Source organism: Dryobates pubescens, chromosome 21, assembly GCF_014839835.1.
Source record: "Dryobates pubescens isolate bDryPub1 chromosome 21, bDryPub1.pri, whole genome shotgun sequence".
Classification (NCBI taxonomy): Eukaryota; Metazoa; Chordata; class Aves; order Piciformes; family Picidae; genus Dryobates; species Dryobates pubescens.
In genome coordinates this window covers 9,639,746-9,783,924 of record NC_071632.1, presented here as the reverse complement: position 1 = coordinate 9,783,924, position 144,179 = coordinate 9,639,746, and the positions used below count along the sequence as shown (strand labels likewise).

At 43.1% G+C, this 144,179-nt stretch overlaps 1 protein-coding gene across 3 annotated transcripts; it reads right to left on the bottom strand.

The window, feature by feature from the left end:
• Positions 1–43,425: 43,425 nt before the first annotated feature.
• Positions 43,426–83,462, bottom strand: ZNF438 (zinc finger protein 438). Of its 3 annotated transcripts, none has more exons than XM_054171399.1 (4): positions 83,377–83,462; positions 60,582–60,638; positions 46,285–48,136; positions 43,426–44,684 (listed from the first exon to the last, which is right to left on the bottom strand). In XM_054171399.1, exons 2-4 carry the CDS (start codon positions 60,607–60,609, stop codon positions 44,072–44,074), a joined length of 2,493 nt encoding a protein of 830 aa, XP_054027374.1. In that variant the 5' UTR covers positions 60,610–60,638; positions 83,377–83,462; the 3' UTR covers positions 43,426–44,071. The 3 variants fall into 3 exon arrangements, with proteins under 3 accessions (XP_054027374.1, XP_054027375.1, XP_054027376.1); XM_054171400.1 differs by lacking the exon at positions 83,377–83,462 and adding an exon at positions 81,545–81,583; XM_054171401.1 differs by lacking the exon at positions 83,377–83,462 and adding an exon at positions 78,147–78,216.
• Positions 83,463–144,179: the final 60,717 nt, after the last annotated feature.

Here is a 144,179-nt window from a genome sequence, read left to right as displayed (position 1 = left end):
GCCATGGGCAGGGACACTTTCCACTTGATCAGGTTGCCGAGAGCCACATCCAGCCTGGCCTTAAAATTTTTTCTTAATGGGAAGACAAAACTGATCCCCCAAATAATGCAGAACCTGAAAATGAGCATTGCCCAGAACAAGAATTTCCATTTGGAAAACTGGACTCTTGCTCTCCGTCACCTTCTTCACATTGAAAAGGATCTTTGTGCTTTCACATTGAGGCAAATCCATGCCTTTCCTAGAGATGAGACTTTTAGATCCCCAAATATGTCTAATAACATTTCCAGTTTAAGTCTGGAAACTATTTGCATGAGGACTGTCTCTCTCTTCTAATAAACTGATCTAATGGAAGCTCATTAAATGTAATTGGAAGGTTTCTCGTGTAATAAATCACCATAATATTTTATCATGTGTGAAAGCACAGGTGATTCTCAGCACTGCTACACAGCCCCTCTGTGAAGTACTCTTCCAGGATCTTGCTGAGAAATTGGCATTTCCCTGGGTTTTCCCCAGTGAAAAACAAGGAGTTTATGCTTCTCCTTCAACTCTCACTCTCTGCTGGATGCCAAGGGGACTGGCAGCAGCCATAGCTCAGTGGGCATTGCCCCATGGTCGGTCCCCACACAGTGCTGCTCCAGTGTGGGCACAGGCCCTGGCTCCTTGGGGACCTTACAAGTGTGTGCTAAAAGAGGCCAGCACCCCTGTGGCACAAGGCATTTAATTAGCATGCTAAATATTCACATGTACATGTCACAACAGTGCCAGCTGAGCAGGAAAGCAGCAGCACTCACAGTTTGAAGGAAACTATCATATTTGCAACCTTTTAAGTTGTTTTACTTTTTTTTTCCCCCTCTAGGTTGATTGTTGCCTTTTGAATAGTAAAGGGGAACCTGGCTTTTTGGAATCAGAATGTACTCTGAAGTCCCTTATTAAATCAGCTGGCTGAACTGCAACTGCTGAAAGCAATGGTGAGAACTCGCCAGGTTCTTTTGAAAAGCATCCTCTTGTTCTGGGCATGGTTTAAGCTCTGCAAGTTTATTGCAGATGCTGAACTCTCCCCCAGAGGGTAGGGGCATGCACCTCACTATACATCATTACATATTTCTGGGACACTGAAAGGCTGCCAGAACAAGTTATCTTGCTCCACCTGGAACCAAGTGAAAAGGAGATTTCTTTCTCTTTGATTCCTTAGTGTCTGAGCCAGATGAACTTGGAAACTCAACCTGCCAAATTCACACAGTTTGAGAGGGTTCAGATTAAACCTGTGGGACCTTTCTGTGCTTTCCAGAGCTTTCTCCCTGCATTCTTTCTGTAGCAATCCTTTCCAGCTCCATCAGCCCAAGGGCCTGACACAAAAAAATCCTGAGGAAAATACTTCAGACTCAGTCCTTTAGTTCCCACCTGGCATGAAGCTGGCCCAGCATACACACACTCATTTCTCCCACTTGGGCCATCTTCACTGGGGGCCAAGCAGCAGTGTCTTGCACAGGCAGCAAGAGGGCAAGCTGGTATCTCACCCAGCATTGGTTAGCATTAGGTATGGTCCCCCTGCAATCTCAGTTGCTCTGGAAACATTTGTACAGAGCACTCACACTTGCAAAAAAAGCCAACACAAACCAAACCAACCAAACAAACAACAAAACCCCCTCAACCAACCAATCAAGAAAAGCCAACAAAAGCATCAGCCCCCCCCCAAGTCCTGGTTTAGAGACACTAAGAGTTAAGTGTGAGCTGTAGCATCATCATTCCAACCACCAGTCTAGGAATTGCAAAGAGCTGCTTCCTGGCCCTGTACCAGCTAGAACATCAGTGGCCAGGAGGAGCAGCAGTTCAGCCTGGGGGCCCACAGGAAAAAGCTGCTGCCGGTGGAGAAAAGTGACCTGTAGTGACAGGACAATGGGCAACTGTTTGAAATGGAAAGAGGGTAGGTTTAAACTGGACCTAAGGATGAAATTTGATATGATGGAGGTGGTGAGACACTGGAACAGATTGTCCAGAGAAGCTATGAATGCCCCATCAATATAAAAGTTCAAAGTCGTGCTGGGTGGGGCATTAAGCAACCTGATCTAGTGAAAGATGTCCCTGCCCATGGCAGGAGGGTTGGGCTAGATGATCTTCCCAGGTCCCTGTCAACCCAAACCATGCTATGACTCAAAGATCCACCTGCAGCAGTGTGCCAGTGATGGGGGAACTGAGGGTTCTGGACAGATTGCAGAAACAGGCCAAGCTTAGAGACAAGACCCTGCAATGCATTTGTTGACCCAGCATGTTTTAGTCATTGACTGCTGGCCACTTGGATTCTATATACTCTAAAAACATATTAGATGGCAAGGTCCTGGCTGCTGGAAGCTGATGAAAATGAGAAGGCACTTGGGGAGATCTGGGAGCAGCAAGAAAACAGGAGGTTGGAGACAAAAGTGCAATTTTTAAACCTCTTTCTTCTCTAGAGTTTCAGAGTCTCCTAGCTTTGGCCTAAGCTGAGATGGTATGTTTCCTGTTACACGTGAGAAATGGCATGCTCACCAGGAACAGCAATGCTAAATGGTTTGTTTTTTTTTTAATTGGACTTCACATGTAATTTTTACTAGAAATATGTGTTTTGAGATTTATAGTTCATCTGAGAAAGGCTTTCCTCACTGAGCGTGACCGGAGCTTCAGGATGAGTGATGGGACACAGAGTCCCTGGGCAATGCCCATCGCTGCCCAGAGCTGAGTCAGTAGTGCCAAGGTGCCACCTGCATCTTTAATAATGTCAAACCACTTCAAAACACTGACATCTGCTCAGGAAGTTTGTAGTTTAAGTGATTTCTCAGATATGAAAGTCTACACTCTCTACCTGGAGCCTTGCTTGGAAAATGTTTGCTGTTTCTATAACAGGCATAGGAAAAAATCATCCAGAGAAAAGAGGGTCTTTGCTGCTCAGCCAGTTCTTAGGCACACCACAAGTGAGCTCCTCTGGCCTCTCTTCTCTTTACATTGTCATGTTTCTGCAAGAGAGAAAAGCACCACAGCCATCAATCTACTTAGGTTCTTTTCCCCTCCTGCAGGAACTCGTACAGAGACAAATGTTGGTTTATTTTCACTTGACAACTCACTAGCAGAAGAGCAGGAGAGCTGTTTTGGTTTTGTTTTGCATTATTTTGTTAGGAATACTTATAATTGCTCAACAATGTAACATGTCTTGTGAGGGGATTTCCATTTTCACCCAGATACCAAAATCCCTGGCAGAAGTACAATGTTTCTTACAATTTAAGCAGGCCTTTTTGAACTGTATTTTTAGATATCTCATCTTTTTGTGATAGCTTTGTGTGGGGATTGGGCTGTATAATCCCATGAAGACTTGGATGAAATCCAGTCCAGATCAGCTGCTGTTACAGAAACAAACAGGATTGGTTTTGTTGCTTGGTTGGTTGGGTTTTTTTGCCTTTACTCAAAACAAGGAATAGGATTGGAGCTGCATGGGCTGCCAGGGAGTCAGAGGTTAACCCCAGCAAGCCCAAGCTGTGGTTGAGTTCGTTCTTTCACTACCAGGCACACTGGCCAAGCCAAGCATGCTTGTTGCAGTCATGCACAGGCAGACAGCAATGGGCAGAGCAGGATGGCCATGAATGGCTTATTCCAAAACAACCCCAAAGCCTCCCCATTCATCAAAGCGTGGCTGTGGTAGCAAAGCCAGGCTGGAGTCAGCACCCTGCTTGCTCAGCAACTCCAGCTGTATTCGCAACTTGACAGATCAGGCCCCTGGGCTTAAGAAAATCACAGCAGCAGCACCAGCAACCCCAGTGCAGGCCTTGGGGAGCTCACACCCCTGCTCTCCCCACCAAGGCTGCCCCAGCCTGCAGTCCTGCTTCAGCCCCCAGTGTGTTAGCACCAAGGCGGAGAGGCTGATGACACAGTGTGATCCAAACACATATTTCTTCCTTATAAAACCACAGAACAAGACATTTGGCTGCTGTTACCAGAGACCTGGGGTATAATCAATCCACCCTACCTTGCATTTTTCATTACATCTGCACTCAAGTATCCAAGTCTTTCACAACCCCAATACTTTAAGATGCAGGGAAAATACTACAGCCCTCTTTTCACAGGGAGAGAGGCTGCAGCAGAGAGGCTCTGAGTAAGTAGGGCAAACTTCAGAGAAAACCTGGAGCATGACTGAGAGCAAAACCCAGATGTGCCCAGGCTCATGCTTTGCTTTGAATACAGCACTAAACTCCCTCTCATTCATGATGCCAGCATAATGGCATTTCCTCTCCTGGAATGGTGCGGGCGGCTTTGGTCCCTGCCGCTCGCTCGCTCTCTTTCTTTCTCTCCCGGAAGAGGGAGAGAGAGAGAAAGGCCAGAGAAACATGACCAAAATTGTGCAGAGGACATCCATACAAAGCAAGCAAGAGGTGCAGGGGCCTGCAGAGGACCCCAAGGTGCTCTGTGCTCGTGGAGCAATGAGCAGACTGGCAAGCTGGCAGCATGGGGCTGGGCTTCAGCCAGCTACGTGGTACCACGGCACGGCTTGGTGTCAGGGAATTCAAGCTCAGCCTGGGTCTGCTTCTATTTTCTCTGTGTCCCAGAATAAGCCATTTAAAACTTTGGGACTTATCTACCACAGTGGAGGGAACTTTGGCAGGGTGCTCTAAAGCACAAGTTTAACATGTCCCAGCTTCCTTCAGCCCCAGGTCAGCCCAAATACAAGGCAGGTTGCTGTATTTGTGAATAGCTGCTCCCAAAGGTGCTCTTAGACCTCTTGTATACAGGCGGTTTGTGCACAGTATCATGGGCATATGTGTCATGATGAAGGTGCTGTGAAGTCCTACCTTAGTCCTGTGTCCAGTGGCCATGGCAGGGCAGAGGTAAGTCCTTGGTGAGGAGCAAAGCTCAGCTTCATACAACCTAATGACCCTCAGATGCACTGTGGTGGTAGAAATGCAAAGTATTATTTTTCGTGCTTTGTTCCAACATGACCTGTCTCAAGTACCCCTCACCCCTAAAAAAACCCAACAGTTGCCCAAGAGAAAAAGAAAAAAAACCCACTTCAAAACTGGAAAAAAACAGGCAAGAAAATAAATGAATGGGGCCAAAATGATTCTTCAGTGTATAAGGGGAACACCCTCTGGGAGGATTTGAAAAAACTCCTCTTTAACAGAGCTTCTGACACTGTGTAATTACTTCATGGAGCTCTCCCAGCTCGTGCTTGTGACCTCCAGAAAAGGGCATTTTATTTCACAAAAATCTTGTTTTCAGAAAGCCACACACCTCAATATCAGAGAGAGGGAAATGCACAGCTTTCCTGAGCACACTGTTCTTGATTCCAGGCCTGTGCCAGAGCCACCAGAATGCATATAGATCGTGTGCTGTGCTGCAAGGCAGCTGAGCAAGGCTCACAGCCCAGGCTTGGAGGATGAGGACGTCCATCTAGGCATACACAGTGGCCTTAGCAATTTGCTTTCCATAAAGCCAGGCCCCTGTGTGAGGAAGCATCTTTCCCCACATCTGCAGGTCCTGTGCCCTCTTTAAAAGCTGAGATGTGCTTATGGTTCTGTTCCATTCCTTTGTGCACGTTAATGTGAATGGAATTTCCATGCAACCTGAGACAGGACTTTCCTTTGGTAACTACATCCATGATCTGCCTGAGCCCTGTAGCTTAGGGATCACTTGGCAGCCTCCATCACCCATTTTCAGTTTGCACATCTCTCTCCTCTACCATTCATCCTCTTATGCTCATGAGTGGCCTTCTATAAACATTTGCCAATTACCTCTCAAAATCTCTTCTGCCATAATGTCTGTGAAAAGCTTCCTAAGGACCACTGCTTGCTGTTTATGATGCTAATTCTGCCTTCCTGTTCCCTCAGCCCTGGCCCTGCCTGTACAGTAAACTGCCTGGGCAGGGCCAATGTTTGTCCTCTCTTCAGCACAAGGGAATGATGGTCCAGGATGAGTGATACTCTGTGAGACAATAATAAAAGTGGTAAACAAATGATCAGACTAATGCAGGGGAAAGTACTTACTGGAACACTGGTAGGAGAGACAAAGCAGTTCCTCTAAACAGCAAGTCATTCCAAATGCCATCTGCCTTCACCCAAATCAAGCCATCAGGACCCATGCTGGTCTGACTGGCCACATTTGCCCTCATCTTCCTCACCACTAACTCTTCAACTTCAGATGCTCTTCCCTTCCAGAGCCCACAAACATAAATCAATTAGGGAGAAAATTTAATTTACAACATCAAAAAGAGTCACATTTGGAAACAGTCTAATTCCCTGGTGCTCAAAAGCACATCACATTATAATTTATAAACCATCACATTTTTTAATGATGTCAGACATTTGTCATAAAATCACCATTAAATTGATATCTAATGGCTTCTAATAAATGTCAAAATGAACTTGCAGATGCCTAGTTGAGATATAATAGGAGCCATTAAACAGCAATTAAAAGGAAGTTTCACAAATAATATTTTATATTAGATCTGTGGCAGAGTCACACAGGGAAGGGACAGTGACATTTTGAGGTGCCTCTGAAAACACTCCCTTGTGCCATGTATTTCTGCAGTGATGGACAGCATACCTCCCTGGAGAGCAGCCCCTGCTTCCCTGGCATCCAGAGCTCTCCCTGCAGGACGAGACCCTGGCTGCTGGTGATGTGGATGCTGCAAGTTCACAGAATCACAGAATCACCAAGGTTGGAAGAGACCTCAAAGATCATCAAGTCCAACCTGTCACCACAGACCTCAGGGCTAAACCATGGCACTGAGTGCCATGTCCAATCCCCTCCTTAACACCTCCAGGGATGGTGACTCCACCACCTCCCTGGGCAGCACATTCCAATGGCTAACAACTCTCTCTGTGAAGAACTTTCTCCTCACCTCGAGCCTAAACTTCCCCTGGCACAGCTTGAGACTGTGTCCTCTTGTTCTGGTGCTGGTTGCCTGGGAGAAGAGACCAACCCCCTTCTGGCTACAACCCCCCTTCAGGCAGCTGTAGAGAGCAATAAAGTCTCCCCTGAGCCTCCTCTTCTCCAGGCTAAACAATCCCAGCTCCCTCAGCCTCTCCTCATAGGGCTTGTGCTTGAGGCCTCTCACCAGTGTGGACAGGATGTGGGGTGATGGCATTAACCCCCCCTCTCTCAGCCCCTTCTGCTCTGGACCCAGACCCTTCCCCAGCATTTCTCCAGTGTTGGGAGGATGACTGGGGGAGACAACACAAACAGCCATTCTCCTTCTGCAAATGTGAGGTGAGAAAGAGCCTTGCAAATTTGGGTAGAGAGACACCTACTACTGAAGCTTGCATATGCACTAACCCCTGAGTTGTACACAGTTTACTACTGACTTAAAGAGCTCCCACCACTGGCATTGCCTTCCCTACCACCTTTTTCTTCAGTCCACACATTGAGAAAACTCAGCCTGTGTGGTTGGTGCAGTCTGGTATGAGCATACCTCATTCTTTCAGCAGGGCACTGAAGCAGCTGTGCACAGAGAGGCAGCAATGGTCCCTAAGCCCACATATCCATGCTCCTTCTGCTCTGGGGCTGTGGTTTAAAAGGTGTTAGGTACCTGTACACATGTATATATGATTTATAGAAAACAGGCAGCTTGGTAAAAATGCACCTAGGTGTGATGTCCCTAGCTTCTCTTGCAGCACAAAGATGCTTTCATCTGCCTGAGAATCATAGAATCATTTGGCTTCAAAAAGACCAGCTTTTCACCCACCAATACCCACAAGGCCTTCTCTACAGGTCTGCTCTCAATCCCTTCATCTCCAAGCCTCTCTTGATACCAGGGATTACCCCAATCCACGTGCAGGACCTTACACCTGGCCTTCTTGAACCTCTTGAGGTTCATACAGGTCTACTTCTCAAACCCTTCCAGGTCCCTCTGGATGACATCCTGTCCCTCAGATGTGTCAACCACACCACTCAGCTTACTGTTGCCTGCAAACTTTGTGAGGGTGCTCTCAAAACCACTGTCTGTGCTGTTGATGAAGATACCGAATAACACTGGTCCCAGTACTGACCCCTGAGGGACACCACTCGTCACTCATCTCCATCTGGACATTGAGCTGTTGACCACTACATTCTGGATGCAACCATCCAATCAGTTCCTTATCCACTAATCAATACATCCATCACATCAATAAATCTCCAATTTAGAGATAGAATATTATGGGGAACCAAGACAAAGGCCTTACAGAAGTCCAGACAGATGACATCCATATCTCTTCCCTTGTCCACTGATGCAGTTGCTCTGTCATAGAAGGCCACTAGGCTGGTCAGGCAGGACTTGCCACTGTGTCCTCCATGTGCCTTAGCATAGCTTGTAGGAGGTTTTGTTCCATGGTCTTCCCAGGCACAGAGGTGAGGCTGCCAGGTCAGCAGTTCCTGAGGTCCTTCTTTCTATCCTATTGAAAAACAACTGACTGGCAGACATGTAAGCTTGAGACATTATCAAGAATTTCATAGTACTCACATGCCTTTATCAGTCTAGCCACAGCTCAGAAAGAGTTAAAAAGAACTTAATCACAGCTTGCTCCATTCCAATGTCAAGTTCTCTCAGAAGAACTTTCTCCTCTTTTACCCCCATTAGCCCCATTAGAGGGAGGGAGGAAGGGATGGGAGTAGATGTGACCATTACTGCTGCTGAGGATCAAGCTGATGCAGTAAGAATTAGGTAGGCAGGAGGCTGTGGAGCCCAGTGGGGACAGCCCATTGTGGCGTGGCTGGGAGAGCGAGAAACACACCAGCGCCTTACACAAGGAGGTATCAGCAGCCAGCAACGGATCCATTGTGTCAGTACACAAGTATGTTGTTATGCTCCACCTTCCATCCTGTTTGTTTCTTGCAGTACTATGGCTACTCTCTTCTCCCATTTGTGCAGCTGAGAATTGGGCCTGACAGAGGAAAGCAAGCAAAACCAAACCCCCCCCAACCAAACCCATTCCCTCCTCCCTCCCCACTGCTCGCACTGCAAAGGACCTGTTTATACAACCGGGTGCGCATTTGCATATGAAATGGGCTCCAGAAAATATGTAACATATGTTGCAAACAGAACTAATGTCTCAACACACATGTAAACCTGGGCTAACGGGTCCTGCCAAAATATTTTAACCATCTGTTTTTACTTAGCTGTTTTTGAGCAAATTATGTTTATTATGTTAATTTATTTTACTGTCAACAGCACCAAATGACGGAGTTGCCGCTAAACAACATCATTATAGATCACATCCTGGCATAACACCAGCAGGGTTTTTAATGCGACAGGAATAAATGCATATTAAAATGTCAATTTGTTGGAAGTCTGGTTCAGGATGGCAAATGCATCTGCACAAATTCATGTTCCAACAGGCAGCTCGCACGGAGACCGCTGAAAGATAAGGCGCTCCAGCGGGGCTTGGAGAAAGAGGCAGGAGTGCAGAGGTCCCGGCTGGGCTCTTGGCTCCAGCTTGGAGGTTGATTCCCAAGGGGAAGGGGAAGGGAGAGAGTGAAATGGGGACAATTTGTGGGTTTGAGAAGTTGTGTTGAGTTTATCTTCACTTGAAGCATCCAGGAAATCTCCCTCAGACAAAGAAAAACTGAAATTCAGATCAAATTAACGTTGGTCTTCATCCTATGACTTGTTTCCTAGCATAGTCTATGTCTGGACAGGAGCCTCTGCCCCAGCAGGCTCTCCCCCGGGGCTACTGCAGGGCAGGTACACCCAGAGCCACAGACAGCTGCTGCTGCAAGCCCATGTCCAGCACATGATGACAGTGTGGGATGCTAGGGGGGCCCCAACATCCTCTCAGCAGACTTCTGGATCAGCTCCTCTCTCTTGCTCAAATAATGTTCTACTTGTGGCTCAAAAGCAAATCTTTGCTTCATTAGGATGTTTTTGAAGAAGTGGGGAATGCTCTGGGCTTCGAGCAAAAAAGCCAAGACAGACTGACTTCCCCCTCCCAAATATTGCTCCTTTCTCTGTTGTGCCTGCCTCTGAAGTGCTCAATCCTGCACACTGCCCTTGCCTCCAACTAGGGCAGACCTCTGGGGCTGTCTCAGTAATATAAATGTAGCAAGTGGAATGTGGTAGGACAGGTATGGCACTTTGTACAAATCTCAGGGGAGAGTAGAGAGCAAAATGAGCCTGAAGTCTTCAGAACCACTGAAGAACCAGAATGGAACAAGATGAAATTGGAACAAGTGGAAAAGCCAAAGGTAAGACCACAGATGCAAGGAGTGTTCTCTGGCCAACATGAACCACCCTGCTTCCTGCAGTTTTCTCTGGGAGCTGAAGGAACTTGTGACATAGAAGCCAGGGACAAGATGGTATATTGCAGTACATGGTACAACATAAAATACAATCAGACCACAGTGCTGCACAGCCTCCTGCGTGTGTGTAACGATGCACACGAAGGGTCCTGTGGAGGCCTGAGGAATGGCTCCAGCACAGATGGTCAAACACATGCATTAAACCTTGCAGAACCAGAGCTCAGGAGAGGCATGATCAAGGAGGGACATTCCTGCCCTGAGAAATCCTAATGCAGTGTAACACTGCCTCTGATATTGAATCAATTAGCTGAGAGGAAATATGAGATTGCCTTCTGAGGATTAAGGAGCAGGATCTTGAGACAGGATTTTTGTTGAAGACAAGGAACAGGCTCCTTTTGATTAACCTCAGCCTCTTAAAAAGCACAGCAAAGAAATACTGTGCAGATAAATATTTTGATCTTGCTAACAAATTCTATAAGCCATAAGTTGTGTTTCAATGCCCTTCCCTGTCGTGACAAGGACTGTTCACACAGGATGGTAAAGGAATGGTTGGTTATAGTGCCCACTGCAGCACCAGGCTTTGTCAAGTGCAACGACACGTGAGAGGCAATGCCATGCAGTGCAAAGCTTGGGGGAATGCCCCCTCCCCTCTCTCAGTTCTGCTTTTATGAAGAGAAAGGTTACATGGTTTATATTTCAGGACTTGAAGTCCTGAGAAAATAAAGCTCAGTCCAAGTACTTGTCCAGCATACAGCAGATATGCTATAAAATGTATGGGCTGATTTCACGCATCTGGCTGCTCATTTTACAAGAGGATGATTAAGGTGGTCATGGTTATGTTGGCTTTTAGTCCACAAATGCCTCAGCTGTTCTGGATTCGTTTAAAATCATAATGTACCTCTGTGTGCAAAAAGCAAGCAGCCAGCACTGATCCACTCTCACCATCCTGCACACCCAGCCCTCTGTCTTTGACAGTGTTTCCAGCACGGTTCATTGGTCAGTATTGATTTACATGGTCCATCTCTTTCTTCTCCAGTCTACCATCTCCCCCAGCTCTGGCACCAAAGAGACCCATGGAGTGGGCAGGGCTGCCTTTGGAAAGAGATTAATTTTTATTGCATTTTGTTGGCTTCCACCCCCCTTCCTGCTGCCTTTCTTGCTCTTTGATATCTCCTGACCGGCATTTCACAGCCTGCCTCCCAAGGGATGCCAGCCCAACAGGCCTTGGACTTCCAGCCAGAGCCCACTGAGCTGCTCTGCTGGTACTTTTGGAGCAGTAATTTCTTGAGAACAAGTGTTACCAGTGGAAATGCAGTTCAAAAGTGCTTTCTCCCCACCAAGACTGAAACTTCAGCACTTTCATCCCAACCCAAAAAAAGAAACATGCCTGGCACCATTGAGAGAAACTGCTTTGCAGCCAGGAATGGAGAAGCCTTTGTGGTGTGTCTGTGTGGTGCAGCCTCACGTGGTGTTATCCCTGACATACCCTGTCGCCTCCCCAAGAGTCATGCATGGGGTGATTAAAATGGCAGGCTGTGACTCAAGAAACATAATCACCTTTTCTCATTTTAATCTGATTTGGTCATCTCAGGCTTTTTCATGCACACTCTATTTGATACTTCCTGCTTCAGAGGCTTTTCTTGCTGCAGCTGCCCAGCATCCCTTCCCCTCACCCTCCTCCACAGCTTTCCCTGCACTTGGTTTATCTCTTCACTTTAAAAGGGAAAGGCATTTATTGCTTCATTCACATTAAGTGATTACCATCACTTAATCACAACAGAAATAAACTGCTTGTTCCTATATAATCATGGATCGCTTTGCAGAATTCAGGCTTCAAACAGCAGAGGTAGAAGTCTGCAATGTTTTCCTCTGAAGCAATCTTCATTTCTTAAAAAAACCCCAGCAAAACAAACCCTAAAAGCCCTAAGTCAGTATCTTCCTGCAACTGCAGCTGATTTCCTGTGTAAACTAAACCCATGTGATATTCCATAAATGCTTCCAGTTCTAAATTACAGGAAATGAAAACCATCATGGAAAAGGAAAGCTTTGGACTAAATTCCCAGATCAGATGTCATTAGAACTCCATTTCAGTCTGATTACAATTTGGATGCTTTCTAACCTACCTGTTAGCAATTAAAGGAGCTGATAACAGCTGACAGAGCTCAATGTCACCCAGGGCCCCGCTGCAGGACAGAGACATCTTCCACACCCAAGGCAGTGCCTCAGAGGTGCCACAGCTGAAATCATGAGCTGAGCTTGATCAAGGGAAGCATTTTTATGTAGCCTTTGTGAAGGTCAGGCTCTGAACTTTCAGCTGTATTAAATTGCTTATGCCATCCACAGTCACGGTTTGCAATTAGCTGGCCACATCCCCACATCTGCACACACACACTCTGCTTCACCACCAAGGCTTGATGGCTGTGCAGCTCCTTACTGCTTGGTAGCATTTCTTCAATAAGCAAAAAAGAAAGCTGTGCAAGGGAGTGTGAGCCAGTGCTGGTACAGAGCTTAGCCATTAGAAGAACATGGGGAAAGTGAGGAACTGATCATCCCCCGTCCCACCTGAGTTTGGAATATATGCTTGATCCTTTGGGACAGGTGCTGTCTACTGCTCCTTAGAGCCATAGAGCTGCTTTAATCCCATGGAAAGCTATGAGAGAGATTGCAAGCCATGTCTGCAGGCTACTGTGGTATGCACCATGCAGTCTCAAGCTACAGAGATCTCCACGTTTTCCCCACGGGTCCCTCGCCAGAGAGCACCCACAGGCCCTCCCAGCTGTGAACAACACACCACATAGTTAAGAGCCCTCCACCTTGCAGGAGGATTCTCTGCAGCTCTGACTTGCTGGCAAGTCGAGTGGCCAAGCTGAGATTTATAGACACTTGTTCTCATACCGTAAATGACTGCAGAAAGAGGGTTTTCATCCTGTGACCAATGCATTCTCTTCATTTCTGCAGAGTACCTGTGTCCTTCAAGACACTAAATCAGACTGGCACTGCTAAGAAATAGAGACTTCAATTAGACAAATTAATTGCAATGATCTTGTACAATTTGTTAATTGATATGCTAGGAGATATTTTAGTTTGTTCAGCCAAGGTCGTGGTAATTTTCCTTTTGAACTGATAAAGCAAATTGTTATCAAATTGAAAAGGATCTGAGGCAAAAGAGTATTTTTCAGGACAATTCTTGGGTAGACTATCAGTCATTTCTTATGTCAGATATCAGAGGAGCAAAGCGTCACTCCTCCTTTGGAGAGGGGCCTTGCTGGGTGTCAGAGCAATGCCAGCACACCAGTCACCTTTTCACATGGTTTAACCATTGCTGTCACTCCTTCACACGTAAAGCATTTGGGGCAGTTGCTAGTGCCTCTGGATGTTAAACCCTAGGATGTCTTGTTCCTGGCATTATGAAAGCATTTCTGTACACAAAAATACCTCAGCCATCAATACATCATCCACATTTAGGCCTGCATTGATCTCTGACTTATTACCAGAATGAGGCAGATGCTCCAGTGGGGCAGAGGGTCACACGTCCAGTGCCAAAGGAACCAAGACAATTTGCACAAATTGAGGACTCCAGCCAATACTTTTTATAAGCTGCTCTTGCTGAACATCCCAAATGAGAGGCTTCAGTGCCAGCAAAATCATTACAGTGAGCAGCTTTGCCTTGTTCCCTACCCAGCAGACATTTCTGTTCGGGTAGGTCATTAGTTATTCCTGAGGTGGTTAGGTTATCGCATTGAATCTTAATCCATCTAATTCGTCCCAGCACACCCCCATTTGTTCCTAGTGCTTGCCTTTTAAAATACCATTAAATCATGTCACAGGCTCTCTCTGCACCTGCCAAGAAAGCTGCGTGCATTCTCCCGTTCTCTTTGCCAGGTGAATTCTATTTAGTGTGTTCCTGGAGAAGGCAGCTCAGTGCTGTTTCTTCTTCTCCCATCTCTCCTTCCCAAGCTCACTTCCTCACAGTGGAATAGATTTTAACTTTAACATACCCAGCTCAGCCTGGGCTCAGGTCAATCAGTGTTGTCCTGGAGAGATGCTGGTGGCTTTCCCTTTCCTCAAGTTAGCCTGAGCGTCCCACTTTCTCTTGCTGAGATAAGAAGTTATCAGGGAGAAGAAAGAGGAAACTCTTTGCCTTTGATAGTGTAATGCCAAGAGAAAGAAATCCCAATAATACCTGCCCTTCTTGTGCATAAACCCCTTTGGTTAGAAATCCCTAGCAGGATTCTAAAAATAGAGAAACTCCACAGAGATCAGTGCACAGCTTTAAACCAGACATATAAATTAGTAAAGCAATGGCATTCTCAGTCCTAGATAGCTTGTAGTGAATTAGACCAAGGCTTTTACAGAACAAAGGAGCCTAAAAAAAAAGCCCCTAATCTCACTTTGAAGGGGAAAAAAAAGTCTCTGATCATTCCACCTGCCACTTCTCACTGTGCCAAGAAAAACTCAAGTATACACCAAAAATACTGAAGGAGAGTTGAGTGTTGCATTAAATTTATGAACCACTAGAGACCAGGGTTGAATGTGCTGACTGAACTTATTCTAATAACCTAGATGGGAAAAATCCATACTGCAAATCACCTTACTTAGGTTGGTTTCACAAGAACTATTTACCCAAGAAAGGAAAAGACCCTTAGTGCTGATTGCTTTCCCTTCTCACCCAAGAAGCAAGAAATACACACAGCCAGAGCCTGGCAATTTTGGAGTTTTTTAACAGCTGTAAAACACAACAAAAGAGGAAGGAAAGCAGTTTGTTAGAGCAGGGAAAGGATTTTCCACACAAAACAAGCAGGATTTGCAGGGAGCTTGTGTTTGGGCACATGGCACTGGTTAAATGTTTACAATTGGTACAGGACTTGAAGGTACACAGGGAACCAGGACATCCTGGGCTTGTGCCAATGCTGCCTTAGTCATCATGGGGAGTGTTAGGGAGTGCACTGGACCTTGTATTTCTGAGTCCATGTCACTGGGCAAGTCTTCCATGCTCTTGGGATGTACTGTGCCTGTTCCTCATGGTAAATGTTTGTTTGCAGTCTGGCACCTTGTGGAAACACTTAACACTGTGGGTGGGTCTTGGTTTGGGGGAGTGGGCACAGGGCACAAGCTGCAGATGGATAAAGTACACAAATGCAGGGGGTAGATGAGTTACTGCAGCTGCAATCACTGCCAGTGATTGTAGGGGGAAAAGTCATCTCTACCCTAAACTGCTCTAGCAGAGAGCAGATCCTTGAGCTTGCATGCCCAAGCCTTGGCCCCACATACTGTCCAGAAACAGCCATGCATGAAAGTCTGACCTGTGTGTGGGGATGAGGAGCTTGAGAGCACCCTTGAGAGGATCTGGGGAATGTGGGGAAGGGTGAAGAGGCTAAACCTAGAGCAGGCTGAGGAAGCTCAGCACTGAAGGTGGGCAAACCTGCTTTAATTAAAAGTTCAGGACTTTCAAACCTTGCTGCAGAGCCAGGCTGTCTAGCGCTGCAGCTGTGCTCCAGAGCAGCACGTTCCGTGCCTGTGCCCATGCAGTGGTCTCTGCTGAGACTTCCAGGGAGGTTTCCAATTAGCACCAATTGAGGCAAGTTATTCTGAGGTTTCACTCGGGCAGGGAGGCCTCCTCTGGGAAGCTGTGTGAGACCACCAGCTTGCGTTGTGTAAGCCACCAAAAAAACCATTACACAGACAGAAACCATTCTCAGTCACTACCAACCCATGCTAGATTTGAACCATCCACCGAAAGGGGAAAGGTTAATGTCAGCTAATTTTTTTTAATCATTGCTGTAACATTAGGAAGAAGCTCTGTTAACCTTTTGGGGACTGTTGACTTACTGCCTGGTGTTCATTTGGCTGATCCTACGGGCTACAATCATGATAGGGTAGTTTCCCAGGGGAGCAAATAAAATCCAAGAGGTCCATTTTTCTTCCTACTGCCTGCCTGCTGTAAGACTGAACCCTTCATTAAAAATGTGATAAGCCATGCAATATATTTCCCTGTATATTATAGCCTTTAATCTTTAATGTTAATGACAGAAATGTTACCATTAGCAGGACCATATTTTGCTCCCCACTTCAGAGGTTCTTTTGTAACCATGTGTTCCTGCCTGCTTTAGGGCAGATGGTAACTATTTCAACTTGAACTCTTTTTTGTATTAACATAAGGAGAACTTGAAAAAACAAACTAAGCTATAATATAACTAAAATAGAAGAACTAATGGCAGCAACATGTCAAACATTTTCCTAGCCGTGACCACCCTTTGGCATCTCCGTGACTAGGTGTGTGCCTTGCAGCTGAAGTCAGTTTCGTGCTGACAAAGAGGAATCAATCCACCTCCATCCCCGAGTCACAATGGCTTGACTTGTGCACAAATCTTGGAGGACAAATTGCTGGCTGATCAATTGGAAAAAGCTGTGTGTTTGCAAAGCATGTAAAAGCCACGCTGGAGAGTAGGGCTTGGTCCAGCAACTAATAATGAGGGTGGTAAAGAAGGAATTCCTGAAGGCTAATCCCAGCTACAGGTTTCTCTGTGTTCTTTACACAAGTCTTTGCAGCTTTGCTTGTAAGCCTTTGACCTTTGTAGCTCTCTTTGATGCATGCCTAGCAGGTCAAGAGAGGTGATTCTGCCCCTTTGCACTGATGAGACCTCACCTGGAGTACCGTGTCCAGTAGCCTGGAGAAGAGGAGGCTCAGGGGAGATCTTCTTGCTCTCTACAACTACCTGAAGGGAGGTTGTAGCCAGGTGGGGGCTGGTCTCTTCTCTCAGGCAACCAGCTCCAGAACAAGAGGACACAGTCTCAAGCTGCACCAGGGAAGGTTTAGGCTGGAGGTTAGGAAGAAATTCTACACAGAGAGAATAATTGCCCATTGGAATGTACTGCCCAGGGAGGTGGTGGAGCTACCATCGTTGGAGGTGTTTAGGAGGAGACTTGATAGGATGCTTGGTTGCATGGTTAGTTGATTAGGTGGTGTTGGATGATGGGTTGGACGCGATGATCTCGAAGGTATCTTCCAACCTGGTCTATTCTACTCTACTCTACTCTACTCTATTCTAGGCCCCCCAATGCAAGAGAAGGATGGACCTGCTTGAGGAAGTCTAGAGGAGGAACATAAAGATGATCAGAAGGCTGGAGAATCTCTACTAGGAAGCCAGGCTGAAAGAACTGGGGCTGTTCAGCCTGGAGGAAGAGAAGGCTCTAGGGAGACCTTAGAGCTATATTTCGTTATCTGAAGGGGACCTACAGGAAGGCTGGGGAGGGATGTTTAGAAGAGCCTGTGGTGATAGGATGAGAGGCAATGGTTTGAAACTGGAGCAGGGGAGATTTAGGTTTGACAATAAGGAAAAAGTTCTTTACAGTGAGGGTGGTGAAATACTGGAACAGGCTGCCCAGGGACGAGGCTTCATCTCTGTAGACATTCAAGATCAAACTTGATGTGGCTCTGGGCAGCATGCTCTAGTTGGAGGTGTCCCTGCTGACTGCAGGGGGGTTGGACAAGCTGACCTTTGAGGGTTCCTTCCAGCCCAATGCAATCGGTAAACGCAGATAACAGCACTGACACCTGCACATTGTACCAGTTCGGGAAGCAGCCATTAACTGTGTTTCATCTACCTACAAGGTTAGTGCCACATATCAAATACAGCTACAGCCAACACACAAAAAATGTTGTGGGATTAACCACAACTCTTCTCAAGGTGGGAAAGCAGTCATGAAGAAATATACCAAATCTGAGCTGGGGGGCAGAGAGTTGGGGCAGGAGGAGCACCTCTCTTTTGATGTGCAGGGTGGCAAGCACAAGGGGTGCTTTCATATGCCTGACCCAAAGGATCAGTGTTGTTTCAGTCTTCTATTTTCATTAACAGCTCAGTATTACAGAGTTGACATCATAAACCACAACAGTCACTGGGGCTATGTTATGATTGAGAGGGGCAATGTTTTTCTGTTACCTGCACTTGCAGCTGTCTCCAGTAGCTGTAATCCCAGCTGCCCCATTTGGAGGATGTTATATATTACACCAAATATTGGCAGCTTTGGCTGGATTGAAGTGGAATGTTCCTTGCAACTGTAATGCAGTAGCATTAAAATTTAGGTGGTGATCCATATCTAGCAGAGCAAACACTGCATCAGCAAAGGGCTTAATTAGCACAAGGCAAGAAACTTTTGGACTCCAAGGAGCTGCAGGGCTCTTGCTTGGGCAGGGAAGGAGGCACAGAGATCCTCCTTGTTGTCACAGGTTTTGTGACAATTTATCTTGTTACACAAAGTTTCTGTCTGGGGGGGATTTTGTCTGTGTATTTCCCTGTAAATCAGTATGCACCTTAGCATGCTCAGTAAATAATAACAACTAATATTGATTATAGGCAGTCCTGGTTTTATCACCACCGTGCCTGTCAAAAGCCAGAGCTTTACCTCATCCTTTACTATAATACTATAAAATAATTACTCATTTTTCTAATCTTTTACCAGACAGCTAAACATAAATAATCTCCCAATTTTGTTTCTTAGTCTCTCAACAGCTTTATCTCTGCTACTAAGGTCGTCTTACGTCTCTGGAGGGAATAAAGCGGGGGGTGGAAGAAGATAATGATTTAATCAAAGACAACTCAAAGGGTAGTTTTGCTGTGCAGACTTAAAGAGAGTTACTGGTTCTCTCAGGATTCCCTTTTGAGAACCATAAAAAACCCTCACACTTAAGAAATCAGAGTTAATACACGCTTCTGAGAAGCAGGTTTCTATTTGAGGAAAGACTTGAAGCCTGATATGGTATTGGCTCAATCTTAAAACATTGATGATGTTGTGAAGATGAGGATTTTATTATGCATTTTATCCTCACTTCTTCATTTACTCCTTACAGTAAAATCCCATAATCAGTAATAGCCTGCTGTGAAATGGAACCTAAACCACACATGGAAGGGGAAAATTGTTCAGGTAATGTGTGAATCTTTGTTGATTGAACCTTAACTAAGTAGTGGGCTGCAGGAGGTTAGCAACCAGGCATTTCACGTGGCTGCAAGGACTCTTCCTCTCATTGTAAGGTGCTGCTGGCACAAACAAGTATGAAGAGGTCTTCACTCCAGTAGCATTTTCAATATGAATTTCCCACAAGTCTTGTCTGCTTGGGAGAAAATTCTGTGATCAAAGCTATCATATAAAGGCTATCAGATGCTACAAACAAGGGAGCTCCTTACTGTCCAGCAACAACAATATCTGCATTGCTGAGACCATTTATTTCACTTTTGAATGGTGTTAATTGGAAATTACCAGGGAACTCCCCAGTGTAAATTTGGTCTGAATTCCTGGAGTCTAACCAAATGAAAGGTGAATTTAAGGCACAAGTAGTACAAGCAGTTTACAGGCTTATAACTACAGATGAAAGATTATATTCTGCAGGGGAGTTTTGCAGGCAACTCAGGCAAGTGTGTTCAGGCTCACTAACCAGTTTGTCACTGCCCATGTGTGGTTTAGGATGAGAAATCTCAGGAAATAAAGATGGAACTGCTACAAGCTGCTGGAGCACCTAATTCTCTTGTAACCCTGTACCCATTGCAAGTACTTTTTTAGTTCCACAGACTGTGCTGCTTAATAGCATTAAGATCCACTGGCTGGATCTGGATCAAACAGAGGAGATCAAAAAGAATATAAATGTACCTGGTATTCCAGCATATCCAGAAATAAACTGCATGCAACAGGAGGACTGAAGGGAAGAACAATATATGTTGAGTATCTTTGTTTCCAATGTTCCTTCACAGTTACTGGATTAACTCACCCTTCATCCCTTCTTTACTCATTCAGATCTTGATTCTTTTACCCTCTGCTGGCAAATTGAAGGTCTGTCTTGTGGTCAGAGGTCACTGAATTAATGACTTTAAACAAGAGCTTTGCTGAGGTTTCAGAATTTCTAGTGTGACCTATTTCTCCTTTCTGTTTTCCACAGCTTTCCCAGCTTTTTCCTGTTGTTTGTAAAGGGAAAAAAAAAAGTCAGTGGAATAAGATCAAGAGGCAGAAAGTGCCAGGAAATGAGTGGTCTTGTGGCCCAGGTTACAGGAAAGTGAGTGGCTCACATTCCCAAGCCAGGAAGACTGGCTTGGCTGCCAGCATCTCTCCAGTGCAGGATCTGTCTGCAGCAGTAGCAGGAGGTAGTGATGCAGGCTCTGCAGCAAAGCCCTGGATGACAAGTCTCCTACTAATGTTAGCATTGACATCCACCCTTTAGTCCCAGCAGCTACAGAGAGAGAAGCCTCCCCAGTGACATGGTTCAATCAACTGGAATACAACATTCTTAATCTTATGCCTGATATAGTTTTCAAATTACCATCATAAAATCACTGGAGTCAGTTAGGATCTGGTGCTTTTCTCCATTAGCTACCAATATAATCAGCTCTGAAGGGAGCAAGTCAGCAAATTCAAATAAATCTCTGGCCTAGAACCAAAACTTTGGAAACCAAAACTGTGACCAGAGAAGCTTCATCAAGAGGTGAGACCTTGTTTGGATTACTGTGCCCATCTATGGGACCCTCAGCACAAGAGAAATGTGGACCTGCTGGAGCAGGTCCAGAGGAGGTCACAAAGACAATCAGAGGGCTGAAGAAACTCTCTTAGGAAGCCAGGCTGAAAGAACTGGGGCTGTTCAGCCTGGGGAAGAGAAGGCTCTAGGGAGACCTTAGAGCTACATTTCAATATCTGAAGGGGACCTACTGGAAGGCTGGGAAGGGACTGTTTAGAAGGGTCTGTGGGGACAGGATGGGAGGCAATGGTTTGAAACTGGAGCAGAGGGTGGTAATATACTGGAACAGGTTTCCCATGGATGTGGTTGAGGTCCTGTTCCTGGAGACATTCAAGATCAGAGCTGATGTGGCCCTGAGCAGCCTGATCTAGTTGGAGGTGTCCCTGCTGTCTACTGGGGGTTAGGACACCTGACCTTTGAGGATCCCTTCCAATCTCTACCCTTCTGTGATTCAGAGCAGACACTGCAGCAGCAGTATGTGTGCACAGGGACAAGTGGGAAGAAACTATCTCCAGGCTTGTCTGTACAGTACAAACACACACCCTGTGCTGTGTGTATCAACTCTGCAGCCAAGCAGGAACTCTGCTGACAAACATTGCCATCCTGCATGTCCATACCATGAACAGCCTTTCTAACATGAAGTTCTGTGTGCACCTAGACAGGGTACAAGGAGAGTGTGGGGATATATATCTATTTTGGCAGCAGTTTATGTCCCATGGGTAAGAATAAGTCAGCAGGCTGAAATACAGCCTATTGGTGTTCTTTTCTTGGGTTGATTTTCCAGCTGAATCCAGGTCCCAAATACAACCACCAAAACAGGGAGGGTAGGGGGAGAGGGTTAGCAAGAGTCCTGGGGGATGTGGGGGCAGAACTGTCCTTGGATGCCAAAATAATCCTAGTGCCTCATTTATAGACTTGGCCTTTGGTCCAGAGACTTTCCTTTTTTCAGCCATTCCCTCTCTTGTAACATAGGCAGGGGGCAATTTCCACATGCATTAATATTCCAGGGGCATCACAGGCCCAACAAATCCTCTGAAGAGCAGAGAAGCTCTTTCTAGCTGCTTCCTTTTGGAGCTGATTCCAATGCAAATCTGCAGCTGAACAACTGTCCAGTGACTAATGCAACGATTGTACCTTGAGCAGTCGCAACGTCGTGCCCAGGACTTTTCTATACACTGAATTTCCACTGAAGCAAAGAGGATTTAAAGAAAGAGCTGTAAGATTCGGTGAAATGAGGGCTGTGGCTGGCAGCTAGGGCCCAAGGATATTTTCCCTTGTTTTCCCTGGCCTATTTCAGATAGAGGGACTGTACTCAAAAGAAGGGAAAAATAAAGAGCTTTTCTCTCTCACACGCACAGGGGAGTCAATGTAGATGGGAAGAAAAGGGCTCTGTCTGCTCAGCCCTTGCCCCATCACACTGTGTCACCTGCTGGCAATGCTCTCAGGCACTCTGCAAGCACTGACTGCCTTTAACTGGATGACTCTATTTTCTATTCCTCCCATCTCCAGCACACCTTGAAAGATGGCATTTAAAATGTAAAATAAAATAAAAAAGAAAGAGAGAACTAATTCCATTAACTCAAAATAGGTCTCTAATTGACCTCTTAAGACAGTGTATTTAACATGACACCATACCATTTTCGTATGTAAAAGGGATGATTCTTAATCACTCAGTGCTTCTATTTTCATTCTATAGAATACATCTTCCAAGGGAGCTGGGAGAAAGTTGTGAATTCCTGTCATTTATCATTCCACCACAGAAATGAAGCTGCAGCTGCCACGGTCATGAAGCAGCACATTTTCTGCCTGCCTTCCCATGCTTTGCTCTTGCAGCGTTGGACTCCAAAAACTTTTTCGTATCAATAAACTTACTGGAAATGTGGATGAGAACGTAATTCTTCTTAATCCTTTCAGCAGAAGGAGGGCAAAGGTGCAGACAACCAGCATTTCCCATGGCAGGATTCAGCCCAGACTCACAGCTGCTCTGAGGAATAAAATGTACAGGGAGCAGAATTAGCTAATTTTTGACTCCACGCTGGGCTCGTACGGAGCATCTCTCCCTGCCGCTTCCCCCTCCCCAGCCAGCCCATCCCCTCCAGCCCCAGGACAACACTTCACATCTAATCTAAACCCTCTCAGATTAAGCAGGCGTGGAATTTACTTCTGCAGCAAGGCCCATTGCAGCTGTGGAGGTGATGTAAAGGGGAGATTGTTTATGGGAGAACCAGATCCTTAACGCTCAGCCTGCAGGCTTGCGTGAAAGACCTTCTTGTTTAGGCTGTCAGCAAAGCCTTTCATTTACAGTCAGCCTTGCATTCATCTGGGATCTGTGTGTGGCATTGACTGATGTTTTATTATTATTTGGGAGATAAAAATATTTAAATTAAGAGCAATTCAGTGGCAGGAAGGGCTTTACACAGGCATCACAACATGCTTCTCCCACTGCTGCCAGTGTAGGAGGCATGGCGGTTTTCTACCACTCGACGTGTAAGGTCTGGCATTTTAAGAACACGATTCAACTGTAGCTTTAGAAATCACCTTAAACACAAAACCAAAGAAAATAATCAATAGTCTCGTGACGTTTTCCCTCAGCTCAACTCCCTCAATCTGCTATTTTTACTTTTATTACTCCTTTCTGCCTTGGGCAGCACAGGTCTTTTCACCCAAATAGGGTACAACGGACCATGAAAGTGGGATGCATCCTCTGAATCCAAATGTCAGCTGTAGTTAAGGTGCACTGCTCCATTTTAAGACACAGTGAGTTACCCTGTGCTTCACTGGAAACCTCAGTACCAGCACCAGAGAGGAACCAGGAAAGGAGGTGAACCTTCACCAACATGAAGTGTGACAGCTCTCGGGCCGCTGGTGGCTCCTCGTTCAGAAACTCCATGAAATAGCAGCTTTGTTAGAGAAACAAGAGGGAAAGCATCACTGCCAGATCTGCAGTATTTCCTCTTCTCACCAGCTGTATTTTCAATAGCTGACACTGTTTGTTACAACCTACCTTCAGATGAGGGCCAGCAGGACACGCTGGGAACTCTGCATCCAGACCAGAGGACTTCTTAACCACAGGCCGCCGACATCTGCTGCACACTTGTTGCATGGCTGGAACATGAACAGAGCTTTGAGTTTTGTTCTTTGATTTTTGCATTCCTGTTTTGTTGTTTTGTTGGTTTTTTTAATGCTGTTTGTGTAATTTATGCCTTGCAAGCCCACAGAAGTTTAGTGGAAAGGAACCTCTCTATTTGAACTCTCTCAAGTGCAATATTTCTCTTGGCTTCATTTTTCCCCTCCCTCTAAGCTTATGTATTATCTGACAAGCTAGATCTATTCTTCTCCAGCAAGTTATTTGAACATGCACTTGTAGCTGTTTTTAAGAACAGTCCAGCTTGCAGATAATTTCTTTGTTATTTGATGTTCCAGATGTGGTTTGTTTTCCCCAGCTGAAGTATTAAAAAAATGTTGCATAACAGCTTTTACAAACAGAAATTAAAATCTACAGATAAAAGATAAGTGAGCCCTGCAGAACCCAATACTGCCTTATTTCACTTGTCTCTTTATGCTGAAGTGAGTTCAGGCTTGCAGTCATCTCCCTGCCAAAACACAAGCTCGTTCCTCATCATCCCCCTCGCTGGGCTTCCCCAGTCGTTGTGCTCCTCTGCACTTCATTGCCTGCATTGGATCAAACATGCCCACTGACCAGAATTTGAAGCACTGGAAGGAACCCTTCTTTCTTCAAACCCTGAAGACAAATTGAGTAAGCCTTTTGATGACTCTCCGTTGACTGGTGCCATCCACATTAGCAGATTTACTTCTGATACCTAAAGTATCATTAAAAGGCAAGAAGTGCCCTGAATTTTATCCACATCCTCTGCAACCTCCTTTTTGTTTGCTGGTGGGGTTTGTTTGTTTGTTTGTTTCTGTTTTTAATTCCAGGAATTATTACATAGATGAATAGCTGATGTCTCTAAGGCACTATAAAATGCCCTGAATACCACCTCTGGGGGCTGTGGGAATGGAAGGATCCCCTGGCTTGGCAAAGAGAGATGATACATTGCTGGACTCTCTCCCTTCAAAGGAGGTTGAAATGCAAACAAACACATTTAGCTCAGCAGGGATCAATCAGGGCAGCCAGCGTGCATCCAGCTGAGAGCTGCAGGAGGTCTGGGTGACACTGACTTTCTTCAAAGGAAAAGATAGAAACAAACTGATTTTGTGAAACCCATGAAAGCTGCTTTTGCAAATCACAGCCAGGGAAGCGGAGGTATCAGCCTGGCAGAAAGCTAAATTCACTCTCAACTCCATAATAGTGGTGACTTGTCTTTGAGCATTGCTTGTCTGTGGATATCTGTGTGTGCACTGCTTCAGATGGTCATGAGATGACATTTTTCATCACTGTGTATTCCCTTGGCAAAGCATCTTGTCTCACCAGGTAGTGTGCAGTGGAAGGGCTGCCTTGGTCCACGCTTCAGTGGAGGACAAGAGTAAATAGCCTAGTACAGCATGCAAAGCCAGACAGTGCATAAATTACTGCTGTGCCCAACCTGCAGAACTCTACAAAGCAGTGTCCTTGAAAAAGCCTACATATTTTAACATTTTAATTAAATACCTGTTTTATGCATTCAGGCCATAAGTATTTTGTGGTCACTGACTCTGCAGTCCTCTGGACCGAAAACCTCCAAAAAGTACAAAAGGGAGCACCTCACACATGGGAGAAGAGTCTCATTCAGATGCCAGGACTCAGTATCTTCCTGATTTATTTTTAATTCTACAGTTAGAGTAAATCAGGAATTCACAGACCAGGTCATTAAGGCTTCAAAAGTTCCAAACGCAAGCCTCTCTGGCACCAGGAAAATATGTAAGTACATACGCAGCATTTTCTGTTTTCAAGGTGCCACAGAGGTTAATTAACAAATAAATCTTGCTGGCCTTAGCTGGAGAAGTCCCTCTGTCACTCTTGGACTTCCCCCCCTAAGCCAAAAGGAAAGGCCTTTGTTGGAACTGCTGGAGTAGCACTGGGCACAGATCGTGTCTTGACTAACGGGATGTGATGCAATAAAAAGCTTTAGAGATAATGAAAAGATGTCTCCAAGGTAGTGCATTGGGAGGGGGCTGGACTCTGTTACTGGAAATTATGCATCACTGTGCCCATGCTCCCAACCTGTAGGACCTTGTGAGCAGCTCTCTCTTCACCCCACCACAAACTCACCAGCCAACTGCTATTTCCCACTGCTCACTGAAGAGCTTTGTATCCAGTGAGCCAGAAGAGATTTCACCACTTGGGCACAAAGAGGGCAGACTGGTGTGGCTTTGGAGGGTCAGAAGCCTTGTGTGCTGCTTATTTCATTATCAGCACTCTGTTTATGCAGGGATGTAGACATGAAGTGCTTCCCAGCCATGTGCCATAGGTGGTCTTTCCTTGAGGAATGTACAGCCTGGACAGTTAATGGAGGGAGTTGCCACGAGGGTAGGTTCTCAGCAGAAATGGAAAGATGAATTTTAACCAAACAGGTTCAATATATTTTAGTTTGCATGGGCACTGTTCAAATTTCACAGCTCCAATGTTTCTAAACTGTATTTCATCCAGGATTTTGGTGGCAGCCTGTGGTGACAGCAAAACAGAGGAATCCTGTCTTTAAAGTGAAAGAGAGCTGCAAGTTTCTCTATTTAACAAAGATGTTCTTGGTGGCAACGTAATGAAAGTACTAGGGGGACTGAGGAGCACAAGGAGGTGGGCATCACATACGAGCAAGAGAAGTCTGCCTCATGCAGAGAAGTTGAAAGGCAGAGTCCACAGCCATACAGAACTCAAAAGCAAGGCTGGGAGCTGCAGAGATGCTAACTTAGCAATATGCATGACAAAGTCAGAATGGAGGAAAGTTATTTCAGTGGGACCAGTATGGGCAAGACAGGATTGGCAGACTTAAAGTGAGACAGAGGAGAAGGAGGAAAAAGGTTGCAGTGGACTGAATGACAAGGTAGCCTGCCTTAGGAAATTATTCTGGTTGTGTGCTTCTTTACATCTCCTTTACAACCCTATACCAACATGTCATGTAGGTAAAGCTTAACCTTGCTGGGGCTGAGAGATTATTTTCCTAATTATCTCTGTTGGCTCTGCATCACTATAATTAAAGGTTCGACTCTTTTCACAGCATGAGCTCAATACTAAGTACAAATTGTTAAAGAGGAACCGATGTGCAAGCACATGCCAGGAGGACCTGACAGCTCATGGTGCAGCTCAGCTACTGGCACAGACCCAGCACTCAGCTGAACAGTGAGCATGCAAGCCGCTTCTCTCATTACAGAATTCCTTCACAGAAACATCTCTAGAAGAAAAACATTAATGTGACTTTGACAGGACATTTCTTCTTCTCATCTCAAAGCACACCCCAGAGGTGTTGGTATCTAGCCACAGTTAGAACTGGACGCTGAGCAAATTCAGCGGTGCATCCAGATCTGGATGGCTACAAACTTTTCAGGAATGCTAGCTGGGAAGAGAAAGGGATCAAAACACTGTTGCCCATAGCATCTGCCAACAAAAGTGGTTTCTTGTTATTACAACATCTCATTTGAGAAACCACATGAACACCTGAATGCTGCCTCATTGCATTGGGCAAAGCATTTCTAAGACTTAATTTCATGCATTATTCAGATCCATATCACTGACTTGCAGTCATGCTGGTCAATAAGTTGTGTGGGTTTGATGTTCACTTTCCAGCATCCCACTAACTGACTCCAGAGAGAATTATAGTTCATGCTTGCTGTAGTGGAGCACAGAAGAACTGCTGCTATTGCAATCTTTTCAAATCAAAATCACTTGAAAAAAATCAGATGTTTTCAAGGAGCTGAGATAAGGCAGAGGAATAAAAGAACAGACTAACAAAATTATTTATAGACAGCATCTCTGTTTTCATTCCGGCTAGGACTCTGCAGTCAGGCGCAGCACCTCACTTGTACTACATGACAAACATTTATTTTAAAGAACTGTTCCACTGAGCAGGTAAGTACTGCACTGAATCAAAAGGCACCTCTCTGTTTCCTATACAACTTAAATTTAATAACCTAGGGAAAATAATTGCCTGACTGCTGAGAAATGATGCGACCAGAAGCATGTGGTGTACGCCGTGCACGTACTTCTATGTTCCCTAGTTACTCCTGATTACAGCTTGCCACATCAACAAAACATCTGGTCTGGTATTTTTCTTACATTGAAACCTCTGGGCCAAGCAGGAATTTTTATCTCAAAAGCAGCTGAACCCTTTGTTTACCATCTCATAGGACATGCTGTTAGACTCTCACGCTGAAGATCTTTTCTAATGACGTGCTTGATGGGACTGAACAGTGTATGCTCACCAGCTTTCACCTTCACTATTAATAACAGCACAGTTCCTATCCGAAATGTCGTCTATAATTGTGTAATTACACACCTCATTTATCCAATTGTTAAGCCAAGAGGCTGATTAAATATTAACAACTGCTTGGTTCTCCTAGTGTCATTAGTTGGAAAGCAACCCTGTAATCTCAGGTAACACATGATCGTAATTATCCTTCACAGTCACACTGAGCTGAAAATCCAGCACAAGCAGAGCAGATAAGGTTGCCCAGCAGAAAATGCATTACCTCTCTGTTCCTCTTCACCTTACTGCTGCCTGAGCCACGTACCACATGTGGGCTTTCCACGCTTGAAACCCAAACAGGCACAGTGCTGCAGAGGAAGGCCCTGGCTGGTTTTGCTCTCCTAACCTTGACAAACTGCAGCCTGGCTTCCAAAGCTGCAATGCCGTTTTTCACTTCAAGTCAGAGAAGGGTTGGTGTGGTTTTGCCCAACAGGAAGCGAAGAGCAGAGCACAGCAGCTCAGCCTGCAAGCAGCAACGTGAGAGGTGGGAATGATGCTCTTGTGCCTTGCATCAGAGGAGAGTCACTCTGTGAACTTTGCAAATTATGACTCAGCCTGAGCTAAAATACATAAACCAGGAGCAAGCTGTACTTCTGGAGCACTCAGCATGAAAGTATCACCAGGCTCTTTAAAATAAAAAGTTGCAGAAGAGAGCATCAAAATGCTATAAACAAACCAAAGCAATTGCAAACAGATGTTTAGTTCAGCCCTCCGAGGAGCACTGAGAGTTGCTGCCCACAGCTGTCACAGAAGACCCTGGGACCTGGGGCACTCTGAGCTTTGCAGAGGGCATGACGAGGTACCCTCTGCCCCTGGGGTTGGGACCATACCAGCAGGGACATGTGAGATGGAGAGCCTGAGCCATGGGCAGGGGGAGGGCATTGTGGAAAGCGATCCAGCAGGTCCCCCTCTGGCAGCAGCTGCGGCAGCGCTACTAGAGGCCGGCAGGAGCAGCGAGGCTCTCCCCGTTAACATCTCGTTGTGATGAAAAGGAGCACTTCAGACCTCTCGGAGTTATTGCTTCCAGGCTGTCTGTAAACTCAGGTGAGACTTTGCATCTGGTTCAGGTTTTCAGGCTTTCCATTGCAGTGGGGAGGGCAGGGCCATAATTTGTGTGTGAGGAGAGCGGGGCTGGAAGTGGGCTGGGCTGGGGGACTTGCCACCCACCGAGCTGAGGCTCTGCCTGACGTCTGCTCGGCGCAGCAACTCCTCTCCCCTCTTTTGCGGTGCAGCGCGGCGCAGCACGGCGCGTCGAGATGTCAGGCACACTGTGCATGGGCTGCAGGAAAAGAAAGGGCCAGGGTGTGCTCTGAGACCTCTCAGAGCACCAGGGTGGGCTGCTCCAGAGCAGGGGACGCAGAGGGGCTTCTCAGAAAGCTCGGGAGACAGCTGTCTCATCTGTAACATGCTGCAGTTCAGCTCAGGCTCCCAGAACCGCCCTGGCAGGTGATGAATTTGAAATAAGATTTGCAAGATCAGAGTCAGAAATCAATGAACTCCATCAGCTAGGATCTAGCAGCTGTCTGAAACAACAAGTTCCAGCAGCTGATGGATACTGTGAGGTGGGGGAAATGAATTAAAAATTAGTCCTCTATCTGCTCAGAAAGCATGCTCTCCAGCTGCTGGCCCTGCAGGAGAGCAAAACCCAAGAGAAATAACTACATTCAGGAATATCCTTAAATCACAGCTACAAAAACCTGTTCGAGGATGGATAATACCTTTATATGGTGAGTTATGCTACAAGGCACCAAATAGCTCCTTGTTCAAGTTTTAGCTGCCTGGTTTTGCGATGCACAAAACTGAGATGCCAATTCCTGTGTTCTTCCTGAAATCCACTTCAAACAGCCCTCATCCTTCCCTCTGCAACAATCCTTCCATGACACTTGCAGCAGTTGTCTAAATAAAAGCTTCAGTGAAATATTATCAATAGTCACGACTCTCAGGCCCAGCAGGGATTATTTTTGGAAGCTGAGTAAAAGCTTGAGGTCACCTCAGCAGCATGCAGCTTGCAGGTGAGACATGCAGTAGGACACACTCTGGCTTGGGAAGCTTTGGGGAATCCCCATGGTACGCAGCCTCTAGCATATCAGCACATGGCAGAGGCCTCCCTCTGCATCATTTTCCTTTCCATCATTTTCCTTTCCAGCCAAAGATATAAGAAATGGAATTTAAACCAAAAGACATTAGATATGAACAAGAAAGGCAGCAGAACACCAACATGTCTGGAAGGCAGGGGAAGCCACTGAGGCAAGCCTGGGGAAATCAGAGTAACCTCCATCCTGGAGGAATAAAGTTCTTCAGGCAAAGCTGCCCTGAGTACAAGGCTTGCTTTGCTTCTAACCCTGCACAGGCATTTTACAAACAATTGCTTTCCAAAGCAGTTTATCTCTCTTCACCCATTACTGATACTGATGCTACATGCCAGGAGCCTGCCCGTCCTTCTGGTGAGGCAGAGGATCTGAGAACCCAATCGCTGCTCTGCAGAACTGCCCCTGTCCCCAGGAGGACCTGAGGAGCTGTTCAGAACAGCCAAAGCAGCACCAGTGCCAGCAACAAGGCGATTCCAGCTAATGCAGACGTATGATCTTGGGGAGCCATCTGCAAAAGCCCACACAAAAGTGTTCCCCAGAAACCTTCCAGCCTCATAAACCTCTCATGGGCCCCTGAAGGCCATAAATTGTGCAGAGCCTCTCACAACTGTTTCAAAACATTTAATGTTTTCCTTCTGCTCTGTGGTTTCCCTGCCCACGATGGGGATCTCTGCACCCACCTGATACTGAACCTGGCCAAGTGTTGCTCCATATGCCAAAACCCACGATGGAATTGAGCTAAATTGTCTCAGCTGATGTCTATCTAGGTACAACACTGATGCCACTTCCTTATGACTTGATTTATTTCAAAAGAGAGAAAAAAAAAATGCATCTAACTACCAAAGTCACATTTCAATTACTAATGTCCACCTTTAATAAATCAGGTTAATGACATCAATTGAAGAACTCAAGTATGGGACAAGCATGATATTTATCTCCATAAACATCAAGTCCCTGCTTAAAAAACCAGCACCCCAAACAAGGAGAAAAAGATGATAAGGAAGATGCCTGACCCTGTTCTCTCAGAGGGGTTAGCAGGAGTAAGCACTGAATAAGGTACTGAAGACTGATCAGCAAAGTTAACTCTTACAGGTAAGAAGGTGCAGGGATGTGGACAAACACAGTTAGACCCTGTAAAGGAAATCAAATGGGAATAGAATAGAATAGACCAGGTTGGAAGACACCTTTGAGATCATCGCATCCAACCTATTATCCAACCCACCTAATCAACTAAACCATGCAACCAAGCACCCTATCAAGTCTCCTCCTAAACACCTCCAGTGATGGTGACTCCACCACCTCCCCAGGCAGCCCATTCCAATGGGCAATCACTCTCTCTGTGTAGAATTTCTTCCTAATCTCCAGCCTAAACCTCCCCTGGTGCTGCTTGAAACTGTGTCCTCTGGTTCTGGTGCTGGTTGCCTGGGAGAAGAGACCAACCTCCACCTGTCTACAACCTCCCTTCAGGTAGTTGTAGAGAGCAAATGTAAAACTGGAAGTGCTCATATCCCACTGGAAAAAATATTTTGTTGTGCAGAAACTGGGAATGAGCAGCCAGTCTCTGCTGCAAAACATCTATCAGACCAAGAGCATCAATATGTGAGCCCAAAATACATCACAAAGAAGGGAATCCAAGCAACCTCAACAATACTGAACTATGGTTTGGAAACATTTATGAAGTTAAAAGATAATTAGAGACATGAAGGTCTGTGTGAAGTCCCCAAAGTTGTCTGCCTACATGCTAATCTCACACCACTCTTCAGTAAGATGAGTGACCAGTTGCCCAGTGGGTTGTGTTGGGTGTGAGCTATTTGCACCTCAGCTACAAGGTGCTGTACAGAAACTGGTTATCTAACCAAGCCATTTGCTTGTGGGCAGAGGCTGGCTGAGAGGAAGATGACTGTGGGCTGTGCTGAGATGGGAGCCATCAGGTGAAGATGACTCTACCATTTTTAAAGGCTCAGCATTTCAAGTTCTTTCATTTTTTTCTGTATAAAGCAGGAGAATCCTAATGAAATCTGGGGATCTGGTAGAGTTGGTTGGCATTGTAAGGGGGATGGCAATACTGGTCTGTTTTGTATGATGACATTGTGGGCTGGAATATTAGAAATTGATTACATTTGATTGCACCAACTGCACATTGTGCACCTGGAGACAGCTAAATGCAACTGCAGCTTTCACATGGGGACCTGTTATTTGGCTTTGACAGGAGAAGAGGAGTGCTATTAGCTCACAAGATGATTACGAGCTACCAGAGCAATGAGGCAGTAAGGAAGGAGATCAAACTTTATGACCTGAGAAGTTTATTCCTATTGCTCTGAGTCTTATCGACAATCACTCGGGCTTTCTTCTACCAGAGGCTGAAACAGCCCTGGTTTTCCCCAGTCTCTGTGCCCCCTATGGAAGCTGCTCTAACCTTTGGGCTGGGCAGCAGCAGAGCTCTGGGGGCTGTTTGTGCCTGCTCCAGTGCCAGCTCAGGGGACCTGCACCTAATACAAATTGTGAGAGACAACAAAACAAAATCATGGGAACCCTTGTACTGTCTCTGAAGCCTGGCTGAGTCTGCAAGCCACCCTTGCAGATGGGTAGTGAAAGAAATTGGCCACTCTGCCCAACCTGTCACCATCTCCAAAATCCTTCCCCTCTGTGCCACCAGTACCCCCATGGCTCAGAGGTGAAGCAGAGGGCTGCATGCTTCTTGTTCCCCCTCACTGACCAAAGCTCTTGGAGCGCTGAAGTCTCAGAGTGCAGCAAACTGCACTTTACAGTGATTATTTTAACATGAAGCCTGTGTCAGATTTCACAGGAAAGCATTTCATATGGGATAGAGAGTATTTTGTTCCCAGCAACAGCTCACCTTTTCCTTACTTGGAGAGTGATGGAGCCTGGGAGCAGCTCCCGTTTGGGCACCACTGGCACTGGGAAGCCTGCGGCTCAGCAGCTCTGGGCAGCACTGAAATCACAATGGTGGGCTCAAAGTGCTGGTACCTCTCCCCTTCCATGGACAGTTGCCTCCCCACAGGCAAAGGGATTCCACTACACGTTCATGGAAGCATTTCAGTCCTCCTGGCAAAAGGCCACCCAGATTTGTGTTTGTTCATTTCTAATATTCTTTACAATTTCCCTGTATGTTGAATGGCTAAAAGGGATTGTCCTGGACAGGACTGCTCTGTGCAGACAGGAGGCAGCTACAGCTGGAATCATAGAACTGTTGAGGTTGGAAGAGACCTTTGAGTTCATCAAGTCCAACCATTTGCCACAGCACACCTCATAACCAGACTGCTGTGACATGGTCAAGGCTTTTTCTCCAAGTCTATGTCAACCTGTCTCTTTTTGAAACCCCTGAGAATACTTCCAGGCCTGCTTGCCTTATTAATTACCTCTCCCAGGCTGTCTATAAAACATCAACCAATTGTCAATGCCACAGGCAGGAAAACTGTGTGAGGGAGAAAAATCTAAAGCAAACAAAGTCCTTTTTATGTCTATGAGAAAGAAATCACATCCACAGCCAGTCATTTTTAATCAGTAGCTTCTACTTACCTTTAGGTACTGATATTCTTTGCAGAAACAGAAGGGTTTTTTACAGGCTATGGTAAAGAAAATCACAAGAAGAGATTTTTTTTTTCTGCTTTCCACCTAGGCTGGCAGCCCTCTGCCCCTGCTGTCAGCAGAAGCACAGCAAGCCTGTGCTCTTGTACCTGTGCAGAGCCTCCAAAGGGGGATGTGGCCCCGTGTGAATTAGCAAATGAAGAGAAGGAAAAGCTTTCCCAGGGAATTTAACTTGAGATGAGGGACCAAATACTCTTTGCTTTAATTCCCTTGCAGTGGCACTGGCAGACATAAAAATCATTACTTACCTCTCCAGTTACCTTTTACTCTTACCAAACATCCAGCTCTGGAAATACTTTCTAATTCCTTCGGCTTCTCTCCAGCTTTCCTTGCCCTGGTTTGGTACCTTCTGCAAATTGTCATTTGGTGGGTAAGTTCAGGCCAGTTTATCCCAAGTCGCACTATAACTGGGTACAGCAATTATAGAATCACATCATCCAGATCATCCAGTCCCAACCTCCCTGCCAGGGGCAGAGACACTTTCCACTAGACCAGGTTGATCAAGGCCCTGCCCAACCTGGCCTCGAACATCTCCAGGGAGGGGACATCTACAAATCACCAAACCTTTTCTCTCTCCTTGTACTCTGAAATCTCCCATGATGTATTTGGAAGGATCTCATGTTCTACCTCTCCCTTCTCTCCCTCTCCTACCCCTTACAGATTCCCAAGTTCACAGTTTGCAATCTCTTTCTTTGCAACTAACTAAATAAAACTACTCCTTAGTTTTCCTGTCTCTCAGTCAGAGCTTCTTGACAGAACTTCACTCTTCACTCTGGAATCGCTATTACTCACAGGATAATAACCTACCAGCAAGGACAGTCACTGAAGTCCAAAAAAGGCTCTTGTACTGGGATTTCTTGACTTGTCTGGGTTGCTGTAATCAGCACAAGGAACAGGATTTTTCTTGTTACATGTGTAATTTTCTCATTAATTAATTAGATGTAAGATACACTGATCCCTAATGCAAATTAATTCTTCCATTTCATCGTGCACTCACCCAGTGCCACAGATGTTGGCTAACAGGCCACCACCACCACATGCCAGAAAGGGATGGGTGTCACAGATGTCACATTTTGGGTGTCAGTCCTGCAGAGGCTTGCCATAAGAATTCTATTAACAGACAATACCCAAGCTGTCAAAAAATTCTTTGCAGGACCTGTTCTGTTTGCTGGGTGCCTGCTTCTCCAGCAGCTCCTTCCAGAGGTTCCTCTGGTTAGAGGCAGCACTGAGGCCTCTTGATATGCTGTCACCTGGTACTGAGTGGACATCAAGCCCTGTGCAGTTCCAGCACCCTGTTCCAGGGGATTTGCAGAGGCTGGAACAGGGGACGTGGGGCACAGGTCTCTACACACCTGGCTCTGTGTTTGGTGTACCTGCGAGCAGGCAAGCTGAGATGCATTGTGTCCTTGGCCCCTCCTGAAGGAATCTCACTCCTGAGACACATTAGCCCTTTGTGGTCTATGAAAATGTTTCCAATATATAATATTAATAATCCAGCAGTTGAAATGTACAGCAGCTCAAAGTTCCCCCACCCAGTGACAATCCTGCCCATTAGTACAGCAAGCTATGAAAACCAAGTCAAAGCAGGAAGGTGGCTGCATTTACTCTGCTGCTTTATTTCTCAGTAGCTTGGCATTTAGGAATAAACTAATCACTTCCCTCTGACAGCAAGCAAAGCACTGCTTGCAGTGCTGTCTGGAAGCCCTGAGAAGGATTTGGATGCATTTAAAGGTTTATTAGAATAGTGACAGGGTGTGCCTGTACAGAGCAAGGACGCTGGGTGGCTGTGCTGAATTGATACTGATGTGTATTAAATCTAGCAGTGATGTAATGAGGGGCAGGAAACCTGTAAAGTGGAAAGGTGAAGGGCAATAGACTTAAGGCTTCATTGTAATGGCCTTTTTTTCCTTCTTATTTTTTCTTCCAATGTGGAGTTTTCTGCCACTATAAACTGGAGAGCCGATGGCTTTGCAGCCTTAGCAGTAATTAAAGTTCTAGTATCTATTCTCCACAGCAAAGCACTACTGAGGCATGATGGCAAAGAAGAGAATACTGTAAACAAATGCTGCACAGAGAAATGAGCAACGATTCCAAGTGACAAACTTCATACCTGCACCTATCCCCAGCTCAGGGAGAACTTCTTTTTCTTTCACTCTGCCAAAGCCAGAAGATCTAAAGTCTTCCTCAGGTCCAAAAGTTCCTTTTAAATTGCATTGCAGTTCCAACAGAGCAGTGGAACGGAAAGGCTGCTTGATGATGAATTTTGTCTGAGAGGAGCTGTTTACTCTCAGGTAGCCTGCACACGGTGGGGAGGTTTTGTTGACTTTTTCTCAAGGCTTCATTATGCTGTTTACAGTTCACTCTCCTCTTCCTGTACTTTAGGTTCTCTCAAAAGATTTTCATTAAGAGCAAACCCCTAGCTTTTCTTCTAAGTGAGAATGAATCCTAACAACTTGCTGAACTAGAAAGCTTTAAACCAGAGGATGCCTCACAGCAGCCCCATCCCTTAGAACAAAACCTGATTCAATGCTGAGTAAACAATGTGCTTCCCCCGTGCTGAACTCTAAATTGTGGATTTATCATCTTACTTTCCTTGGACACAACTGCAAAAAGGGGAATTATTTTTCACAGCTGACAGTGGGAATGTGGAGCCCAGGAGGCAGAGAGCCCCAGAGACGTGACAGTCTGCTTGAACTGTGCCTAAAAAATGTGATTCATCTGAATGCTGCAAAGAGAAGGGGGGGAATAAAGGATGAGCCTAATTGGTTCTGACTATAAAAGTCAGATCTCAGTTCTCTCCAGAGATGCACATTGCAGGAAATACTATTACTGAACCTGGATCTCTTGTAGAAGGGCTAATTTAATCAAGTGCTACAATAATTTAAGAAGATGACACTGTTAGGAGATTTACATATAATGCCTGACAGTAAAAACTATCAAATGTTTGTCATTAAATGACACTGAGTGAATCACTGGGGAGAAAGAGGATAACGTGGCAGTGGTAGCTGAAGGGAGCAGCCTCACATACAATAAAGCTTCAGAAGAGACAATTCCTCGAGCACTAATTCAAACCCAGATCCTATCTAATATGCACAAAATGAAGACACAAGACAAAAGCTCCTAGAATTAAGGATGCCTACCATGAAGAGATGGGAAAGATTATCAGCAGATGACAGATGAAATGAGTTCGGTGTCAAAACATCTTTGCGCTGCACATGATGCTACCCTGGCTCCAGGTACAACCTCCTGGCTGTGGTGAGGAGCTTTTGTTGAGCAGTGTGCCCAGGATGGCTGCACGAGGGGCAGCAGGGAGGCCCTCACCATGCTTGGGGTGAACAGGTACAAAAACTGCCTCAGATTTACCCTGCATTCCTCTGCCCGCCTGTGGAGCTTTCAGATGGATCCTCAAAGGCCTTCATGCTTCTCTTTTCCTTCTTTTTATTTCAATCTCTCACCTTACATAAGCACTTAATTTATCAGAAAGAAAGGGGGGGGGGGGGCGCGGAAATCCATTCCATGCTGAAACAGACTGCCACCTGCATTGCTTCCTAACGTAAGCAAATCCCAGCAGAAAGGTTTAGCACCAGACTTTCCTGCTGGACCAGTAAATCACTCTGGGAAGTATCGTTTAAACCCTACACGTGGTGTTAAGCAGCAGGAGTAGCACATTCTGCAAAAGAAACTCCAACAACTCGTAATTAATCCCATTTCCTGGAAGAACTCAGGTGGCCACTGTGTATTGCAGGGTTCACATCAGCCACAGATAGGTTAGCAGTGACACTGCACTTCAGCAAAACAAAACTCTCTGCAGTACGTTGCACAGTGGGACATTAAAACACAAGTTCCAAACGTCCCTCCCACTTCATCCATTTGTTGCTTTCTGTGTGATCCTGGAGCAGCTTGCCCAGGGAGGTTGTGTATGCCCTTCCCCTGGAGGTGTTCAAGGCCAGGCTGGATGGAGCCTTGAGCAGCCCGATCTGCTGGTGTCCCTGCTCATGGCAGGGTGGCTGGAGCTTTCATGATCTTTAAGGTCTCTTCCAACCTAACCCATTCTATGATCTATGAATCCTGTGTGTGTCATGCATGTGTAAAGATACTGGAGATGCTGCTCATGAAAGACACAAGACTTCACCTGCACAAGCATCCTGGTTGTCTCCTGGAGTGCTGGTGTCCCATCCATTGACCAGCCCAGCTGTCTCACCAAGGTAAAAATAAACTGGTGCTTTGTGTGCAACAGTCTGCAGTCAGCTGAGGAATCACAGAGTCATAGAATGGCTTAAGGTGGAAGGGACTTTAGAGATCATCTACTCCAACCCCCCTGCCATGGACAGGGAATCATGGCCAGGCTCTGCTGTGCTGCACTCAGGACCATCTACAAAGTGGATGAGGAGAGCAGCACATGAACCAGCCTAAACCACCAAATTCCTCCCTGGAAAAAAAAATTCCTCTCCAATTACTCAGGGAAAAGAATAAAAATCAGCGAGCTTTCAAGCAACTTGTAACACTTCTCTGTTTCACAGTTTGCTACAAATTCTTGTAATTAACTTGCAAAATTTAAATAGCCTGGTTCCCTTTAAATAAAAGCCCTCTTGCAAACTTTGATTAGCTGCAGAGAAAAGACAGCAGATGACTTTTAATGGCACAAAGGTGGATTTTATTGGCAAGGGTGCCAGGTTTGCACTTAGCGAGGAATTGGCAGATAGCAGAAAATGGCTGGACAGGATTCAAACTCCAAGGACTCAAGAGCTGAAAAAGGATTTATTTGAATAGCAAAGTCTAGCAGTGTAGTTACTTCAGTTAAAATGAAGAAAAGCTCTTAGCTAAAAACATGAAGAAATTAAACTTCATGTGGAAAGCAACTGCATTGCTTCACAGGTGCAGGCACAGGAATATTTACTGCTTGCCTCCCTCACCCTGGCAGTTGTTGCCTCTAGCAATAGGAAGGTAAATTGATCTCCTTGATCAGGTGCATGTTCAAAAGTCAGATTAAACCTGAAGCTGCACAATATTACTTAGCAGAGAGGAAATAAAATGCTTTATTTTTGTCCTGTATCAACTGCAGATATAAAGCAGCATTGCACAGGAAAGGCCCAGAGCCTGAAGCCCTGGACAAAGCAGAGCAAAGGAGGGTTAAGCTGCTTCTCACAGGCAGGCAGGAGGCTTGGCCATGGTTTGCAGCCATAAAAATGACAATGTTTTGTGCCCTAAGTTCTTACTAGTGAGGACCCACCAGCTGAAGCTGTAAACTTCATTTGGGTTTCTTTGGGGGCAAGGGTGGATTTTTTTATGGCTGAGTTTTGTGCTTTCTTTACAAATGTCATAAAATTCCTCATGACTGTGCTTACAGCATCAGCTACCACACTGAAGCTGTGCTTACACTTCCAACTCCACCACTGGTGATAGACCAGTAGGAACAGCAACAGGAATGGCTTCCAAGAAGCCAAACCATTGCTCTGCTCCCAGGCTGGTGCTAAGCCCTGCTTTGGGCAGGAGGCTGGCCTGGCTGACCTACAGTGTCCCCTGCAACCAACCCTTTAGTGAGATATTCTGCAAAATAGTATTCACACGGTCTGAAGCCCCAGCTTTTGGCTCCTAGCTAAGGTGGCAGACACAACGCTGACTCTGTTGAATCAAGACATTCATAAATTGCAATCAGCCAGAACAGCTCACAGAGGATGCTGAAAAGGTGGAGTGGCTAGGAAGATGAATAGCAAAGGTAAATCAAGAAAGAGGAGAAGGAGAGGAGAAGAGTGGGAAAGAAGGAGGGAAGGGGCAAAGAGGGAAGGGGCAAAGAGGGAAGGGGCAAAGAGGGAAGGGGCAAAGAGGGAAGGGGCAAAGAGGGAAGGGGCAAAGAGGGAAGGGGCAAAGAGGGAAGGGGCAAAGAGGGAAGGGGCAAAGAGGGAAGGGGCAAAGAGGGAAGGGGCAAAGAGGGAAGGGGCAAAGAGGGAAGGGGCAAAGAGGGAAGGAGCAAAGAGGGAAGGAGCAAAGAGGGAAGGGGCAAGAGAATCTTAGTCACAGTATTTGAATTGCTGCTTTATACCATCACATGTGTGTGACACTTCAGTGGAGCTTCTGTGATTCCAAGTAGAAGGAGGGACATTCTAGTCTTTTACAACAGCACATAAAGACCCCCCAAATCACATTTAGCAGCTGCTTTGCCTTGTGGTAAAACTTCCCTTTTTCCTTCCTTATGGGTGTTGTACCTGCATGAATGGAGTGAGCCATTTTCTGTTTTGCTAAGTACAGATGCAGCACTTGATTGCACTTTTATGGACTGAAGCTGAAAGATGCTTTCCTCAGAAAACTGAAAGGACCACATTTAAAGTCTGGCAGCAGCTGGTCTCAGCAGAAAGAGATGGGATGGATATTTTCTGTAATTCTTACTTGCCTTGGTCACTGTAAACAAGCACAAACTGTTTTGTACCTACCAGTTATCAGCTATAAATTTTGTGTGACTGTGCAGAGAAATCCATACACGACAGCTTGCTTATGTATCCCTTTCCAACAAAATTTTCTTGTCCCTGATTTAACCTGTTATTCCAGAAAACCTCATGCTGAAGTTATTTTGCAGTTGGAGTATTTGCAATATTCTGCAGAATAACTTCCGAGTAACATTTCTGAGTATCACAGAATGTTAGGGGCTGGAAGGGACCTCAAAAGATCATCCAGTCCAAGCCCCCTGCCAGAACAGCATCACATAGGGCAGGTCACAGAGGAACACATCCAGGTGGGTTTGGAATGTCTCCAGAGGAGAAGACTCCACAACCTCTCTGGGCAGCCTGCTCCAGGGCTCTCACTCTCACAGTGCAAATGTTTGTCAGTCACACAAAGTCGTACACTGAAGCCCAAATCTTGCACGGTGCCCCACACCGTGCATTATGTATGTGAGGCCACCAAGGCTGTTCTGATTCCATGGATGATGTCTGCCTGTACAGACAAAGGCAGCAAACCTGCTTGCAGGCTCAGGTCTTCCTCAGCATTCCTAATCAAGAAAAACGATGGCAATTTAATAAAAGGTGGGGAGAAAAATCCTACACTGCGACAGATCAGCTCTAAAAGCACACACTGAAATGAGGACAAACTTTGAAGCCCTCAGAATTCTCTCTGTGAGCCCAGATTTTTTTCCTGTGTCATACTCAGCAGGCAGAGATTTTCATTTCCCAGAGCTCTTAGGACTTTGACAAGTAAACCTACTACAGCTAATAGCATTTTAATCTTTACGCATAATAATCACAACCCTACATTGTACAGGTTTGATAATAATAACTGACAGCTGAATCTGAAGCATACTTTTGGTTCCAAAATAGATGCACATGTAGGTGGCTGTGTTGTAGAAATATAATATACTACATGGCTGAGCCTAGATAAGCTGGAGATTCTCAAACGTCAGCAGCATCTGCACAAAGTTAGGGTTGAAATCTGCTCTCTTAAGTACCTGTTCATCCTTCTTATGACAGTTTCCCTAAAGAGCTCAGTGAATAGTAGATAAAATAAGTAACTAATGAGGTATGACAGCAACTCTGATGGAGCTAAACAGCAAAGATCTAAATTCCAATAAATAAATGAAGTAAAACATTCGCTGCCAGCAACTATGTCAGGTTAGCCATAGGAAACTGCAGCTCTGCAGCTGGAGAAGGGCAATGCTCTGCAAGCCAGAGAGGGGATGGAACTCCTCCAGCTTTGATTATTTATGGTGTGATGATGAAGGAACAACTTTCCATGTGAGGAACAGCTTTAAAGTTGAACGGGGAAGCTGAACCAGAGATTTAATGAAAATTCAGAGGGGAACAAAACTACAGCTACAAAAACAATAACATCCATTTTAACCAGTTTTAAATACAATTTATGTGCAAAACCAGATGTTAACTTGTCCAGCTTCAAAGTAAACAGCCAACTGTGTTCCTACCAACCCTTCTGCTGGACAACAAACACGTGCTGTTTAATGTTGCTGTACATAAGGCTCACTTCATACCTACAAATGTTAGCAAAACAAACACATCTTAAACAAAGGACACATCTGTATTCAATGCAGAGCTACTTTTAAGAATCCCAGTCTTTCATAGTCTACCCTAATCATAACAGCCTGAAACATAAGAATGCTTTCAGGCTCAGAAAAAAAGGCTTCTAATTTTTAATGTTTGTTGAGGACACTGAGGAGTGTCCTAGAGCTATGCTTTAAACATGCTCTCAGGCTTTACATTGCTGAAAGCTGAGACCCCTTTACCCATTTGGCCTGGACTAGAGAAAGAGGCACAAAAATATGATGAAAAGACTACATACAAACTTCCATTTTAAAAAGAGTAACCTGCTCCCTCATCCCAAACCTCCTTCCACCGATTTACCATTGTGCCTCTCCCTCCTAGATATCAACACAGGCTGGGGGATGACAAAGCTGAGAGCAGTCCTGCTTGTCTGCGGGACTTGGCGGGGCTGGTGGGTGAGAAGCTGGACATGAGCTTGCAGCTCAAGAGGCCAGTGGCATCCTGGGCTGCATCAAAAGCATCATGGCCAGCAGATGGAGAGAGGGGATCCTGCCCCTCTGCTCTGCTCTGGTGAGACCTCACCTGGAGTACTTGCATCCAGCTCCTGAGCTCTCAACACAGGAAGCAACACACAGTAGGAAGGAAGCTCTGAGAATCCACAGGAATTCTTCCAGCCTATCAAGCACCTGTACAGCTCTATGAACATTTTCCTTTTGTCTTTTACTTCAATTGGCTTCACCCTCATAGTTCCACCCCAGGGCAAAGGCACCACACAACAAGAAACTACATTCAAAACTATTAGCTCATCAAAATTGCTTTTACTATTTGAAAGCAAAACACACACACAAAATATTGCAACAAGGAACCTCACCCAGAAAACCCAATACTTGTAGGTCTTTTCTCATGTTCTCATCACCACAGCTTTTGCAAAATGCTAAGAGGTCACACAAGACATTTTAGGAATGACACTTTCATAAGGCTTTAAGTAACAGCACTATAAACACCTGTTTCAAACTAGACCCCATGGCTTCAGTGACCTTTCCATCAAAACTGAGCTTTGGAACTGCATCTCCTTACAGGCCTTAGGAGATGTACTGAAACGGTCTCCTGCTACACCTGCGCTGCAGCAGGGGCACACAGAACACACTGCTCCTGCTCTACAGGCTGCTACAGCTTTGCATCTTGGTAAGGTAACTGATAGTGGAATGTTAAGGTGCTGCATGCAGTTCCTCTAGTACAGCAAATGTGACAACACAAGTGTAAAAACCTCATTAACTGTACCATAGACTGAGAAGTGAAGGAACAATTTCCCTTTAAAGCCCCAGACTGGATCAGCTGCAAAGGTACAAAAGTTGCATACCAAGAGTGTTAAAGGCAGAGTGCTAATGGTGCTGGCAGCATTACAGTCACAGGAAATATGCTAGAAGTTCACCATGAAACATGCAGTCTATTGCAGGATGTCAAACTTCCCAGGAGTAACCAACTCAGATTGCTATTTTTAAAACAAACTTGTTTTCCTTTTTTTTTCCCACAAAGCAGCCAAGCTTTGAGTGTTCCACATCCTCAGGGGTGCCAACTAACTCTCCTTCAGTCCCAAGAACTACGGGCAAAAAAAAAATGTATGCAGGTTTTTTTCACCTGAAAAATTTGATCCTTTGCTGTTACTAGGACAGAATGTAACACCTGAAAAACCTGCCAATAACAAACCTGCAGGCAATGGTTGAAGACACTGAAAACAAGAATTCTCTGCCCTTAAATTCTAGATTATAAAGCTCCTGAATGCTGGCTGTATACACGTTCAGATGATCCAGAGAATGGCATCAAACTCTTTGTTTACTGTGAAATCTGGAGGGACAGGAACTGAAATCACACATCCAGTCTGGTTTGTCATTTCATTCATATCAACTGATTTAATTGTGTGTGTATAGTATAATTTAACTTGGCAATCTTTTCCCTTCATGTTAACCATGGGTATTATTTGCTTAGTTCCTTAAGGATGAATTTTAAGTGCAGTGTTTCGTGATCAGCTTGCTGCACCCAGCTGAAACCACACTGGGTAAATACATTTTCTATTTAACAAATAAAGGTTAGCATCACTTAAAAAAAAAAAGAAGACAACCCAACCAACCCACCAAACAAACCTCTGAAGTGACACACCTCTTGTTTAGCAACAGAAAAAAGCCAAACCCACCAGTAAAACAAATTAGTGACAATTTGGTAACCGTTTCCTCGATGGTTTTGGTAGCATTGCAGAGCTGAGCTTCAGCATTCGCTATTGTTAGAAAAGTCAATAACTCCTTGTTTGGATAACAAACTAAAAACTGTCCATAAAGTGGAAGGGTCTTCACAGTTGTGATGACTCTGCCAGTGGTGACAAAGATCCTCTTTTCTTGCACACCAGTGTTTGCACAGAATGCAGTTATAGCCTGCTCTAGACCGCATCTCTGGCTTTTTGCTTGGTGTACCCAAAGCTACATTTTGCATCTCTTTGGCTGCTTCGCTGCTTTCTGACTGAGTCAGTTCACTTTTAGGTAACATATTGGCATTATTTTGATGGTGAAAGTATATCTGTCTTTTCAGTTTTGGGAAAGCATAAAATTCTTCCTCATGGGCACTGCCCTTGGCTAAATGCCTCCTCTCACCACGCTGTTTCCAGAAGTGGGTTGTGTGTTTGATCAGCTCCCCCTTAGCTCCTCTGCTTCCTTGCAAACTCCCTTCCTTTACTCGTCCCTGGATCTCTCCTCCATGAGAGCACAATAAATGAAACTTCATTTCACCAAAAGACTGTGCAATGAACTGGCATCGACCGCATTTTATCTGCAATTTCACTTCTCCTGGGTTATGGAATAGGTCCTCCAAATTGCACTTATTTCCCCTGTTAAAGAAAAAGGAAATATAAACCATTTCAGTGTTGGCCATGCACAGAACAGAGATGCCAATTCCTCTCCTTTTAAGTTGCAAGGAGAGAGGACAGTCATGAAACATTCTTTTAATTAAAACCAGGCATTATTTGGAATGGGAAAAAAAAGAGAGAGAAATAAAATAGTAATAGTAAGGCTGATTAGGAAACAACTGAACCCAAATGTTATTCAACACTGCTGAGTTTAGGAATTGCCTCCAAAATCAGCCTGGGTAGAAACAAACTTTTAACCAAACTGCTAAAGACTTTTAAAGTGCCTGATTTAGTGAGGCAAGTCCAAACACTTCTAGCTCTGGGCTACAAAAGTGAAATGGAGTATTACCTGTGGCATACTACTAAAAGACACTAACTTGTTTACACTGAGTGATCTAAGGTCAATTTAAGGCAAAACCATTTCCCACTCCAAGATGGAAACACTGAAACTTCAATGTGTTTGTGGGTTGGGTTTTTTGTTGTTTTCTTTTTTTCCCTTAGCAGTTGTAACACAGTTATAAAACCTTTAAATGCCTAATTTACAATTGGACAGCCCCACTCATTGACTTAAGACAGTTCTGCAGTAGAAAGGGAAACACACACACAGAGCTACCAAGTCCCAGGTGTAAGCTAAGCCAATCACAGGAGCTCCCCAGAAACCTTCTCAAAAGGTCTCTGAAAAGGATCACACAACACTATGGATTTATATACATTAGATGGATTAACCAATACAACAGATAATCTGAGTGAGCCATTGTGTGACAGCTAGTAAGGCTGAAAAAAAAAAGGGCTGCTGTTTTCTTTTTAGGTTTGATATCTCATAAATTTCTAACTGATGCCCTGGGGAGTGCAGTTACAAAAAGCAAGACGTGTAAAATGGAACTGCAGCGGTGAAGTGAAGCATCAAGTTAAAGCCCTGGGCTTAATAAAGTTTACTTCAATGGAAGTAAATGCACAGTGGAACAAACAAAAAAGCCAACATTTATGCTGCTGTGTCAAGAAATTTCACCTGAAAAACCATACTGCAGAGACAAAAGAATGTTCTATCCATCTTAATACGGTAAATGTTACCTTTTCTGCTTGGCTAAGTGATCGCAAAATCAGCAGCAATCAGCACACAAGACAGATCAGCTCACAGCACTCCAGAGAAAGAAATGGGATAATGGTATTTAATAGGGTAACCAAAGTACAAGCTAATACTGAAATATGAATTGCTTTTCACTTACTGCTGTTGGCTCACTTATCTTCAGAGAAAAACCCCAACATGGGTAGGACACAGAAGCCAGTGCAGGTTAAAACAGGAAAAGTGTTAGCTGTGAGGAATCAACTGACCAAAATAGCTCCACTGGCACTATATTGGGTATCACTAGAACATATGCAAAATTACATCAGATATTCCAAGTGCCAGTATTCACTTAGATTTGGTAAATCAGCTGAAATACAGCAGATGGGCTAAGAGATTGACTAGATCTCTTCACAAAATATTTAAACCATTAGGAATCTCAGCCATTTTCATAATGATAATGTTTATAAATTTCCACTGAAAACCTGAAATCCCACTTTCATTAATGGAAACACTCACCTCTCTGTTACTTCTTCTGTCTCTTTTATATTTGTGTCTCTCTTCTTTAAAGCATCTTGCAGCTGCTGCTCGCTAGTAGAAGGCTCTGTGTTGATAACAACCCTATGCACTTCTCTGAGGTGGCCAAAATATACCTTTGCATGGCCAAAAACTTTAGCACAGAATTCACAGCACACGAGCTTCCTGGGTTTTCCCTCGTTGTGATGAAGTTTCATGTGGGTGCTGAGGCTCCCAGAGTGAATGTAGGCCTTGCGGCAAACACGGCAGCTGTAGGGCCGTCGGTTTGTGTGCGTGTTCATGTGGTCCTGAAGATGGTGCTTGAACTGGAAGATGTGGTTACAAACGTGACACTTATGGGATGGCTTAGGTATGGCTGAACTGGCACTTCTTAGATCACTTGATTTAACTGATGCAGCATCACTGTGTTTGTAATTTAAATACTTATTGGGAAGTGAAGCGTTTAAAAAGCGATCTTGGTCTAAGTGCTCAGGAGACGGTGCCTCTACGATTGCTGCAGGGGCCAGTGGGGCAAAGGCCTGCACAACCACCACTGGTTTTGGTCTAATGCTGCGGTATCTTTTCACTGCCTCTGCTTTTTTGTCTTCAGGTGGCTGAAGATCAGCTTTCACCCTCTCCCTTCCATCCCTGAACTTATTAATGATACATTTCCTTCGCTTGGTCTGAAAAGCCAATACATCATCTGGGGCTCTTCTTCTCCGGCTCCTTCTTTTAGAGGCTGCACTGTTCAATTTTTTAAGACTGTCAGCATCTACTTTATTGGATGGAGAGAAATTATCTTCTCCAGTGGTTTGCTTGGGGTCTTGTGTAGAAGGTACAGCTGATGGCCTATCAGACGCTTCACTAGGATCAGGATCAGCTCTTGTCAAAGCCGGTATCTTGTCACACTCAGATCTCAGCGAAGGACCGGACACATCTGTAACATCAGCATTCTGTTTAGATTTACAGAACACTGATTTTTTCATCCTTGAGTAGGGCAAAATAGGAAGTTTTCCTTTTGGTGTTGATGGAGTCATCTGCATTGTACTGCCAAAAACTGCTGGTGACAGGACAGCAACAGAATTGGCAGAATTCGTGGGCGTTTCCTTCAGTTTCTCAGACATTATGCATGACTCTCTTGTGGTTTCAGATGCTGTCTTCGCTGAGCGCAGACTTCGTTTCGTGGGATTAACTGAACTTGTAGGCTTGGATAAAGAGTCTTTAACTACAGATGGTCCAGAAGACTTACTGTTGGCAGTTTCAGTTTTCTTCACAAAAGGAGACCCAGATTCCACACAATTGCTTTTATTTACTGATGTGGTAACTGTAATTTTAGATGAGTCATGCTCTGTTAGCATTGCTTGCTCGGTTGAATCTGAACTACAAGCTTCAGGACAGTCTTCAGTTAAAGTAGTCATGTGGGAAGTCTGTGATGAGATCGAAGCTTTGGCAGGAATCTTGTTATGTGCACCCAACATAGAGGTTTGTGCTGGCTTTTTGTCACTCAGCAATTTACTTCTTATGGATTGGTACCTAGGGATTGGCAGCTTTAGGTTTTCAGAAGGGGGCACACTTGACTGCTGGACTTGCTGCGTTAGGGCAGGGGCAACATATGGCAAGGCCAACAAAGAAAAAGTCCCCTCATGACCAGCCACCTGCATGACAGCGTAGTTTTGGGCTGGTACCACCAGTGGCTTAGAACTTGCAGCTGAAATTGGTGGTTTTTGCTCAGGCAAAGATGACTGAAGACAAGAGACTACTCCAGATGTTAAAAGTTTTGGTACCATCTTTGGAGCAATGGTCCTAAACTGACTTCTCTTCTGAAAACTCTGTATTATATCCGAAGGGGATTTATCTGTAACAGTAACAAAACAAAGATGTAATATCATTTATTTCACCCCCCTTTTTTTGAATTACTGTATCAAAAATAAAACTGCTTACAAAGAATATGACACACAAAATGATTTGAAGTATTTAGGTATTTAAATGACCGCCGAGTTTAAAATTGCGTGTGAAAATGGTATGAGAAAAAAAACCCCAACCCTCAATCTAATCTTAAATGGATGTTTCATTCTAAGGTAGAAGCTATATGACATTACAGAACAAATACACTAATGCCCTGGAAAAGCAGCACTTGCATGCTGGCAATATTCAGCTAGAAGAACCTGAAAGGACAATATAGAAAGGCAGGTGCTGGTCTCTTCTCACAGGTTAATTAGCGATAGAATAAGAGGGAATGGCCTCAAGCTGCTCCATGGAAGGTTTAAGCTCGACATCAGGAAGTTTTTTCACCAAAAGAGTGGACAAGCATTGGAGCAGGCTGCCCAGGGAGGTGGTTGAGTCACCATCCCTGGATAAGTTCAGAGGTCATTTAGATGTGGTGCTTAGCGCTACGTTAGTGTTGAACTCAGTAGAGAAGGGTTAGCAGTTGGACCAGATGTGCTCAAGGGTCTTTCCCAACCTGAATGATTCTATGATTTAAACTCCATGATGCAAAACTTTTCTGAGCACCTGCTGTGATCACATCTCCCAACCAGAGTCATGCTACCTTTCAGAGTTTCTATACCATTTAGACTCTGTGAGGTTTATCTGATACAGACCAAAGCTTACCTGATGAAAGCCTTAAATTACTGCTATAAAACATGCAAATAATGTGTAACAAAATCAAAGAGAACTGGAGAGAAGATGTACCACTGTTAGCTGCCCAGACACACGTACTGCCTATGTGCTTTTAATGCACAACAGAACTACCCCAGTAAACTATTAAAATAGTTTCTTGAAAGATGCAATTTATCAAAGTTGTAGCACAGTTCCTTCCTGCTTCTACTTGTGTTGGCAAATGTTGCAGATGTTTTCAGTACAGAAGAATGTGAGGATAATTAAGTGAAATCAAAGGAAAGGGGCAAGATGTATAGGAGAGGACCTGCATTGAGGAGCAGAGGTATATGATGACCTTAAACACCCCATAAAAAAGTATTTGCTATTAATTGCACCACAACCATTTCGTAACAGCCTCACTACCCAGTCCAAAATACAACTACAGATGCTTCCAGTTCTCAAAAGCTGGGATAGGTTTCCTGAAAAAAAGAAAAACACCAAACCAACAACAAACAGATGAATTTCCCAATAATCTCACTCACTGAAAACTGAAAGATCCCAAACCAAAAAGCAATTTTGGAAAGCCAGTAACATAAGAAAAAATTGAGAGAAGAATCACATTTGAAGATGTAAAGGTGAATGCTGGGACCTTGAGATACTGCAGTAAAGCAATTCCAGAGGGAAGCTTCTGTTCCTTGCCCTTCTAAAGCCGTGCATTACAAACACATTTATACATCGTTAGGGACTTCAAGAGGTAACTGTGAACCACCACCAACCCTGGAAACACCAGGAAGTTTATCTTAATCCTGGATGTTCTTCTCAGATGTTGCACACTTCCCAACATGCACTGTAAATTACAGAGCTATCATCTTTCATGACCAGATCTCCTGGGCATACTCATGGTATGCACATGTGCAATAAATCCAGGGCCTTCAGGACGTGCTAGATTCACAGAGCAATCGCATATAAACTGCAGAGTTCATACATACACTTGATGCTTCTCAAAACCTGACTTACAGCAGGTTCACAGAGTGTCAACTATGCAGGGTAGAGACTACTGATCCTTTAATTGCCATCTACCGAATCAGTCCCCAAGGCTATTATGCACCTTCTTGATCCTCCATTTAAGTGAAACTACTGGACACCACTGTAACTTTCTTTCTGCTCAGTGTCTGTAGAGATATCCAGAGTTTCTAGCAGACAAGACTACTGCACATATGGAAATCCTACACAAATAGAAAGAGAGATCCCTATACACAAGCACAAATCCAGGTTAATGTGAGGTTAGGAGGAGGTATTTGTACAATAATGCACAACATCAGCTTTAAAAGTAAGCATATTCTTCTCATGTACATTGATTTGCCAAACGCAAAATTAGGCAGTAAAATTGCTTTGCTTTAAAGAAAGTCTCTCCAATTCCAGAAGAAAGTATCATTCTAGAAGCCAAGACTTTCATGATCAACCACAAAACGCTCTTTGAAGCAAGGTCCATTTAGATCAGTATTATTCTTAATGCAGTTAGCACAATACTGTGCATTGGTATAACTGTGTGAGAAGAGCCTTTCATACACTTTTCACAACTAGTGTAATTTTATCAGAAATAAGTCTTAATGGCAAGCTGTATTTCCTTCCCTCCTTCATTTTCCTTCCTTCCTTCTGAATTCATTCCTTCCTTTCCCTTAAGTTTACATTAGATGGTTCAGTGCAGAAATATTCATTGCGATGCCACTGGTAAGCCAAGGATACTCAGCTCGCTATTGCCCTCTCAGCCAACACAGGTGCTGCAGTTAAGCAGCTTAGAGAGTGTCTAAATATAGAGTTGGGCTGGATGCAGACTAGTCTGACCATCCTTCAGACTCAGGTTGGCTTTTGCATATGGATTGGGAAGTTAATTGGAAGAACTGGTAGAAGACTATTTCGCATCTTGGATCAGGAAAAAGAAACCAATCAACTGACAGGCTGGAAGTCCCACTGACCCCATCCAGAGTACGCAAGTATCATCAGTGACCAAATCATACCTATTTCTCATTTGTACTTGGCTAAAAGTTTCAACAATCCCCTTTGGGCACGGAGATCACTACAAGTAATTCATGCCCATATCCCCCTGACACTAATGGGCTTGAGTATGCTCTGGCTACCAGAAGGCCACCTAGAAAACTAAGCTGCTTCTTTCAGGGACAGTCAACTCTTATTTCAGTCTCCATTTCAAAGGATTCATTTTGACTTGTCAGTTGTAACTTGATGTGGCGGTTTTAGGCTATGCCTTTAAAGTTAGCTGCAGATTTTTGAGCAGAAGAGTGAAGAAGTACAAACAAATCCACAGTTGGGTGTAAAGGAAAACAAAAGATTATTCTAAACTAATTTCATTGGCCAGATGTGAGGTGTACCCCTAGCAATATCTCACATCCCGTTTCATTCCTCTCTCTCTCTTCCAGCTGTTCAGGCTGCTTTCTGCTCTGCTCAGCTGGCGGACCTTATCAGCTAACCTTGAGATAAACATACTAACAGAGCTCTCTAACATCTCTTTTCTCCTAATTTAACAGAGGAAAGCAGGGAGGGAAGGTTAGGGGGGGAAGCAGGGCAGTTTTCCCCCATCCAGGGGGGTTTCTGTGCTGTTTTCTGCCTGTAAATACCTGTATAATATTGTAAATGCTGTATATATGTACATATTCATTGTATTCCACTGTAGAGTGTAGTTTTGCTTGTAAATATAGCTTCCATTTGCATTTCTGACTGAGTGAGATAAGCTTTTGTTAATGCTGGTGGGGCAAACCATCACACTTGAGAAAAAACCTTCATGCCTATGCAAACTCATGAAGTGTTGCAAGGTTTTCACAGCCAGGCTGGATATGGCTCTGAGCAACCTGATCTAGTATGAGGGGTCCCTGCCTATAGCAGAGGAGTTGGAACTAGATGATCCTTGATATCCCTTCCAACCCTAACAATTCTATGATTCTGTGATCTAAGAAGGAGAATTTTCCATTAAGGAAGGCTGTGCAATGGCATTTTTGAGGATGGCCTTTGGGTGCAGGCAGCATTCTTTCTACAAGTCAGATTACAGATGCTTCACTGGAAGGCAACAGTTTTTACACTTTATCTAAGATTTTCATTAAGAATTAAGGAAATGAATGAAAACAGATTTAATATTGGAATGACAGGAAGCTCACTTTTAAGTGCTGTGTTCTCAGTCTTTAAAATACACATGGAGCTGGGGCAACAGGCAGACACTTTTAAATAATTAAGCCAAGGTTAAATCAAATGCAACTCAATCCATTTACTTTAAAAGTCTCTGCTACAAGATTAATGGTTACCATGCTAGTACCAGCAAGTATTAAATCACTCAGAAATCTGCAGGATGTCATAAGCTTTCGCCCCTTCTAAATAACCTTAAAATCATATAGAACTGGACAAAGCTAGAGCAATAAATAAAAGCAAACAAACAAAAACCAGATACGTCAAAGTCTCTGATATGGCCATGCTGGGGAGAGTCCTGTGGAGGAAATAAAGCCTTGCATGGTGCTCCTGTTCATTCATGGTTCCCTGTTCTTCCTGTATCATTCAAATCTGGTCTACTACAGCCTTTTCTGCACTCTTTTTGCACCTCCTTCAGTTAGTTTGTTCTCTATGTAAGCCACATAACGTTACTGAACTCAGCATCAGAAGCCATTTAATTTTCTCCACTAACCTGGTCCATTTTGAACACTAAAATAAATCACCAAAATACCAGAAACCATGTGTAACAGTGCTAACTTTTAAAAGCAGTCCTTGTAGGGCCACCTCAATTGTGTAGGTAAGCAATCAATTTGTGCATGACTGGACAATAGCCACAAAAAAAGGACCATCTTTTTTGGAGGGAAAGGCACAGTCTAGATGGAAAAGCTTGGTGAATTATTTTATCAAATGCATGCTTACATCACTGAGTCTTTGGGTGACTTTGAAAGGAAGAATATCTGCTTGATGGGAAAGAAAGAAAATGCACAGCTTTCTAGCAGCCAGTACTGGATTTATTTCTGTCAGTGACAGTTAATCAGTTGTTTTGCCAAATCTCTGTACACACTAAATACCTGTGGATACTGTCTTTCCAGCACAACTTGCTTGGTTTTGCTGACCCAGCACACTTTGCTGGACAGAATGGTACACTGCAGGATTAGCATGCAAAAAACCACCACCTGCAAAAGTGCTTTGGTCAGTTGTAAGTAGATCCCAAGACAAAAAAAACCCCAAACAACCCAAAACCAAATCCCAAACAACTCCCCAGACCAACAAACCTCAGGAAAAGGCAATATAAAATGACAACAGAAAACATTAACTTGCAGGTAATGCATTAAGAAAGCTGCTGCTTCTTGCTCTTTGCCATTTTTCTCTCCTCAAGAACAGTCTTAAAAATCTAATATATTACACACCAAATGAAAGGCGATAGCTTAGTAACTGAGTAAAGCTAGTTAATGTGGTAAACAGATGGGATGCTCTGGCTTCAGTGTATGGCAGACAGACAGCAGCACCAAAGAGAAAAGCTCAGGAAAATGAAGGTTCACAGTAGCTTTCGTGAGGCTTTCAAATACGGAGGCTAAATTCTATGCTGATTTGCACTTCCTGTAATCAAGGGAACTGCAGATACTCTAGAAAATAGAATTTGGCCACACACCTGTATGAAGTAAGCTCAGGAATAAAGCATCAGGAATACCCAACTCTGTATGTTACAGCAATTCATTTGTAGTTGTTTCTAACTTTGCCTAATAACAACTGTTTGGATATTTGCCTCAGGTAATAACATTATTTTCAACAGAAAATGCCAGCCACCCCCAGGTATGTCTGCATCCAAGACAGCCAACCAAGAAAGAATCTAGTAACACATCTGTGTGTTTTGTGAAGACCATGATCACATTTTTAAGATACTGGCATGTGTTCAATAGGTTCTTTAAGAAGGTAATTTTACATTCTGTTGAGCATGCTCCTGCTGCTGGCAAGGCTAGATTTTTCCTAAAACTAGAGCTTTAGGACCAAACATCCAAGTTGGAACAAGGAAATGGCCTCCTCTTAACTGCTAAGCTGACTACGTGGAAGAGACACTAGGATATATTCAGTGGTGCACAGAACAGGACAAGAGGTAGTAGGCACAACCTTGAATACAGGAAGGAACATGAGGAACTTCTTTGAGGATGGCAGAGCATGGAGGCTGCTCAAAGAGTTGGTGGAGTTTCCATCTCTGCAGTCACAGAAAGAATTATTGGCCATTGGAATGGGCTGCCCAGGGAGATGGTGGAGTCACCCTCACTTGGAGGTGTTTAAGAGGAGACTGGATGAGGCACTTGGTGCCATGGTTTAGTTGCTAAGATGGTGTTGGGTGATAGGTTGGACTTGATGATCTTGAAGGTCTTTTCCAACCTGGTTAATTCTATTCTATTCATTCAAAATCTGCCTGGATGCTGCCTTCTGCAGTCTACATGAACCTGCTTAGGCAGGGGCATTGGATTAGATGATCTCCAGAGGTCCCTTCCAACCCCTATCGTTCTGTGATATCCAGGGCATCTAGACACCATACTGATTCATGGTACATTATCTTACCCAACCAACTTCAAATTATGTTTGAAATTCTGTTTCTATAGGGAATAACAAGCGGCCAACAGCTTTCAGGTAATCTTTGTGTGTTACATATCAAACATATTAGCCACACATGGGTAAATCAATATTCAAAAGCAAAAGCAACATCTTATACAAAATGTGGGCAATGCAGGGCTTAAACTATTTCTGTGCTACTCTATCAAGGAAGAGAGTCTTGGAAGTCTTTCCTAAAAGTCAGAACATATATACAGAAGGTAATTTTAAGCATTCTTTTGCAATGAATTTAAAATGCAGATCAACATTAACAACTCTTATGCAATGTTTGTGAACACAGTCTTAGGCATAGTCTTTCAAGTTATAAGCTACTAATTTAATGTTAAGGGCAACATAATTAATAGGTTTTTAAGGAGATCAAAATATTTTCATATCAAGAAATTAAAACTGACATAGAGAGAGCTAGACATAAGGCATCTGTAATTATTAATCTTTTTCCATCTTTACAGCTGAAAAAAAAATATCACTATGGCAGTAAGAGAATTTAGGAATAAGGTTTATGCAGACAAATCTATGGGCTCCAGATGGTGCCTGGCCTCTGCAACCACACAAATCACTATTAAAGATGAAACCCCTGGTTCTTTTCTGTTTTAAGCACGGAACTTGTCTGAGAGACTGTCAGATACATCAAAGACTGTGTTTCAGCTTCTGTACAGCTAAGAGTTTCAGGAACCAACCATGGCAAGTGGGCATTAATCTAGAAACTGCACTGCTCTGACAGCACTCATTTGAGTAGAACAGGAATTATTCTGGTATCACTGCAAATCCAGTAGTTTATCTTTGTCAGTTTTGCCCAGTGATTCTCTTCCATAGAGGATCTTATCCCTGGAGATTTGAGAAGCAAGGCTGCAGTGACGCAGCTGCTTGGGAGAACTAATAAAAAATAGATGAAGGAAGGTGATGGAAGAACTGGTCATAAACTCATAATTCACAGACCTTCAACAGCATTACAAACATAAATTAGGTACCTTAGAAGGTGGGGATAAACAGCAGATTCAAAGGAAAAGGTTGTAATTGGATTTTTTAAAGTTATTTTCTGGGAGAACTGCCAGTTGACATTTCTTTTATCGAACTTCAAGAAAGATATGGACCTAAACAGTAATTCATTCACTGTAAAGCCAATGTCAACATAAAGTCCTTTTTAAAAGGTCTATCAGGATCACATCAACCTGGACAAAATCTTGATATGCCTAATATAAATGGTAATTAATAGACTTATTTTTTCTTTAAGTGCAGGAAACAATAATGATTTGGTCTGCTACAGAAATGAAGGCAGAATTCTTCAGGAACTATGCAGCACAAAAAGGTCAAGTAGAACCATTCTATGAATAAATCATGAAATACTTTCTGACTAGACTTTCGTTCCCTTTTCAAACAAGCTGAGAACAGAATCTGTCTTCATCTTACCATGAGTTCAACCAGAAACACGTACATCTGATTGCAGTAAGGAAATTATGCCTTGTACTCCAAAGATTTAATTTTTGCAAATACTGACATGCAAATAGCACAACAAACAAGATTGTTATTCCTTTTATGAAGTATCTCTTCTTTTTTTGCTGAAAATGAGAGCATATCTTTCTGACAAAAGCCTGTATGTATGAGAAACAACTACATCGCCACTTTGGCTCAATACAACAAATACATTTTAAGAAAGGCATTAAAAGCATCTGTATGAAGACTTCTGTAGTACAAACTTTGGAAAGGGCTCCCTTGTTAAAGATGAGAAGAGGATCAGAAGACTGCCAGTATTAATCTGGCCTATTTTGAGTCTTCCTATATGAATTGTGCACAGCCTTTATCGCTCCCTAAAGAAAGAGGCAGAACACAGAAGCCTACTGCTATACTTTGATGGCAGTTGGAGAGTGTTTTTGGAGGGACTTTGTAAATAGCTCATTTCTTTCAAAAATTGCCTAAAGCCATCTAACTTTCAAATGGGGAATCTCTATCAAGGGCTTTTGTTTGCTCTGTATCCCCTTTCCTTTCTCCATGACCCAAATTTCTTCAGAGAAAAGAGCTCTACAGCTCTGGCAGAGACACACAAAACATTGCCACCTGTAGTCAATTTCACTAGGGATTAAAACAAAAATAAAGATTAGAGCATCTCCATAGTACTTCAAATTGATATGTACATTTTATTCAAAGGCAGATAGAGCCCTGTAGTGCAGGGAAACTGAAACATCCTCAGGAAGACTGTGATATTGGTTAGGAAGATTTTAGTTTTCAGAACATAAAACTGTCACTTGCTGCTGAACCTGAACATAACTAGGCCTTTCCAGCAGTAGGACATGGCAGAAAACAATTTAAATGACAGTATTTTAACGTTTTTCCTCCCTCTGTGTATAATTATGATTATCTGCAATGCTAACTGGCATTGCTAAGTTTGCCCGTGCTGGCCACTGTACTGTTTAAAGGCAGGACTGGTTCTCAGAAAGAGGTACTGGATGTGCTGTAAAGGCATTGCCCGACTCCCCTGCTGCTAAGCGATAATGTATCAGCAAACAGTTGTCCTGGGTGCCAGCAGAGGAGAAATTACAGCCGGAATGCACTCAGTAGGAACGCAGGCCAAAGATGACATCCCGAACCTGCCACGTGACGAAATATCAGCATTTTTAATTAAATTCACGTGTATCTGGGCCTGCACTGGCAGACAAAGGAGCCCCTGGGCGCAAAGTCCAGCAGGGGGAGTCGGGCGTCCGCCACCGCCGCCGCTGGCCACCGCCGGAGCCAGGCAGGCGCCGCCGCGCAGGGCGAGCCGCGGGGTGGCTGGGCAGGCCCCGGAGGGGCTGGGCAGGCCACGCAGCGGTATCTTCTATTCCCTCTTTCAAAGGTCAACTCACTTTACATCCGTGACTCGCATGGACTACCCCAGAGCAATTTTCAAACAACCGAAAGGCTGAACTACTTGTCTAATAATCCTGCAACAATAAATGTTTCCACTGAAAAATCCCCGAAGTCAGAAAATCTTCTCCAGCACCACACACAACCTCTGAACCTCACGACCAGTTATGCTATTACTTCACAATATTCTACCTTGGCAAACTTCTGAGTCAATTCAATCTTTTGCCTAACTTGAGCAACCCTTAAAGCGAAGCTGCTGAGCCTTCTTGTTAAAATGACTTCTTTTAAACTACTATCTGTAACTGCAATACTTTTTTATGTTTTTTTGGGTTTTGGTTTTTTTTTGGTGAGAGATTTAAAAAACCCCAAACTTCAGTGATTTTGAGTTAATGCAGTTTATGTCCCAAATAACACATCCACGCTACTAAAAACATCAGTATTTAGAACAGATGTTCTTTTGGTTGACATCTGAAAACGAAGCCCTGTTACCAACATATTTTCCCATCCCAAGCAATACCCTGAATTCTTTGTCAAACTTTCTTGCTTTCATCACTGCTCAGCTCATCACACAAACCATCTGCATAAATAAAGATGTAAGCATCTGCTGTATGGCAAATGGTCTCAGGGGCAGATGTTTTTATCCTCACATTCATGTCACCGGCTTGGATACATTATTTGAACAGATGTACACAATCTGAAAGTGTTGTGTCCCACAGTGAAATGTCTCCAACTGCTTTCTATCAAAGTACATAAATGCTATTTGCACCTGCATTTATGTTAATGATATAAAGGCAGCAGGGGTTCCAGCAAAGCGAGAGCTGATGCTAAGAAACATTATTTGCATGGCTAATTGAAGTTTGAGATCTCCCAGCACCAAATGACCACAGCAACATGGACACAAAATGTACTAGACTGTGTAATGACTTCAAAATAATTCAAAACAAACATACTCAAGAAACAAAACTATGATTGCAGCCTGTGATAGGCTTTTTTTAAAGTATATTTTTAAAAGCACTGAATTCCTAGATAAGCCAGGGCTTCCTTTTCTTTTGCACAATAGCTGTATAAGATGCACAAGTATGTCATGTTAGAGTCATTTAACAACGTTTCATAATCCTCACAGCCAAAGGTGCTTCAGTCCTGTAGGGTACATTGGTATTTCATGACATTGTGGAGCACTACAAAAAAACCCCCCAGCACTCACTTGACAGCAAATATTAACGTGAGTGTGAAAGAACGTAGTGCTTCAATGAGAATTTCATAATTCCTAGGGAAAAATTAAAATCTTAGGTGTGAAATATTGGCCATCATTCAGAAGAGTGCATCCATTTGGACATGGAGTTACAATTGCTTGTTATATAAATGGTAATTGCCTTTCTTAGAAAATATTTTAAATTGAGGAAGAACACCGGTGCCCTGACGAGAGTACAAATCAAATGACAGATCTCCTGCTATTACATGACAAATGGTAGCAGTGAAGAGTTTGTCATCACTCAAAGAACTTGCACTAGCTGTTACTTCCATACTCAACTGAAAAATAACAAGCACTTTAGAAGTGCAGAGAAGACTGACAAAAGTGCCATGTTGAAAGGAACTGATGGATACATTCTGCTTCCAATGCAAATAAAAGGTTTGAAAGTAAATGGTAAGAAATTGCTCCAATGTTACATTTGTATGTAAATCATTCCAAATTGCTAATAGCTTCAATATTTTGAAAGTGCCATAAGACATTTAAGAAACAAAAGGAGAAACAAAAAAGAATGATAGTAAAAGAATACAAATACCACGCTGAGACTAGGACGTTTGCAGAGTATCATGATTTCACAATGATAAAGCTCTTGGTCAGGATCTGGTTATGATTTTTAACAGGAACCCTCACTTCCAAGGTTTATAACATAGCTCTTACAATCCACTTTGGGTGCAATTTGATAACAGATGGAACACTGACTGGAATGGATTTTTGTTTAAGAAGAAAAAAAAGGGCATTCAAAAAGAATCTCAAAGTAAATGATTAATCAATTTCAACATTGCAAACAGCTTTGCAGCCTATGTTCTCCTCCTGTTATTCAGAAATGGCTTTAACATGAAGATAACACATTCAATTTGACTACAACAGTGGTCAAATTCCTGTTAAAGGACAAATTAATTCTAATACTTTAAACCTTAAATTAAGTATTTCACTCATAAGCATGTGGGTGTAGAGCACACTGCAGGGAGGATAGCCTTGCATAACAGAAAGAATAGTCCCATTAGACACAAAACTCATCAACTGAGATCCATTTGCATGACATCTGTCTGGAACAGCTTCCTCAGAATTATATCAGCATCATAAAAACACTCTTCACAAAGGAGGCAACACAAACTCACACGACAGTAAAAGCTCCAGGCTTCAAGTTAAGTAACATAGTGCTTTTCTTGATTAACATAAATACTAACAATGGAACCTTAAGAGACAGCCTGCAGTGGTTCTGAAAGGTGCATTAGACCGTTGTCATAGCCATCAAACATTTACTTACGTTTAAAAGTATCATTAAAGAAGACATTGAAGTTAAAAATCATATTTAAACATTAGCATTATGACAAGGAAATTAAAGTTACTGCTGCACATTTAAAGGCTTGGGAATTCACAGGTGCAGCACAAATACCCTTGCTAATAATGGAGGGGGAAATTCTAGATGCTAACCCCACCGCAAACTACGTCAAAAAAGATGACTCCTGAAAAGACAAACTATAGGAGAAATACAGCTAAGACTGAAAAATGTTAGTAAGAACAGGAATGCTGGAGAAAAGGCATTTCAAATCTAAAAATTTAAGTTTATCTTTAGAAAATAGCTATGTTTTTTGTTGTTGTTTGTGCTAACCTTGTAGCATAACTTCCAAGTAACTTGCAAGGTTTGATCCCTGATGACATGAAGGTCAGATATCACAACGAATTTCCAGTATCTGAGGATTAAATACATTTCATAAGACCTGGACACTTAATTCTGCAGAATCAAACAAGAAGCAGATTTATCTGTTTCAAGTTTCAACTAGAGGTGGTAACAGTAATTAGCAATGTCCTAAAGAAGAAAATCATCTCAGCTATTGCAATTGTTCAAAGTGATGAATGTTGCAGTATAATGGCTTTTAAAAACCATATTAGGACAGAATAGCAGACATGAGTCATGTAGTGATTTATTAATGATGATATTTCTTCCACATTTTAAATCACAAACAACAAGTGCACAAGTACAGAAAGTATACTATACCTGCAGAAAAAGTTAAAGGATTCTGCATTATGCCTTTTAATAGTCACGACAATGTTCCTGCAAAGAAGAAATACAGACACTTAGATGTTCTGCTAATTCTTCATGAACTAAAAAAACAGCAGAGCAAGGGAAATAATACTAAAAAATTATGTTTCAGAATGGTTCCCAGTATGCCCATACTGTGTGCAAAATACCTAGTGTTTCTCTGGATCACACACATCCTTACATGCACTCTCCCATTCCAACACTGGGTACAACTGACATCAGCTTTGTGTCACTGAAAACCCCCATTACAGCCAAAAAAAGAGGACATTGTGAATTCCAATGTGACAATGTCACAAGCCCTATGAGGAGAGGCTGAGGGACCTGGGATTGTTTAGCCTGGAGAAGAGGAGGCTCAGGGGAGACCTTATTGCTTTATACAACTACCTGAAGGGAGGTTGTGACCGCAGGGAGTTCGGTCTCTTCTCCCAGGCAACCAGCACCAGAACAAGAGGACACAGTCTCAAACTGCACCAGGGGAAGTTTAGGCTGGAGGTGAGGAGAAAGTTCTTCACAGAGAGAGTTGCTAGCTGTTGGAATGTGCTGCCCAGGGAGGTGGTGGAGTCACCGTCCCTGGAGGTGTTCAAAAGGGGACTTGGAGCACTTGGAGCCTTGGTTTAGTAGTCATGAGGTCTTGGGTGACAGGTTGGACCTGATGATCTTTGAGGTCTTTCCCAACCTTATTGATTCTATGATTCTAATGCATTCCAAAGAATCACAGACAATGCAGGATTAAGCAATCATTTTCCTTCCAACATCTGACTGCATAGATCCCATATAACTGACAAGCAGAATCTTCCATGGATGCCACAAAGATGTTAGGTTGCACTTGTGAAGCCAACATTACACTACTGCCTCTCCTGAATTTGGAACTTACTGCAAGGTTTGATGCATAATGTTTGATATAAAGCAGCATCACATCAAGTGGCCACCCAGTGACTCAAGAGTTGGCTATTTCTTTCTAGCACAGTCATGGTGTTGCTTAAGCTTTGGCATCCAGTGTGGTTCACCAGTCAAGTAAAAAGACAATAGAAAGTTGTGCTTCTACCCACTTAGATTTTCTTTATCATAAAATGGTCAAGTTTTTGGAATGGCTGTGTAGTAGTTTGGTTCAGCTGACCACTACTAACACATTAGAAGTCATACAGTATAAAAGTCCTTTCCTGATGCAGTTGGAGACTTTGGGAAAGTACCAGTTGAGTCCACTGACCGACACATGGAACTCCAGCTGCTTGGGGGTTTTACTTGGATCTAGACTTTCACACCAGTAGATATCTATGACATTTCCCATGAGCAGAGCCAGCTGTGCAGATGTGTAGTTTGCTTACTTCCCTGGCCAATTTAACAGCTGGTAAAATCTTACATAAAGAACATTCTGGACTCAACAGGCCTCTTCTGAGCACATGAAGTACCAAAAGACTGGGTTTGGATAAATAAAAAAAATATTCAGGACTAATTCTGACACAATTATCAAACACAAAAGTAAGTCTTGACTATGTTTCCTCTCCATCACACATTTGACTCTCAAAAAGCAATGGACAGGTTCCAGGAAAACGGTTCTGCGGGCAGCAGTGAAGTATAAAAGAGGCAAAGCCAATTCCATTTCCAAGAAGTATGATACCAAAGCATCAACCAAAACAGAGTGTGGCTGCTGTGAGAAGCAGCAAACAGGTGAGGCTCTTTGGGAGCTCCATCTTCTGCACTGAGCCATATGTAGTAAGAAGCTCTTGTACATCAATCAGCGCTTCTCAGGGCAGGTTTGCTGATGGCTATCAGCACATCCCAGGCTGCCTCCAAGAGCCTCTGTCCGTGGTACTTAAACAGTCCACCTCTGATCTGTCAGACCCAGGACACAAACACATGTCAGATCCTCTACCTGTAGTTTCACATTGTGGTGACATACAGACAACTCTCCCTTAGCCTACAAAAATGGATCAGGCCACACCAGTGTAATTTTAGAATGGTAAAATGCTTCTAGGAACCAGTGGGGATTTTCAACTTGCCACCCACAGTGTAAGACATCCTTCTTCTTCCAGGCCATACTGGTCGGCTGAGCTACTCCCAAAGTCAGAAGTTTTTCTTGAGGATTTCCAATGCTTGGAAATATACTGAAGCAGTTCAAGCAACACATCTTCTTGTAAGAAACAAAGAAATTATGTCCAAATGAAAGTTCTCGAAACTGTTACTCTGAAATCTTATTTCCATAAGTTTTCATGATTCCTCCCAGTTGTAAGGAGCATTAAATCATTTAAAATGGTGCCCTACTTATGCTGACCACTTCCTCTTAGAATTACAGAAAACAAACCAGACTCCAGGATAAAGATCAGTCATTGTTAGGACACCAGGTGGAAACACAAGCTCCATATCTTCTAGTCACTCACAAACAGTAATGCTATGACAGAAAATGGGACCATACAAGTCCAAACACTGAACAGACAACACTGATTTGAGAAAGATTAATGTGCAGAAAGACAAAAGTGCAGATCTAGAAAATCCAGTGTTTATTAGACTAGAATAGAATAAACCAGGTTGGAAGAGACCTTCAAGATCATCGTGTCCAACCCATCAACCAACACCACCTAATCAACTAAACCATGCAACCAAGCACCCTATCAAGTCTCCTCCTAAACACCTCCAATGATGGTGACTTTACTACCTCCCTGGGCAGCACATTCCAATGGGTAATCACTCTCTCTGTGAAGAATTTCTTCCTAACATCCAGTCTGAACCTCCCCTGGTGCAGCTTGAGACTGCATCCTCTTGTTCTGGTGCTGGTTGCCTGGGAGAAGAGACCAGCCCCCACCTGGCTACAACCTCCCTTCAGGTAGTTGTGGAGAGCAATAAGGTCTCCCCTGAGCCTCCTCTTCTCCAGGCTAAGCAACCCCAGCTCCCTCAGCCTCTCTTCATTGGGCTTATCTGTCAGACTGCTAAACTGATCAGCTACTGTCAGTAAGAAAGAAAAAAGCTGTAATTCATCAAATTATTTTTTTAACTTCTGAACATTTGTGTCTGGTTGGTTTGGGTTTTTTTTCACAATTGTTATATGGAAGAACTTTTGACTGTCCTTTCTTTCTGCAGATCTTAAGTAACCTTTCTCTTTTGGAAAAGCTGAACAGCTCAACAGATATTTAATATCTCCATATATTCATGTTTAGGACATGCAACAAATTGCAGTCTTATATTCTGCATAATCTTAAAATCTGTTTTCTTCAGTTTGTAACATTACTACAACACAATAAATAAAACCCTTCAAGACAGAAGACTCCAGAACTCAAAGCAGGTCTCATATTCTGCTGCTGGCTGGTCAGAGATGAAAAGAAATCTATTACAAGGAATTTATGTGAAGTGGAGTTGAAGTTAGACAGGAAAAAAAAGTTAAATTTATCTTGATGTCACAAAATAAATTCTATCACCCCTATAGTACTCATTATATTACCACAGAATGAAAGGATAAATGGATTTTTAGATGAATTTTCAACCAGATGTAGCAAAAATATCAAATAAACTAGGAAAAAACCTACCCTCTAAGTTGGTCTTTAACAATCAAAGGAAGGAGAGCATCGACGTGTAATAATTTAAAAGCAATTTGCAAGAAAAGATACCCACAGGTCTTTTATATGAAACTGGTGTCCTGATGGAGAGACTGAATCTGAATATCAGGTGAACCCAATTAACCTAATTTGATGTTTGTCCCTACTAAGACATTTATTTTAGATGTTACACAAAATCCTTCAGGATACTACAGAGAAAACGATAAATAGGCTCTAAAGGTTGTGACATTAATTTTACTGTCATCCTCATGCTTTAAGCAGACATCAAAACAACAAAAAAAACCCCAAACCTCATCCTCTGGGAAGGAAGAACTCTCTGAAAGTAATTATAGTACTCATTATCATAACAGTATTAAACTAAACCACTCTGACCCTAAGTGAATTTATTTTTGGTACCTTTTGTTATAAGAACAAAGCTTCTCAATGATGACTGCACCTTCTGATGCAGCGAACATTAGTTCAGGTACTGAAGGGAGGCATTAAATCAAATCTTGCAATTTCACATTAAGCTTAATTACAAATTTTAATTTAAAACTAGGCATGTAAAGAGGTGTTACTTAAATATTATGTAATTTCAGCTCAGAAGGAAAACATACAGCTCAAATGAAAAATTACTTGGTACAGTCATAAAAGACATTCTCCTAACAGAAAGCCATGAGAGGGCAATTTAGATTTCAAAAGCAATTTTAGTCACTCTCTTTCACACCTCTTCTTTCACAACCTCTCTTGGAAATGACAGTGCCATGCAACCACTGTTTCTCATTATTTAGAAACTTTGTTCAACAGACACCAAGTTCCCCCCAAAGCATGAATGAATCGTAGCAGAACAACTTCCAGGAAAGTTAGCACAGTTCACTGGTATTGAAGGGCAGAGTTGGACTTGAAATGAATGATTAAAACAGTGAACCTATGCTAAAACACTGAGCAAGGCAAAAAATGACAGCCATAAAGGCTGACTAGCATAACACACAAAAGCATTTGTTCAAGCAAGTATAGTTGCCAGAAGCCTGCAGTGCTTGGCTTCTTTATAGAATCAAACACAAAATATTAAGCCAATTTGTTTCAAAAAGATTTTGAATCCCTCAAAGCCCCAAGCCCCAATAACCAAGCATCAGCTGATTTGCATGCCTGAAAACCTGCAAAAATACTATGCATTTTGCTATCCAACTCTTCAGTCACAGAAGTCAGATTTATTCTATACAAAACTTTCTATTTTAATCGTGTTTTCACAGTAGGCTTTCATCAGGAGATCCTCATCCTCATGTTCTACATCCAAAGAGATATGCATGGAGTCACAAACAGCAGCATGGAGTCACAAACAGCAGCTTTCTTACAAGGGAAATTACACACTGCTTATGCTTCCATGCTCAGGTAATTAATCAGGGAGAAATGTGTGTCCGAGGCAGAATCCTTTTGGACTGCGCCCATTAGGTGACTCCAGCAGACAGCCAAAAAGAAACAGAAGCTTCACTGCAGCCGGTCACTTTTCCCAGAACAAACCCAGCAGAACCTAAAACCCAGGCTATTTTTAAATTTTTCATCCTCCTGTGAGACTCAGACCAGCCTGAGTGCATTTCCTGATCTTCAAGCCATAGAGGCACTGAATGCCACAGTGGCAACCCTGGATAAAAATTCTTCCCTTCATCCCCTGTTAGGTGATGTGCAGAATGGTTGGCTGGCATGCCCACATTGTGCCCATCTGTCAGAATGGACCTGTGCCTACAGGACAGGTTCTGTGCTGCTGATAATAACAGCTTATTCATGAAACAACATAGGGCAATTTCAACATTTGGCTTAAAACAAACAAGAAATGACCTAGGACAAGATGGTCTGCATTACCAGTACATTGAAATTCAAATTACCTGTCAAGTAATGACTTCTGAGAGGAAAAACACCACCCCCAAAAGGGGTTACCTGTAACACACACATTTCTAAGGCAGAAGTTACACAAAGAGAAAGATAGTACCAGTACTGTACACTGAAATACTTTGTTTCTTATGCTGAAGGAAAAGGTCTGTCTTCTTCAGATGGGCTCAAAAACCACCTCAATATTCTACAGAAGAATTCACCTGAGAATCTGTAACTGCTCTGAGGCACAGTTGGCCCTTGCAGATTGCCCTGTACTGAAGAATATACCAGTACTAATTTCGTGTTTTGAGTTAGAACAGAACTAATTTTGTTCAGTGATTTTCGTCTTCAGCTGTTTTCTAAGTCTCTCCTCACTAACTGCACTTTCTGAAGTAAACAGCATATTTTCACAGACAGTATCTGCTTCTAGCATTGATAATGCTCCATGTTTATAGTTAGTACCAAGGATTGGTATGCAGAAAGCCTCTTGTTATACTTGCTCCTACAGAGGCCAAGGTCACTGCTAGATCTTGTGTACCACATTAGGGGTGCAGTAAGTAAAAGGCTGCACCAGCAGGGAGGAGCAGACAGGACAGGTGACTCTACATTGACCAACAAGGGATTCCACTCCATATACATCGCATTCAGTATAAAGCTGAGGTTTGACAAGGCTCTCTTCAATGGCCAGTGGACTTCGTTCAGCTTTTGATTCCAGTCTGCATTCCTGAATCCAGTTTCAGAAACCAGCTCCTGAATCTGTTTCCTGTCACTGAGTTCAGTCTGGGACTTCCCCAGTGCCAGCCCTCAGCATCAGTGTGGATGGTGACACACTTGCCATGCATGAGGGGTGTGCATCAGGTCTGATCTTGGGTTTGTGTAGTTGTAGAGATTTCATTTTCTTGTTTGGTGTTTTGTTTTGTTTGTTTGTTTCATTAGTTTTAGTTTTATTTTCCAATCTGTAAGTCTCTCTCCTTTCTTCCCCTGCCCTTCCCCTTTGGGAAAGAGAAGGGGTTAATGGAAACCATCTGTCATTTGTCTAGTGGCATGGCCAGCCCAGCCCCAACTCTTGATAACTAAGAACTGTTGTCACTGGGTTTGGTGCTGCACTGCTTCAGCCCCAGACCCTGTCTCTAACAGAGCTAACACAGGCAGTGTTTCAAGGCTAAGCACCCTTTTCCTGGATAGCTCAGTGCCCAGCACACTTTAACAACACATACACTTTAAATACCAGTGATGTAAACACAGCCTTAATAATGCTGAACATTAAAAACACTGCTCAGCTATGAATTATATCCTGTGTTTCCCAAACATGCTTAATAGATCACACTTTAAAAACCCACAAATGTCTGATGACCAGCATAAGCAACTTAAACCCTACATGACTTCCACATTTACTGCCTCCTAAACATACGGTAAACTGTTCTATAGTTAAAGCATTATCAAACATCAAGTTTGCAAGTCAGAACCTAATCTCACTGGAACATCCTCATAAAACTCAGTTCCAAGATTAGTGCAAAAATTAAAAGGTCACATTTTATGACAGTATCTTAAGTGTTAAAGAATACTGCACAGATTCCATACTTGCAGATAAAAGGAATTCCCAACATTCAAACAATGTAGTCAAAATTATCTTGCAAAACTGAGGGCAGTTAAAAGTTCCACAGCCCAAGGAGAAGCAATTGTCCAGCTGTGTGCTGAGCACATGCAGATGATGCAGCATCCTCCCTCCCTGCTGCTTCTGTGCCCCAGCTACTTCATATATGACCCCATCAGAGAAGTTCAGCTTCTTTGCTCCCTCTCATTTTCTAGGAAAGGGCTGTCACTGCTTCAGTGAATGTGCTGCATGGAATGCCCCAGTTCCTGGTTGGGAGCATCCAGAGGTCTGACACAGTGCATTTTCTAGTCAGTCTGGTATAAACAGATTTATTAATACCAATTGTACAATTTAGACAAAGAGGGACATGGAGCTGCTGGAGCAGTTCCAGAGGAGGGCCACCAAGATGATCAGAAGGCTGGAGAACCTCCCCTATGAGGACAGGCTGAGAGAGTTGGGGCTGTTCAGCCTGGAGAAAAGAAGGCTCTGGGGAAACCTTAGAGCAGCCTTCCAGTACCTGAAGGGGGCTACAGGAAAGCCAGGAAGGAACTTTTTACAAGGGCTTGTAGTGATAGGATGAGTGTCAATGGCTTTTAGCCTGAGGAGGGGAGATTTAGACTAGAGATTAGGAAGAAATTCTTTCCAGTGAGGGTGGTGAGACACTGGAACAGGTTGCCCAGGGAGATCACGAATGCCCCATCCCTGGAGGTGTTCAAGGCCAGGTCGGATGAGGCCTTGAGCAACCTGGGCTAATGGGAGGTGTCCCTGCCCGTAGCAGAGGTGTTGAAACTAGATGATCTTCACAGTCCCTTCCAACCTAAGCTGTTCTATGAATCTAGATTTGGTGACATTGCTTGACTGATTAGCACCCAGAGGCAGCCTAAGAGAGCGGCAGTGATTCACACTGGTCTGCCATTCACCGCGCAGCGCAGAGGACATTTGCAAGACAAAGTGTGTATCAACAGTCTATGATTTACTTAAATGATACCTTCTTTGCAGTATTTATTACTGTCAGTACAACGTTACTGATGAAACATACCTTCTTATTACAAAAACCTTCACACATTTAAACTTACAAAAAAGAATAGATCAAAGTCTAGCCTGTCCTAGTTTGCTGCCTTCACTCACTGATCTTGGGTTGTTCTCATGGTGCCAACTGCCCTTGCCAATGTGATTTTCATTTTTGCATCCACCACACTGTTTGTTCTTTGAAAAATGTTAAAGGCACAGAGCTTCAAAGACTACAGGACATACTTAATGAAGTGTCCTCAAAACATGTTCATGGAGAAAAAATGTGAAATAAACATGTCAAAATTATTCCTGGCCGTTGTCCAGCAACCAGCTGTGGTGCACAGACTATGCTAACCCTGGGAACATTCTTTCTCTATGGGCCTCCGGCTTTGCCTTCTGTTCCTAAGGATATTTGTATTCCTAATTCATTCAGCTACATCTCAAACTAACCAAGACCAAACTGAATTAGTACTTCAAGACCAAACCAATTAAGCATAACTAAGCTTTTAAAGCAACCAAGCTACTGTGGTTTGACATACGGTACCTTTGCACTCATTTCCCACAAACTCTATGCCATGGGACACCTGTACTGCTTGAGTCCTGGTAAGTCTTCACATTCTAACATTGAAGTTCTTCTCACTTAGGTTAATTAAACAACTTTCCATCTATGATTTTGAATGAAGCACTAATTCCTGATGGCCAAATTCAAGCTTTGGTAGCTATATTCAGTGTCTCTGAATGGCAGCAGACTTTTAACTATTTCAGACACTACTCAAACGCCTATAAAGGCAAAGCTCACCTGCAAGTGCAACTAGCAAGGCATAGGAAAGGTGACAAGACTTCTGCACGTACACTGGCAACAAAAATAGACCAAGGAACATATGGTCCCAGTGCTTAATGGGGAGGGGAACCAGGTAATAGCATGGGAAAGGCTGAGGTTACAGCATTACCAACAGCAGCTGAAGATGTGGATCAGTAAGAGAACACAACTGGATACTTACAAACACACAGGATCAGAAGGATGCATTCAAGAGAGCTGAGGGAGATGGCTATTGTCACTGCAAGGATGCACTCCAATATATTTTCAGTCATTGCATCAAGGGAGATTCCCAAAGACTGGAAAACAGCACACGGCGCACCTATCTTCAAACCAAGCAATAAAGAGGATCTGAGGAACTACAGGCCAATCAGCCTAATCTCAGTCCACAGAAAGGTTATGGAGCAAAGCCACCTCAAAGACATTTTCAACTATGTGAAGGACAGGTAGGAGGCTGGGAACAGCCAGCACAGATTTATCAAGGGTCTGTCATACTCAACTAACCCAACTACTTTCTTGTGATGAGATGATTAGTCCTGTGGATATTGTGAGGGCAGTCTGCATTTGCTGTTCATCTTGACTTTATGAAGATCTTTGACATAGTCTCCCACAGCATCCTCATACCCATGATGATATATGTATTGGAAAGTGGATGATAAAGTGCATGGAAAACTGGCTGCAGTGTCAGGCTAAAGGGTGGTGGTAATCAATGGTATAAAGTTCAACTGGCAGCCAGTTACCAGTGGTACTACTTTGGGATCGACCCTGGGGCCAATACTATTTAACACCTGCATTAATGACTGGGATCATGCAATAGAGTACACTTTAGCCTGGCTGCAACTGAGATGAAATTGGGATCTAGAGGGCAGGACCTCTGTTCAGAAGGACCTGACAGGCTAGAGGAAAGAGCTATCAAGAATCTGTGAAACTCAACAAGGGTGAAGACAAAAACCATCACCTTCCTATGGTGTCACCCTGTGCAGCAGTATAAGGTAGGGTTTGCCTTGTCCATTCTGGTAAGTGTTAATTAGGTAATTCTCCTTTAAATCTTCACTGAAGGCATACTACTATCTGCCTTCTCAAGGTGCTCATATTATACTTTCTAAATTTGGGCACATTAATTCTTCTTCCTCTCCAGCCTTCTTGTTCCATGATTTGTTAAAACTCAAAATTAATATTTCATATAGCTTCTCAGCTTTTTTTCCTTTTTTTTTAGTATCTGTAGGTGTCAGTACAGCAGAATTAAAAACATTTAATGTTAATAGTTGCTGGTACAGTGATAATACATTCTTTCCATCATTAATGATGGAGGAGGTGAGATGTAAAAGCATAATCCAGCCTCTTTCTGAATACAGAACATAATATTTATTGAATATTTATGCCTTCTTCTGCATGGTAGAAATTTATCATCCTTGCCTGCTATTGGACTTCTATCATTAACTCAGCTTTTGTACCCTTAAAGAACACCCTCTATATTTAAAGAGCTCCATTGTACTCTACTGCCCACAGATTTTATTAATATCTTTACCTCCTTAACCAACTGTCTCCAAGCCATGTGGTGCTGGCCATCACCTGCTCTTCATTCTCTAAACTGTATTGCTAACTCCACTCTCCTTCTTACCTTGTTTTAACCAAACATATTTCCCAAGACAAGAGGAGAAGAGTTGCCCTGGGAGTATCTAAATGAGCAAGCAATTGCCAAGTCTGTGATTCTGTGAAGTTAGATTCTTGTGCTCAAGTATTCCTTGCTTTTAAAGTTTACTCTTTTAAAGACTGAAGTAGGAGATGTGTGCATGCAGAACTTGTTCTTGGCTCCTTACATGCAAAGTTAGGTCACAGTTCCTAACATATCTACACTATTCCACATGGATCATAAAGAAAGCCTGTACAGAATTAAGCAGAATAATGTGGCTTTTCTATGCTTGAAAACTGGGCTTTACATACACATATATACACACAGACACATGCATTTTAGAAGCTTCAGAAATGATCAGTGGCCACTTACCAGCACAAACTCCTTGTATGTACAACAGGCTGAATTCTCCCAATTTTCATTTATTTAATACAGAACAAATCTTAAGGAACTCTCCAGGTTCCTAGAATCTGACAGATTGGAGAAAAAGGCTCCAATACATTTTGTCAGCCAGAACACTGCCACAGATTACTCTGAACTTAGAGAACTGTTAAAGCAGGCAAATGTTTAACACACAAGACCAGAGAAGTCTGTAAGGTTTTCTTGTGACATTTTAATTTTCACAGAGGTTTTCCAGCAGGTTTTAATATACAAATTATGTAAATCCACTATAATTTTCACTACAAAGCTGTGATTTTTTTAATTAATTAATTTATTTTTTTTAATTTATCATTTTGCTTTATCTCAAAACCCTTGCACTAAATGTGAGCCTGGACAAAGAACGTGATCTCGCATGAAATTTATGTAAGAGTTTTAATACGGAAAGAACATTAGTAAATGCATTTTGTAGAAATAAAAGTCAGTGCTGACCCTGCAGCAAAGCAGAGAACTCTGCATGTTATTTTGATCACATTCACCTTCTCTCTGCAAAGGCCTTTTAGTGAAATAACCTCTCATCTGTTGTAAATGTTATACTTTTTACACACACACTGAGCGTGTGCCAACAACCTGCGTCTTCCTCTGCATCCAACATTCATGCATCCAGCCCAGCTACATTTTTTTTTAGAGCACTGGTCAGGAAGGGAGAGAAAACAAATGATGACATTAAGTGTCAAACACATTGCCCATTTTTCTTCTACAGGTATTTCCAATCTGTGTGAATTCATTTACTATATGCAGGCCTCGTGATCCATAGCATGTAAATGTCACTGATCATGCTACAAGTTTGAACTGAATTAACCTTAACAAAGAAACACCAACTGGCAATGACAAAGAGCTCCACTCAAAATCACAGTCCTCTGATTAATCTAAACCCCAAGTATTTCTGTACCTTTTAAGACAAATAGGTAAGTGGGGGGGGGGGGGATCAGTACTTCAGGCTACATATATACATAACTTCTAAGGATCTGGAAAACTGTCCACTTCACTAGCTGTAATACCTACTGTGTTTAAAGATTATGAAAATCCACAGACTGGAAAACAAAGTCATTGTATGGAGGTGGAAGAGTGAGCTTTAAGTTTCTGAAAATTGACATCTGTGATAAGATTTTTAAAGGAAGCCCCCCAAAAGTAACATTGCACAATACATATACACCCAGGAGGTCACATAGCATAAGACTACTTTGAGCAAGATGGCAAGCACAGAACTCTTTCAACAGAGGAGAAACACCTGTATAAAAAAGATGCAGTGTATTCCTGTTTCCTAAATCTTTCCACATTATAAAGTATCTTTTTTAAAGTCATCTATTTTCATGACTGTTAATCTGAAACCACACAATCAAAAAGCTGTAAATATATAGACAGCACTTCAAAGAATTCTGGGGAGTACTTAAACTGAAATGTTAAAAATGCTATGATGCTTCATCTTCTCTTGGCACAGGGAAAAAAAAAAAAGCCAACAGGTACACCACTATACTTCCTCCATGTTTCTTCATTTGCCTAATTGTAGTCTCTAAACAGGGAAAACTGGGCAGTAAAACTTAACGTTAATTAAGCCTGTTGGGCATCTGTTGCTCCTATGTGGCACAGAAAATGTGTGACTAGGCAGTAAGAGCTATTGCCATCACTGACCTTGCATGCTTTCTGTAAATGGTCAGAGTAACAGATGCCTGGCATCTTGCTTATAACACTTTTGTGAACATCAATAAATAACAGAAAGCAAGGGTGTTTACAGGGTTGTATTTTCCCCCTTAAGAAAACCACTACCTACTCTATTTAGGGAAAATCCTGTGAATAAGTATGAGCTGGATGTGTATTTTGTAGCCTTTGAAAAGAGGTACTTGCAAAAATAGATGAATGGTCCCAGCAACAAAATTTGAGCTGTTAAATATTAGCTGTAAGTGGGAAAATGATCACTTTGATAACTCAGATCTTTGTTTCCCATTCCAGAACCTGAAATTCATTCACAAATATGAACATGACCATTGGTTTGTTATTTTAGATAAAGAACCAATTGCTTTTTTCACAATAGGTATCATTCAGAAAGCAAAAGAGGTTATGCAGATCAAGCCCAGGACAACCGTCTACCAACTAACTTAAAAGCTCTAGAGAACCTCATCTAACCTGAAATTACCATTTTCACTGCCAAGTCTTTAATGCACAGTTGCTCTTGTCAGCTGAGCATTATCTCATTTTAAGTTACAGAAATCAGGCCCATTTCAGTCTCCGAACAAAAGATGGCAGTTTCATCCAGGGTACCTGGTTTTTCTCCTTACAAGCAGTGCTCAAACCAAGGAATTCTGAGTGGGCAGTGTAAGAGAAGAGAGATTTCTGCCTCAAGTAGCGACTATACTGTCTGACAAGCTGATCTGTTCCTTTCTTCTTCCTCTCTCACCTTATCAAACTAGGAAATTCATTCCTATTAACATTTTAAGAACATTTTAAAGATTTTGTGCCAAACATTTTCATTTTCAAACAACGAGAGGCAGCAGAGTATTTAATCCTTTTAACATTTGGGTCATAAAAAAAACTTATTTTCCCATCAAGAGCAGGAAAACATAGCTGCATTGCCTCACTTTTCAACATTCTATCCTTCTATACATTGCCAGTATTTTATTGCAAGGCTTAAACCTGTGAGAGGAAAAATAAGGTGATGATTTAACACAACCTTCCAAAGTGAACAAGGGGGAAGCTAAAGAAAGAACTAGTCAGGAATGTGAAAGTAAATGGCAGCCTGAACTGCAGGAGATGGTGCCTCTTCAGATCAGGAAAGCAATGAGTAATAGCAAAATTGCGGTCCTGGACTTCAGAATAAATTTCTGTTTCTTGAGAAAGCTAGTCAATGTGACCTCTTTGAAGAGACCACCCTGAAACATAAGGGAGCTCTGGAGAACTGGTTGATATTCAAGGTCAACCTCTTCAAAGTTCAAGAATAATCCAGCATTTTGACATGAAGCAGGTGTGGAAGATGCCAGCACAGATAACAGAGTACTCCTAACTGAGCTTCAAGACAAAAGTAGCATACATAAGATAGAAGCAGCAACAGTAACTGGAAGAATAAAGAAACACTACCTTGGGGCACATACATAGAATTAATAAACCAAAGATCATTCAGAATTTCAACTAGCAAGGGATGTGAGAGGCCAAGAAAGGCTTCCATAGGGATACAAGAGTCATCTGAGGGAACTAAATACTCCTGTGTATGCTGCGCCTACAGGGCTGTGCACGTCTGGGTTCTCCACAGACACACCTAAATTCAGTTGTAGGAAGAGAAAGCTAAGGTGGGAATCTTACTGCCAACTTCACCTACTTAAAATAGGAGAGTCTGTTGAAGATGAGGGCTGAATCTCCCTCAGCCTGCACAAGAAGTCAGGAGTCTATAGAGAAGCTGTCATGTGGGAAATCCAGATATTAGAAGAAAACTAAAACCAAATCACAGTAAAAGTGGTCAAACACTGGAAAGGGGTGTCCAGAGGCTGTGTAGTATCCATGCCTGAGATAATCAAGACCTAACTAAACAAAACCTTGGACAACCTCAATGAGCTATGAAAGCAGCCTTGTCTGAGCTGGGCAACTGAGCAGATGACCTTGAGTGGTCTTTTCCAAAATCATCTTTCTATGATTCCATAATGTACATTCAGAAGAACACCTTACTTTTGGCACATCCTCAAAAGCTAAATCATTTTGTTTTCCAACATATGTGTTGTTAAATAAGAAATCTTTCAAAATAAATGATGATTCAAATTAACCTTAATATTACTGCTTTCTAAAACCTCTTCCTGTGCTACCACAGTACCTTCACACCTTCTCCCTCTTTGGTATCTCTGCTCTGTTTCACCTCTCTTTCTCCCCAGAGCATCACTACAGAACTCCAGGAATGTAAAAATATGTAAATAAATTACAGAATAAATAATAGTAAAATGATGTGCAGCAAGTCAGTAAGCATTACTAAACACCCAGGAAGCAGATGGAATTACAATGCAGAGTTGGTGTACAAAGGACTGCTATAATTTAAGGATCTTATGCATGCTTAATGCTTATCTCAGAATGAAGACCATAGCCAATTCCTGTAAAAATTTCCTGTAAAAATGTAAGTGTTACTATACAGATATACAAATATGTAGTATGTGTGCAAATACAAAGAATCAAGAGTGAAACCTAGCCCACAAAAAAGCTGCTATTCAGTACAAATGTACTTGAAGTCGGTGCTGTGGGATTCAGGTAAGCAGTCCCCCAAATCCAGTATCCAGAAATAAGATCCCAAAAACCAGTAGCACAAAGAGCACATGTTCTGAGATTGTCCCATCAGGGCCCAAAAGCTATCTCCTGATGGGAGCAATCAAAAAAAATAAATCTCAGAGGCAACCATTCTTTTTGCACACCATTAGTAAACAACACAATTCTGTAACAGTGCTGATCAACTTCTTAGCGGCACTTAATTCTCTGTTGTACATAGCTCAAAGTACTCAAGAAAGCCAGCAACGTAAAACAATGCCCTTAAAAAACTAGTCAAGAGGCACTGTGTGACTAAACTTCAGTTTGGGAATGCTGAAAGTGTGAAACCACTGCATTTAAAACCAAAGTGTCTGAAGTTCCACAAAACCTGCTATTACACCTGATGTGTGTTAGATTTGTTTATGTGTTACTTTTTATAGCCGGTTTCAAACTGAGGCACTTAATCTTTCTTTGGATAAGTGAAATGAATTAATTACTATCAAACCCTAGACATATTTATGCATTTTGTCATAACAGTAATTTACGTGTCTTCTCAAAGAAGAGAGAACTTGTAGAACTCTGAGCATAAAAATACAGTTGACTATATTGTCTGAAAGCTTAAAAGCTTGCCTAGTTCCAATTACTCCCTAATTTTATAGTAGCTTGTTAAAACAAAACAGCTTCTGTCTCTGCAGTAAATACACTTAAGATTAGGTCCTGTTCTTCCCTGCATCACAGCTACACGCATCACCTTGCCTCCAGTACATTACAGGATCACAGGATGTTAGGGGTTGGAAAGGACCTCTGAAGATTTTTGAGTCCCAACCCCCTGCTAGATCAGAACCATATAATCAGATATTAGAGACATCTAAATCCAAAACAGTTTTAAGATGAACCACTAGAAGATCAACATGCACACAAACACACACACACAAGATCACCAGCACCAGCATACATCCTGTAACGTGCCTTCTGCACAAAAACAGGAGGTAATTTGCAGAGGGCTCTGAAACCACCGATTTTTCACAGAAGAAAATTCATTACCACTTAGGGTATTTTCCACTGCAAAGGTGAAAGGTATAATGGAGAGTCAGGTCAGTTACACTCCTAAGCACTTTATAAAATAAATTCAAACCAGGCTACTTTTCAGTACAATCTAATGTGCAATTCCTCACTCTCTTCATCTGAGCAGGAGCAAAATTAAACAGGAAACAAAAAAGGAAAGACGATCGCTACGTCTCATTAGACACAAAGCAGGCTTCAATACAGTCCTGCTCACTTTCTAATTCTAAATTCATCAGTGTTTTCATAATCTAAAGTCAAAAGAAAGCTCTTTTGAAGAGAGCTTTAAGCAAATCACTACCATGCTGCATGCTACATTGCATGGGAAACCTGGAATGCTTGCAGCGAGTTTAATGCAGACCCAGGTGGATGTGTTTAGGTAAGTGCCCTACAAAATTTCGAGTACCTGGAGATCACATGCAGGCCATGATAAAAAGGCAAAGGAACAGTCTCATTTCAATGTATCAGCAGTGTCTTCTTCAGTTATACTCACCTGGTGCTTCATGGCTTTTTTCATGGCTACTAGATACATATTTTATGCCAGGACCAGATTTTTGTGTGTTGAATAATATCCTAGTAAGAACCTCTGAGTTCTACAACAAAAATAGGCATATCTGACAGCAGCCATGTTCCCAGTTATATAACAGAGTATGCAATTAAGAACTGGGCAGCATAATGACTGCATTCCAATTACAACTAAACCATCAGATTCAAGACTTCCTGATAAAAATTGGAAAGATATTTTCATTAAAACATGTTATCCCCAACACACACTCTAACTGCTCTAACTTCTATTTATACAGTAAAGCACAAGCACTGGTATGCATGAGAATTAAACTAAGAGAAGAGCTCAAACTCAATTTATTACCTACATAATATTTTCCTCCAAGTATAATCCCACTGAGCTCAAAGACAGTCATACATTCACAAGACTTCAGTCAGTCAATTACTGGGAAGACTTCTGAGTATCTGAGTTGCAAGCACACTATTGCAGTTAAACAAAAGAGAATCACTTACAACCTGAGAATTTCACAAAGCAGCCAATTAAATGCACAAAGTAGTAAGGCTAGGATTATGGAAAAAAAAGTATTATCTGTAATAGGATAATAAGGTAACAAGATCACTCCTGAATGAAGCATCAAAATCTGGGCTACTGCTTGAGCCAGTGGTACAGAGAACTTCCAGCTACTTTGGTATTGTCAGTAACAAAAAAAAGCCACGCAACAATGTCAATTTATCAGCACATTACAACTCTTCACACCCTAAAAAAGCCCCTGCCATCATCACCTTACATCTGTCCTGGCACTGTGACAAAACAGCATAAAGATCATGGAAAGCAAACTTGCATTCTTACAGGTGGCTCCTCCAGATTAAAGGTGAAGAGCAGCCGAGTGGTTGCACGTAGGACCTTTCAGTGTCTTTGCAGAACACAACACTTCAGTTCCCACACCTCTGAAGCCAACATTTTTCAGCAGTATGCAGCCACTTCTATTTAGAAACAAAATAATACCTTGTGTTTACTGCTTATATACCACAAACTGAAAATCAGAAGAAATACAGGATAAGTGAACTCCGTGGGAAAGACAAAATTGAGCAACACCCTCTTGTTTTTTTTATGATATGCAGCTACTGAAAATAATTCAAAAGCAAAAATCCTAAGGCTCAACTAAGTAGTGCTACATTCAAGCAAGCTTAAAATGTTTTGCCAATCATATAGTCAAAAGTAAGAAGCTACAGTCAAAGATCTCTTTTTTTTTGTTGTATCATAACCCATTTTTCCAAATGTATTAAGGAAAGATAATCTTTAATGTGAACTCACAGTCATTCAACCAAGATTCTAACCCCACACACTTGATTTGTCATCTGTTTGGCTGCTAAACCTGACTCTGAAAGAGTGATGTGTTACCTTATTATTATTTTTTAAAAGATTTCTTTGGGGATTGCACAGCAAAGGAATGAGTATGCAGCCTATCTCACACAGGAAGGAGAGATTTTTATCCTTAGAAACAGGAGGTTCGCCCACATGATCACCTGGGACAAACTTGGCCAGTGCAAGCAGGCTAGAAGGTTATAGGAGCCTGGGAATGTTTAACATCAAGAAAGTAATTACAGCCCAGCAAGATCAGAAGGAATTACACAGGAAATGTGAACAGTAACCCTTTCATGCCAAAAAAAATCATGAAAAAAATAAAAGAGAGCTCTCAGCTGCCAAACTATGAGGTTGTACAAACCAATCGCAAAATGCAGGACTGGAAAAAACACTATATATTACTAGGCTATAAATTCCCACCAGTGTGATAAAGCTGTACTTCCAAGAAAAGAACAAAACCTCTGGTCTTTTTTTTTTTTTCTCCTTGCAGCATAATTAAAGCCCAGAAGAAACATGAAAACATTTCAAACACCACGTTAGAATGGTCACTTGTCTCTTCGGAATTTTCTTCTTTTCATTTGATGCTGACCAAACGGTCTCCTCCCTAGAAGGTGGTCAAACATCTTGTTCTTATTTAGGCCCAGGAAGCTTCCTTCCAAAATAAATAGCAGATTATCCCAGCAAGAATGCTAACTCTCTTAGTTATCTCTTCCATAAAAATGAATCTCCCAAATTCTGACACAAACCCCATAGCTCAACGGAATGGGCTCAAGCTGCCCCGTGTACTTGCTGGTGAAGTAATTTTGATTCTCTAGGGAGAGGAGGGAATTTGAGTGATCTGACTGCAGTTCAGCCTAGTTACAAAGCCTTCCAGTGCCACTTTGGGAAGAGAGCAGTGCTCACACATGTACGCTCTTCTCACTGCTCACACATGCATGCTCTTCTCACAGACCTAGCAACCATTTTAATGAAGCAAGAGTCATCTTTTCAGCTCCCCCACTAAGGAAAATGATATTCCTTTGCAGCTACCAACAGTTAACACAGCAAATTGTTAGCACAAAGCCCTGACCAGAGAAGAGGTGAGCAATAAAGCACATTGTTTTTATTAATTTCTTGATCAATAAATTTATGAATAAGTTCTCATTACAGCAAACAAGAATAAGCTCCCCTAAAATATTCATGTATCTTGAAGCAAACACGAGAAAGATACTTTCATGATAAAAACAATTCAGTAAGTTATCACATTTGTTTAAACAACAATCTTCTTCCATTGTTTTTAAACTTACACATCAGAGCAGTGTCATCACACTCTGCATTTGAAGTGCATCTCCACACCAGCACTTTAGCTTCACATCTTCCACTCTGTCACTCAGGTGTTCCCCTCCACCTTCCCTTGCTACCAAAGTCTCCCTTTTCTCATCTGTTTTGTTTCCTTTTCCTTGCTTTTCTGTCTAAGGCAGGCCTTTGCATCACTCATGATGCATGCACACCAACTCTGCATGACTGAAGTCTACTCAGCTGCCTGCTTGGTGGAATGGCCTGAACAAGTCACTGTAACTCACATTCTTCAAGAGACAAAATGAAGTATGGAACAATTATATTTTCTATTATTTTACTGAGATGGAGGCCGAAAACAGACAAGCACCATGACCTCATTCTGGAGACAAAGGGAAAGTTCTATTTTCTCCTGTACAAGATTAAGGAGCATCATCTCAAGGCAAAGCAGCGGATCCATTATTATCCTCCCCTCCAGAGTACTGTGTAAGTAGCACTTTTTCATTCACAGGTTCACAGATTGCATTGGGTTGAAAGAGACCCTCAAAGGCCATCTTTTCCAAGCCCCCTGCAGTCAGCAGGGCCACTGCCAACTAGAGCAGGATGCCCAGGGCCACATCCAGTCTCATCTTGAGTATCTCCAGGGACAGGGCCCCAAATACATACTGGAACAGGTTGCCCAGGGGTGCCACCACTCTCACTGTGAAGAACTTCTTCCTTAAGCCCAACCTAAATCTGCCCTGCTTCAGCCTAAACTTCCCCTGACACAGTTTGAGACTGTGTCCTCTTGTTCTGGTGCTGACTGCCTGGGAGAAGAGACCAACCCCTGTCCTGGCTACAACCTCCCTTCAGGTAGTTGTAGACAGCAATAAGGTCTCCCCTAAACCTCCTTTTCTCCAGGCTAAACAATCCCAACTCCCTCAGCCTCTCCTCGCAGGGCTGGTGGCCCTCCTCTGGGCCCACTCCAGCAGGTCCATGTCTTTCTTGTGTTGGAGGCCCCAGAGTACTCCAGGTAAGGTCTCACCAGAGCAGAGTTGGGGGGGTGGGTAATCACAGGGGAAAAAAATTCCTCAGGCCCAACGAAGTATTATACATGTTATACATTATCCATACATAAAAGACAATGGAGAATAGACACAACTTTCAAATACAGCAACCTACAATCAAATTTATAAACTATACTGTGGCAATATATTTCTTGAAGTGCAGGTAGATGATGGGTGGGGAAAAAAAAGAGATATGAGGAAGATAAACAAGCAATCATTCCAACACCTAACAAATTACACAAGGTGTTTTCAGGAATGGCAATGGAATGGAATGGAATAGATAGAATGGAATAGAATAGACCAGACCAGACCAGACCAGGTTGGAAGAGACCTTCAAGATCATCACATCCAACACCACCTAATCAACTAAACCATGCAAGCAAGCACGCTATCAAGTCTCCTCCTAAACACCTCAAGGCACAGATAAAATATTTCTAGCCTTAAAAAAAAAATAAATTAAAAATCCACACAGACTTGAAGCATTCTGTTCATTACAAAAGTGAAAAGAAAGCAAGCAAAGTAAGAAACTTCTCCAGGATCCCACATACATCTGGCACCCACCTGCTTATGCAAAGGCTGGCAACACGGAGCGGTGGCTTTTAAAACGCGTATTTTCCAAATAGGGACAATCCCCAAATAGCAAAGCTTACTTTTCACATGTTCCAACCCTAAATGACATTTAAAAGTTGACCATTATTTTAGGTTTATCATCCCTGACAGAGCAACATCTCACTGAAGTTCTTCTGCCTTGACAGGAGAATTCCATTTTTGAAATTCACACAGAGGAAATGCTTGGGTATAAACCAGAAAGCGAGGAAAACGTCCCGCAGGTCACCAAGCTACCATCTTTCAGGCAAGTTCTCTCCATAACTAAGGTATCAATTATAATTTCACAGGCATATTCTATTTTATAAATACACTCTGTTGCCACAATTTGAGCTGTGGGAAAGAATGCCTGCGTCAATGCACCAAGCCTTGCAACACGGCAGGTTTTGAGCTGAATGCCAACTCTAAACGTTGTAATTTCTATTCTAGCAGGGGGAAAATGGAAGGAAGATTTCCCCCTCACTCCCCAATTCCCACAGGGCTTCTGAATCTTTTATTCCTGTCACAGCACCTCCCTGACATCTGCTCTAGAGCCAAATACAACAAATTTAAGTCAATCTGTTGCTAAACACAGCAAAAGTAAAAACTGCAGTCTCCATTAACTGGAGTAAAAAGGCCGTTTGAGTGGGAATGGGCAAAAGCTGATTCTGTAGTCTTCTTCCTGCTGAACACTGCTTTTGAGGCTTTTATCACAGAGTTGTCTATTTCAGTTTGATAGAGACTGAAAGCAAACATGGTTTCTAAGACTTTTACTGTGCCAAGAGGACAGGCTGGCAGAGTGACAAGCGTGCTCATTTAATTAATATCCCCCCACTGCTGTTTTATGACTTTGCATGCATTTGCTGGAAGCTGGATGGATGACACAAATAGTCAATGTTAGCTCCTCTCACCCTCCCTAAATATTCCATCACTCTAGGTACAGAAGAAATTTGTATACTGACTTGGATTAAATTAATGCAGTAACATCTAGTATGAGCCCAGGCAACAAAAATCAAAGCTGAAGTGTCTTACTGGCAGCAAATCATAAAAATCAACCACCCTACATAAATAGCTGATGAGGGCCCTGATGTTACTCCCCAGTGTAACACCCAAATGTCTTCCTCAATGTTCCCACTTACAGGAAAAAGTAAAATCAGAGGATATTCCCAAAAGAACTAGATATAGTATTCAATGGGTATTTCACCTAGATTCAACCTAATACAGGGACAGACAGCAAACAAATCAATGAGCCCCTTTTGCTTGTAAACAAACCAGGAACAAACTCTAATTTCTTTACTCCTATCATCAATGTATTTTTTAGTTGAACTTTATTAAAAATAATGATTTTTAAATAAATAAAAATGACCAAAAAAATGAGGGATTATATTCTCTCAGGAAAAAAGGTAACCCAAGGCTGTGTAAACATTCTTGCACTCTAAATACCCATTCAAATTTGCCTAAATGATTTCTAGACTTGGGGAGCAGAGCTCACCGTCTTAGCAACTACAAAACACATCCATTCTCAGTTTGCCATGCTAATTTCACAACTCCAATTCCTTAGATCACTCTTTTAGCCTTTTCCCTGGACCTCCTCTCCTCTGCAGTTTCCTCTATAGAGAAGGCATCCAGCACTACACCATATGGATGGCACTGACTTTTTCCATAGCCTTTTAGTTCCCATGCTGTTCTTCACCACACTTTGCTTATTCTGACTGTAAGTACAGACACAGGTATCAGAAGTTAACAGAGCTCTCAGAATCAAGATTCAAAACACACAGCCCTCCTACTTTGAATATGTGAATACTTACCATTTCAGGCCAGGCAGTCTTCGCTTTTTGGTACTTGAGCATAATTTCCTCCTTGTATCTCACCCTCTACAGTCTCTAAATCTTTGACATATGCACATCAGGGTATTTCCCTAGAAAAAAAGTAAAATCACTGGTTTACAGTAAGCAAAGGTAACTGTTCTAACCTGCAGATATGGGGACTTTTCATCTTCAATGAAAAGTGTGCAAGTGTGCTCCAGCAGAACAAGTCTGTGACAAAATACAGCAGATCTGCCCTTTGTAAAACTAAAGCTTCACTAAACAAAATACATTTACATATGGAAGAACATTCTACATCCTACTTATCCTGCAAGAACTACAGAAAATCTGTAACATTCCTGAATTACCTCACTAAAATATTGTAACCATGACAGATTTATTGAATCATAGAACGGTTGAGATTGGAAGGTACCTTAAAGATCATCTAGTTCCAACCTCCTGGCCATGGGCAGTGACACCTTCCACTATACCAGGCTGCCCAAGGTCACATCTAACCTGGCTTTGAACACCTCCAGGGAGGGGACATCCACAACCTTCCAGGGCAGCCTGTTCCAGTGTCTCACCACCCTCACTGTAAATAATTTCTTCCTAATATTTAGTCTAAGTCTGCCTTCCTCAAGCTTAAAGCCATTGCCCCTCATCCTATCACTACAGGCCCTTGCATAAAGTCCCTTTCTGGCTTTCCTGCAGGCCCCTTTCAGGCACTGGAAATACTATATTGACATTTAAGGGATTAACACCCAGCCATAAGTAGGCTAAAGTTTCCTAGAAAAAGGTGAATTTGAAGATCTGAATCACAACTGCTTATGGTTACTTTTCCCTGGAAGCTTAAAAAAATCCCAAGAGAATCCAAAATCTAAGATTTCTTTTTGTCTTCACTCTGAACAGTACTGCATGGTTAAGTTTAATATTGCCATGTAGGGAAAAACATGCCAGAGCGATTGACCCAACTCCCTGCTCTTTAACACTCTGCTAAAGAACAAACTATTTGTGAAAATAACAAAAACCAGCTGAAGACATTTGGGTGGTCTCAGTTTCAGTCCTGTAATACAGAACAGTCCCTTCTTCCCAAATCCAACACCAATTTGTTTTCCTTCTTCAGTAAAGCCTCGAAATGTGCTGATGACAAATGGGGTAAAACCCACTGAAGAGCTGTATTACTAATTTTGGTCATTTTACTAACAGACTGATAAATTCAAAGTGCTTTTCACAGTATCACAGTATCATCAAGGTTGGGAGAGACCTCAAAGATCGAGTCCAACCTGTCACCCAAGACCTCATGACTAGACCATGGCACCAAGTGCCACGTCCAATCCTCTCTTGAACACCTCCAGGAACACCTTTCAGGTAGTTGTAGAGAGCAATGAGGTCACCCCTGAGCCTCCTCTTCTCCAGGCTAAACAATCCCAGCTCCCTCAGCCTCTCCTCAAGGCCTCTCCCCAGCTTTGTGGCCCTTCTCTGGACACATTCAAGTGTCTCGATGTCCTTCTTAAACTGAGGGGCCCAGAACTGGACACAGGACTCAAGGTGTGGCCTAACCAATGCAGCGTACAGGGACACAATAACTTCCCTGCTCCTGCTGGCCACACTATTCCTAATGCAGGCCAGGATGCCATTTGCCTTCCTGGCCACCTGGGCACACTGCTGGCTCATGTTTAGGCAGCTGTCATTCATAGAATAGGTTGGAAGGGACCTCAAGGATCATGTCCCCACAGAAAGCTCTTCAGAAGAGAAGAAAGAGTCCCTTGCAATTGCCCCTTACAACAGAGGAATAAAGCACCACACCTTTAGGGTTTGCTTTCCGCTCTTGGGTCAGGTAAAACCATTGAACAGTTCCTACAGACATTTCATACATACAGTTCCTCGTAACACAGGGCTTCATGCATTAGGCTGTATAGAAATCTAGCTTTAACTCTTCTGCCAGACAGACTCAAACAAACAGCAAGAATACTCCACAAAATCAGAACATAGAAGCTACCTAACAGCTCAAACCTATTTCACTGATAGGTCCTAATAGGTTTGTCAGGAGTGGTTTCTTTCCCCCAGAGCTACTATGCCTATCAAACAAACTTTCCAAGGTGCCTTTCTATCTCTTTTGCACCTGCTGCTCCTGGCAAATACCCAAGTCACAAGAGTACTCCCACCTCTCTGCCTCTTCAGTGACTTGCTGTGACCAAGGCATTTCAGTGGAGCTGGGACGGTCTATGTCTAAAGCATATCTCCACACATGACCCCTAAATCACAAAATGAAACTTCAGAAATTAATATTCTATAGCAGCCTCTGAAAGTAAAAATCCCTCTTGAAAAAAAGTATGTTCATTGCTCAATACTGCATCATTTCACTCCCTACATCATTATCTAAGTGAAACCATTTGAGTAAATGTGTAAGTTACACTGACACTTGGCTTAACTATACTGCATTGGTCTTCTAAGAAGTGTAAAGCTCGTGACTTGCCATAAACAATGTATACATTGCTAGGCACTATATACTTGAAGAGGAGTCCACAGATTGATGATGCCTAGCTTGTACTGGGAAAAAAACCCAACATGACAAAAAACCCCTTCATGATTCTGCTTAACAAAAAGCTTAACCAGAAATGAAGTGACCAACAATGCCTAACAACTCTGAAAGATGCATCAGGCTACACATTATATTCTTACATTTCCATTTGTGCAGCAGTTCAGAGTACCCTGACAGCTGCATACTAAGCCTGTTCTGGCACCAGGACACTGTCAAGCTTCCCTTCAAACAAGCCTTTCAGTACTGCATGCCCTTCAAAAAGATACAAAAAAGGTTCCCTAACAGAAAGAACAATTCACAGCTTAGCTAAGGTAAAGACTGAAGTGACAAACCAAAGATAATCTCTCTTTAATTTATGCATTTTCTCATCCTTCTTGAATGCACACTACAGTTCTATCACAGTTAGGTTTATGGTGTTTTGATTACATTTTTTGTATTAATTAGGAATAATTATCAGATGAAGATGTATTGCTCTGCAAGCCACAACATTTCCTACAACATTTAATTATGCTACAAATACCCATGGAATCGGTCCTTAAGAAAGGAAAAAAAAAAGCTTGACTACTACTTCTATTAGGTTTAATCATCTTGAAGACCAACCAGTATCTGCAAATATAGCACTGTAATAAGCCAAAGACACACTTAACTACTAAATATCAAGAAGAATAGGAAGGTTTTCACACAGTTGCTGTGTTTGCCTGAAAGGTGACAAGATCAATAGTAAAACAGAGCAAGTAAGAAGTTTTTTCTTACACCAGCAAAAGAAAGCATGGAATCAAAAATCACAGCATTTTCACTTTATTTTCAAGCTTTAAAATATAAATCACTAAATAGCTACACCACATGTAACCTTTCTAATCATGATGTTGTGAAGAAGTTTGCATTGCATTCAACTTAGATAATAACAACATGCAATACACGCCATGAGGAAGTGCTCAGCTATCATCCAAGCAGCACTGTTCCCTTATTTGCCAATGTTAGTCTTGCAAAAATATATATTCTTGGTTTAAATGTTAATTATTTTTTTAAGTGGAAACTTTCTGTATCTTTGTAAGTGAACTAAAACAATAACATGAAGTCCAAACAAATAAAGACAAACTCTTGTCTGCAGATGAGGATGAACACCAAAACATCTTTTACTGCTGCTAATATCTTTAATGGAAATTCTAAAAACAATTGGTTTCGCTGGAGTACACTCCCACTAGAGTACCCCCTCAATGATGTTAAGCAATTTAAAACTAAAACCCAAGCAACAGCACCACAAACACAGAGATAAAAAGTAAGTATGAAGCAAGGTACATAGATGGCAACTGAATCTTCTCCTTCCCTGATCACATTTAATCAGAACACAGAAAACAAGATTCCAAAACACTCTGTGGCAATTTCTCAGTCCCATTTCACAAAATGCTAAGTTTGCAAACCTTAGGGAAAGGACACACAGAAAAATCTCCATCAAAAAATGCAAAATTCAAATGCATCAGCTACCTAAGACTGTCTGCATCTACTCCTGTAACCTGGGTTAAACGTATAGAAGCTTGCCACAGTCAACAGCAAGTCACCTACACCGACCAAGGCAAAAAACCTCAGCTTACCATTTCTTTATGTTCAGGCACAGAATCAAAAATGAAAATATTCAGCAAGGACATTAACCACACTCTTTCAACATACCCACCTTAAACATCCTGCTGCTGATATGGCCATTAAAATTTTCTGTCCATCTTAATTCCTGTTACAAGGGAAATTAAATAACATTTTAAAAAGTCCTCATGTCAGGAAATGCTCTGTAGCAAAGGACAGAACACTAAATAAAATTGGAGGCATGCATTTTAGAAAGTGGTAAATAAAATAAAGAAGTCTACAGAAACATGTTTATCTTCAGTACAAAAGTTATCTCCTAAGGCTTACCATACATTAACAGCACTTCAGATTAGAAATAGCAATCATATCTGAATAAATATTGTTAAAGTAATTGATAAAGGTCACACATTCCTGATTTTACCAGGTACTTCTAAAACTCCTCAAGTTGCTATAATTGTAACTGCAGTAATATTGACAGCCAACTTCAGAACAAAGGTGAACTTTCACCATTTCACTTTGATCTGACACCTACCAATTAGGTGAAAACAAATACATGAAACCATCACCCTTTTCACAAAGACATTCAAAACACAATCTCTGCCATAAGCAACACATTACCTCTGCAAACAGCGAGCCACAAAACGTTCCCTGCCACAGATGAAGCACACTCCTTTTGCCTAGTGCAGCACATTGAACCTGTGTATCAAGAAACACATATGGCAATCACTACATGTATCTAAACTTCCATGTCAGAAATACCTCATCATATGCTGTCACTGCCATTGCTAGATCTGATAGTCTCACAAATGAGATGTAAAATATACCCAGGAAAGTAGTATTTCCTTTATGAATGCTTTGAAAAACATTTGAATGACAAAATTTTACTTAGCCCACAATCTACTACTTTAATAGCCTGCCCAAAAGTTAAGGAACATTTGAACCATACCACAGATTTTTTCTTTTTTATCCTAGTTACAGTTACCCAACATTTATTAATCTCTAAAAACAGTGTAATAGATCATCACAAAATTTAAACACAAACTGCCATAAGATCATTTCCTTCTTTTTCCTGATTTTTGACCAAAAAAACTCTACACCTATTCTTCCAGCTGCAGAAGCAGAAATGTGTTTTTCTTTGCCTAAAAATAACTTTTAAAATTTTTTTAACTTAAATCAGTACTAAAAATAACTACCTACAATAAAAGAAAGAAAAGCAGCAATTCAGTATTTCAGTTGCAGGATGGGTCTGTGAAAAGAAAAATATTGGCACACAGAAACTGCTGCGATCCAAGGGAGCTGTGTATTTACCTTATTCTCTTCTTTCCTTTTTATTATGGAATAATAATATGAAAGACCATCTTAATGGTATATTGCAAGTTCCAATCAATCACTGCAAGTAAATTCAAGACAATGATTTCTAAACTAAGCTAGCTAAACTCTGCAGCATTTAAAGACCAGACTGTTGACTGAGGCTTCGACATGTGCACTAAAAAGTACATGTTGTGCAGCTAAGTGCTCTACAGTTAACATGGAGAAAAAGGAATTCAGCACAAGGCAGTATGAAGAGCAAAAGGCAGCCAATAAAAGGTAAGATGCACCACAGCTATTTTAAGCCAGGCACAGACCTAGGTAATTTAATAAAGCATGACTTCTGGGCAAAAGAAACTTAAAGCTGATCTCTGACGTTGTAATCTGCCGTGCTGCAGACGTTACTTAAGTCTTCTCCAAACTCTTGCACTGCTTTCAAACACTTCACCCCTAATTCTGCCAATGTCAGCCACATCAGATCCCTGAGAACTTGAAGTATGTTCTTTATTACCAACTCAAACTTCTAATGGATTCAGAAGCCTGCAGGCCTCCGTGCCACTTTAGCACAAACATCAAACCTGTGTACTGCATTTATTTCTGCAGATAGAACAAATGAAAACCTTCAGCTCCCAGGTTCCTTCCAAAACCTAAGGAGCCTGAGAGGACTGTGCCTAGTATTTGTACTTTTATGGAAGCAGAAGCAAGGTTTATGAAACAACGCTCCGGTCTCAAGAGTCAAGGGCTCCACACAGAGCTCTGACTCATGCTGGCAGGGGCATTTCACGTCAGCCAAGTGCTTCAGCGTCTCCACAAAACCTGACGGCTGCCACCCCCCCCAACACGCAACGTCTTATGGCCACGTGTACTGGAAAAGTGCACTGTGTAACTAACTTTCATGACCTGCAGCAATACGCAGCCCTTCTGCAGATCTTTATTATTAGCACAACATTCGATAGCTCCCGTCACACCCGCTCGCTTCTGCTGCGTTTGCAGGGGCCCGTCACCACGCGAAGCGGGGGTCCCGGGTGGCTGTGTCAGCACTGTGCACACACAGGTCCGGGCCGCAGCCCCAGCGGCCCCCCCAGGCCCGGCGCCGCAGACGCCCAGCAGGCCGCGCCCCGCCGCTCCCAGGCTTCGGCGGTGGGAAGGGATCGGGCCCTGCATGCAACTCGGCGGCCAGCGGGCGCGCTGCCAGCCAGCCCCGCTGCAGGAGCCGAGTCCTCCCTCCGCCGGCCATAAGCACGGCTGAACCGCGGGGCTCAAGAGCCGTTTTGTGACTGGGCGAATCAAGGGCCTCAGAGCCCTAGACGCACGGCCCGGTAAGGGCTCCCTCGGGCTCGCCGGGATCGGAGCCCGCTTTCTCCCGGCGCTGCCGCCAGGAGCCGCCGCCCTACTGTCCCCTCGTTCGCGGCCGCTAGCGGGGCAGCCTCCCCAACCCCGCTCCGCCGCCCGGAGGCAGGGAAGGAGCGAGACCAGCCGCGCCCGCCCGGGGCCGCGGCCCCCACGCCGCAGGGGGAAGGGAACTTACAAACGCGCCCCTCTGCGTGCTCGCGTCACGCCTCTGCTACGTCACGGCGCCGGCGCCGCGTAGCGTCACGCCCGCGGTGGTCGTGTGCGTGGGGCAGCCTGGTCCGCACCGCCCGCGGCGCAGGCGCAGAGGTGCCGGCCGGGGTGTCGGCGGCAAGGCCGTGGTCCGGGCTGCGGTCGATGCTGCGGGGTTGCCGGGGGTTGGTGCGGGAAGAGCTGCTGCCGCCCTTGGGCGTCTGACTCTCTGTCTCTGGTACGCAGGGTTTATGTGGTTGACTCCCCACAGGCCGCTATGCTTCAATGAGGCCTCCCCTGCCCAGCCAGCCGTCGATGTGGGGTCGGATGGACTCTTAGCCGGCCTTGACACAGATTACAGCCATTCTGCGGGGTCAGGGAGGCAGCTTAGCGAAAGGAGGCTCTGGAGGATACAGGTCTTGTTCTGGGCAGTTGCTGAGAGGGACCTGCAAGCATCGAAGGCAGGCGCAGGCGGATGCACACGAGCCAGCAGTGTGTTCAGTCATCTTGGCACTTGTGAAGCTGCATCTAGAATATTGAGTTCAGTTTTGGGTTCCTCACTACAAGAACAGTGATGTGCTGGAGTAGGTCCAGAGGTCAACAATGCTGGTGAAGGGTCTGGAGAAAAGTCATAGGAAGAGCAGCTGAGAGAATGGAGGTTGTTTAGCCTGGGGATAAGGAGACTGGAGGGAGACCTTCTTGCTTTCTAGCAAGGTTGTAGCGAGATGGGAGTCCATCCCTTCCCCCTATGGAAGTGATGGAGTCACCATGTATGAATACAGGCACTTCCTCTTGGCAAAAGAAATGTGATTAAAAGGCAAGATGGGTCAAAGTAATTTCAGAACCAAAGTAGAATACAGTTATAGAGTCAGTAATGTTGGAAAAGACCTTTAAGATCAAGTCCAACAGTGACTCGGCTACCATGACCACTAAGCTATATCCTGAAGCACCACATCTACTTGCTTCTTGAACACCTCCAGGAATGACAACTCCATCACCTCCCTGGACAGCCTGTTCCAACACTTCACCACACTCTCAGTAAAGAAGTTTCACCTAATGTCCAATCTGAGCCTTGCCTGGCACAACTTACACCCATTTCCTCTTGTCCTATTGCTGGTTGCCTGGGAGAAGAAGCCAAGATCAGCCTCACTTCTTCTGTAGTCTGGCCCTCCAGTTCCAGTGTTCCTGTGCTCAATACATTTGAAAGTCATTTCAAATTTCAGCAGGAACTGAAGTTTGAAAATAAACATACTTATCATTCACCCTTTTGTGCCTACTAAAGCTGAAGTGTTTTGCAGTTACAGAACCAGTAAAATACAGTTAATTCAAAGGTGAATCCTTCAAGTGGCCTTGAATAATTATAATTCCTTAACTGTTGCTTAAGCAAAACCATTGCTGTATTCAGTACGTGTACTGTGTTTTGGAACCACAGATAAGGCACAGTTAGCATGCAGTGGTTCTTGATACATTGCATGCCACTTGGAGAGACACAAAATATTAATTCTGATGTGCAAATGTGTTTGTGCCTCACCAGCTATTAGTTTTCATTTAAAGTAAAATGCTGCACTGGATTTATCTGTTGCTGGTGGAAAAGCAAAGAAATTTAATGATGACATAATCTTTCATTATATCTTGTTTTCAGTATTCTCAGGAAAGATCAGTTATTTGTAACAGAGTATATGGCTTTCCCTCAAACATCACTCACAGTAAACTATAAAAGCTTTGTAGCAGTGGTGATTAATGTCAGTCTGGAATATCAGGTTTTAAAACACTATGGGGGGGGAAAAGTGACTCATTGTAACTTGTTGGAGATGGTATTTTGTGTGGAGTAGCACCTCAGCATCCTGAAGTACTGTTTCTTGAATATTTTGTGGGACAGTGTGCCAGTGATCTGAATTCTGTTTTACAGGCTTTGGGGAATGATTGTTTTCTTAAAGCTAAAGTGATTGTGTGAGCTTGTACTTGGGACTGAAAGCAAACAGAACTTAGTAACAATAGAGCAATCAATACGAAAGAATAAAATAAAGGCTGTGGTACCTGACAAAGATACTACTTTCTCTTTTTACAACATTCAGTAGCCAAAGAGATCTTGTTTTCAAGATTGCATTGGTAAGGATTACAGAATCACAGAATGTTAGAGGTTGGAAGGGGCCTCCAGAGTCCCATCTCCCTGTCAAAAGCAGGATCACCCAGGGTAGTTCTCACAGGAGTGTTTCCAGGTAGGTATTGAAAGTCTCCAGAGAAGGAGACTCCACAACCTCTCTGGGCAGTCTGTTCCAGCACTCTCTCACCCTCACTGTCAAGAAGTTTCTCCTCATGTTGAGGTGAAACCTTCTGTGTTCAAGTTTGTATCCATTGTTCCTTGTCTTATTACTGTGCACCATCCAAAAGGGATTGGCCCCCTCCGCTTGACACCTGCCCCTCAGATATTTATAGACTAAATATGTGGAGATCATTCTTGATCATCTGTAAATTCTGAGAGTGGTATTGGACTATCACATGGAATAAACCTGAAAGTTTGCCTTCATGATTAACAATTTCACAATGTGTTAACGTGCACTGCTTCAGTATTAGTAGTTGAGAGGCATAAACTGGCTCAAAATATTTGATAGCATTAAAGCCCACAGTATTTTTTTCATGTTTAGCAACGTAGTATATTTTCAGAGTTAAATCAATAGAGATGTTTGCACAGTAATGCTTTGGCCATGTATCAGCACAAGTGGAAATGCCAATACATGGTAATAAAGTAGTGAACCACTGTCCTCTGTGGTGCTTCGAGCTGAAGCCTTTATGAGAAGAGCATCTTGGACACACAGCTGTAATACTTCCCTCCTTCACATAATCCCTGAGGTTTTAGAGCACTGCTTGTTAGTCAGCTACTCTCTTGCACTTTGGTGTATGTGGAAGGGTTTTATATCGCATTTAGAGAAAACCCACCCCCACCTGATAAGGTGTCACTGTGTGGTGAAGTTTGGTTTTGACCAGGCAGAGAATGGTTTTGGTAAGTTCTGGTTTATAATTACATTTGGAGTACTCCAGCAGCTCTTGAGAATGTTATGGTTTTTAAAAGATGATCAAAGTATTTAAATTCGCTGCACCAGAGCACCGACTCAAAGAGTTTGAGGAACTTGGACAATACCAAACACAAGCTGTGAAAAACCTCTAAGTACCAGACTTCCTTTGCTTCCCACAGATTAGGCCTCCTGCTGGCTATTCGTACCTGTTAAATATAGAAGACAGCTAGGCTTTAATGTCTGCACCTCAGTTCCCCAAGCTTTGAAACAGCAGCGATAATTCTGACTTAAATATTGTGAGGATACATTAATAAATATGAGGAAAACTCTTTGAAGTTGAAAACTATAATGAGGTTTAAGTATATTCCTTTTTGTCATCATTAACCTGTCAAACCTTTAAATGCTGAAACACTGCTCTTGGAAAAGAAGACCAAAAATGCCAGTTAAGATAATAAAGAAGCCAAGATCCAGATCAACTAAGCAGGACAGGAAAGTAAAATAAATATGAGGGGGAAAAAATTAAGGAACAGAGCAGATCTTAAAAAAAAAATGATACAGCTCAGAAAAATATTAAAATACATTCTGAACCAAATGCTGCCAGCAATTGAAAGGGCAGTCAGTGTGTTACTAGGAAACACCTTAGCATAACATTCAGAGCAAATGGGTGTTAAGACAATGTGTTAGAGAAGTCTGGGCAGCAATTTATCTACTGAAGTCTCGGATGGATCAGTGGTGCCTTGTGAGTTCTTGTTTCTTCTCTGACTGTAAGTGAAGCTTACAGCAAGTAGTTCAAATAGATGAATCCCAGCTCTTTGGGATTCAGGCACTTCCAGTGTCAGGGGATGGCCGAATGGAGGTTTTCAGGTAACATTTTTGATCTTAGTCTTGAAACTGACTGCACAAGAAGACCGAGATTGGGCAGAGGGCCGTAAGTGAAGATAGACTTTGATCTGCCAAACTGAGAGAAGATGGACTTGCAGTCTTGCACACAAGAATGCATCCCAATCCAAATCCTGGAATGGATCTAAGATGCTTAACTTTTATATTTCACCTAACAATAACAAATATTTGCAGACTAAAAGTCAAAAATGTACAACTTCATTTGTACAGAAGATGAGAATCCATTGCTGCTAGTGGTCAGGCAGAACTGTAGGGGTCTGTATGGCAGATCACCACCTAGCCCTAAGGAGAAAGCAAATACAGAGTAATCACTCACTTGTGAACCTTTTGTTTTGTTTAAAGGTAGACACACGTAACTAAGGACTGTGTCACCATAGCATAAGTGCAGAAAAGACAAAATACTGCTGGTTGGCATTTCCTGACTTCTCAGGATGTGATTTCTCAACCTCCTTTCATCCTAGCTTTTGTGTTGTGGTATGTGGAAGGCCAGAATTTATATATCCATTATTATTGCTTCATGGAAGAGGGTAGAAACATATTTTAAGTATTTATTACCCTTCTTTTGAGGTGACACTTTCAAAAGCTTCTAAGAAATCATAAAGTAAGAAAAATCTCTCTTTTGAACTGATCTTGTACCAGCTTAGGATGACTGATTTTTCAAAGACAGCAATAGATTTCAGCAACGTGAGAAGCTTGACTGCTGATGCCAAATAAAAATTATTCTTTAAAAAAAACCCACCACAATCTGTTTGGTCTAAAGTTTTTATTTTATGCCCAACAAGTTGATCTCTGTCCTTTGAGGTAATAAAATACTCTGACAAGCTGAGAACACATAGTTCTTGTCTCTTTTGTGTGTGTGTGTGTGTGTGTTTTTCTTAATGAGAAGCCAAGGAAACCCACATGACCGAGAGGAAACCTGCAGGCTTGCAGGCAGGAAGAAGCAAACTCACTGCTCTCAGCATCACAAAGATTTGTTTTTTACTACTGCTGTAGATTAAGAAATCTGTACAAAGAACTATGGCAATGGGAAGCACCATAATAATAATTAAAGAAAGGCAGTATGTTTTGGAAATGGAAAGATGAGAGAGATGAGCACATAAATGAAGGTATTTTCCAAATGGGAGGATAGAAAATAATGAAGTAATGCTTAAAAATCTGGGGGGAAATAGCCTTTTGCAAACAAAGAGGAAGAGGAAACAAAATAAGCACAAGAGTGCATGGGAAGGACAGAAATGAATGATACAGAAGTAGTGGGGAGTCTGTTTAATGTTCATTGGGAAAGAAATTTCCATAAAGGCTGGGCAATTTAGAAGCAACAAAAGGTTTATAAAAATAGCTGTTCCTAAAAAGCAGTTAAGGAAGCATTCAAAAAATGTGCAGAGTTGTGAGTCCGTCAGCCAGCCCAGCTGCTCCGCATCCTAGGGGAGAAAAGGAATTTGCTACGAAACTTCCTGTAGCACTGTCAATGGAGCCTGGAAACAGGGACAAAACCTGGATGACTGAAACAAATCAACTATGACCTCTTTTTCTACAGAAAGCATAGAATGCCCTTTTTAACTGCAATCCAGGAGACAACACTTTACCGGTATATATCTTACTGTAGAAATGCTGTCTAGCCAGAGAGGATGCTGTGCTTCTGAGACTGAAGGATGACATTATTTTTGCTTAGAGTTTTGCCACAGCTCATGAAGTCATTAGACTAACTATGAAGAGATGCTTCATAAAAATAAATCTTTGAATGAAACTTGCAGCTCACAGAGAGACCTTTCAAGGGGGTGACTGGAGCAGGGACCCTGCATACATAGTGCTCCTTTTAACACCAGGTGATCATAGAATCATAGAATGGTTTGGGCTGGAAGGGACCTCCAAAGGTCATCTAGTCCAAGCCCCCTGCAGTCAGCAGGGACATCCTCCACCAGATCAGGTTGCTCAGAGCTTTGTCCAGCCTCACCTTGAATATCTCCAGGGATAGGTCCTCAACTACCTCCCTGTGCAACTTGTTCCAGTGTTCCACCACCTTCATGGTAAAGACCTTGTTCCCAACATCCAGTCTAAATCTCCTCTAATTTCAAACTGTTGCCCCTCATCCTATCAGTACAGACCATGATGTATGGCAAGGACACTGTACCAGATTTCTAGGTGGTTTATTACATGTTCTCATTAAAATCTTCATTTGTGTGTCTTTTCGTAAGATGTCTGTTCTGTAACACAAGGAACTAACTCTGTGTTTCAGTGTAATAAAGCAAAGGACTTGCTTTTTGGGTCTTCACTTCTTGCAGATGGTTGTCCCAGGGTATGGTTTGTGCAGGCTGTGATGGCAGTGCAAAGGTGACATACGTGCAGCAACATCTGGCAGAGCTGTGGAGTCGAGGGTGAGGGAACTACTCTGGAATCACAAGAGAGACCATTCGTTCTAGTGAAGATTGCAGCCTGCAGTGTTGCTTCTTGACTTGTTTTATATCATCCTATAGGTCTCTGCAAAATATATGGGAATGGGATGTGTGGGAGACTGCACTATGAAGAACTTTCTTCGTAAGGCAGCTCTTATTAAGTATTTTATTTCTTTCATTGCAATGAAAGAATTCAGATACTTTCTCCATATGATACCCAGTGAAGAACAAAACTGTATTCTCCTTTTCTGGTTAAGCACTGAGGTGAGGAAGCTTTAAAGTTCTTGCAAGGTTTCTCGGAGGACCCCACTCCAACCTGTTCTGCCCAAACTTAAATAAGATGGAGGCTCCTCTTAGAGGCAAACCAGATTGGAAATGGATCCTGGTATGGAAAAAAGCTAGTGTTACCAAGCTCTTGGCAGTCTTCCCTGGAAAGTTTGAGGGCTTTTTCTTGTCTACTCTATATAATATATATTTAAAGTTGTGTTTGTTGTCATTTTCTTTTACCATCACTGGCAATCTGTAATTTCTACATCCCTTGTCTTCAGTGTACTTCACTACACAAGAGAGTTATAAATACATCTAAAGCTATTTGGTTGACTTCTGTGTTTATACAGTTCCCACTACAGTAAGGTCACTGAACTAGAGATCTGACTCTCTGACTGGTTCTCAAACCCCTGTAGAACCACGCTGTCATTCTTGGCACGTGAAGTGTGACCTCTTGTCCCACGGTGGCCAGGCACATTACCAGGAGGTTTTATCATACTCACTTATTCCACATTTAATTAGCAATTTATTGTTTGGTTTTTTTTTTTCACAGCAGTGCATCCACATGGCTGGGTTGGGGTTTTTTTTTGTTTTTGTTTGTTTCCATGAGGAACCCTGTGGCCTGCAGATAGAAGTGAGAAAGCAACATGCTTGCATTTCTGGGAAAATGCTGTGTGGAATTAAAAACCTGAAAATTGTATTTGGATTTTATATACTCCTGCCCCCAGCTGAATTAAAAAGTCATGGGAAACAACTTCAGTCACTCTCAAGTATCTCATACTGAAACCTCATCACATTGACACATCACCAGCTAAGTTTAGAGTAAACTTCTGTGTGCAATCAAGTGACCCATGGCCTTGGCAAAGATCTACCTTGGAGTCTCATGGGGAAATAATTTCTGGCTCTTAAATAAAGGCAAGGCCAAAGGAATTGAGGCCTGCAAGTCCTACAGTTAAAAACCCAGCAATCCCATTTGATTGGAATAGGCAGCTTCTTGTTGCTAGCAGGTGTGTCTGTAAGGATTAGTGAGGCACAGATCTTCTGCTGTTGTGCCCTTAATGTGGAAAAATCAATCACCGTTTTTGAGCAGCAGACTTCAGATGAAACATGCAGTGCCACAGTGGTTGTGAAAAGGCTCTCTTTTTCCAAGACCTGGATAAGAAGTTAAACAGAATTTTAACCTTTTTTTTTTTTTTGTGAGTACATTTGAAGTGACTGAAGACCTGATTTTCATTTTCATTAAGGCTTCCACATTCAGCTTAAAGAACCTTTAATGGGCATAAGCTGTAATTAGACCCAAGTCCCCTGTCTCTCCTAGCTTAAGGTATGTAACAACTCTGAATCTTTAATGTCTATAGATGCAGCTCCAGGGGAGAACCTCTGACATCCAGAGATTCAGCCCTAGGGAGTAGTGACAGCCTGGCAACAGCCCAAAAATATGATTAAACCAAAGGCTGTCCTCTGAAAGCCTGAGAAAATCAGTATGTTTAAGAGCATTCCAAATGTATTATTATCCTTTGTACCTGCTCTTTTGAGGATTAATATCATGAAATCAGCTGGTATAATTTATAATCAGTGTTGAAGAAGCCTAATAATTTTCATAGTTTATTTGACTATTTTGCATAATTGACATATTTACTGTTGGGTTTTTTCACATGTGTTATTTGTATGTAGTTATAGTAAAAAGGTGCCAGTGAACCACATTCACCAAGCTAAAACTTGAGCTGTACTTCAAGTGAGCAAAGCTGGTTTACTTATTTTACTTATTAAATAACTAATTTCAGAAGATATGTATGAACATAATCCAGTGCTCACATAGAATCATAGAATGGTTTGGGTTGGAAGGGACCTCCAAAGGTCATCTAGTCCAACCCTCTTGCAGTGAGCAGGGACATCTTCCACTAGATCAGGTTTCTCAGAACCTTGGTGAGCCTGACCTTGAGTATCTCCAGGGATGGGGCCTCAACTACCTCCCTGGGCAACATGTTCCAGTGTTCCACCACCCTCATGCTGAAGAACTTGGTCATAATATCCAATCTAAATCTCCTCTTCTCCAATTTCAAACCATTGCCCCTCATCCTGTCACTACAGACCTTTGTAAACAGTCCCCCTGCAGCCTTCTTTTAGTCCCCTTCAGACACTGGAAGGTCTCCCTGGAGCCTTCTCTTCTCCAGGCTGAACAACCCCAGCTCCCTCAGCCTGTCCTTGTAGCAAAGGTTTCCAGCCCTCCAATCAGCTCCTCAGATAGAAAAGTTACACAAACACAAAACCTGACTTTAGCTTTAGCATCATAAAACAGTATGCTCGTAAAAGGATAGCATAAGGCAGTAAAAGAAGTTATTCCAATAGTCTTAAAACACCTGAGCCTTGATTCCCTAAACATTTGTCACCTCTGTCTCATTCAGGACCATCCTGATGCTCCTGGCTTTGTGGGGCATCAGTACCACAGGTAGCATGCTCCGAGTGGGCTCATCAGACAGCAGCTGCCACCTAAAATATGTTACAATTTATGTCCAATAATCCCCGGCACTGGCCTTGTTTTAGCTCAGTGTTCTCCCCTACCCAGTAAAAAAGGTTATTTTCTTTCAGACTCTGCAGCTTTCAGATGTAGATGGAGTTTCTCGGTGGATTCTTGTGTTTCTGTCAGCGCACTGACAGGCAGAATGAAAACCCAGCTGAAAAGCAGTATTGCAAATGTCTCATTTCCTTAAGCAGCCAGGTTAAGAAAAGAAGCTTATAAGGCCTGTGGCAGTCCAGCTCTTGGCCATGAGCAGACTAGCAGTGAGAGGAAGGAAAAGGCTGGAAATACTGAGCTGTGCTTCTCCAGTGCAAATCCTGTGCCAAGACATCTGTGTCCTGGATAGAAAGAAATAGAACCATTTTCAATTTGTCTCCTGGGTTAAGAGCAAAAATATGTCACAAGAAGGATGCAGGATATCCTAGGGAATTCCTACCAATTATCGTCCACATAGTAATGAGATCATAAATGAAAGGAGATTTAATGTACACACTGAATTTCTTAGTAGATGTAAGAGAGAAGGAAGGAGATGCCTGGTCTCAGAACACTTGTGATATCTCTGGTACAAAGGATAACAAGATGTGGAAGATGCACCCAAGGTGTGAGAGGGATCCACTCTGAAAAATACTGGGATTGTTCCTTGTCAAGGTCTTGTTGGAACATGAAGTCTCCCATGGCTGCTTCCCCCCATGCCAGGTTCCAGAGCAGCAGAGCCAGTTGGGAAATAAGTGAGGAGGCCACTTTTGTTAGGCACAAGCAAGCTAGCTGGAATTTCTACCTCATGGAGTAAAGCCAGAGAAAGGTGTTAATTTAGTAATTTAATTTCAGTTAGTGTGTGAGGAAGGAGTGCAGTACATGCAAGGAAATGAACTCTGGATTAGGTAGCCCCAAGGCTGAAAATTACAGGAGGTGAGAGGGTATTCCAAATCAGTCCTGAAATACTCTTTCCTTGTAATACTCTTCCCTGTGTATCTGCTAGGAGATAGGACACTGGAATAGATGAAACTTTGGTCAGAAAAGTATTTTAGTAGTTCATTTGTTCACACTGAAGTTACTGATATTTAAAGTTGAATGTTTCCTACTGCAGTCAAAGGAATAATCCAATAAAGCTGTCTTTGCTAACAATGGTAACATATACCCTGCAGCTTCTTCCCTGTAAAAAGGCAACAACTGTCTTTTAATTCATAAGCATGCATATTCCATCTTTTATGTTACATCAAGCTGAGAATCAGAGCATCACATCTGTTGGTAAAACGTGATGGATGTGTTACACATCTGAAAGAGAGGCTGAGTATGAGGCAGTCAGAGTTTGATTTACACCTGGAAGGAGGAAGTTTTATTGCCAGGTTTTTCCCAAATGTCACACAAAAAGGTTATTTAAAGCATTACTGTTTAACTGGTATTGACACTCAGCACAAAATTTTCAGGCTTTTAAGACATAACTGTAGCCCTGGGCAGATTAAATGGTTGAATCTGAGAAGAAAACAAAGGTTCAATGTGTGTGGATGGCTTACGATTTTTATGAATTCTATGCTTTAGGCTTGAAAATGTAGTCAGAATTATGTTGAAATCAATAATAATTAAAGAAAAAAGGCAAAACCAAACATAAAAGCAGAGACTTTAATAACTGTCACTAATGATTCCAGATCTGATGCTTTCATGCATAGCATACTAAGCCAAATGAAGGTGCACAAGGAAAAATGTCACTGAATTGAGTGTTAATTTTTCAGGAGATGCTGAGCTGGTAGTTGTCTTTTTTTTTGGCACATATATTTAGCTAGGAACACATACAAAATCGTGTTCTGTGTTATGTATAAATAACTGCTTCTTTCCCCCATGCAGAGAGATCGTGTCTCAGAGTTTGCATTGGTAAAATTCAGGATTACAGAATTACAGAATGTTAGGAGTTGGAAGGGACCTTGAGAGATTATGGAGTCCAGTCCCCCTGCCAGAGCAGGATCAGCTAGGACAGGTGACACAGGAACACATCCAGGTGGGCTTTGAATGTCTCCAGAGAAGGAGACTCCACAACCTCTCTGGGCAGCCTGTTCCAGGGCTCTGTCACCCTCACAGTGAAAAAGTTTTTCCTTACATTCACATGCAATCCTCCTCTGCTCCAGCTTGCCCTTTGTCCTATCATTGGACATCACTGAGCAGAGCCTGGCTCTGTCCTCCCAACACTGCCCTGCACATCTTTATCAATATGAATGAGGTCACCCTTCAGGGTCCTTGTCTGCAAGCTAAAGAGCCCCAGTTCTCTCAGCCTTTCCTCAGAAGCAAGATGTTCCACTGCCTTCAGCATCTTTGTCACTCTGTACTGGACTCTTTCAGGAAGTTCCCTGAGGTCATTCTTGAACTGAGGGGCCCAGAACTGGACACAATATTCAAGATGGGGATCTCACCAGGGCAGAGTAGAAGGAGAGGAGAACCTCTCTGACCTATTGACCACCCTTCTAATTCACCCCAGGATGCCATTTGCCTTCTTGGCCACAAAGGCACATTGCTGACTCATGGTCATCTGTTGTCCACCAGGTCCCTTTTCACTATCCTGCTCTCCAACAGGTCAGTCCCCAGCCTATACTGGTCCATGGGGCTGTTTTTTTTTCCCAAATGCAAGACTCTATACTTATCCTTATTGGATTTCATTCCATTTCTCCCCACCCAACTCTCCAGCCTGTCAGAGCACACACAGTACAAAACCAGAATATGGGAGAAGAGTTGCTTTTCTTTTTTTTGGCATACAAGCTTTTCTCTCTACAGATGAGAAAAAGAAACAAAGCTATTGTAGGGGTACTCCTAGCTGGAACAAGCTGAAGTATAAGAAATTAGAAGTTCTTTTTACTAAACAATGGACAGGAAAGATGCAGAGAGCCAGCATGCCATGGGGGACATCAGTGGGAAATTCCTGGATATGTCTACTTGAGCTTCTTCCATTGGATTAAGTTTATCCATTTATTAAAAGTGCAGTAATTAACTCAACAGAAGTGCACCCATACCACTTTCCACCCCCCACCCCCCCCCCCCCATGGTCAAGATGCTTTCCTTGTTATTCATACAGTCTTTAGAGCTCTGCATCCATGTGAACAAATCCTTCAGTATTCCATTAAGCTATTTCATTAGGGTTTTTTAATGGTGACTTCTAGGATGCCTACTAGAAAACACAGGAATTTACTAGTTGGACTTCCATTTTACTAACTGGACTTCCATACAACTTCCATGATTCTTCCACTAGCATCTAATGATTTTGCTGCTTTTGACCTGCTAAGAGGCAGTGTAGGGGGAGGCTGCTGAGTGCAATGAGCATGCCTGTCAGAGTACACACGCATTGGCTGGCATGCAGACAGACACATTTGGCACTGTGGTTTCAAAGGCCTTCTGAGGACATGAGAATAAGCTTAATGGAGAAAGAGCAAGGGGGTGAAGACTCGAGAATCACTGGAATCTGGAATCACTGCAGATGATACAAGACATGCTTGTGGATTCAGACAGCTATCAAGGCTCCTGGGATAGGTGGTGAAGCAAAATTCAGATGACTGGAGGTCATAGAAGATTGTCAGAAAGACACAGACATTCCCTAGAATTCTCTGTCCTAAAAGGCAGCAGCAGAGCAGCAATGTCAGAGTTGTCCACAAGGCAGAAGAAATACCTTGTTCTTACTCTCTGGGAGGAGTAAGTACCCCCACTTACTGCCTGCTAGGAGTTAACCAGGCTGGGGCTAGCAGACCAGCTTCTGGGCTTGTTGCCATGGAAGATTGAGATGTTTCTTTGTGCAGTGCTGCTCTACCAGGTGTATGCACAGGAGGAACTGGCATCTCTTCAGAAAGCAGAGGGGAGATATTTGTGTCCACTGATTTTTGGGAGCACCTTTTCTGCTTCATTTGCTCTGATGGTGCCTTCTGGATGTTCAGGTTTAGTGCCTCCTAGATGGAACTAAACATACCACTCCTGAAGGACAGGGCTGAGCCCAGGACCTCTGCAGCAGTCTACACACTCATGGCAGAGCATTCATGATTACTGCCTGGCACCTATGGCCAATGCCATGCTGCCTATGCCTCAGACAGCAGTACAGGTTACAAAAAACCCCTGAGTTCTCAACTGGCTCTCTTACTCAGGTGCCACTTACAAACATTAAAATGCTGTCAGCCCTTTCTAGGGCTAAAAAGGTACAGAAAACCTTCTTGGTGATATTCTGGGTGAGCAAGGTAAGATAAGAAAAGCCAGAAACTTCCCTGGTGAGGATTTTGGAAAAGAAATAAAAGGATGGCATGTAACTACACAGGCTGGCAGAGGCAGTGGCAACAGAAGCTGCTCCCTAGTAGGCTGGACACCTCAGGGAACTTCACTGTAATCCTCCTTTCCCCCCACTGTCTGCTCTGGGTTTTACATCCTTATTTAGCTGTAAATAAGAACCTTTGGTTTCACTTCTTCTACTCAAATAAGTGAAAAAGTCCTGATTCCAGCCCTGCATATGTAAAACAAGGTTAACTCAGTTGACTTTCATGGCATCTGTTGGGACTTAATGTTACTGAAATTCATAAACAGTTAGATCACTTGGCTTAACTTAAATGTGTGAATAACAAAGGTATTTCCAATGCTTTCTCTGTAAGGTGATTTCATTTGGCTGTCCTTGGAGTCAGTCTTTGCTGTGAGTTCAAAAAGACCTGGATTTCACCCAGAGGTGTTCCATCAGCATAAATCTGGCTTAAATGATACCAGAACAACCTCTACCAGCTTCCAGTGAACCATGCAAGCATCTCTTCAATTGCAGTTTTGGGGGTTTTCATTACATCTCTGCCATGGCTGAAAGGGAACACATTTCACCAGTGATGGGAAAGCAAGAGAAGAGAGAAATATTTGCAATTAAGAGAGAACAAAATGGAAAAGCAGTGCTTAGAAAAAAGCCCCACACATCCTGGCACAAATCTCCTTTGTCTGTGGGTCAGGGCTAACTTGTACTGTACTCTTTGATGTGGGATTTTATTTTCATACCACTGCAGGCACAGACTTTAGCAAAGGAACAACTGTGCTACTTACTGCACGCCACAGCCAGTTTTAGAAGGAACTTGAACGTGAGACCCACAAACTTCAAGGTCTCCTTACCAAATAGTATATATTTCTATCAAAAAAAAATGTGCTGAAATCTAAGGAAATCAAATACTTTTTCTCCAGTAATAATCTCAAGTTATTACATGATTCTTTACCACAGTAGACAGCAATGCTCTGTCCTTTCGCTGGGTGTTGTGGGAGGGACCCAGAGGTCGCTTTGATTCTACACTACCTTGTCTTTATGTGTTATAGTTACCATGCAAAATAGATGCAGGCTATGATCGGGTACTTGAGCAGCTTTCTGTGTACAGTTTGCAACTGGTTTGCCCAGACAGCTGCATGCAAAGCAGTGCATAGGAGTATCAGAGCCTCCCACTCAGCTGAAAGCAGATCTGGACTGAGGGTCATACTCCTGTATCACAGAATCATTAAGGCTGGAAAAGACCTCCAAGGTCATCAGGTCCAACCTTTCACCCAACACCTCCATGACCACTAAACCATTTCAATTCTTTGTCTTCTCCAGCAGTGCTGTGAAGCCACAGCAGTTTTTAAGTCTTGCAGGTACTTTTGGAGACCTCATGCATGGCTTAAATTTTAGCATTGATTTAGTTACATTAAAAAGAAAAGGATAAATGGTGCTTTTAACTCTTTACTATAGGGTTGACAGCTTGTGACCTTCCTCCTAACTATCTCCCACATCAACAGCACTTAATCTAGTCCCTGGCTGTTTGCTGAGCTCCTCGGAGGCCCTCACCCCATCAAGGGCAGAGTCTTCATGGACAGAATGAAGCAGCAGCTTCTCCAAGAGACCTGAGAAGCTCTGAGGACAGCAGCAAAACCATCTAGTGGGGCAGAAGGAGTCTGGAACACAACCTGCCTGCTCCAGATAGGGCTGTGTGTGCAACACTGGCCCCAGATCCGATGGAGACACAACATCATTCTGTCTTAACGGAGCCAGTTTTCTGTATGTAAGGATCTGACAATGAGGGTACTCAAACTGGCAATGCTGAGGAATTGCAGATGGAAATTAGAATAGGAAAAAGAGTTTAATGTCCAACTTCTCCTTTGATTATACTGAAAAGTAATGGTTTCCACTAGATGTGGTTCTAAAAAGTAGGAGAAAACTACTGTAAAACAATAATTGCTTTGTCCCTTTTGTTTCCTACTCGTGAGCATCCCTCTGTCCTTAATCCTAGGCTAGAAGTCTGGCTTTCCCTAGAAAGTTTGACATTAAAGATGCCTGCCCAGTCTTGTTGCAAATCTGCCATAATTTCTGCACATAGACAGGATATACTTCTTAGTCTTTGTTTTGGTCATAAAGAAAAAGGAGGAATTATTCATTTAGACACACACCATCCCTTTTGACCCTCATCTAACTGGAACCCTGCATATTCAATAACCTCATGCATGTGCATACAGGTCCTAATGGGTAAATTTATACTGCTGCCGTGGTGAGCAGCACTGCATTACTCGGATGAATAGCTGTGCCAGTGTACAGCAGTTTAAAGGACAGCCTTTGAGGTCAAGCATTTGCAGTGTCTGCCTGTCTGGGATGCCCACAGCTATGGTTTTTCTCATGTGCTTTTCATGTTGAAGTATGGACAGGACACTCAGTGTAAGAAAGTCCCTTCCATTTGTTCTTCAGCACTATTGTATCCACACTAGTGACAGAACATGGAGGACTGGAATTAAGCTGGATACCCCTGCCTTATGCTAATTAAAACTCTAGTGTAAGTAAGCCTTGCAAAGGGGTAGAAGTGACAGATTGCATCTGGTTGGAAGGAGCCCTTTAAGGTCATCTTGTCCAACCCTGCTTCAGTCAGCAGGTACACCTCTAACTAGAGCAGACTGCCCAGGGCCACATCAAGTCTGATCTCAAATGTCTACAGAGATGGGGACTCAATCACATCCCTGGGCACCCTGTTCCAGTATTTCACCACTCTCATTGTAAGGAACTTCCTCCTTATGTCCAACCTAAATTTACCCTGCTCCAGGTTCAAACCGTTTCCCCTCACCTTATTGCTACAAGCCCTTATAACAGTCCCTCCCCAGCCTTTCCATAGAACCCTTTCAGATACTGAAATGCAGCTCTAAGGTCTCCCCCAGAGCCTTCTCTTCTCCAGGCTGAACAGCCCAAATCCTTCCCCAGCATTTTGTCTTCTTTCATAATTTTGTGCAGCTGTCCTCATCATCTGTTTTTCTTTTTTTTTTCTTTTGAGATCGATGCAAGCAAATATATGTGCATATTACCCACAATTTTATTTTATGTAACTCAAGACTTACCTGCTATTTATATACTGCATCTAAGCACGAGAAGAATTTTCTAGCAGAAAATTTAAGATGACAACTGAAAAGCTCCTTCTACAAGAGAGACATCTTTTGAAAGATGTGAAAGCACAATCTGTTGAGGAGCAAAGCTCTAAGCAGTCTGTGTCATTTCCCCAGACCCCTTTCCTATTGTGCTTCCTCCTCTGCCTTTATTGATGCTACTGTAAAATAAAAAACAAAACAAAACACAAACCCAGTGCTGTAGGGAGACCTTGGAGCCACAGTTTGTACTGACCTCTTCCTTCCTTATTCTCAGTAGCAGAAGCTACTGCAAGGTGACTCTGCAATCAAGAAAAGAAGTTTGTACAATGCCCCAGCTCTGCAGTTTTCAACTGTTCTTCATTTTTCCAGATTAGTGCCTTAATTAAGTCCAAATGTTTTTCATTTTCTCCTTTATGGTCCCTAGTCTGAAACCTGATGCTGGCCATGGCCGCTGTCCTCTTGTGACCTTTTCGCTTCCTGTTCCTGCTGCTGACTGGCTTTTAGATTGTGAGCCATTGTAAAAGGGTGATGGCAGCACACTTTCTCAGGCTCTGCACACACCTGCGGCGCTGCTTTCTGTGATACTGAAGCCAGAGCCAGTCAGGGATCTACTTTGCTGCTTCCTCCTCTCTACAAGGCTGAAGTAAGGCAGAAGGGAACACATTTTTAGCTGGTGGATAAAGCAGTTCATACCATCCACCTGAGTCACTCTCAGTATAAACCCTGAAAGCAGCGCAGCAGTAATTTATCACATCACATAAAATGTATCAACCGGGTTTCTTAACACCAGCCATTGATTTCAAGGCAGTTATTTGTAGGCAGTTGTCTGGCAAGTTGGGCCTGCAATTTCACACAAATTATTTTAGCAAATCACATGGCTACCCATGGGGAAAAGAGCTCAAAATGTTCAACCCAGAGGAAAGATTCCATAAAACAAGAGCAGAAGTTGTCACTGACTCATTTCGAAGTTAACTTGTAATGAGAGAGGGCAAATTTTGCCAATGCACTAAGTCTCCACTGAAGATGACAGAGAAATATTAAATGAGCAAAGAAGCTGGCCCAGGAACCTTAGGAAAATAAAGCTAAAGGAAACAGAAAAAGGTCTTGGTGCTTTGCTTGTGGCACAAGTAGCCCCAGTTACTGGAACTACACTGATGTAAAATTGGTTTATGTAGCAAAAAAAAAAAAAGGGAAATCATCTGTCAGCTGGAATTGTGTGGCTGATAGTAAGCATAAAAATTCAGCCTGAAAACCATGGTCAGTGGAGAAACTGTTACAATGTGCAAAAAGTGCCTCTAGTATCTCAAAGAGCATTTGCATGACATTACAAAGAGGTTATTTTTCATCTCTGCAGGTTGCAAAAGGGAGAACTTGTATTGCTTAGATTTGACCTTAATGCAGACAAACAGCGTGTTCTGCGTCTGAAATACAGCTTTGCATCACTAACCTCATTTCTCTGTGTGAGGTGTAATAGAATTTGAAGATGTGTCCATAGCAATTGCAAGTACCAGAAGGTGACTGGTGTGTAGGAAAGGCAATGGTTTGGTTTTGGTCCGTGCAGGGTTTGTTCACTGCGCCCCTCAGGGACACTATGTGCTGAGTGAAAGGAGCACCCCTTCCTTTGTGACACCTTTACAATTGTTAGCATTAGATCTGTACTTTGCTAAGTGAAATGTATCAATTGAATCAAACTCTGCTGTCATGACTATATGTACATTAAGGGTTTAAGAGCCCTACTTTGCCCTCAGCTAATCCCTCACATGTGAAGGTTTCATTGGTTAAATTGTCTCCTGTGTGAGTAATCAAGTACATATGAACTCTGCTGCTGGGGAGATTGAACACAAGTCATAATCCCTAAGAATGAATCACTAAGAAGGGTTAAGGAAAAGAGGAACTGGCCTCAGTCACCAAGTCCTCCTGGTTCTCTTTCTTACCTTGTTACCTTGATCAAAATCTGCCCCTATGCCATGAATTTACATTCTGTGCTTCTGCTGCCACCCTTCATTCATCTAAACATCCTCCTCTTTGTATTTGGAAGGGCAGACACCCATCAGCTTCAGATTTTAAATGTCCTTAACCATCAGCACGGTCTCAAAATACTATTTTTTGTTTGTTTGTTTGTTTGTTTGCAAGTACCTGTTCAGTATCACCTACCTAGGAACAATAGCAGAGTTAAGGATAGAAACAGTGATCCAGTTCTTCCTTCCTGATTTTATTTACCACACTTAGGAGAGGTTTGACCACGTAAAAGGAGTTAATCTAGACAGATGCTAAGAGTTACTGTCTCTCCAAACAGCTTGTGGAGCTGCATTCTGTGCAGGCACCGTAGAAGAAAAAAAATAATGCTGAATAAGAGTATGTAAGAGTTTCCAAGTGGCAGGAAGTGTGCCCAGCAGGAACGAAAAGGGCAAGAACAGAACTGCCAGTTCAGAGGATTTTTTAATTATTATTTATTTATTTTTGTGTAGGATCAGTGGAAAATGTTTTGATCAAAAATGCATAGAGAATAAAGTTGAAAGCAAGTGGAGCAGATGTTGAGGAGGACAGAGGTATACCAGCCAAAGCAGGACCATCATGGATTTTAACACTAAAAATCCACAGAAAGGAAGTGATAAACAACTACAGTTTAGGCTTCTAAGTAATGAACTTCCCCAAAGGGAGCATGGGAACAAATTGCAAAATTGAATGATAAATGGAGCACACTTCCAGAAAATTGAACGTATGGCTAGAAGGATAATCAAGAGATCAGGCAGCCCACCACTTTACCCACTAATAGTCACATATATTTCTAGGTGAATTTTGACAGTTGTCTGTCTCAGCTGTTCCTAAAAGCCTCCAGGGATGGAAATTCTCTTAGTTTCCTACTCACAAACAATCTAATTCATCTCTCTATTAATTTACCACTAGAAAGTTTTATGTGATGCTGAAATTAACAGTTTTGCTCTAAGCTAAACCAAACTGGGTTTTTTGCCTCCTTTCCCCCCTGTCTTCTCTCTGTTTAGGCTGTGCTCTGGATGCAGTTTTCTAACCAAGGTTTTGTGCCACCCACAGGTGGAGTTTTCTGAGCAGGTGCAACTGATTGCAGAGCACCTAACCTTAACCTACACTTTGTTCTAAGCCCTGCAATCATTGTGCTGGTGCAGCTGGATAGAGCTGATCGTTTGAGTGAAAGCTGATGCAAAATTATCTGCTTCAGCCTTCTTGACTTTATAGCTTTCCATCTTTTTTTAAGTAGAAACCATCACTTTCCTTGGATTCACCCTCATTACTGCTGAACTTGTTGGTCTCATGTCTCTTGCTCCTTGCATCTGATTTTGGATCAGAAAAAAGACAACAGAATAATCAGAAAAGACAAAGAACAGATTTTGGTCCTACATGATCAGGCTTCTTTATTTCAATGCCCTGAGCAATCTGGTTTCATTTTACTTCCTTTGGGCACGTATTATGAATGATCATAGCTTAACCAGTTGGTCTCCTTTTTACACTGTCTGTAGTTTCTCTGATGTGGAATAATGTATACTATTGTCCTTAGAAACATCCCTTTGAGGAATTTACAGCTGTCTTTAACGCTTATGTTCACTTAGCTATCAGCTACCTTGTAGTTTATTGAAGCCTCTGCACTTCTAGCCCATCACCTTTTTTGCTCATCTTCATTTCCTTTTCAAGGATCATATACCCTGTGAATCCAAGGTTAATCTTACACATGCTATCCTTCACCTTCACACTGTCACATAATTCTTTACTGCTTAGCATCAAATCTGGGAAAGTCCATTTTCTGACTCCTTCCTCCACTTTTTTCAAGCATTGTCAGGAACTCATTGGACATCAGAGTTCTGCTGCATTCTTTCACTAGTTAATGACTTCTTTTTTGAATTCCTCATTAATATTAAATCATGTCCTTTGCTTGATTCTGCTTTTTGGATATTTTGCATCCTTACAATCAAAGCCCTTGTATTCTTTCCCCCTTCTTCTTTCTTAGTGATTGCAACTTGCTCCAGATTCTGGATCTCCCAACACACATCTGTACCTTTGAGTGCAGAGCAGCATATCTCGTTCTGTCCAATCTTGCCTGTCCTTCCTGAGCAAACTAATGCTTTGTTTGTTAATATCCTAGCCGTGTCACCACTTCAGCACAATTTGTGCGTGCGCCGGTGAAAGCAGCACCAGGTAGTGGGTTAAAAAAATTCTTAGTGCCATTAAGAAGATGTGTTTGTTGAGGAGTCCAAGGACTTTAAAAAACTGAAAAAGAATTAGGAGAAGTCTTCTGGGGGAAATGAAACTCTGAGAAGCACAGATCAGAGCAGAGAGAGTACAGCATGACGACAGTTCACATCACTCACCTTGAGGCAGGAGTAAAATGGGACTCGGTAAGTGCTGAGGAACCATGAGTGCCTGTGCCTTTTGGACGCTGCAGCAGGGAATGACAGAAGCCTTCACCTCTTTAGGGAGAACCCAAAAAGATGAAATAAGTATGTTTTAAAATGAATATTTTTCCACTACTTACAGAGAGATAAATCTTTGGAGATGTGGCTTGTGCCAAATATTTTCCTATGCTGGATGCATCAGCAGGATTCTGGCAGGTGTCCTTAGGAAAACAGAGTGCATGTTTGTGCACATTCTGCACCTCCTCTGGGAGACACTGTTTCTGCAGATGGCTCTTTGCGGTGTGGTTGGCACCCACAGTGTTTCATAGGAGAATACAGGACAGAAGCAATGGTGGTGGTGAGGGTGGTAGGGTAATAGGTGATATTTTCACCTGGGGAAAATGGTAGAAGAACATGACCAGGAGCTCTGAGCTTTCAGAGCCAGAGCTTTACCTAAGCACCAACATCAAATACTGTTAGGCAGAAACAGCACATCTGGGAGAAACATTAGGCAGGATGCAGACAGGCCTCTATAAGGCCATCTCCATCATATTTGCTTCAACGAGCAAGAAAAATAAGGACTGAATTCCCCAGCTGTCCCTGGGAGGCAGGAGAAGCATTGCCTGCTTGAGCCATCCAACCCCAAATGCCCAGAGTGCTCCTGAATGGGAATGGCCTCACACTATGACTGGGTAGGTTTAGACTGGACATTAGGAAAAAAAATTTCACAGAAAGAGTGGTCAGGCATTGGAATGTGATGCCCAGGGAGGAGGCTGAGTCACCAACCCTGGATGTGTTTAAAAGTTGTTTGGATGTGGTGCTTGGGGGTAGCGTTTAGGGGAATGAACTTTGTAGAGTAGGGTTATTGCTTGGACTTGGTGATCCTGAGGGTCTTTTCTAACCTGAGTGTACCTGATACTCTGTGAATGAGATGTCCTATGGCTATGGCCACAGAGATCTATGAAGGGCAGCCTGTGCTGGCTTATCAGAAGCTGTGGCAGCTGCAGAGCAGCTGGATTTTATTAGGTACTGGTGTGGTTGTAACACAGTTCTACTCCAGCATATGCAAAGACCAGCAACTTGCACATTTCAGGTACAAGTAGAAATGGTTTCACTGCACTCACAGAGAGAAGGGGGCTTCAGCCTGAAATCATGGGTAAAAAATAACCATATTTTGCAGAAAGCTGAGACCATATTGTCTGGCCATAAGCTGTTATCTCTAAGGACCTAGTAAACGTCCTATAAGGACTTGAAACTTATTTTTACAGCTACAGAGATCTGATGTAAAATCACATGCAAAGCTGGGAAAGATTTATTGCTGCAAATACATCTTCTATACCACAAAAATGCAGAGAGCAAAAATCAGACCTGGGCAGTCTTTTAAAAGAAAACAGTGGTCCAAATGATCAGTGGAAGCTCAAGTACGTATTAGGCAGAGCACCACCACACTGTTGTACACTCTAAGGAATCACAGCTGATCTTTGTCAGTGACAAGGTGCTTGGCTAGGTAGACCTCTGGTCTGGCAGGTATTTTGTTCCCCTGAACTACTTGTGAGAACAGGGTGTGCAGAAAGTAGTGAAATCCATGTGCAGAGGTGTAGCTGGCACAGCTTATTTCCTTGCCTTGCTAAGGTGGAGTTCTTGTTGTTTGGAAGCATTTCGTCTAAAGGCACTGAGTAGTGATTCCAAAGGCACCGCAAAAAATGTGCTTAAAAGGATACGTGAAAGTCAACCAAGGGACTGAAAAATCCTAGAGAAGGGCCAGGGATGTTTTATATTGGCCTTAAATAAACAGTGCCATTGTGGGAAGTTAAATATGGCAGCGGCTGCCAAAAATACCATTCAAGTAAAAGCCTATGTTGGTAGCAAAAGAAATATCCACTCACACCCCCCCTCTCCTTCCCTGGCATGAAGCAGGCATAGGTCTGTTTATGTTGGCTATATAAACTTTGGTGCTCCAAGAGAATTATTCTCAATTCCTGAAATAGCCTCATTTGAAGGTATTGGAGTTAAAAAGATGATCTCGTGCAGCAGCTTTGTCTCAGTGCAGCTGAGTTTTGTCCGTTACCAGGGACTTGGATTTGTGACCAGTGCAGGACTAGGACTGAATCTGGTGTATTTTTCAAGAGAGTCTCACGCAGGCAGTGACCCCAGGAGGGTGAGAAATTTGAATCCCAGAACATAGTATAAGCAAAACAAAAAGCTTTACAACGAACCCAAGAATATGAGACCTGTGGAGCACGATTTGTCCCTCAACTGAGTAAACACAGTAGCTGCATTTTACAGCTCCGAATTCAAGAGGTCATTCCTCCTTGAAAAAGTACCAGCGTGTGCTTAATGTCCATTGAAACCCACTGTAATCTGAGCCTTAGCCAGCCCAATAGACAGGTCACAGAGGGAAAATATCTGCAAAACACAGAGATTTACATGCAGAAAGGCAACGCTTGTGCGTCTGGAGAACCACAAAGGGCAGAAGAGGTACAAAGACTTTGCCTAATGCAACTGCATCTGAACAATGCCTGGGAATCTGCTTCTTACATAAAGCAAAATTGCACAAACCACAATTTCTTCTCTCTGGGAGCTAACAGAGCACTTGAGCTAACCTCCTGTGTGCAGCCAAGTTAGCCATTTTCTGCAAGGAGAGCATTACATTTAATCTAGCAGGAAGGTCCTCATTCAGGTCTCTTTCAAATGCTGCCTTCAGCTTAATGTTTCATGATTCAAGCTGCCCTCATACTTTATGAATACAATATGAAAGCACTGGGGGGGGGGGAGGGGGGAACCAAACAACAAAACCTCTTTGCCTCTAAGATTCATTACCATCAGATAAAACTATGATATTTATGTGGTGTATGATACTAAAGAAAATGACTCTACTGGGGCACAGCTCAGTGCTGGCAGGAATCATGAAAGACTCTCAATTTCTGGAGCTGCTGTGAAGGACTGAAGAAATTTGTTATCTTAGTACAATAATAAACAATACATCTTTTTAAATTCTATTCTATAAACAGCTATATACTAACATTCAATCAATAAGACCTTTTGGGTGGTTGGGTTTTTTGGTGTGGTTGGGTGTTTTTTCCCCCCCCCTTGCCAAGGATTTTATTCAGGTCATGCCTTGGAAATGAACAATGAGAACATAAAATTTAAACTTTTACATTACATTACTCAAGAGCTGAGCAGACTGAGTGTGGAGGAAAATGCAAAGGGTCTTCTTTTCTCCACTTAATCATTCTGGTTACATTTTTCTTTTGTTCTGACTTGGAGACATGCAGGAAGCAAACAGTATTTATAGCATAAAGTAAATTTCACTTCCCATCCCTTATGCTTTCAAATGGGAGATGTTGTGGAAATGCCACAGGCTGAGATTTTTATTCATGTAAATATGTATTGTTATGTTTCAAGGGTTTTTCATGCCAGGAGAGTCTAAGAATTGAATTTGACAGTTAATTTCTAATCACCTCCTTTATCATCCATTGCAGTGCAGTAATAAATCCTACTTCACCTCTCCCTTGGACTGTTTTCTATCTGGTGACTGTTTCCATGGCTGTTGTTTTCATACCTCCACCTGCTTTTCTAGGCTTTAATGTGTGTTACAGGATCTATCACCAGCACCCCGTTGTCTTGCAAAGCCCACAACCACCTAACATTTAGAAATACTCCATGAAAGAAGAGAAGTGTGTTCAAAATTGGATTGTCCTCAATGTATGTAGTACATTTGGCGGTGCGTACCCTTTTAGCACATCATCTTCTGGAATGATTTACACGAGAATATGGTTAGCAACTAATAAAATGAGCGGGTGAGACCTTATCTGGGACACCATGTCCAGCAACAGCACAGTGAGCCAAAGATGACCTGGGAACAAGGGCATCAAGGAGGTAGTGTGATGATAGGGAAGGGAAACCCACTTTGCATAAGAAGGCCAGAAGACCTTGGCTTATTTAGTGCAGCAAACCAAAAGCTGATATGGAATGCTATTGCTCTCTATAAATACACCAGGAGGTTAAACATCAAGGAAGGAAAAGATCTTTTGAAGATAAAAGTACAACATTGGCACAAGAACAAATGGGCATAAACTGCCCATGAATACATTTTAGCTGGAAACTGGAAAACATTTTCTAGCCAGTTGAGCAATCAGGGCTGGAGACAGCAGAGTTCCAGTGCAAGTGTAAGCGTACAAGAGAGGTTATAAGATGAAGTGTGAACAGCTGATGAAAGGCATCGTGTGATGTGGCCTGGGGCTAGTGGGGGACCGGGCTTGGAGACACAGGGGGGTCCCTTACAATCCTCTGTTCCTTTGTTTCAATTTTCCTCAAAGGTATTTGGAGGTTCTGCACTGGTGATGTCTCACAGCTGGTAAAGGATATGGCTCAGAGAAGAAAAAGAAATAAGCAACACGTCTTAGCTCACCAGATGTATGTTATTACTTTATTCCCAATTCACAGGAAATGAATGATCATTTAGTACTGACAGGTACATACTGGAACTTACTATCTTTCTTTTAAACCTTAATATAATGTACTACAGAAGTTCAGCTTTAACCTTAAAGTTGACTTTTTTCCCCCTTTTTGTCAAGGTTACTGTGAGATCTTGTGAAACCTTTTGGGGAAAACAAAACACAACACAACACAACCAAAACAGGAGGAGGCAGTGGGCAGAAACTATAAAAGTGCTGAAATATTAGCAAGGTTAAAACAAAAAATACCATCCAAAGCTCTCCTGCTTACAGAGATACCTTAGTGAGAGGTCTCCTGGGAGCTGCAGAAGGTTAGGTATGTCTGAGTTTAATTGGGGTGTAGCCCAAATTACCTTCTTAATAGACAATTAGACTTAACACCAAAGTAATGGTAAAAGCAGTAAGTGTCTCACCGAATCCAAGGACTACAGTTTGTTACATGCATGAAATAGAGGGGGTCACAGCTGTAGAAGGGTAGGTCATTACAGGTCTAAGACAATATGTTTTGCATTTTTTTACCAGGGTCATTCAGTTGGGCTTTTCACTTAACTTTTCTAGCATTTGCCTCTGAAGAGGTGAAGGTTAGGTACGGTATCAACGAAAGAAAAGTCAAGCCTGTGCTTTCTGACGTTGCTAGAGAGTTCAGCATGCCTTTCTTTAAAAACAGAGAGGGCTGGGCTCTTAGGAGCAGGCAAGTATCCAGCTTCATCAGCAGCCACTTTGTCTGAAGGAGGAATCTGAACGGCATCTGAAATCCAGCAGGCTGCTGCTCAGAGTGCCACCATCCCACTTGCTCCTTTACTGCTGAGCAAGTAAATACCAGAAGTGACACTGGAAACTCTTGGTTTCCCCACCCCTCTCTTGAGCTGACGAGTCAGGGTGGTTTCTAAATAACAGGCAGAAACAAAACCATTCAGATTGGAAAGGTCTTCTGGACATCACCTTGCTGAACCTGCTCCTCAAAGCGGGGCAAACTTGTCCAGCTGAGCTTTGAGTGTCTCCAAGACCAAAATTGTCACAACCTATCTGGACAACCTGGCTATTGTTGAGCTATTCTCACTGGGAATTTTTCTCCCTTATGTCCAATTGGAATTTCCCATTCTGATGTTTGTCTTAACCTCTTATCTTTCTGCTGTGCAGCTTCTGCTGTCACATCTTCTTTACAGCCACTCCTTAGGTAATTGAAGCCAACAGCAAGGTTTCTCCTTTTCCTTCTCTTCCTCAGGCTTAGCAAAGCCAGTTGTCTCAATCTCACCTTTTGTGCCTTGTTCTTCAGCTCCTGCTGACCACCTGGACTCTACCATTTCATCAATGTCTGTCTTGTACTAGGGGACCCCAAAATGAATGCATTATTTTATGCAAGGTCAAGGGGAGGAGAAGTCACTTCCTTTGACTTTCCTAACACAGCCCAGTATGCAGATGGACCTCTGTTGCCACAGGGCACACTGCTGACATGCTCAACATGTTATTCACCAGAACTGCTCACTCCTTTCCTGGTGAGACACCAGAAAGCCAATTGCCTCCAGCCTGTTTAATTGCATGAGGTTAATTGAGCCCAGATGCAGGACTTATGTTTCCCTTTGTTGAACTTCAAGAGTTCTCCTCATGGCCCATTTCTCCAACTTGTGAAGACCCTCCTGAATGCCCACCAGCCTATTGACTACTCTCCCCAGTTTGACATCACCTGCAAATTTTCCTGAGTGTGCATTATAGATTACTGTCCAAGTAACTGAGGAAGATATTGAACAGTATCAGCATCGCTGGCAAATCCAGAAAACAACCAAACTGGTTACCAATTAGATGGTGAACCGTTGGCTGCTACCCTCTGAGACTGATGATTCATCCAATTTACCACATACCTTCGAGTCCATCCACCCAGTCCCTATCTCCCCTATTCATCCAGCACATATCTCCTCAGCTTGGCTACAAGGATGCTATGGGGAAATAGTCTTCAGAGTCTTGGTAAAACCAAGATAAATGACAACCATTGTACTCCCCTCATGTACAGAGCCAGTCATCTCATCACCAAAGGCAGTCAGGAAGGGTCAGCACAATTTGCCCTTAAGCAATGACATTTCTGTTTCATTCTGAATTTCAAATTTAAGTTCTGAGATTACCACTCTTCCCTACACCCCCCTTCCAAAATTATCTCGCTATACATCACTTCCTGTATATCACTAGCGTGATCAGTTTTCATTCTTTAGGCAGGATCTGCTACTTTTAGATCTCTCACCAAGGCTTTAAAGCTGTCACAGAATCACAGAATGGTCTGGGTTGGAAGAGACCTCTGAAGGCCATCTAGTCCAATCCCCTCTGCAGCAAGCAGGGGCACCCTCAACTACATCAGTCTGCCCAGAGCCCAAGAATCATCCTAATCTTACTTGGCTCATGAATCTGTGAGAACACCCTTAAAAGGAAGGCAAGCGGTGGCCTCTACCCTTCCTTTATTAATTGATTTTAGGTGAGGTAAACTTAAAAGATATAGATAGGAAAGCTAATGTCACTTTTCCCTTGCCATCTTTTTGTCCTTCACCCGGGCGTACTTGTTTCACTACAATCCATAACATCTATTTTCCTTGTTTTATCTTTTGCTAGGAAGGATATAAATGGCCTAGCACCCTTTTCTTCTTTTTTTTTAAGCTTATGCACATTCTCATTTTCTTTTCAGATATATATATATATTTTAAGGGATATTCATGTGGCTTTGACCAGCCTGAAGTCTTGCAAGTAACCAGAGGGCTGAACTCCCGTCAGGTAATTTTTTAGTACCCTCAGAGGAACGCAGTTAACTTCAACTCATCTCCAGTTTGAGTTGGTGCTTTTTGAAGTAGGTCTTCATGGGGTGAACAGGAAGACTATGAGGGTTTTATTATAGTTGGCTTCCTTTACTGCATTAGCGTTTATATTTTCCCAGTAGAGATCTCCAAATTGAAAATATAGAGGTGTCAGCTAGCACCACTTTAGTTAAGGTTGTGTCAACATTTCCTATAAACGTTGTTTTTCTAGGGTTTATAACTAGACCGTAAAAATGTGCTCAGCGCAGAAACTTGGCATGGAAGAGTTCAGCCTGGGAGAGAATTTTTCACAATTAGAAAATAAAAAGCCTGTTCAGCTGTTTTTAACTAATATCCGTGTAATTAAATGGAAATTAGTCCATTTAAAGACACATTTTTCTTCGGTGGAATCCAAAGCAAGCTTTTTAACATTATTATTCTTCTTTAAAAGGAGAAATTTATCAAGGGATTATTCCATTAATGTTGCCTTGTTGCACTGGGTAATTTTGAAAGAGTCAAAATTACTGGGCTGCTACACACTGGGAAATAGTGACTCCATCTGCAAGTGCTAGTTTGTGTGAAGTTCTTTGCTACACGTAAGGAAATATTTCTAATAGGCGGGGCTAATAGTGCATGAGATGAAGTTTGCCCAATATTCCCTGCTATAAAACCATGTTTGCCAAACTGCTTTAAACGTTTAGGCTGATATTTTCTATTCCAGGTGTATCCCTATGGCTGAATTTTGGGAATTGTTGTAACACTTTAAAGACACCGAAATTACATTATGGTCTACTGTTAGTGTCACTTTTTCACATACACAGTTGATGCAACTGAAGTAAAAGTGTTCAGTTGCAATTGAAGCAAAAGTGTTCAGTTGCCACTGGGGAAGAGATGCTCCACACAGCTGTGAAGAGGAGAGCATTGTCTTCTCTGTGGGAGCAGCAGGTAAGTGCTTGAGAGCTCACAGGGCAGTGCCCTATAAAGTTCAAGGCAATGCTGTGGATAGTCCTAGAGTCCTTTTTCCAGATGAACCCCCAAAACTTGGTATCCTAAGTGTCTTTCTTCTGAGGAAGCAGCAGAACAATGCAGAGTGAAGGACCTGAGAGAAACCCTCTTTGGTGTTGAGCTCTTGGAACTGGAAATACTGTATATCCCAATTAAATACAGGCAGGCTGTTTGAACTGCTGTGTTTTAGTAAGCAAGCAGCATATCACAGCAACACCTGAGGGTGCTGCTTTGATCACAGCCTGTCAGCATTTCCACTGTGAACTTCATTTACTAGAGGCTGGATGCAAAGTATCTCTCTGTGCTGAAATATCTCTCGCAAAGCCCATGCCAGTCACCAGTTACGAGAATGAGGACAGAAGCCTGCATAATAGTGTCATACTATTGTGGGATTTTCTTTCTAAATCTGAGGCTTTTTTCTCTTTTGTGAAAACTAAAGTTTCTGTATCATCTCCAAAGTGCATTAATCCTTCCTGCATACTGAAGGAGCAAATCAAACACCTGAATTATTAAGAGAGGTGTTTGAATGACTGAAAAACTTCTCATCAAATTTTCATCCATTCATTTAGTACAGTTTTCAGAACACAAACCAAGCATTCCTCATCCTGTCTTCCTGCTGGACTCTGAGGTGCTTAAACCACATCTAACTGGCATAAAAGACAGACGGGGGGAGAGAAGAGAAAGGAAGTGTCACATCCTCCGTTGTGAATAGCTAACATGCTCACAGCCATGCTGAGCCGAACGTTTAAATCCTTCATCTGCCTGCTTGGGGTTGGGTCGCTCTGCTGTGTACCATGATCAGGGGGTCCCACTGCCTGGGTCTCTCCCAGGCTCCCCTGCTGAAGCCGCTCTGCTTTGTATCATCTGATTAAATATTCAGAGGATGGGAGTGAAAAGCGCTCTGTGGCTTGGGGTGGGGGTGTTCATCCAGGAGGCCGACTCCTAGTCCCTGTGCCAATGAATATTTAATTGCTTTGTACGAAGTGGAAGAGTTTCAAAAGGAATCCCTGAAATCTGTAGCTTGGCAGCTCGAGTTTTTAATGGAGGAGAGTCCCTGGGTCAGAGTCCCTTTTCAGTATTGTGCAGAAGGGATTTAGAAGTAAAACCCTGAGAAGTGCTTTGACCACCACAGTCTTCTGGAGGTAGCTTCAGGGTCGGTGTGTGAGAGCTGGCTCGGGCGCTCAGCTCAGTGGAAGAAGCACTGCCCTTTCCAGCCACTGTTACCATACAGCACATCTCCCCCTGCCAGGGTGGGCAGTGCTAGGAGCTTTCTGTGCTGGCCCCTGAGCACTGCAACCAGCCCCAGGCAACATGCAAGGAAAGCCAGGCACCCACACTGCACAGGCTGTGGAGGGGAGCTAAAACTTCACTGCTGCAATGATGCCGACACTAAGCCCCTCTGTGACTTTTACCCCAGGGCCATCACTTTGCAATGTCACTTTTCATCTGCCTGACAAACATTCTGCTGTTTCCTTTGGCATCAGTGAGGTTGTGTGCCTGCTGCCTGCTGAGAAGATAGTGTCTGAGTGGGTCCTTAACACGGATATGGACAGCTCATATTGCTGTATTCTTGGTCTGTGCTTGTGCTTAGAAAAGAGGAGATGTCAGAGGGCCCATCATCTTTCATCACCACAATATTCATGGAAAGACAAAGGATTCTAACCGTAGAAGTCTGGCTTCCCGTTCTGTAATCACAACCTTCCCTATATATTTTTATAACTGTACAGGAAAAGGTGACTACATTATTATAGACTAGGTCAATCTGTATCTACACCTGCATCTAGATAACCTATAGATACAGGTATATGTACAAGTAACATCATTTGTATGTCTATACAAGTGTATAGATACATCTGTGTCAATAGAACTTTGGTGTTTGCACAGTCTGGAAGTGATCTTGCCTGGATATGAACAAAGATGTCCTCCCCAGCTTCCTGCCATGCATTGCTGTAGCTTATTGTATCTCTTCAGCAATCAAATGAGTTCATCATGGATGAAACCCTAGCCTGGATTCCAAGAAAAGCCTACAGATGTGCTTAACTCTCCATGAGTGAAATTCCACTTCTGTGTAGTAACACACTTGTTTTTTTGCAAGACCCAGCTCTTGAGCCACGATTCCCATCCCTGGACGTGCTGGTTCTTCCCTGAAGCAGGCTGGGCACATCAGTATTGCAGGTTATTTTTCTTCTATGGGAGTTTGATGAACAGGGGACTAGTTATTCTGAGGCAGATTTTGTGCCCTGGGAGACAGAAGTAGCAAGGACTGAATAATGGGCCCCCAAGGGGCTCAGTTCATCTTCTGCTGGAGCCTGCAGCCCCTGCCTGCAGCACTGACCCTTGGGGCTGTGCTCCCTTGATAGCCACGGTGTGCGTCAGCCAGAGCTACAGGCGGGCTCTGCAGTCCCCAGGAGAGGTGTATTCACATCCCACCCCCCAGCTGAAGGGCCTGGCCTCCATGCCTTTCTGCAGGGCTGCTGCTTCCCCGCAGAAATGCGGCACTCAGGAAACGTCCTCGTCTGCTTTCACAGAATCATAAAATCACAGAATCACAGAATGTTAGGGGCCAGAAGGGACCTCGAAAGATCATCCAGTCCAACAACCCTGCAGAGCAGGATCACCTGTGCCAGATCACACAGGAACGCATCCAGGCAGAGGGTCATCCCAGGGAGGGTCATCCCATCTCTGCTGGGTCACAGACTCAGTGTGAGGAACTGCCCCAGCTTTCAAGTGAAACCAGACCCCAGGCTCGCAGGAAGGTGACCAGATGTCAGGGTTTCACCAGCAGCGCCAGCCCTGAGCAGGGGATCGTCAGGCCACCGCCGCAGCCTGCTCTGCCGGTGCCCCCCGCGCAGATGGCCAGCCTGGAAAATCCCACCCCAGCGCCGTGGCGTGGGAGCTGCTGATCGGCCAAATCTGCTGCCATCAGCGACAGACAAAACCTCTCGCAGAGCCATGCGGCTGGCGACAAAAGGCAGTGGGCTCGGGAGAGGCCCCGCGGAGGCCCCCCGGAACAATGGCAGCCTTTCGGCAGCCGGCGATGGAGGGCCGGACAAAGGCGCTCGCTGCCTCCAAACTCCAGCTGCTGCCTCAGCACAAAACAGGGAGGTGCAAAATGTGGGTTCTTTGGTCTAAATCCTCTTAAGGGGTGTGAACGTGGAGAGCGGGCGCGCGCCCTCGCACCTCACGCTCCCTCCCTCCGCCATCAGTGCGCGCAGCCTCCAGGCCCAGGGGACAGCTTATTGCGGGTTCCTTTGATTTTACAGGAGCGAGGTGGTGTCAGTGGTGGGAGTGGAGTGGGGACACAGACAGTGGAGGGGTATGGAGACTATCGACCCCAGCAATTGTGCCTGCCCTGCGCTTGCTTTGCCTGGAAGAGGCTGAACTTTCCGTGTTCTGGAAAGCCAGATGAGCAGCACAAGTCATTAGTCACCCAGGTATTTACAGTGTTTTTCCTATTTCCTTTCTCCCATGGCCTCTGTGGTCAGCAGTATAAAATTCCTAGGCACTCCCACCTAAACACAAGTTTCCTGTTTATGCTCTCAGTGGCTTTTATGTTTAGCTGTTAAAACTTGCTGTCTAAAGTACCATAAAACAATATGAACAGAGACTGCAGGTGAGCAAGGAGGGGAAAACAACCCAAAGCCACGACCAGGCTGCATGGAGGTTGGTCTGCACAGGGAAGCAGTGCTGGGGGGGAACAAAGGAACAAAGATCACCATCAGCCAGCCTGCTACCCGAGCGCTGCCAGACACTCCGGCACTGCTGCCTTTCTGCCACGGCAACCTCAGCCAAAGAGCTGGGATGACTGAGCTTCCTCCTCTCAAATCAGCAGAAATCACCTGACAGTAAAAATTGAGTATGTCAGTGGGTAGTGGAAGTTAATTAAGTTTGTGGTATTAAATAAAGTGGAGTTATGACACTTCTTTTAAGGATTTTCATTGCAGTAACTGCTTGTGCTACTCTTCTTTGCTCTCTGTCAGCATTTGCACCATCCAAGTTCCTCTTTTAAGGTTGGTAATAGCTGCTTCATCCTGAAATCTAGGATAAGATTTGTCAGCAAGAGCAACACTGAGATTCTCACGAGCTGCAGGAAGGGAGAAGTTCCAGCTGATCATCAAACTTACCCCGGAGCCACCTCAAATTCCTGCTTTGCTCTGAGCTTGCGTATGTTTTGGTCAGACTATATGAATGTTTCAAGTCACACTGACATAAAATACAACCAGTTTAAGACATTGTGCTGTGATCACATGAGGTCAAAATTGCTGAAGGCACAAAATTTGGTAGCAGTCACATTACAGATTTAGATATCTCTTCCCAGAGCCTGTAGGCAACATTTATATAACAAGATTATATTATACAGTGCTGAACATGTTTTTATACCCCACACCCCCCCAAATATGCCAACAGTTCAATATTGATATTCTAGCTGGCTTTTATTACTACAGAAATAAAAATGAACGATCACAAAAATACCAAATAAACCTCAGCCTACCACTAACTTCATAATTAAGGCTAACATGATGTCTGTGATAAACTTTTATTCACAGCAGCGTGATGTAAGGGTCTTGGTCAATATTGTCTTCAGAATTTTTGGTTGATTTGGTTTAGCCAGACACTTACAGCTATTTAAACAACGTTTTGTGTATTTAATTATATCATACATGATGTCATTTTTACTACAGGTGCCCCTGGCTTTTAATTTGTTTTCCCCCAGTAATTAGTAAAGAATAATTAAGCTTTCACTACTATAACTGCTTTTCATGATCCTTGTATCCTGTAGAGCAAGGAACAGCAGCAACAGCAAAGTTTGTGTTTCATATATTAAGATTTTGTTATTTTCATAGAATACATAGAATAAACCAGGTTGGAAGAGACCTTCAAGATCATCGCGTCCAACCCATCAACCAATCCAACACCACCCAAACAACTAACCCACAGCACCAAGCACCCCATCAAGTCTTCTTCTGAAAACCTCCAGTGATGGCGACTCCACCACCTCCACAGGCAGCCCATTCCAATGGGCAATCACTCTTTCTGTATAGAATTTTTTCCTAACATCTAGCCTGAACCTCCCCTGGTGCAGCCTGAGACTGTGTCCTCTTGTTCTGGTACTGGCCGCCTGGGAGAAGAGACCAACTGTCCGTCTGTCTGCAACCTCCCTTCAGGTAGCTGTAGAGAGTAATAAGGTCACCCCTGAGTCTCCTCTTCTCCAGGCTAAGCAACCCCAGCTCCCTCAGCCTCTCCTCGTAGGGCTTATGTTCCAAACCCCTCACCAACTTTGTTGCTCTTCTCTGGACTCGTTCCAGCAAGTCAACATCCTTCCTAAACTGAGGGGCCAAAAAGGACACTGCTGCCTGTCCACTGCAGGCTTGAACCCATGACCCTGAGATGAAGAGTCTCATGCTCCACTGACTGAACTGACTGTGCTCCCCTATACATGGTTATACATAGGTGACCTACAGAGTTTCTGTATACAAAGGAAGCAATGGGACAAAAAAAGTTGCTAAAAGTCTTGTGTATTGCCCAACAGTGATTAGCATGAGTGAAGAAAACCACAGCACGTGCAGAGAGACTGTTTTATGTGTATATACAATATATATAAATATATAAACACTTATTCTCTCCATATTACATAAATATTAATATGTCTATTTTTGAGGGAGACAGAAAGGGTTCCAAAGTGTGTAGAAGAGCTTCCTATGGAATCTACTTATGGTCTTTTAGACTATACTCTCTCACAAGTGATATCTCCCTTCACAAACAGTTTTTAAACACGGTTCAGTTATTGAACATAGATCATCCCAGTCCCAAACAGGTTTTCTGTGTATGATGTACAGTGGAGCCTTCACCACTGTTCCTTTGTTCATGCTGAAGGTTTGATTTTGTTCATTGTTCTAAGCTTAAAATTCAGGCCCCTCAGCAACCATACCATGGGAATGATGTGCTACCTGAACTGTGGCATGGACTGAATATGCAGCAGGTGAGCTCCTAGAGTATGTTTTCAAGTGTGGGTTCATCTCTTTCAGATCTGCTCCACAAGTCAAAAGGAAGCCCATCAGTAAGGTACAGCTGGCAGATTTAGCTCCTGGTTCAAACTAAGATGCTGGGGTAGATGCACTAAGTGTTCAAGTTTGGACCCTGCTGTCATGGTTCCTTTGGATCCTCTATTTAAGTGCAAAGAGTTCACACAAGTGTTGCAAAATTTCACCTTTTTGTAGCCTCTTCATAGCCCTGATTAAATGAGTTCCTCTCCTCTCTTCCCCACAGCAATTTATACACACTCCTCCTGATCCCCAGCTAACATCAGTTTTTCCCACTGCAGAAAGGGGGGGGGGGGGGGAGGAATCTGCTCAAAACCACCTCGCTTTGGCCTGACTATCAATGCAAAAATGAATGTAGTCTGTACCCCAAGATAAACTGTAGATGTGAGGAAGCATTACAATAAAAGAGAAGGGAAGAAAAAAATTTAGAAGTAAAAAAAAAAAAAAAATTAAAAAAAAAGATGAGATGGGAAATCTTTGAAAAAATCAACAATAAGAAAATACTTTAATGTAGTCTGGATTCAGCAAATCATTTTGGTTTCATGCTAGACATCCCCTGGAAGCCGTTAGCACCTGGACTGTGTAGGCAGAAGGTAGACAGGGAAATGACTCACCGGTGCAGGAATACAGAGAGGAAGCCACTGAGCATCAACTGTGGGAACCTCTGAAGGGAAAAGAAAGTCTCTCAGTTCACAAAAGGTTGCAAAGCTTAATGCTTGTTGCAATGTGCACATCTGACCAACAGCTCCATTCTAAGAGCAGCTGAGAAAGTACGAAGGGAAAAAAACTACTCTCAGAAAAGCAATCTGAAATCTATATTTAATTCTAGAAGCAATAAAGCTTTTGCTGAGGCAAAAGCAGACCTGGCAGACTGGGATCTTTGCCTTGCTGCTAGTTCTCAGGTGAAAAAAAAAAGAGGAGTTTTCAGCAGAGTGCATTTTGTTTCCTCTGCAAGTTACGGGCTGCTGTGTAGTGAGTGGGAACCTTTCTTGTAGCCACCTTCCACCATTACTGGTGACGATATATGAGTAGGTCCTTCACTTCTCAGTTTCTTAGAAACTATGACCTCCTCTTTCTCCTGTTACAGAAGTTCTAGTGCCAATAAAAATACAAAACAGGTGTAACAAATTTGTTGTTTCTTTGTCAGGTCTCTCAACAGCTGCACTCCTGAAAGCTGGAGGGATCTTGGCAACCCCGAGGGAGCTGGGTGGTCTCCAGCCTGGAAGCACAGAGTGAGGCGAGCTGGAACAAGAGGAAGAAAGACTGCATAGGCTTGATTCTCAATTTCTTGCACAAATGGCAATAATGATACAGCTTTTCATGGTGGTGGTGCTGCCTTTGGTGGGTCTTGCAGATAGGTTTGTGTCCACCAAGCTGCTGCTCCAGAGCAGGAATATCTCTGGTGACTTGAGGCTGCCCCAGCAGTGTCACACCTCAGTGGTGATGTCCCGACTGTGGTTGGGCTGCTCACCTGTGCCACCAGTTTCTAGGAGTATCTCCTTCTGGTCCCTGTGCTATGAGGGGCTGTGAAGCAGGCAGGGTAGAGGGAGAGCAGCATCATTTTTCTAGCCCACATTCCCTGTTGGGCTAGAGGTCACCCCAGGTGAGAGTTCTGTGCGAGTAGGCACTAAGGAGGTGAGGGCAGCTTTAAGAAGCAGCCCAGCTACTGCTGCAGTTGAGACAGCCCCTGCACCCATGGAGGGGAAGCTGTTTCCCCTGTGCCCAGGCACCTCTATAAAGACAGCATTCATCCACTTCCTCTCTGCACTGCATGATAATCCACAGCAACTCAAGAGATTTCCTCTCTCTTCTCTCACTAACCACAGAGTTGCTCCTCACAGCACCACAGCTGGAAATTCAGCTTTAAAAGAAAAACACTTTCTCTTCCACTGATACTCAGAAATGGAATACCAACTTGAGTCTGGACAGATGTCTGATCTTCCCTGGAGATGCTTGGGCTGGGCCCATTTTTAACTGCAAAAAGGAAAAGAAGTAAGTTGGTGTTCTCTGCACCACGTAGACACGTACTTTTATGTCCCAGGATTTCACACATCTATTTCTAAAGGGGCAAACAGAATTTCCACTGCTTGCTGCGATTGTGGCTATTATTTTTGCAGTTTGACTCAGCCAGTATCACGGGTGGTCCAGCTCATACACAAGACTCAGCTTTTTCTACCCCTGAGCTACAGCAGGGTGAATCTTCTGTAATGAGACATGAAGCCGGGTGGACACAGATTTAGATTCCAGGCCAAGGTTGACTCAGGTTTGCAAAGAGTCACAAGCCTAGAAGCAGACACAGACCAGTTTTTCCTTCCAGGTGGGAGTTAGACAAAACTCTGGCTTTTGTCTGTTTTTCTGAAAATCCCAAAGCAAAGCACAGCTCAGCAGTTTGAGAGAAGTTTGGCTCTACCCTTACGAATTTAATAGAGAACAAATCTGTGCAAACCAAACTTGCATAAAATAGCTTCAAGAACCCCTGAAGCTAGGACTGCTGAGATTAATTTACTGTCCCAGATTACTTCTCTAGTGTAAGTACACAGTGATTTCTGCCATCCAGCTCCAATGATGTTTTGTAACATGTTCCATTGCTACAGTCACTTTCCATTATCCATGGGTGGCTTCTCCCTTAGTAGATAAGCTGCACTTCTGCCTGAGCCAGCTGACTTGGCTCCTTGCAGCTCAGCTGAGCCAGGGCCCTCAGACCAGCCCCAACCCCACACACCTCTGCGTGGCCATGGAGCCAAATCTGGATCTGGCTGCTTCCATCTGCTCAGAAGTGGGGAGAAACTTCCAGAGGACTGGGAAGGGGGAAAGGAGGGTGACAGAAAGTAAGAACATGGCTGGGAACAGTTAGAAGTCTTTGAAAACCTGTTAGATGTGAAATGTGTACATTGAGAATTCACCCCTCACTCACTTCACTGTTGGCTGCAGGTTTTAAACTGGAATGGAAAGATCTCTTAGATGCAAATTCTTTGTGGTGCTTGTGAGCCCCAAGGCACAAGGGAGATATTGCAGATCTGTACCTCCCTGTGGGCACCAGCCAGCCTCATCCTGCCTGGGGGAGGATGCTGCCAGCTCTCATGGCCCTAGGCAGACATTGCACCGCTCCTCCACCTATTCCTGGGTGCCACTAAAAGCAGCTCTCTCCTTTCAGCACTCTGCAGTTTTGTACCCTCAGTACTATCACTCTAGAGCTGTGTGAGGGGCAGAGGAAGGGATGGGATATGCCCTATGGTCAAGCACCCATTACTAGGTGTGATCCTCATGAAGGCTTTCTCTGGTGAGTGCTCCAGGCTTCACTCCACATCATTGAAAGGAACTTCAGAAGTTCTGAAATTACCTGTGAGGAGCACATTCCTGGTCAAAAATGCCAAGGACAAGATAGGGACTATGATATGGTGCTGTGCAGCAATTTCAACAGCACATCCTGGGAGCATGTTCTGCACAATGTTATTGAGCCACACTGCTCCTCTGTTTTCTGAGTGCGAGTGATGTGGGGACACCAAATCCTAAGAACAAAAACGTCCCCACATCACAACAGCAAACACCATCCTATCAAAACTATTTCAGACTGAATAGTCACACAAACAGCAAGCTGTAAATCTTGAATCACCTCACCTGGCTGAGAGTGCACGATTGATGGCACATCTTTTTGAACAGAAAGACTTAAATCACCTCAAGCTGAAAACTGCATCAAGGATCACAGAACAGTCAGAATCCCTGCTGTCTCCTCCCAAACAGGTCTGTCTTTGATATATGGCTCCCAAAGTACCAAGAGTAAGGGATTGCACAAGTAACAATCAGCTCAAGGTGTGTAGGATGAGAGGAAAAAGAGCCTCAGACACGGATACTGCTGGAGATTTGGCAGCGTCTTGCATCAAGCAGAGCGAAAATTTCAGACATCAGCAGCTTGGTCTAAGCCCACTGTTTTGCATGTGGGTTTTACAAACCTGAGCTTGTACAACAGATGTCCCCAGACATGCCTAAGAGACAATTCACAGGCAGCTCCATCCTCCCTGCACATTTTGTGGATTTAATCCATAATCCAAGAGTTTGATCTCAGGCATGTAAACGTTTGAACTTAATGCTTGATTTAGACCTGGCTCCCCATCCTGTCTTATTTCTGCTTGGGTTTGTTGGGAATACAAACCTTCAGACTGGATGTGTCATCTCTTTTGTTTCTGGTGACTTTGGCATGTGGACATATCCTGCTTGTAAAGAAGACACGGCTGGCCCCCGCTGTGGCCAGCTGGATGTGTCTCATAAGGGACTACCTCCTGTTGAAGTAAATTGTTGGGGTGTTTTTTTCTACAACAGAAGCCAGGAGACTTCTACAATATATGGCCTGAAATATTGGAATGTGTGAAATCTCCAAGAAAACAGGTTGTCAGAGCACTGCATGCCAACATGCAATGGCAGCTTGCTGAGTTAGCCCACCTTAATCATGCAGGACCCAGAACTTTGTACTGCAGGTTCATACTGTTAGGGATAAATTCAGCAAAACTCCCCAAAAGTGAATCAAATAAACTGTCTGCTGCTTTGCTGGCATGGAGCTGTTGCAGGATGTGCCCACAGACAGCAATGGCCATAGTGAATCCATTGATTAGTGTGATTTCTAAATGCACAATTGCTGTTTTAACAAAACGCACTGTTGTGCATTCCATGCTTGGGTGTTTGATACCTCTGCCCACAACAACTGTCTCTATACTTCAGGGCAAACAGCCCTGCTCTGAGTGAGATTTTGGAGAAGCAATAGTGTAGTCATTTCACATGGTAAGGGGCGACAGGACACTTCAACCAAGGGTGTGGGGAGAAGTGGAAAAGACTAAAGCTCCAGCAGTTAGGCCCTGCTGATTCTCAGATTCATATTTACAGAGTGAGCCTACAGGAGCATCTCAGAGGGGTGTCCATACGCTGTAACCCAGCTGGCAAGCACTGCCCCAAAACCCATGAAGGTATGTGGGGCAGGAGCAGCGTCCCAGCCATGCATCCCTGACCATGTCACCACTCTGGTTAGGCCTGTCCAATGTAATTTTGTGGAGAATGTTCTTCCTTAGTGTGACTTGCAAGAGCCTGGGAAGGGAGCTAGTGTAGCTACTTCAGCGTAGATCTACAGCGAAGCTCACTATGCCTTAGCCTTCTTGAGTCAAAAGCAGTATAACCACCCATCAAATCAACAATGCAGTCAGTATTTTCACATGTTCTCCTGGCTGGTTTGGGGTATTTTGGTTTTGTTTGTTGATTGGGTTTGGGGGTTTTGTGTGCTACATTCAAAGTGTACTTGGCCTCCAAGGGTAATGGCCTGGAAAAGAGGCAGATGCTTAAATTCATGTGGATATCAACCCCCTCATCACTCTCTTGCATGGTGGCTACATTAACCAGTCAGAGGAGCTCAAGGAAGGTCTGAGAGAGTACAAAGGATCCAGATGAGGTTTTGCTTACACACATTTGAATAATTATTTCTAGAGCGACATGATTCACTTTTCATTCTTTGTAAATTCCTCCATAATGTACTCCTAGGAGTCCACTATCTGTTCCAAAAGCTGTTGCATCCTCTTTATAATGAGTATCAGATGCAGCCTTTTCATTTGGACCAGCTTATTCAAGTTTGGGCTGCTGCAACCCAACTCTTAGAAATACATTCTACTTTCGTTTGGGAAGAAAAGGACACAGAATTCAAACCCACAAAAAGAACTGGCCCCAGTGGTCCAGTGCTGTGCTTGGAATGAGATGCTGCTCAGTCTAAAAGCAGCCCAACAGACCCCTAAATGGTTTTGTTTGCTGTTAAGTACTTGCCAGAGTCGGGTATGTTTCAGTGTGTGCCCATACACTGAATTAGTCCTGCCACCCTCTAATCTACTAGATCCCACCTCTTCTTTGTCCTCTCATTTCCTCTCCCTGGAATGGAGGGGGTCAGTCCTACAGACTGGGATCCTGGAAGCCAGGCAGACACATCTGAAAACAAACAAGCCTTTCTTTTCTGCCATTTTGCTCCTAAACTCCCCCTCTGCATTGCAGACCCGCTGTGAACACAGACATATGTTTTTAAAGAGACACAGTTTTGTCTTGCTGATCGCAATGTAATTAGAAAGCTATTTGGCACATACAGCCACCTCTGTACTGATCTGGCACTGTCCCATCCTGCTACTGGCAGCACTGGAGTTGTGCCCCGCTGGCGATTCTCCTAGCTGTCTTACAGCTCCTGGAAACATCAGCCGTGCCTATTCAGGGAATAGCTCTGGCAGGATGCTGGCACCTTGTGCAGTACATCCAGCAGCAATGTGGCTGTGTGATGTTGGCTTATTATCAGACTCCACTGCTGCATCTTCCAAGGGGGTATGGCATTACAGAGACAGGTGCACGGTTTGTATTATGAAAGCCAGCATGGCATTTCCCATTGACTCAGCTTCAGTTACAGACCCCCTCAAAATGGGGTCCTATGTCAATTCCTTGTTAGCTTTTTGCTGAAGAACTTAAAGAAGAGAGCAAACGTTTTCCCTTTGGCCTTTTAATAGGAAAGGACACATCCACCTCTCAAGTTGTGAGGTGTGGTTTCAGATTTCAGAGGTCTCAGCTATCTTCATTGACAAACTGCTGGGATGAGGATCCCCCCTGATTGAAATCTCCAGAGTTCTTCTGTCACCTAGACCAGCACTGAAACTGCATATTTCTGGTTCCTATATAGGATTTCTGGAAGACAGGAGCTCATAACCTTTACACAAGAATGTTCTTATCATGGTAACTTGGTCATTGACTAGTTTCTCCCAGGTATTTTGATATTCTAGTTGTCCCACTAAATCAGAAACTCCATGCCCTCCAAGTGAACAGACATTCAAAACATTGAATAATGCAGTGTAGTGGAGCCTTCACCTGCTCTTCTGCCCTTCTTCTTTCTTAGCAATTCTTTGAAATCCAGGCCCCTTGTTTGCTGGGTTAATTGAGCTTCTTCCAGAGCCTTTTCCCTGGCTTTTTCAAGAATTTTAGAATAAGGAGATGCCAAGCTAGTTTCTCTTTCATAGAGCTTTTTTCATTCTCTCCTTGGTGTGAGTGGCTGTTCATACCTTCTCCTGCCTGCTGAAACGCTCCTTGTAACTCATCAGATCCAGGAGCTAATCTCAGTATTGCTGACACCAACCACTCACATATCATGAGCTATCAAACCCAGCACTTGCAGATTTCATTAGTTTTGGATATTTTTCCTTTTTGCTTCTTTTAAACTTCAGGAATAAGATTTTCCAGTTTGTTTCTACAGGTATGGAGCAAACAGGTCACTTCCTTCTTTCAATGGAAACTTCGCTTTGCACACAGTATTACCACCACTGGTAAGAGCCACAACAAACAACATTGGGATGAGCTTCACTATAATTAGGGACAGTCACATAAAAGAGTAAGACCATCCAGTGCTCTCCCTGATTGAACTGAACCCAACCCAGTATGCAGGGCCAGACTTCCGGCTGCAAGGGAAAATGCTTTGCTCTTAACATCGTCATCATTTCAGCCACTGTAACTAGTGCAGCTACTTGTGTGAAAAGCTGGAACTTCTCTAATCCTGCAGTCAAAACTTTCATTGGTGAATTCTACAGGTTTGCTCTACCCTACTTATCCATATTTCTCTTTATCTGCTTAAAATGTGTTGCCTTGTAAATGCAAGCGTCCCCTTTTCCTTGTTTTCTGGGACAGGCAGAACAAGAGCATCTGACTGGCAAAGATGTTGATCCTCTGCACTCAGGAAGATGTGGGAGGAATTAGGTCCTTCCTGCAGATTTGACTGCCTTGTTCAGAACCTAAGCTTTCATTTAAAAAGCTAATGAAGTGTTCAGCCCTTCTGGTTGCAAAGATAACCATGCTTCAGTTTGCATTTTGCAGAGGTTATCTCATTGCGTCAAAGCCAAAGAAACTGCAACTTAACCACTGAGTTAGGAGCTTCCTTTATTCATCATGGAGGAGATAACCATGCACCAGGGGTGCTGGTGCAGCACAGACCTGGAGGCAGAACACTTTCCTGAAGAGAGGGCATCTGAGAGACTAATCCAGCCTGGAGGTGGGGGTTCCTGTGCAGTTCTACCATCTCCTGACTCTTTTCCATTCCTTGTTGCTTACTGGTGTTGCTTTCCTCCAGCATCATCCCTCAACCCTTCCTTGCATGGTTCCTTCATGACTTCTGACTGACACCATTTCAGTTTCCCATATGAATTTATGAACCCGGACCATAAACACAAAAATAATAAACAATAGAAGCAAGATAGACCATGACCCTGGTTGGAAAATGACAGAAGGGGGTAAACATTGGCAGAAGTAATTGGAAATATCTTGAAAAGGAGTAGCATGACCGATGCTAATGAGGAGTCTGAGTGCTCAGACACCCTTAATGTCAACCCAGATCTTTCCAGGCTCTCAACTTTTGGTGCATTGCCAGAGAGACTGGCCTGCTCTGGGACACAAGTGACCAACTGCATCATCCTCGTCCCATCTACTCCCTTGGGAAATGTGAATTATTCAGATATTCCTGTATTGAGCTCATATTATACATGTGGCCTCTGAATTCACATGCAGTAATGAGGCTGATGAGCCACCCCTCTGTGTGCACATGTGGCTACATGTGCAGCCACATCTGCACACCAGGGTAGGTATGTTCTTATTCTATTCTTAATGCATCCCCCTACTTCAGCATCTCAGGCTTCTGTGTCTTAGAATCTTCACTGAGCTGCTCACAATAATGCTCAGTTCTTTTCCTCAGAGATTACAGTTAATTCAGAAGCCATCAGTGTGTCAGAGTAGTTTAAATTATTTCTTTCAAATGCATTACCTTTTAGTTCAAGTTCATCTGCCTTCATGTTAGCACAACCACTGGTGGCATTAGAGTTGTCTGGTGCCTCAAACAATCCCTTGCAGCTTTTCCTTGCTGATCAAGCTTTTATCAGCAGCATATTTTGACATTTCATTGTTCATCCAATTCTTAGTGTTATTAGGAAATGCAGTACTTGGCAAATCCACTGAAACTATGATCACAGTCTTAAGACATAGGAAATAATTTTAAACATCTCTAAAAAACTTAGTGGGTACATTCCTTATCTGCAAGTCCATATTTGTCTTCTACCTGCTGTAAACAGATCCTTATAGGAATGGAAGGAAATCAGCCTAATATACATACCACACAGTCACCTGCACATAGGCAGATAAAAAATAGTCCTTATAGACATCCTTAGGGCACTTCACTCTTGATATTTTCCAGCCTCAGGCTTCAGACATTTATTCTCACTGCCAGCTTGTCTCTTCAGCAGTTGTTAATCCAGGACAAGACTTTACCTCACCTTCTTGTTTCCGGGCTTCTTTCGTAGTCTCATGGGCAGAATCCTATTGAAAGCTTTTCAACACTGTAAATAAATTATATTCATCATCTTGCCTTAATGTACTACCTTTCTTTTTTCTTTTTTTTTTTTTAAACTCAGAGAATTCTAGGAGTTTAGGAGGAGCACAATTTACTTCTATGCATGTCATGCCAATATGTCCTCATAAAATTGTAAAGATCCTTGCTCCTTATTGCTCTAATGATTTTTCTCAGTTTTCTTTGTACTGAAGTATTTGATTCAAAGATTATCCTTAGCTCTTCTTTTAAATGTGGGCTCCACACGGAGTGCTTCTACTTGTACTTGTGCCCCAGCTGCTGCTTCATGAGAGGGAAAATCCTCTAAGCTTTTTAACCACAAACTGCTTTCAGATATTGCAGTCACCTGGTCAGCTCTTGGAACCGACTGTGGCAGAGCAAGCAGCATAGCTTGAAATGAGAACTTTCAAGGATTGGTTTGGGTTTTTTTAAAGAGATCATTTACAGATAACTATCTCACTACAAATGTCCTCCACAGTTTTAACAAGTCTTGTTGTAATAATTCACTGGGAGTTATGCACAAACCACTGTGGCACAGTGGTTTTTGTGAATGTCTGTATTTGGAATGTTATTGCAAACTGAGGAAAACAAAAGCTCTGTGGGAACTTTAACTATACCAGCTAGACTACTGTACTTAGCTAGGAGGACTATTATTAACCCAGTTACAGAAACAGTTACTTGAATAATGAATGAGCTATTACTGCATGCTGTAGGCTGTCAGGTTTGAAAAGAAAACTGAAAGTGTTCACTCAGAGCAGTGGAGGGAAAAAAAGGAGGAAAAAGGAAATCTGACATTTTCTTTTGGCAAATATTTGATTTGTCTTTTAGGTTAGTTTTGGACAGGTATTGATCAACATCTGAAGGTAGTGATCTTCTTCCCAAAGACTAGGATGAAAAGCAGTCCACCTGAGAAATGGCTCCTCTGCAATATAAATGTGGCCTCAGGCACAAAACTCTTAATTTTTACTTCCCTGCAGAAATGGACCCTCTTGCCACTTCCCTCACTTTTTTCCCATACAACACAAAGCAATTTTTTATCAAATTTCCAGGAATGCCTCAGTCAGGCAGTGCCAAGGCAATTGCTGTGCAATCCTGACCCCACCTTAGAAGGATGACCAACAGTACTGCAGTGCCCCATCTGGCTCTGGGCACAGAAAATTAGCAGAGAAGGCCCAGGAATATCCTGACCTGAGCCTCTGGTACTCCTCCCAGGCCAGGTCCAGCCACTCCTGGCTGCACTTTCTTCAGAGGAATCACACTTTGGGCAGCTTTTTCTGGAGCTCCCTTGCCAACATACTGGAGGGAAAAAAAAACCAATCTTTTTTTTTTTTTTTCTATGTCTATTAAATTATTCTTCTTTTAGGGCTCCTTTTGCTGCAAACTCACTCTACAATCATTACATACCTCTGTGTTTTTACTATGAGATTGTTTATATTTCTTCTTGTGGACACATAAAAGAAGGATTTCTATTTGTAAAGGATACCTGAATGGCTCCAACACCCTGTTCAATCTTTCTGCTTAACCATCTGGCAGAGGGAGCTGTAGGAACCCATCCCTGGACTGCATGTTCATGCTCTGCCAGATACGGTGCCTGCTCTTCTCACAGCTGGAAGCACCCTGCCACATCCCAGAGCCAACTTCAGCTTCATATTTATACTCTCACAGCTCATTCGTGTGATAAAGCTGAGATATACATTCACCAAACAGCATGTGCTAGAAAGTAATTCTAGATCAGATAGAATGTGCTATAGACAGCAGAGGAGCCACGATGCACATCACTGGGAAGACCTCATTGATATGAAACTTCTGGCTTTGAAACACATCTTTACTGGCTTTGCTTGCCAGGGTTTTCTTCTCTTGTCTCAGCTACTCTTGCCATTCAGAAAGGACTCCAGAATTCGTACAGTGACACGAAAGCAATCTGAAGTTAGACCAAATTAATTCCTCTATTGCAGTCATTCCAAGAAACAGCATAGCTAATATTATGCCTGAGGGTAAAACATACTTGGACTGCTCTCATATTTTAATGAAAAGTATATTCCACCGAGTATTAACACTAAACAATGTTATCTAGAGATATGGTAATAATAGTTTTGTAGCTTACTGGGAGATTAAGATTTGACAATTCCCACAGAAGCACAGCATTCTATGTAAATTCCTCTTAAGCCCTGACAACAGTACTACAGAACTGATCATTTATTTATTTTAAAAATGTCAGCAGGGTATGACCACTGAGCTGAAACATCTCATTTTCAAGAACATCTTCGGGGATGATGGCAAATTACAGGCACTCACAGCGATGCGCTTGGCGTTAAAGAATTCGGTGTATGATCGAATATGACAAGGAGAGAACCTGGGAGGGTTTTTTTTTATAAGCAGAACAATAAATTTGCTTAAAAGGTAGACACACAGTGATAGAATGTGATATTCTGCACCGTGATGTTCTAGTCCAATGGCTCTGAATAGCTAAATAATTTGATTTGGATTTTAGTTCAGAGAATGTAAACCGTCGTCTCCCCAGCTCGGTCCGTGTGAGTTATCAAACCGGCCCTGGTGTTGCACTAGACAAAGAAATAATAAACAAATAAACAGCAAAACAGTTTTGTGCACCTGGATTTTATTGTTTTTTTTCACTGCTCCCTCCCAGGGAAGCTATCCTGCAAATTCCTGCTGCTACTTTCTATAAGTGTGGTAGTGAGAGAAGTTCAGTTCTCCCCCACCCCACACAAACCACAGCTAACTCAGCTGGAGAAGCAAAATGGAAAAGGGCTGTATTTTACAAGCAGGATGAAATGTGATGAACTGTCACAATAAGACACTGCTGTGCTGTTTATGTTTTCTCACTTAAATAAGGTACTTTTTAAAAAACATTTTTATCATTCCTTCTTCCTTGGGATTGTTTGGGGTGGTTTTTTTTTCCACATTAGAAAATCTCAGACTTTCCACTGCATTATAAAAATGATCCTGTGGCCAAAACATAGCAATAACACATGTGAAGTTTGATTTGCTGAAATAAAAACACAGATGCTTGAATCACAGAATCACTAAGGGTGGAAGCGACCTTGAAGATCATCAAGTCCAACCTGTCACCACAGACCTCATGACTAAACCATGGCACCAAGCGCCACATCCAATCCCCTCTTGAACACCTCCAGGGATGGTGACTCCACCACCTCCCTGGGCAGCACATTCCAATGGCTAACAACTCTCTCAGTGAAGAACTTTCTCCTCACCTCGAGCCTAAACTTCCCCTAAAAAAGGGGGGAAGAACCCACACAAACAAACAAAACCAAAACCCAAACACAAAAGCAAACCAACAAAAACACAAACAAACAAAACCCCAACCCAAAACCCCACTTTCCATCAGAAGAGCCATGGTCTAGGAATTACCCTATCAGTAAATATGAATTGAAAGATCACAGAAGATGTGGAAACATTTTAAGGGCTCAGTGGAAGATTTTCCTGGTGCCTTTTCCCCCCCCAAAAAATAGATACAAAGAAAGAAGTCCTCAGTGCTGCATGGATCCTACTACATTTTTTAAAGGCTTTAGGGGCAGACCCTCACTTGGTATAGGTCAGTGTGGCTCCACTGATTTCTGTGCCAGTTCATATCACTTGAGACTTCAGCTTCCATGACTTTAATGAAGTCTCTGTAGTGTACAGTGGGTTACAGAGTAGAAATACTTCCAGTTTTGTTGAGTATGTGAATGTTTCCAGTGCCTGTTGTTGAAACACAAATATGTTCTTTACAGAACAGATGTTTCCCTTCTACTGCTTGTGGTGAGCACTGACAGAAAGACCACTGCAGGGCTGCATGGACACAGCAGTTTTGCTCACTCAAGGCTCACTTAACTGAGAGTATCAAAGCTTCATTCTCAGGGCAATAGGTGTTGCCTCTGTTGCTCCCTATGTATGCATTTTCCCCCATGCCCACCCAGGTGAATTTATTCTGTGTCTAGGCAGGACCAGAGCACACCAGCTGGGACCGGGGCACATGGACCGGTGCCTACAGCAGCTCTGTCTGTAGCACAAGGATGACCTGACAACACAGACTGAGTAAAGCTATGCTTATACCAAGTGACACAACCAGCTATTCTGCAGAAGCTCCAGAGTGCTCCAGTGTCACTCCTTCAGTGGGAAGCTATTTTTCATTTCTAAGCCAACAAGGGCTGCATTGAGGGAACAGCAGGTGCTGGCTGCATCCTCATCCCAGCGCCGCGCCGGCTGCCTGCCACTGCTGCAGCGCAGCGTGCCTCCTGCCTCTGTTCATTCACCATGCACTGCTAGACATCCAGACAGGACAAAACCCTAGGACTGAAGTCATCCCAACACTCAGCTGTGTCATAAATGACTCAAATGCTGGAACGAAAATCAAGGAAAGGATCAGATCCACCACACTGATGGGACACACTATGCTGCTTCAGTGGGGGGAACCCTTCAGTTTTCCCAGGACTCCTTTCAGCAGGGGAGTTATTTATGAGGAAAAGCTGCATCTTTACCACCTCTGCTCCCACTCCCAAAGCAGGGAAGATGGTTAAGGAAAAAAGATCTTAAGAATGCATTTATAATCTTCTAGTGTCCTGCCCCTGCCACAGGTCTTTAGACATTCAAAGCAACAGCAAGACAGTCTTGGGATTACTTTTACATACATCAAGAATGTATGTCCATTATTTTCTGCCTTATCCTGAGCTACACTGGATGCACCTTGGCCATTGTTAACATTTGGCCTGCAGCCTATGAAGTGCTGGTTCAGCAAGAACTCCTGCTGTTTTCCCTGTCAGGAAGTTTGAGATGATTATCCTCAATAATCCTTGCAGACAGTGTGGGTTAAAAGCCTGGTTCATGACTATTTTATGTCTCATGCCCATCCCACAGCTGTGTGAACTTTGTGTTCTGTGTCCAGTTCTCACTTTCTGTCACATCCAAGCACAGAGCACCAATGGCTGAGAAAACACTGCCAGGGCTTCTGGCTTAATTTCAAAGTAAAGGACAGACTGGGATAGTGTGGATGCACTTGAGAGCACAGCAGGATCACAGGGCTGATCCCTCCAGCAGGCACCTGAAGCAGTTGCCTTGTTCTCCAGCTATTGCCCACAATCCTCCAGTCTGCAGCTTGCAACCCCAACAGAGAAATCTACGCACTTAGCAGAGCTGAGACACACTACTGGCTGCTGCAGCTGCATCCCACATCCTCCAGCAGTCCAGTGGGCTGGGCTTCAAGTCTGAGTCCTGAACACGCAGATGAAGGAAATAGTTTCAGGACAAGCACATCAAAATTGGATCAGAAATCTACATCCTAGACAGAGCAAAAGGCAAAAAGATAGATTTCCACTCCAGACTAGACTCGAGGGAGAGCCTTAAGAAAAAAGAATAAATCTGTACAAAGACTGGGAAGAGGACTGATATGCAAAAAGTACTGCCAAAGGAAAATTGAGATTGATCTCACAAAGCTCACTGCAGAAGTTCTTCAGCAGAATAAAACATGAGGAAAATAGAAGCGAGGCACTATGGATCCAGACTTTGCCTCAGTTTCCCACAAGGGTGATGAGCTCAGTCGTGAGAGAAAAAGACAGATGATGGGAACAAGAGCTGGAAATCATGGTGGAAACAAAACTCAAGGAGTTCAATGCACTTGGTTCAGAGAAACTGGATGATCTCATCCCTGCACTCTGAAAAAGAACTGGCACACAAAAAAATGGCAAGACGGGTGCTTCAAAAGGAAAACAAAGTACTCAGATCAAGTCTAGACTCATTAGTCTGTCTCTGAGGTATTCAGGGTTTAAAACAGATTCTGAAGAAAATCATAATTAAAGACATGAATGTGAAGAGAAAATGTGATAAAACACAACAGGAGTGATGTTTAAGGTAGCTTCTGCCAGCTTGCCTTTGATAAGACATTGAATTAATCTAACAAGGAAAATGTTCCAGCCAAACTCCCTGGATTTTAGTGGGATATTTTGCTATAGGTCATATGGACAGCCTTTCTTTAAGCTGGAAAAGATGGGTTTAGTTGGGACAGAGAAAGGTGAGTAAGAAGCTGGCTTAGAGATAGGAGCGTGAAAGGAAAAGGAGGCAATGAGTAATCCTGCAAGAAGTTCGTGGCTGGAGGGAAGTCACCAGGCGAGACTCCAAAGTCTTAATATTTTGATAATGACCTTGTCAAAACCATTAGAACTGTGCTGATAAATTAGCTGGTGACCTAATGTTAAGGAACATTATGAATACCAAGGAATAGCTGAATACCATTAAAGAAAAAAAAGGGGAAAAAAATAGTAAATGGCCCTTGGGGCTAGAGTAAAGGAAAGGGACAAAATCCTGTAGTACCAACAATGAGCTCATGCACTTGGGAACAAAAGGTCTTCATGCAGACCCAGAGCTAGCTTCAAACTAAGGAATTTGCTCAGTCATGCCAGCCTTACACAAGAGTTATCTAATTCTTATTGATTGGGGTGGGAAGGAGTCTCCAAAACACCCTTAAGTTGTGGACCATAAAGCAGATAGGCACCAAATAGCAGTCCTTTCCTTGGGCAAAATTTACATTGCTTGGGCAAATCAAGAAGAGTTAACATTTGGCACTCTGCTCCAGGGTGAAGGGATGCCCCCTCAGCAACACCTTCATAAAAACCTGCTGTGAAGCAGAGCCTCAAACACAGCACCAGGATGGCCACTGGAGCTCCCTGTGCTGGTGAGTACCCTCTTACTATCTACTGACTACCCAAACCAGACCAGGGCACCAGGCAGTGTGGGGTCACAGAAGATGTGAGGGTGTCCAGACTGCAAGGATTGTCTTACTGCAAGTTTCTTGACAGTCATGACCAGGAACAGGAGGTTTGGAGCAGGTTCAGTAACAGCAGATGGTCAACCTCAAGGGACAGGTTTTGGAGCAGAGCACTCCCAAATCTCTCAGTAAGAAATAGCAGTAGCTATTGTTTTCCCCTAATGTGGACATGGCAGCCTTCGCTGCTTGGCACTTCTTCGTCAGTTTTCATGTGCCATGGGCACAGATGACTTTTTGCAGAGCAGTTTCTCTGGAGGCCCTGCAAAGCCTCATGGAGAAGCAATAGCCAAAACACAAGCAGAAGCACACACTGAATTTGTTCCATTGCAATATTGCTCTGCCACCACAGAGGCAAGCAATTGAATCTAGATCTAAGCATATGTATTTGCAAAACAAATGCATTTCCCAAAGCTACAGATACTTTGCATAAACTGAATGGAGCCAGTTTGGGTTAACTTGCCTATAGATTCAGCACAGAGCCAGAATTTGGGTCTTCACACACAGTAGACAAGGGCATAAAGACCCTGCACTTAGCCTGCTTGATAGCTACTGGACAGCATTCTCAATAATTTGCAATAATCTCTAAAGATGTAATAATTTGTAACTATCAAATCTGATTCTATAAGCACTTGATAAGTATCTCTGAAGGATTTAAAAGGTAAATATTCTAAATAGCAAGTTCTAGCAAGTTGAAGAGGACTGCTTCTGTATGTGGATAAGCTATTCAGGCATTTGTAAAAAGCCAAAAAAAACCCCTACCCCAAAATCTCTCAGGTCAGTCAAATAACTCTAGTGGCCATTTTTCAGCTTTGAAGGAAAGAAGGTCATAGTTTAATCCACTTTCCACATGTCAAGACCTCAAAATTACAGTCAAATGTGACTTTACAGGTATTACTGCTGCAACACCAGGTCCTGTCTATAAAAAATGCACAGAGTTTGTCTGAGGAACAGGAATCCTGATGACAGGGTAGCAGCAAGGAGCTTAGTAAAGACCCCAAACACATCTATAATACATGGGCTGAAATCACGGCTTGAATTTATTGTTCAATTACAGCTTCAGGCTCTCGGAGTTCCCTGCTGCCAAGAAATATATATATATGGCATTAAATTAAGGAATATTTTGTTAAATATTTTAATACATTTGAGTACCTGTAACATTTTATTTAAGCATCTTATTCAGAGAACAGAAAACATTGCTCTTTCCTAATTAAAGGTGTGAGTCAGCAAGACCAATAAAATGCTTACTCCACTGCTGGAGAAAACTCTGAAGAGGGAGAGAAATCCTATTAGAAAGTCCCCTATTATCCTGGCAAGGCCTGCCTGAGTGACATCTCAATGTATTTTTGCTGAGTTAAGCCTTACAAGGCCATCCACTTATGGCACAAGATTTCATTTCACCATTAATTTATTTGATTTGTCAAGAGATTAATAGGCATGTGAGATGTTGGTTAAAATTTCAGAGCACATTGTAAGGCTCTGTCAGCTAGAGGAAGGCTATTATTAGCAGGAGCACAGATGCTGTTTGAAGGGTGGAGGCTACAAAACTTGAGGTGAGAGTGGCTAGCTTTTGTGAGAAGGGTCATGCAGACAGTGGGCAGGGCCTCCCTGCTGCTTTGGTCAATGAACCCTGTAGCAAACCTCGTAAAAAAATAACCAGGTAAGAGGTGATATCCTCATATCTAATTCTAGCAGGGTTGGAGGTGTTTTACTTCCTGTGCAAGAGGTGTGTGTCCTGCTTCACATGTGCCAGACACATATTTTCTGGATAAATCTGAGGAGGAGCAGGCCAGGAGTTTGATCTCATCAGGTTGGACACACATCTCAAGAGTTCATCAGCTGGAGCATTGGCTAACTACATCTAGACTTAAGCAGGCACTGAGGATCCACCATTCAGAGCACTGAAATCCGGTTTTCTTTTCACACAGGATCACACAGGATGTTAAGGGTTGGAAGGGACCTCCGAAGATCATCAACTCCAACCCCCCTGCCAGAGCAGGACGATAGAATCTAGCACAGGTAGCACAGGAACACATCCAGATGGGTCTTGAAAGTCCTCAGAGAAGGAGACTCCACAACCTCTCTGGGGAGCCTGTTGCAGTGCTCTGTGACCCTTGCAGTGAAGAAGTTCCTCCTCGTGTTGAGGTGGAACCTCCCGTGCTGTAGGTCATTTCTATTACCCCTTGTCCTATCCCAGGGTGCAACAGAGAAGAGCCTGTCCCCTTCTTCTTGGCACCCAGCCCTCAGATATTTATAAATATTTATTAAATCCCCTCTCAGTCTTCTCTTCTCCAGACTTTCTTTGGAAACCACTGCAGGCAAAAAGTGCATCTCACCCCTGTGTGGCTTTAGGATTTCCACAGGTCTGTGCAGCTAGATGTGAGAAGCAGGAAGCGCCCTTGATCCTGTAGCTCAGGTGGAGCTCGGCGGAGCAGCAAAACCGATGCACACGAGTAGAAGGAATTTCACCTTTACTCTAGCTCTTGTAATTGCTGGGTGGATCAATCATTGGAGCAGCTCAGATGGGACTTTTGGATGTTAATGATTTGCAAGTGTACAACCTTCTCCGTTGCATTCAAGGACCACTAAA

Coding starts and splice junctions, on each gene's coding strand:
- ZNF438 (XM_054171399.1), bottom strand. CDS start 60,609: ATGCAGAATCCTTTAACTTTTTCTGCAG. Junction 48,137..60,581: donor TCCTTTAACTTTTTCTGCAG/GTATAGTATACT, acceptor TTACTGTTACAG/ATAAATCCCCTTCGGATATA. Junction 44,685..46,284: donor ACAGAAGAAGTAACAGAGAG/GTGAGTGTTTCC, acceptor TTTCTTTAACAG/GGGAAATAAGTGCAATTTGG.